The 118,203-nt window shown below is 36.9% G+C and overlaps 3 protein-coding genes and 1 long non-coding RNA gene across 4 annotated transcripts; 1 reads left to right on the top strand and 3 right to left on the bottom strand.

Annotated features, from left to right (window-relative positions):
• The first annotated feature begins 1,731 nt into the window (after positions 1–1,731).
• FAM83A (family with sequence similarity 83 member A) lies at positions 1,732–41,782 on the top strand. Its single transcript, XM_003760365.2, has 5 exons — positions 1,732–2,528; positions 16,193–16,360; positions 18,707–18,831; positions 27,061–34,624; positions 38,778–41,782. Exons 1-4 carry the CDS (start codon positions 2,049–2,051, stop codon positions 27,611–27,613), a joined length of 1,326 nt encoding a protein of 441 aa, XP_003760413.1. The 5' UTR covers positions 1,732–2,048; the 3' UTR covers positions 27,614–34,624; positions 38,778–41,782.
• LOC116420689 lies at positions 16,312–21,487 on the bottom strand. Its single transcript, XR_004231089.1, has 4 exons — positions 20,334–21,487; positions 19,709–19,869; positions 19,033–19,173; positions 16,312–16,397 (listed from the first exon to the last, which is right to left on the bottom strand). It is a non-coding gene; the product is annotated as an uncharacterized LOC116420689 (long non-coding RNA).
• Positions 39,962–73,737, bottom strand: LOC100915396 (uncharacterized protein C8orf76). Its single transcript, XM_003760366.4, has 7 exons — positions 73,649–73,737; positions 58,551–58,867; positions 52,112–52,207; positions 50,742–50,885; positions 46,273–46,727; positions 44,988–45,120; positions 39,962–40,176 (listed from the first exon to the last, which is right to left on the bottom strand). The coding sequence occupies exons 2-7, from the start codon at positions 58,674–58,676 to the stop codon at positions 39,979–39,981; spliced, it is 1,152 nt and encodes a 383-aa protein (XP_003760414.1). The 5' UTR covers positions 58,677–58,867; positions 73,649–73,737; the 3' UTR covers positions 39,962–39,978.
• Positions 72,918–105,477, bottom strand: ZHX1 (zinc fingers and homeoboxes 1). The gene is made up of 2 exons (XM_031947240.1): positions 104,936–105,477; positions 72,918–76,730 (listed from the first exon to the last, which is right to left on the bottom strand). The coding sequence occupies exon 2, from the start codon at positions 76,523–76,525 to the stop codon at positions 73,652–73,654; it is 2,874 nt and encodes a 957-aa protein (XP_031803100.1). The 5' UTR covers positions 76,526–76,730; positions 104,936–105,477; the 3' UTR covers positions 72,918–73,651.
• Between the last annotated feature and the right edge of the window lie 12,726 nt (positions 105,478–118,203).

Here is a 118,203-nt window from a genome sequence, read left to right on the forward strand (position 1 = left end):
AGACTAACCTCAGATACTTAGTAGCTGTGTGACCCTGGACAATTTGCTTCACCCTGTTTGTCTCAGTTTCTTTATCTGTAAAATGGATGGGAGATGGAAATGGCAAACTCCTCCAGTGTCTTTGGTATGAAAACCCCAAATGGCATCACCAAGAGTCAGACATGATTGAAAACAAATGAACAGCAACATATCAGTACCAGTTATGAAGAGGGGATTGGTGGAAGATAAGCCAGTGATTTTCTTTTTTTTATAATAACTTTTTATTGACAGAGCCCATGTCAGGGTAATTTTTTACAACATTATCCCTTGCACTCACTTCTGTTCCGATTTTTCCCCTCCCACCCTCCACCCCCTCCCTGAGATGGCAAGCAGTCCTATACATGTTAAATAGGTTACAGTAGATCTTGGATACAATATATGTGTGCAGAACCGAACAGTTCTCTTGTTGCTCAGGGAGAATTGGATTCAGAAGGCATAAATAACCCGGGAAGAAGAACAAAAATTAAGCCAGTGTTTTTCAGCAAACTAAGCTGGTTGGAGGGAGAAGAGACATAGAGTCAGAGATTTTAGGAGCGTACATTGAGAGCTGGCAGAAACCTTGGGGACCATCTCATTCAATCCCAATATGGAGGGTGGGGATATTTTATTCACCTTTTCCCATCATATGGTCTGGATAAATTAAATTCCTCACACCTGATACTCTGTCTCCCCACTTCTGGGTCTTTACATCAGCTGTCCCCTGCCTGAAATGTTCTTCTTACCACCTCTATCTCATAGAACTCCTCATTTCCTTCAAGATGCAGATCAAATATCCCCATCATCTATAAAAAGCTTTTCCTAATCCCCCCTCCCAAGTGCTAGTGCCCTCCCTCCCTATCTTGTGTCTATCATATTTTATTTACATTTATTCTGTATTGATTTCTTCTGAATTTATTTATGTACAGAGAGTGTCCCCAGAGTATTAGTGCAGTTTAAGTTTAAATAGCTTAAGTTTTAATGGCTTTTGGGACACCCTTTGTGTATACATTCTCTTTCTCCCCTTCCTCCTACCCCTCCAAAAAAAAAGTTCCACAAGAGTGGGGATTGTTTAATTTTTGTCTTCATTTCACTGGCATCTACTCAGTCCCTGGCACATAGTGGTTGCTTAGGGAAGGCTTATCTATTGATTGATTTGTATGCGAGTCTGATTTCCCTTAGTAGAATGTAAGCTTTATGAGGGCAAGGATGAAGCTTACTTATCATTATACCTTCTCCCAGAACTAGAATCAGTGAAGCAAAAAGAGTCTCAAACATTAGCCAGTCTACATCACTCAAATCAGAAAAGAGAGAGTCTTTTGATGTCATTTATAAGAGAGGTGAATCTCATTTATCCAAGTCCACACCTAATAATTTGGCAAAAACAGGATTTGAACTCAGGTCTTCTGGTGTTCTTTCCACTCTAGCGGGATGCCTCCCAGGGCTCTAAACATAATGAGCATTTAATAAATATCTGCTGACTGTCCAATGAATCAAGGCCTTTCTAACTTTTAATCCCTGGGTTTGTAACAAAGGCCTCAGGGGCTCCGGACTCTGAGATTGTCAGACAAATTATGCAATAGAGTTTGAAAGCAGGACTTGCCACAACTTTGGAGGAATGATGAGCAGGAGAGGAAATCATTCCATTACTAACTCTGACAGAGAAATGAAGACAGATTCACCCTTTTGCCCGCTGGGGAGGGTGTATGTTCATTATTTGCAGATAAGGAAATCACTTGGCTCCAGATTTACGAATATCTGGAGCATTGTTTAAAGGCATTGCTAAATTCACTTCCCGGACCTGTGTGAGAAGGTTGTGTGTCAGTGTGCTCACCTCCAAACCCCGAGGAGGCTGTCTGCTTCCAGGGAACACATACATGCTAATTTTCAGCCCCTCCTTTTCTTCTTCCTCTCCTGCCTCCCCATAGGGAGCTCCAGATCTCTCTTTGCATGGGACCGGGTTGGAGAGTTTCAGCCTCCCTTGTCAAACCCTCAGTCTTTTGGGGAAAAGTCTCCTCCTTCAGGTTAGAAAAATGCACAGATCAAGACCTGTGGGCAAGATCAAAAAACGCCTCCAAGAGGTCAAGAATCAATGGAGCCGGCTGCCCAAGGTGGATTTCAGTCACAATGAAAGTGCCAGGTTGGCCCTGGATGCCCTTCTGGATGGTGGCCCGGAGTCCTACCAGAAGGCTTTGAGCAAAGAAGGGGAGGTGGACTTCCTGTCCTCCGTGGAAGCCCAATACATTCAGGAAAATGCCAAGCAGCCCTTCTATGCCAAGGAGCAAGCTGGGGAAGGAGAACTGGGCCTGCAGGTGAATGACTCTGGCTCTCTGCAGTCTGGTACCTATTTCCCCGTGTTGTCTGAGGGCAGTGAGCCAGCCCTGCTGCAGAGCTGGGGCGAGGCTGAGAAGCCGTACCTGAAGGAGAAGTCCAGTGCTACGGTGTACTTCCAGACAGACAAGCACAACAATATCAGGGACCTCATCCGCCGCTGCATCAGCAAGACCAGTCAGGTAGAGGGGGGAGCGCCGGGGCCTCCTTGGCCCAAGGGGCTCAGGCCCTTGTTCTTTCTAGGATATATGTGTGTATGGGTGGGCAAGGACAGGGGTGGAGGTGTGGGGATGTAGTTCACATTCAGCCCTGCTGATCCCTGTAGCCTCTGCCTCTTTCTATCAGCTCAACTGTGGCTTCTCAAGGTAAGCTTTTTTCTTAACCTATAAAGTATGAGCTCCTTGAGGGCAGGATCAGTTTCCTTTTCCTTTTATTTTTATTTTTTTAATTGCCTGGCACATAGTAGGCATTTGTTCAGTTGGTCTTAGTTGATTGATGAGCCTGGGGGACTTCCTTTGTTTAGTGGGAAAGCAGATAGAAGATCACTACAAATATTAACTCAAGTCTGTCAAGCATTTGATGCTCACAAAGTACTTTACCCATGTCATACCATTTGATCCTCATAGCAGCCCTGGGAGGGAGGTTGTGAATGGGGAGCATCCTTGGTTTAGGACTGGAAGGGACCGTGGACGTAATAGAGCCAGAGGGGAGCTAAGAAATGGCTTGCTCACACTTTAGTAAATGACAGAGGCAGAATTCTAACTCAGGAACTCAAAGGCCAAATCCCATGTTCTTTCCATTGTCCATTAGGAAGCCAAGGTCCTCTGATTTACAGGCCATAGGATCTGAAACTGGGGAGAACCTTAGAGATCTTTATTACAAAAACCCTGTTTTACAGATAAGGAAACTGAGTCCCAGAGAAATTAAGGGCATATACCTAAGTAAGTTGTAAAACCCGCACTTAAACCCAGGTCCGCTGATTCTTTTTCAGGACAACACAGGAGAGATACAGATCAGAAAAATTATTATCCTCTTATGTCTTCTCCACCGATTCAGTCTAAAACCTACATTCCCCCAAACTGTTGCTGGGCTTCAGTGAATAGAGAATGGATCTTGGATCCCAGAAGACCTGAGTTCAAGTCTCATTTTTATCACAGATTGGCTGTGTGACTCTGGGCAATTCACTTAAGTTCTCTGAGTCTCAGTTTCCCCATTTGTAAAAAGGGGATAACAATAGCACCTGATTCCCAGCATTGTAGTGAGCATCAAATGAAATAGTATTTGTAAAATTCTTTGCAAACCCTACAATGCTATATAAATGCTAGTCATTATTATTAGATATCCAAAATCAAGCACTTCCTCACTTCCTTTGCCTCAGTTCCCTTCAAAATAGGGATATTAATACTTCACAGGGTCCTTGTGAGGATGAAAAGTGAAGACTGAAAGTGCTTTGTCCATTTTACAGAAATTAGTTATTGCATATATTTACACAATATAAACACACATATGGCATAAATGTATACACACATATAAAAATATATATAGTATAGATATACAGATTCTTTTGAAGAACAATAAGAATAATTGCTCAGATGGTAGAATTTCAGACATCATAACAGACAGTGGGAGAAATCACTTAAGAAAACAGTCATCCTTTCTACTGGGACCAGCTCCTTGCCCAGTGTATCACTACCTCCTATTTGTGGAGGTAGTGATGTCAAAACTGTAAACTTCTTGAGGACAGGGACTGTCTCTTTTTTCATCCCCAGCACCCAGCACTTGACACTTATATAGTAGGTGTTTAATAAAAGTTTATTTATATATATTTATGTTTATATATATTTATTTATATAAATATATATGTATATAAACATTTATTAAGCACCTATTATGTAAGTAAATTATTTTTATTTTTTGCAAGGCAATCAGGATTAAGTGACTTGCCCAAGATCACACAACTAGTGTTTGAGGCTATATTTGAACTCAAGTCCTCCTGAGTCCAGGGCTAGTTCTTATCCACTGTGTCATCCAGTTGCCTCTTAATAAACATTTATTGATTGATTGTTGTCCTTCCATATAAATCTTTACTGAATATGATTCTGGAGAAGGTTTAAAGGATAGTTATTTCACTTTGTGTCCATTCAAGAAATATATATATATATATATATATATATATATATATATATATATATATACTCAAATGATGGTGGCAAGCTTTGCATTCCTTCAAGTGCTACATAAACATCAGATTAGTCTGCTCTTGGAGAAGTCAGCTGAGGGGATCTGTAGGGGAAATGGTAATGGAAGCTGGCTCTCTAGTTTGTCAAGGCTCTACAACTGATCTGTGTTTTATGTCTCCGTGACTGCATTATTCCCTGCTGACAGAAGAGCATAATGAGATAGTGCACTTGGGGGAGTCTGGATGCCCTTGTCAAAAACCTGGCCTAAGGTTTGGGCTCTGGCTCCCTCACTAACTTTCTTATATGACCTTGACCAAAGGTTTTCATCATTTTGGGACTGTTTCCTCATCTGTAAAATGTGGATTAAAAATCATGTGGGTGGGGAAGATGGAGGCTCAGGGTTTTCACAGCCTGGATTTGGAGGCCCAGGGCCCAGCCTTCAATACTGGCTCTGCTAATTAATGATCCCATTTTAAGGCTTGCTGATCATTTTACACGGATGATATAATTTGATCTTCACAACAGCCCTGTCGAGAGTCCAGGGAAGGCCACACTTTCCAATGAGCTTTTCTTGGGTTCTTTCCCCTAAGTCCCCAACCTCCAGCTGCTTCTATTTTCCTCTCTAAGCTTGTTTTCTGTCAATTCTACTTGGCACAAATCTTGTCTGTCCCTATTTACATAAATTTGTCAAGTTCCTTGATGACAGGGATTTTTTTCCTTCTTTCTATCCCTAGCCCTTTTTGTTGTTCAGTCATTCTTAGCCATATCCAACTCTTCATGACCCCATTTGGGGTTTTCTTGGCAAAAATACTGGAGTGATTTGGAACTCATTTTACAGATGAGGAAACTGAGGCAAAAAGAATTAACTGACTTGCCCAGAATCACCTAGCTAGTAAGTTTCTGACACCAGATTTGAACTCATGAAGACGAGTCTTCTTGACTCCAGGTTTAACACTCTATCCACTGTACCTAGCTGCCCTATCCCCAGCTCTTAAGTCTTAATAAATATTTATTAATCCAGTGATAAGGTGCTATTATTATCCTCATGTTGTAGATCAAGAAACTGAAACTCCAAGAAATTAGTTAGCTTGCCTTTACAGGGTGCACAATGCTCTCCCCACTTCAGGTGCAACATTCTATCTACTATACCCCACCTTCTTAAATTGTAGCTTGAGACCCATCTGGGGTCTTGTTACTGAATGTGGGGGTCACGCAATTATGATTTATTATCAGTAAATGTTTGGTTTGTATACCTGTTTTATATACCTATATGTCTCAGGGTCATGTATTAATTTCCAAATGAAAAGGAGTTGGGAGTGGAAAACTTTTAAGAAGATCTAGTCCAGTCTCTTTGCCTGCCTAGGTCTATAGGATGAGAAGATTAGAGTGGATGGACATTGGCTGGCTACTTTGGCAAGTCTCTTTGATATTTCAGCTATGATCTTTAAGGTCCTCCCAAATCTTTGATTTTATGGAACAAGGACAGAAATCTGTGACCTCTTCAGTGTAGGGAACTCCCAAGTTCCCTAAGTGTGGAAACTCCTTCTACCAATGTATTATATTTGCAACTCACAACCTCAGAGAACTGCTTAGGGCATTTGCTGTGTGCCGGGCCCTTTGGGAGGTCTTGGGGATACAAGAAGAGGCAAAATATAGTCCCTGTTTTCACCCACCATCTAACCAACCTGGGGGATGAGATACGTGCAGAAGACACCCAGGATGAATCGGGGATAGTCTCAGAGGGAAGGGACCATATTTTTCCCCTCAGGCAATTGGCATTAAGTGACTTGCTCAGGGTCACACATGCAGGAAGTGTTAAGTATCTGAGGCCAGATAAGGAACTCAGGTTGGGAAGGGACCATTTTAAAGATTTGAACCCCATCTTCCTGATCCTCAGCCTGATTCTTTCCACTCTTCCACAGTTATAATCCTTAAAGGTCTAGAAATATGAGACAGCCTTGGGTTGCCATTGGGCTCCAAGTGTTGTATTGACTAGGGGGGACCCCAAAACTCTCTAAAACTCCCCTAATGACAGTTTCTACTTGAATCTAGCCTCTGTAAAAGACTCCGCCCGCCTGAGGGAAACAGCTTCATTCTGTTTTCCTGAGAGAAGGGCACCACCCCCACTGAATAATACCACTGATTAAGCTTCCCATTGAATTAAAGATCAAACCTAGAGACACTCATTCAATTCTATTCAAATTCCAGCTCATGCTGAAACCAGTTCCCATCAAGAGCAAACCCCAGCTTGTAGCCATGGCTTTTATTATAAAAAGAGCCAATTTTAAACTCAGTCCTTGCAGGGGACCTAACATGCCATGGAACTTCTCTCTCCCTGGCATAGCAGCAACTTCTGCCCGCTGAAATGATATTCTCTTTCAGTGTTACTCTCTATTTTTCACACCTATTTCCCTAACAGGACTTTATACCTCTCTGTGGGGATCTCTCTACTAGAAACTTTACTTCTCTGTCAGACCTTGCCACTAAGGAATTCAGCCTTTCTATTCATGCATAGCAAAGGCTGACTTCCCAATGCCAATAATGAACTTTTTACCAGTCTAGCTTTTTGGGTTTGTAAATTCCTTCACGAAGGATCTCTGCGCCTCCAGAAGGGGGTTCCTACAACTCCCTACCCTGTGCCAAATCCCAAAGGGGATTGAGGGGAGCCAAACCTCTCTATTTGGTTCCCTGAACCCCGGACCTGACATTAACATCATCATTTAACTCCCTGACCACCAGGAACCCTAATCTCATCATTTTGGTTCTCTATCTGGGAACCCCAAAATCTAGACATCATCAGAATCCTGGCATCAACACCAGTCACTCATAAAGCCCTTCAGGTCCTAAATCTGCCCCACCATCCTCCCTCATCCTTCCAGCTAAAGGAAGGATGCACCTGGGGACAGCAGGACCTCTTCCCTACAGCAAGGGCCCTCCTCTGACCCAAAGGCCAGCCAAGATTGCTCCTGTGATTTTGCCCCCGAACTTGCCTCTCGTTGTTTTTCCCCCACATGACCCTTTTCTGTTTTTCAGTCTCCTTAACACAGACCCCCTTCCCCACACCCCATACTCCCACTCCAGCATCTAGTCTGTAACACAGAGACACTAACCGGCCTCCTGGCTATTCCTGGATCTCACCACTCCAGCTGTGAATCCCACCTCCTTATTTCTACGTCTCAGCTGTCCCCTTTCCTTCCAGCCTCAGCTAAAGCACCACCTTCAGCCATCAGCTTTTCCTTTCCGCCTTCCCTTTGAGATCACCCCCAATTCATCCCACAGGGGTCTCATTTCTACAGAGTTGTTTGCGTGCTGTTTTCTCCCTTTGACTGGAAGGCCCTTAACAGCAGGGTCTTTTTGCCTTTCTTTTTATCCCCAGCTCTTAACAGAATGCTTGGCTCATCAGAAAATTAATAATAAATTAATAAACATGAATAAATGCTTGTTGACTTGACAAGAAGAAGGACCTCTGGTGACAGGGAAGGCAGAATCAAAGGGCACAGTCATGGGTGGAAAAATGTCCTGGAAGCAGCCTTCTCTTCTCATAGTCACTGAGCATTGCTGAGCTGGCATTGGGCCCTGTGCCAACTGCTCAAGGCCAGCTCAGCCAGAAGGGTTACAAAATGCTTCAGAGTGAACAAGTGGAATTTTATGAATAATCTGTCAAGCCCCTAGGGAGTTATTGCCTCTTTGCCAGAAAAGCAGGCTCCCCAGTGTGCCCCTGGGGCAAAGTTCTGTAGGGAAATTCCTGGGAAGTAGAAAGAAATTGCTGGCATCTTGAGCCCCCTCCCTGCTCTGAAGTACAGCCCCTTTCTGGCGTCAAGTGATACCAGTTGATTCAAATGTGTTTGTAGGGAACTTATTTTTAGAGCACCCCATTATCGGAGAGAAGCATTTCAACTCTCAACTTTTGGAGGGAGGGGGTATGAGTAATAATGACCCATATTCTACAGATGAGGAAACTGAGACACAAACTATGAAGTGATCCATGGTACTGTCAGCTAAATACAGCATCTAGATTAGACCCTCATTACCAGACTATCAGAAAGTTTCCCTTTGGCCTCTCTGTTTCTCTCCTCTCTAATCTAAGGGGATGCCCTTCATCAGACAACTGGCAGAATTATATTATCAAAGCACAAGCATATGCTTTTGACCATGTTCCTCTCTTGTTTAGGGCTCCCTATTATCTCTAAGCTTAAGGATAAACTCCTTTGAACAATTCTTTTTTTCCTTTTAAAAAAAATTGTATTTATTTTGTTAAGTATTTCCCAGTTATATGTAAATTTTTTTAACATTCATTTTTTAAAAATTTAAGTTCCAAGTTTTCTCCCTCTCTCCAGCCCCCCCCCTTACCATTTCTTGAGAAGACAAGCGATATATTGATTATACATGTGAAATCATACAAAATACATTGCCATATTAGCCATGTTGCAGCTAAGTGATATAGAGCCTGTGTCTGGAGTCAAGAAAATCTGAGTTCAAACCAGCCTAAAGCACTTACTAGTTGTATGAGACTGAGCAAGTGACCTAATCCTGTTTGCCTCACAATTCATTTGAATAATGAATTGGAGAAAGAAATGGCCCATCACTCCAGTCTTTGCCAAGAAAATCCCAATGGCAGTCACTGAGTTGGAAATGACTGTCATCCTTCACAATCTGGCCCCATTCTTATCTTTTGAACGTTTACTTTACAAAAGTCTTGGTGCAGTTTTAAATCTTAATGGGTTTGTTGAGGTCTAGATTTGGGGTACCTAAATGAAATTAGGGTTTAGTTGAGGTCTAGTGGCAGGTTTGGGGTACAGGAAGTCAAGCAAAGCTCCCCTGCAACCCCCTTGGATTCGGAGCAAGGATACAGCGGTAAATGAGGTCTAGTAGTGGCGCAAGTCCCCAATAAAAAGCATTTATTGGCCCGAGAGCTAGATTGATAAAAGAGGTTTATTATTGAGTTTGGCAGTAAGGAGATAGGTGAAGGTAGAGATAAGGAGGGCACTGGACAGAGGGTCCAGTGGACAGAGGGTCCTCACATGGCTAGCATATTTGGAATCTCTGCAAAGAGGGGGGTCCCAGTGTCTCCCTTTTATAATGGGAGATTTAGCTCGAGGGGCTTTTGGGTGTAGCCCCAAAGTTGGCTCAGATCCGGGTGGGGCTGGAACAGGTCGGGATCTTCTATTGGAATTCAAAGGGACCAGGATTTGGGAGTCAAAAGGTAATTACATTAACTAGAGGAGTTTGGGAATCAAAGATAGGAATCTTTCCCACATCATATTAAAGATTTTTAGGACACCCTCTACATTAACTCTCTTTCCCTTGATAGTCAAAATGGCCTTCTTGTGCTTTTTTTACATGTGTGTGCTCTGAGAAATCCTGAGGTTGGACTACCCTCCCACTTCATCTCTTAGAACCCTTAGAATTTCCTCAAAACTGTTCAAGCAACACCTTATTCATGAGGCCTTTCCTGATCCCTATGGCTATTGATGTCTTCCCTCCCCTTTTCCCCCTTCCCCAGTTACAAGTTTTTACCTATTTTATTTCTCACCTTTAAACCTATCGTCCCTCCTTGGAATGTAATCTCCTTGAGACTTTCATTTTTGTCCTTGTGCTCCCAACATTTAGCACAGTAGGTGACACAAAACTGGGTACTAAGTAGTTGCTCGGTTGCAGAATAAGTGGCAATGAATTTTAGTTGAAATCCAGCATCCTTTCCCACTGCCCAGAATGTTCTCAGCTCTCTCTATAAAGGGAGCATTGGACAGGGGTCTCTGAGGAGGGAGTAGCAAGTCAGAAGGTGTGATCTCAGGGAGAACAGCCGCCCATGTCTCTGGAGATAAGCAGCCCGCTCGCTGTGTATGTGTGCTGGATGTGTGTGCATATAGTGTTTCCATTTGTAGCTCTGTGTATGCAAGTTGTACGGGTATCTATTTCATTCCTCTATCACAGAATCCCAGAACCTGAGAGTTGAAAAAATACTTTGTATCATCTAGTCTAACCCACACCCAGAGAGGAAATTCCCTTTCAATACCCCCAACAAGTGGTCCTTGATTCTTTCCTTGAATAGTTCCAATATGGGAGAACACTATCTACCTCCTAAAGCTGCCCATCAGACTTCTGAATAGTGCTGTTGGTTAGGAAGTTTTTTCCCAATATCAGGCCCCAATTTATCTCTTCTCAACTTCCAACACATTACTCTTTTTTCCTCCAGTACCAAACAAAACAAGTCTAGTCCCTTTCCCAAAAAACAATACTGAAAAGACTGGTTTGAATGGCATCAAACATTACTTACCAGGTACTTACCAAATACAGAAACAAAAAAAGGACCCTCAAAGACCTATTTTTAAAAAGTTGAATATTAATATTTTACTTTTTCTCCAGTTACATGTAAAACAAAATTTTTACATTTGTTTTTAAATTTTTGAGTTCCAGATTCTTCTTCCTCTTTCCATTCCCTCCCCCCCCCCAATTGAGAAGGCATATGTGAAGTTATGCAAAACATTTCCATAAAATCTTCTAAAACATAGGTCTCCCTATTCCCCCCCAAAAAAAACCCCCAAAGTTGTTTGTTTTTTTAAGTAAGCTTCAATCTGTATTCAGACACAATTCAGTTCTTTCTCCGAGTACAGAATTTCTACTAAGTTGTCTTGGATCACTGCATTGATGAGAATAGCAAACTCACTCACAGCTGATCGCCCCATAACATTGTCACTGCTTTGTACCCAGTATATTTCACTTATGAGCTCATGAAAAACTTTTCCAGATTTTTCTGAGAGTATCTCTTCTAAAACAATGGTAATTCATCATAATCACATACAACAATCAACTATTCCCCAATTGATGGGCATCCCCTCAATTTTAAATTTTTTTGCTCTAAGAGCTGCTATAATATTTCTGTACATTTAGGTCCTTTTCCTTTTTTTTTTTTTAATCTCTTTTGGGATTCATGTCTAGTAGTGGTATTGTCAAAGGGCTGCATGATTTTATAGCCCTTTGTGCATATTTCTAAATTGCTCTACCAAATGGTTCAATTAGTTCACAATTCCATCAACTATGCTTCATTTTCCCCACATTCCCTCCAACATTTGTCACTGACCTATTCTAAAAGGGGAAAGACAACACAGAAAAGGAAGCTAAAAAGTAGGGGAGGGAGATTGGAGTGGGGGAAGAAAAGGGAAGGGTAGAAGAGGTATGTGTAGTGGTGAGTCCTTCCTCAAAATGGAGGCTCTGGGAATAACTCACCAATGGATGAGGGATGGAGGGAGAAGGTATTTTGAGTCATGTGGTGGTTTCTACATGAATCCTTCGGCCTGGGTCTGTTTCATCTTTCTTTCCATGTTCCTTCGTGTACTAATCCACAGAGATTGTCTTGATATCAGGCTGTACATACCTTACCATTGTAGCCTTGTCTAAATGATTGTTATTTCTCACAAAGTGAGTTCTGCCCTTTGCCCTGACCTGTACATATGGTCTCTCCTGCATTATGTCTCTGCACTTTGATGCTTTTCACTTCTGGCACTGATACCTAGACACACCAGAGTAGCTTCTGTGAAAAACATGCCCCAAAACAAGAGGGAGAAAATTGGAGGATCAGCCAAAGAGAGAAGGGGAGAAGAGAAAGGGAAAGAAGAGAAGGCATGGAGTGGTTCCAAGTGGCATTCGTTAGTGCCTTTTTAGACCTGAACCAATCCGGCCACTTCTGGTCTCTCCAGAAGCAGCCATTAAATCTGTTTCCACCATGTGCCTGAGGAGTCCTCAGGTTTGATGTGTTCCATAATACTGTTTTTGTTTTTGGTCATCTGGCAACAGACTGTCACCCAGCCATCTCCCAGAGCCTTCTTCCGGCAGTTCTAAGCTCTTGTTGCAGAGATTTCAGTAAGAGCTATTAATACCAACAAGGCTTTAAGATTTACAAAGCACTTTTCAAATCTTGATCTCATTTGATTTTCACAGCCCCTCCCATTTTACTGATAAACTGGACTTGTCCAAAGTCACACACAGTGAGTGTCCAGGCTCTGAGCTCCATCCATTACACTATGCTCCCTGATGTTGTATATAAAGGGCATTTTAAAAAAGTTTTACTTCCCTGCTTTACATAGGCTCATCGTGTCTTAAACTAGATGGTTTTTACAAATATTACTCAAAAATGTGAATATTTCTTCCAGTGGTGTCACCTAAAAGTGTTTACTTGGAGATTGTTGCAAGGAGATCTTGGCCACAGCAGCAGACCCAGGGATACTTGCCTGGACATACCCAGGCAGAAAATACCTAGTGGAAGATACATTCAAAATTAAACAAGTTGATGATGTGCTAACCAATGAGTAGAGGAGGAAAAAGTTTTAATTTTCTCCAGAAGTAGGGGACTTGAAATAATGCTGTAATGGACCTGAATCTGAAAAAAAAAATACTTCTTTAAGGTTCACAAAGCTCAGACACATTTATCTACTTTGATCCTCCCCAACCTTATCTGGGAGGGGATAATTTATCTCTTATTTTACAGAAGAAACTGGAGGCAGACCAAGGTTAAGAGAACTATCTAAGGCAGGAGGATTTGAATGCAAATTTGATTGAAACAGCACTCTATCCAGAGCCCTCCTGTGCTGCCTCTGACATGATCTGGGTAACAGCCAATTCACTTTATTTCTCTGAGTTTGTTTCCTTTTCATCAAGAGAAATAAAACATATTCCCTCCCTTCCAAGATTGTTATGAAACAAGCATATAATGGAAAACATGAAGTTCTAGATAGGGAATAGCATTTTTAGATGGCTAGGTGATTAAGTCCTATAGTCACACAGACAAGTTCAAATCCTGGCTCAGACATTAGCTGTATGACCCTGGGTATGATACTTTCTCAGTTTTCTCAACAGTGAAATGGGGAAATCATAGCACCTACTTCCCAGGGTGGTTGTGAGGATCAAAAGAGAAAATATTTATAAAGAGCTTTGCAAACCTTAGAGCTAGCTATATAGATATCCTTATTGTATCCTTTTCCTACATACAATAATCCTATTATACATTTAGGACAAGTATAGCATCCCTTTTTATAGATGGCCAACATCACACAATTTATAGAAGAGTTAAGACCAGTACTCAATTCATTTTAACAAGCATTTATTAAACCCCTACTAAGTGTAAGAGATGATAGGTATACACAAAGATAAAATATGTTCTCAAGGAGTTTTTTGCTTCATCATACCCCCCAACCATAAGGGGAAACACAAAAATGTTAATACAAAATGAATGCAATCAGTCAATCGGATCAATACATATTAAGCACCTACTATGTGCCAGGCACTGCACTAAGAACAGGGGATACAGTCTCTGCCCTTAAGGAGCTCACAATCTAAGGCCCAACTATGGCAGTCTCTGCACTCCCCACCCTAGTTCAACAAACAGTGGCTATGGATTGCCTCTGGGATCAAATACAAAGGTTGTCTGGCATTCAAAGCACTTCATAATCTAGCCTCTTTACACCTTTCTCCCCCCCTTCAGTCTAGTGACCCTGATTGCCTGGCTGTTCCCTGGAACAAGACATCTCTTTTCTGTGTTCCTGGTTGTCCCCCAAGCCTGGAATACTCTCCACCTTCTCTATTGACCTCCCTGGCTTCCTTCAAATTCCAATTAAAATCACACTTTCTACCGAAAGCTTTTCCCAATTCCCCTGAATTCCAGTGCCTTCCCTCTGCTAATTATTGCCTAGATTTCCTGCCCGTAGCTCTCTCTCTCTCCATATATATATATGTACTTGTCTGCATATTGTTTCCTCCATTAGATTGTAAGCTCCTTAAGGGCCGGGAGTGTTTTTTTTTTTTTTTTAATCCCTTGCTTTAGCCTAGCTCCTGTCACTGGAAAGGCTTAAGTGCTTCCTGACTGATGGACTGGTTCTGAAAAGCCACCTCTCCTGTGATATAGGGACGGTGGGTTGTCACAGGAAAACCAGTGCACATAGTCTCAAAGGTTATGGGTTCAAGTTCTGATGCTCATTTATTTGCCCACTGTGTGATCTTAAGCAAATGACTTTGCTTCTCTGGACTTCAGTCTTCTCATCTGTAAAATAGAATAATAACTTCTCTGCCTCCCAGAATTGCATGAGAATCATATGCATTCACAAAGATTTGAATAAATCTTAGTCAACTTTGCAGCACAAATATAAAAACAAGGCAAGGCTATGGTCTAAGTCAGACTCATTCAACCTGGAGGACCAGAGACCATTTGAGATGCCCAAGGCCCTCTTTCCCTCCAGGCCTAGAGTACTGAAGTGACTAGCCTAGTCATCTAGACACTTCTCAGCAGGGCTAAGACCAGACTCCAAAGCTCCTGACTCCCGGGGTTTCTGAGCTCTTTCTTTCACTTAAGGCTCCTGTTTCCAGCTTTGCCTATATAGACCAAGGGAGGAGTTCTGTAGCTTTAGAACTGGAAGGAATGTTCTCTAGTCCAGCCTCTTCATTTTACATATGGGTAAACTGAGGCCCAGAGAGAGTAAGTGACCTCCCGAGAGTCTCACAGCTAGTAGGTATCTGAGGCAGAAGAAAAAAAGCAGGTTCTTTTTTATTCTAGGCCCAATACTAAATCTCCTCTATCACCAAATCTCTCCAAATTTGGGGCATAAATCCCTTAGAAAAGGGAACCCAGGAAGGAAGGACCTAAGTAGTCTCCAATGGGCTTAGGATTCTAAATGTCTAATCATCAAGTCCGGGCCATCTCACTGACCACAAGCCAAAGGCAAAGAGGATTCTTTGGATTCAAGTAACCCCTTTTGTGTTCCCATCTCTCTCTGAGTTAATGGGCCTTGGGGATCAGAGGATATTTTTGCATAGATAAAAACTGATCCTGTATGATTCAAATAGAATATTCTAGGATCAATCTTACACTATTTTGGCTTTTGGCTCCTAAGACATACCATTACCCAACCCTGTGGGGATTATCTTGCTCATTCCCTCTTTTATAGATGAGAAAAAGTGATTGCCAACACTACGGAAAAGCCCCGAAGTACGAAGCCTATGTGCTGGTTAGGAATGTGGGTGTGGGTGGGGAAGAGGGATAGTCAAGGAGTCCCTTCAGCTTTGTAAACCTTTATGTGCACTATAAATGTGAGCCATCATTATGTTATTATTCTTCACCTTAATATCCTTAGTAGATTTATCTAGGAATGCAGAGGAAAATCCCAGTATTCAGGATGGGCCTCATGGCAGGTGATGGTTCCAGGGTCCCGTTTTCTGGGACACTTCATCTCTTTCTCATGATCCTAAGAGGTCCCTAAATTTCTGATTGGCTCAGACACTGTTGATACTATTTCCATTATTCTAAATTGGTCACTGAGCAAATCCCAGCTTGATTTAGAAGATCCTACCATTTTGCCAAGATTAAACTCTTTCTTCTACTATTCTCCTGAAAGCCTTTCCCTTTCCCTTTCCCTTCTTCCTTCCTTCCTTTCCTTCCTTCCCTTCCTTCCTTCCTTCCTTCATTCTCCTCCCTACTGCCTCCCTCCTTGTTGAATTAAATTCAGTTGAATGCTGTTGAGTGGAGGAGACCCTTCTGACTTCACTGCTTTGGGACTCCAGCTAGACTAGGCCTATCTCAGACTCAAGCCTCGCTGAAAGCAGAACCAGCTCAGAAGTATAATAAGGCAAACATTCTACCCTGAGTCCTCTAATGACTAGTCTCATCTCTCCTGGCCCAGGTCCTGGTCATTCTAATGGATGTCTTCACCGATGCGGAGATCTTCTGTGATGTGCTGGAAGCTGCCAACAAGCGGGGTGTGTTTGTCTGTGTGCTCCTTGACCAGTGTGGTATAAATCTCTTCCGGGAGATGTGTGACAAGGCTGAAATTCTGGATAGTCACCTGAAGGTAAGAACATCTCTTGAATCTTCAATCCTTTTGTCATCTGAAAGAGAGGATTCCAGGGTCAAGCAAGAAAGAAAAGGAAAAAAGAAAACAAAGAAAGAAAAGAAAGAAAAAGAAAGAGAGAAAATGAAAAAGCAAGGAAGTAAGAAAACAAGAAAGAGAAAGAAAGAAAGAAAACAAGAAAGGAGAGAAAGAAATTGAGAGAAAAAGAGCAAGAAAAAGAGCGAGAGAAAGAAGAGAAAGAAAAAAGAGAAAGGAAGGGAGGCAAAGAAAAAAGGGAGGGAGGAAGGGAGGAAGGAAGAAAAAGCATATGTAACCAACTATCCATATAGTCCTGCATCAAAAGCTACTGTACCTGAATAAACAGGACTTCTCTCCATTGAAGATTTATTTTTGTAGCCAATATTCAGTAGGGACACCTTCCTACATCTTTTCTTGGGAATTCCAATTTAAATTTGTATTTTTGGTAGAAACAGCCTGATCCGCTGCACATAGTAGGTGCTTAACAAAAGTTTCTTGAATGAATGGCCAAATACCATCAATGAATGTTACAGAAATATTTGTTGAACATTTAAAGGATCCACAAAAAGTGGGTAACTACAGATACACCCCTTTCTACCAAGGAAATGTGCTTGGTGACTTCACAGGCCAAGTGAGTTCTGGTACATTCATTATTATGATATAATGTTCATTCAACAAATCATCCATCCACCCATTCATTCATTCACCAACCATTTATAAAAGTATTACTTTCTACAAGGAATCATGATCTCCATGCTCAACATATCAATAGACCTGGAGCTACTAACCAAAAATTTCTTTTCCCTATACCCCCAAATCTTGGCTCAATACTAGAAAGCACTGAGGGCATTAAAGGAACCATACATTGTTTTGTCTGGAAGAACTTGGACATAAACCGAAGTCTCCTGACTCCTGCAGCAGTGCTCTTCCCATTACATCAATCTTCCTTCATGAATAGGAATCCAATTCTATAAATTTTATAGAAAAATTACAGAAAGGAAAAAAAACACCTACCAGGGGCTTTAGCAATAATTTAGCCCAACTCCCTCACCTTACAAATGAGAAAACTGAGGCCTAAAGCCATAGAAATGCTGCTGGTTAGGGGAATTTCACAGATAATACTAGGAAATAGCAGGTAATTACAGGTGGAAAAGTGATCACCCTTAGGATATGAAGTGGTCTGTGTTTTTTTTTTTTCAAATTTTTTCTGGGGCCCAGCTAAAGAACAGTCCTGTTTGTATTCAGGAAATTCTTCCCCACTACACATGAGCCTGTGTGGTTCATAGATTCAGATCACTAAACCCTTTTCAATGCTAACACTGGTCACAGTAATAATAGGTAAGTATTTCTAAACTCTAAGGTTTGCAAAGTACTTTTTAAATATTCAGTTGATCCTCACAATATCCTTGGGAGATGAGTGCTATTCCCATTGTGCAGAAGTAAAAAAACAAAATAAAAACAGGCACATGGGTTATAAGTGACCTGCCCAAAATAATATATCTAATAAGCTATATCTGAAGAAGTATTTGAATATGCTCTATGCTGATTCCAGGTCTAGCATTCTAGATAGAAGAGTAGATATTGAACCCACCTTCAATTATGTTCTCTCTAATGCCAAGTTTACTCATGTTGGTGCCTTTAAAATTTAGATTTTTATTAAAGTTAGAAGGCATGTTTGAGAACATCTAGTCCAATTGTCCCAGGCACAGAACTTCCAAGGTGGAAGTAGGATCCCCAACAAGCAATCATCCAATCTTTGCTTAAAGATCTCCAAGAATTGTGAACTCACTGTCTTAGAAGGCAGACCTTTTCACCTTTGGATAGCTCTGACATCAAGCTTAAATCTAATTCTACCCATTGCTCCTACTTCTGTCCTCAGGGGTCAACCAGTGCAAATTTAATTCCTTGCCCATATGATAGCTTTTAAATTCTTGAAAATAGTTAAAATGTGCCCCACCCCCCAAGTGTGCTTGTGCTAAATTTAGCTTGAAACTACATCTCCAGACTAAAATATCCCCAATTCCTTCATTCAATTCTTAGCTAGCATGAACCTGAGGCTCTTCCTGGTTGTTCTCTGGACATTTTCCAGATAACTAATGCTCTTTATAAGTGTTCATAGGCAAAGCTGAACATCAAGGGAAACTAAGGCAAGGAAGTGAAAGTATTTGCCCAGACTCAAATAGGTATTAAAAGAGCTCATATTTAGGCCCATCCCTTTTAATTTTATATCTTATCTTCTTCCCACTACATCATTTGGTTACTTTAAGATGAAGATTTCTGTGAGAACTGAGGGATCATTTGATTATATCATGGAATTCCTTCAAACAGAACATTTCAGTCCGGAGTGTGGAAGGAGAAACCTACTGTGCCAAATCTGGTAAGAAGTTCTCAGGCCAAATCCAGGAAAAGTTCATCATCTCTGACTGGAGATACGTCCTCACTGGATCCTACAGGTGAGAGCCATTACCTAGCAGTCCCTTGGGGGGGTGGGGGAGGTTGAGCCCACTATGAGCCCATCCACACACTGAGCTAGAGAGGCAGAAATGAAGGGGAAGAGCACTCCTGGCAAGTGTGGCAAATCATGTACGGGGAGCAGAGGGAGCCTGTCAGACTGGGGCAGGGAATGCCATATGAAATCAATCTGGAAAGCTTACCTGGAGCCAGGCTGGAAAGGACTTTAAATGCTAAACAGAAGAGTTTGTCTTTGATCCTAGACGCAATAGGGAGCCATTTGATCTTCTACAGCAGAGGAAGGTCATGTTCAGATCCATGCTTTAGAAATGTCGGTGTGGCAACTGGATAAAAGCACAATTAGGGGGAATATTGCAATAATCCAGATAAGGGAAGATCAGAGTTGGAAGTAGGGTGTAAGTCCCTTTTATTACTTCCTATCCTGTAGTATTAACTGCCAAAACTGACTTACCCAAAGTGAGATATATATATAGCATTCACTCTCATGGAAATAAAAAAACCCCAACAACCACCATAAGGGCTAGTCCTTGCCCTCAAGGGCAAGTGACCTATGGCACATATAAGACATAGCTAGAGATAAAAATACTACAAAGAAATAAGTAATCAAGTATCAGACTGTAAGATACAAACAATAATTTTAGAAAATAATGGACAATCACTGTGGGTCAAGGACAGACAGGAAAGGAGAAGAATCTTAAAAAGGAAAAGGAACAAGAATCCAACTTTGAGATCTCCAGGTCTGTATCACTTGGATCAGCTAGAGATGTTCCATCCTCCCTCTTAAGCCCTTTTATTTGCCCCACCTGTAAACTACCTGTCAAGATGGGATCACTGATAATTAGATCCTGGGACTGATACCTCAGGGCACTCTTGATAGATGCCAGTGCTCAGTTTCTCCAAGCCGGACTCAGGAAGACGACAACAGTAGCATTAATGACACCTCAAGATGGTAGGAGAAGGGCCTCAAAGACCCTGAGGACATCACAGCTCAGACCAGATAGGCTGCCAAGTCCCTAAATCTGTCAGGAAGATGGAAAGACAACATCACAAGCAGGGCCAGCCTCTACTAGTAGTAGACAAGTCATGACAAAATCAAATGACAATCTTTTTCATACATTTTGCATAGAGAAGAATGGAAATAAGTCACATCCCAGGTTGGAAAAAAAAAACACAAATCCAGTTGGGAGAGTCAGTCAACCAATGTTTCCAGGGTAGTTATATCGGTCTAGGCCTGTGCTTGGTAGGGGATAGAGAAGTTCTGTAATACACAGATCCCACCCTCCCAAGCTATATAATCCACCTGAAGAAATCATTCACAAATGAAACAGATGCAAATGACATGAGAATGTATAAAAGTACTAAACTGGGTGACAGGATCCAACATGGTTTTTTGGGCCATTTTCAAAGATTCTGGAGTAGCTTGCCATTTCCTTCTCCAGCTCATTTTACAAATAAGTAAATTGAGGAAAATAAGGTGAAATACCTTGTTCAGAGGCATACAGCTAATGTCTTGAGGCCAGATTTGAACTCAGAAAGATGAGTCTTCCTAACCACAGATCCAACACACCATCCACTGTACTACCTAACGCCCTATATAATCTTGAGAGGGAATTATTCCCATTTTGTAGATGAGGAATCAGATAGTTTTCCCAGAGTCACACTGCCAAAACTTCTAGTAGGGTCTGGCCAAGCTCAGCCCTTCCTGACTCTAGGTCCAGCTCTAAGTCCAGCTAGCTTTATAAAGTCACCAAGATCTTTCCAAGACCAGACAGGGGTTAAAAAAAAAAACAAAACAGCATCACAGAAAATGTTGAAAGGTGAAGAGAAGACATCAAGAAAAAGACAGGAAGAAAAGTATTGAACAGCCTCTGCTCAGCGACTCTCCCTCCCTTCTCATAGAGACCCTTTTCCAACTGCCATGCCCAGCTCAAACTAACAGTTGGAATTGGAATTTGAAATTCCGTTGGCTGTTGCTAACGGGGCTGGAATTTTCTGGTTTGAAACTGCTACTTGTGAGCCTGGGCCAGAGTCCTTGCTACTCAGTGACCAAAGGGAATCCATTTTGCCATTTCAAGTATTTTGGCTTTATTGAGATCTAGAAGGCATTTTGCAGTGGATTTATTTTTCCTTTATTCTCATCCATCCCTGGTACATTTTTAGGGGAAATGGAATCCACATGTTTCTAATTTATAGGCACTTCACTCATCCCAAGTGCAGTTTGAGAAGTACTCTAACCAAAGGGTCCTCATGTGCCATCCATCTGCCTTTTTAAAATTTTTTACTTTTTACCTTTTCCTACCTTTTCATGTAGTAGAGATCAAGAAACAGTAATTAAACTTTGAATGAAGTATCACCTTAAAAGGTGGGTGCTCCAGATGGAAGCCTGCAAATTGGGAGATATACATTTAACCCAAATTTGATCCAAGCATTTTCTGGGCACATATTTCTAAAGAAGCAAGATTGAAGAAAATGGACCTATTTTGAATTAAGCTTAAAAACAAAAGAAACTTGGGATAAAGAAAATCTTTCTTTCCCTCAGCAGATTCCCTTTCCAAAACCTTATTCTTATACAAATGTTTTCCTCTTGAGACTCCAAGCTTCCCTCTTGGCTGAAAAGGAGAGAGGGAGTCTGGGTCCAGCTGGAAAAATTTGACATTTATTGTGACTCAGGAAAGAAATAAACAACCAAGTGATCTTTCCCTCTCCTCCTCCCTTCCTCAGGAATTCTTACATCCCCAAAACATGACATGGGGATCAAATTTAGAATGCTTTTCCCTTCACTAGACCAAAGTTGCTGAATTCTTTTAAAAATTTTTTTCTTTCCTTGCCCAATATTTCTTAATACCAGAGCTTTTGCCTCAAAGTTAGCAATTAGGCAAATGCTTTCAAGCAACTTTTGCAAGTTCCTGGGACAATCTAAGATCTGTTGCATGAAAGTTGAGGGTGAAGTGATCCTAATGGAAAGAAATATAATTCCCAAACCCAGCCCACCAAGATGGGGCGAGAGGTTTTCCCTGAGGCCTGGGAACACTAAGATTTGGAAATGCACTAATGAACTGATGTGGAGATAAAAGGCTAAATACAAGTTCCCACTATCATCAAGCATAATGAAGGGCAGTGATCCGAGGTGATTTCAGCATGAAGGAGCCAAGCTGAGCCCAGCTGCAACCCCAGTTTCATAGGAATTTATGATTTCCCTCTTCTTTGCCTGTGAGCTCCCTCTCCTCCCCTCCCCTCTTTCCCTCCCACCCAGAGCTGTTTATAAAACACTTAGGCCAAAGATTATTTCATGAAAATTCAAGTTGGGTCCACTCAGGGATTTGTAGGAGTCTGCCAGATCTGCTTCTCACATGGAAGAGTCTTTAAAAGACTTTGCTTTGTGTGGGCTCCACTCAAATGAAAACACATTTTAGGCTGATTTCCGCCCCCTCTCTCACATCCCCGCACGTTAGGGTAACTGACAGGCTCAAGCCCATGGGTGAGTTAGCAGGACATCCCACTCAAGCATGTGAAGACTTCCCCAGGCAGAATGGACAGATGAGAACGATTTATCCCAAAGTTCAGGAAGGCAGTAGAGGGAGGGTATGGAGTACTTAGAGCTCCGCCAGACATCAAAGACGCCAGTGCATCCTGGGCAATCACTACTTATCCCGATTTTTGTATCCCCACTGGACTTCAATGATTCTGGAAGAGACCGAGAGGCTGACCCTGCCTCACTTAAATCCAATTAACTTTCAAATCAAGACATCACCCAGTGATGTCAATGGTCCTCTTCAAAAAATGAAGAGGATAAACAACAACTTGGGCCTGAGATACTTCAGGGAAGCTGAATCTTGATGGACCCTTTTACATAAAACTCGTCAAAATGTTCATTTCCCTCCCTCTGCACAAGGACAATGGGTCAGCCTTTTCCTTTGAGCTCATAAATGACCTTTTAGTTCTAAAGAGAATAATTGTGGAAATTTTTGTCTTTGTTGATTTGCTTTGAAATTCACATTGGAAGATCCTATAGCATCCAGTAGCACTGGAAGAATAAGTTTTCAGCTCATATTTGAAAATGAGAACGTGTTTGATTTAATTAGGCTTCTGATTATTATCAGGGTTATCTTTGTTACAATTAATAATCCATAAGAGCAATAATAACAACTATTTAGAATAAGACAATGAATTTAACTGACATTCTTAGCCACACAACGGCCTACTGGCTTTTCCCATTTAGGGGAACCAGAGTTGTTCCAGTAGCAATATTATTTTAGATTCATAAATCATTTCTGTTTCAAAAGATTGGCTTTCAGGCTGGCCATGGCCAAATAATCCTCACCAATATGAGCTTCCCCTGTCTTTAGCTTTAGGATGATCTTCACAAAGTCTGTTGCACCCTTGAAACATCTAAACAAAATCAGCAATTATTGGAAAGAGTTAGAGTTAGGAAGATCTAAGTTCAACCTCTCTCTGCTTGTTTTCTTATCTATAAAATAGGGATAATAGCATCTACTAATGTGTTGTGAGGATCAAATGAGGTCATATGTGTAAAATTCCTTTAAGTGATCTATAAATACTCCCTCTTATTATTGTTATTTGGCAGATGAAAGTGAATCAGGAAGACCCAAGTTGAAGTACAACCTCAGACAAGTTTCTTCATCTATAAAATGGGGATAACAATAACATCTACCTACCAAGTTTTTTTTGAAGATAAAATATTTGTGAAATCTCTCTCAGAGCTTAAAACACCATAAAAATGCTAACAATCACTATTAGAAAATCCCTAAAATGAAGCACTTACTTAAAATAAAAATTATAGATATGACTAGCAAGTCAAATCAATCCCAATATCTATTCTCTGCTATCCCTTCCCATTCTTTCACCCTACCCCTAAATGTTTAGTTTCTAATTATACCTTACAGATAAGAAGCCATAAAGTTGCCGATCTAAGACTGGATTCCAAGATCTTGGCATGAATGCTTTTTTTTTTTTTAAGTTAGACACAAAGGAATGGAGATGAAGGCATTTTTGTCCAAGGAGGGGTAAAAATACATGGATAGGAGTTTGGAAGTGGGATAAAAGGAACCTGAAATCTTATTTTTATTATTGTGATTAAGGACTCAATAAATTTGTAAAGAATCTAAGAACATAAATAATAGCACAGATGGCTTATTCAGTAGTCTTTCTCTGATAGCAACAGCAAAGGATAATTCCTTTCCAAACCCCAGTGGAGCTAAGATGACTCTTATCCACACACAAGTTTTCTCAAAAGGTTTCAGAGTTAATTTTAATTGAATTATGGAGATGCTATAATGTTCTCTATAGAGTAATGAACTTCTTGTCAAGGACTGTTTCATTTTCCAGCTTTGTATGCCTAGCACTCAGGACAATATCTTGGATATTGTAGATACTGTATGTTAGCTTAAACATCTTCTGGCAAGATACTGTCTAGCCTGTATTGCTTCCTCAATTTTTAAAGAGGGAAAATATTTAGGATGTTTTCTCTTAAAACCTGAAAGCATGGGAAAACCCCCTTTGTTATATCTACATGTATATATGAAAAGATTTGATGAATCAGTCATCAAAGGCATCTGTCTTAACTTGTCATATGGAATAAAGCCATGGAATAATCTAATCTACTCTGCCAGGCTTTAGACACACCTAGTTCAATAATGAAGTGTAGGTCAAGAATTGAATGTTCCAAATAGCTTGAGAAAACTAAATTTAAAATACAGAAAAGAATATTAGAATTCTAGTTTTGCTTTGTTTTTCAAGCTTTCTACCATAAAGACAACCTTCTCATTGCTTTTCATAGATGTAGACCTGAAAGAGACTTTAAAGGTCAGTTACTATAACCTCTTTATTTTTTGGTACATTCTAAATTCAACCCAACAGCAATCAAACTGCGCTGCTTGTCTTGCTCCCCTTCTGAATTTTGTTCTGTGCTTTTCTGGATATCTTTTTTTTTTTTTTCTGGGTATCTTTCTTAAAGTTGTATTCATGCTCTTAATTTCCTTCTAAATGGAGGAGGTGGTACAAAGAACACTCAAATTGAAAACTGTGACAAATATAGCTAAGCAAAACAAATTGACACATTGGCTGTTTCTAAACATATGTCTTAATTCTGCAGCCTGTCACCTTTCTGCCCAAAGCTGGGAACATGCTGTATCACCAGCCTCCTGAAGTCCTATTTGGCCACTGCACTGAGCAGAGCTCTGAAGTCTTTCAGTTTTCCGTTCTGGTTCTGCTCACTCTGCTCTACTCTTGTGCTCATATAAGCCTTTCCAGGTTTCTTCAAAACAATTCCCTCTGTCATTTTTATGGCAGCACTATTTTAATACATTTTAATACCATAATTTGTTTAGCCATCTCGATCTTCTTCACACATAATGAAATTGAGATTCGAATGACTTGTCTGTAGCCAGTAGGGAAGATCATAAGCAGGCATCCATTCTAGGTGCTCTCATTCCAAAGCTGTCAGGAAATAACTAGCCAAGCATCCTCTAGAGCATGTTTTGTGGATTTCTAGGGAGATACTAAATAGGAATAGCTAACATTTATAGAGTGGCTTAAGGTTTGCAAAGCACTTTACATTTTATTTGATGTCTACAGCAGCCCTTATAGGGCTACTTTATAAGTAGGTGGTATTATTACCCTCATTTTATATATGAAGAAACTGAGCCTGAGAGAGGATAAGGGACTTGCCCAGGTTGGCTATAAGATAGAATCTGAACTCAGTTCTTCCTGATTCCAAGCCTAGTGCCTTATTGGCAACATCATCATCATAATAGCTTCAGTCTAGGAATCAGCACTTGCACCAGGAGTCTGCTTCCCTTTTCCCTTGATCTTACCTGACAGAACAAAAGAACAAGTATGACCCAAAACTATGATGTTTTGTAAAAATCTGGCAACAGTGATAATGTAAATTAATTTTTTCTTTGAATTCAATGGTATTTTACTTCTACAATAACATGTAAAGATGGTTTTCAACATAAATGTAAAATTTGGAGTTCCAAATTTTTTGTCTCTCCTTTACCTCCCTTTCCCCTTCCCAAGACAGCAAGCAATCTGAAATAGATTATATATGTACAATTGATAATGTAAATTTAATTCACTTGACCCTTTAAAGGCTCGTATTCATCTCTAAGAGCAAGAAAGCTGGAGGAAAGAAAAGAAGAAAAGGAGGAAGGGAGAAAGAGAGGGAGAGAAGAAGGGAGGGTGGGAGGAATTCCAAGAGGAAAAGGAGGGAGAGGGAGAGAAGGAAGGAGAAAGGGAGGAAGGAAAGAAGCAGGGAAGGAAAAAGGGAGAAGTAAGAGAAAGAAAGGAAGGGGGAAGTAAAGGGAAGGAGGGAAGGAGGAAAAAAAAAGGAAAGAAGGAGGGCGGAGGGAGGGAGAGAGGGAAGGAAGCAGGCACTTTTCTGACCTCTTTAGATTGGACCAAGAGCTCTCAGAAAATAGGAAATCATAAAATATTCTAGAGTAAGGCACTTAGTAACAGCCATAGAAAGCATTTAAATGAGAAGATGTAAACCTGCTCCCTCTATTTAAACTAAGCACAAACAAGCTAATTTCTGATTGAGAGCCTTCCTTTTCTTCCCAACAAGAACAAGAACCTTTCTTCCACGGACATTTTACAACCTCCAGGAAGAATAAATTACTGCATTCTGAACACACTTTTCTTCCCCTCTCCCCCAGCCCTATCCTTTAAGTATTTTTATATCTATTGTCTCATTGGTCACCTGGAGCTTCCCAGATTGGGAGGCGGGAGGTGGAGTGGGGTTAGGGAGTAAGGGGCAGCTATAACTGATAGATTAGAGGGGCAAAAAGGTTAAGTTAAGTCCCTGGCTGGTGACAAGGCTGGGCCTAGAATACCATTTGACCCTTTGCACTCATTAGGTATGGTTAGAATCTTGAGCTGACAAGCAGGAAGCCAGAGAAGACATGGCCAATATGTTTTGGGTTTTTTTCTGATACCATAACTGCTACAGCTGAAACTATTTTCAGAGTCCTCCCTCCAGCCCTTGTGTGCAGTGGGAATACACTGCCAGGAACAGGCGGGGTTCTTCATAGAAGGGGTGATTCCCAGCACCCAAGCCTGACTGCCCCCCTCTGTCACTCCAGGAGCTTAGTTCTAAAACCTAACAGAGTTTTGCCCTGTAAGAGCTGCCTCTCCTTCCCACTCCCACCCCTCTGACTTGCTCTTTTTGGTCTGTCTCTCTCACCTTCTAGTTTCTCGTGGCTCTGTGGCCAAGTCCACCGAAACTTCCTTTCCAAGTTCACAGGCCAGGCCGTGGAGCTGTTTGAGGAGGAGTTCAGACACCTATACTCTTCCTCTAAACCTGTGATGGGCCAGCGATCTCCTGGGCTGGTCAGGCCCCTCCAGCTGAGGGAAGGGTCCAAGGTCCCTCAGGACAGCTTCACTGACAGCAGCTGTCCATCTAGTGACCACACAACCTCTGACCCCTTCAGCAACCCATCTACCAGCAGTAATCCCTACCACCAGTCTCATGCTGTGTCTTCAGGGCCAAGTAGCCCCTCCACTCCAAACCCCCCACTTTCCAGGGTCCATTCCTTCCAGAACGGAAGGAATTACGTCCCCTGGGCACCTCAGCCACCTCAGGTTGGCTACCAGTCAAGGCATTTTGTCACCGACTGCACAGTGGGCCTCTACAGCAATCTCTACAGCAGGCCTGGGAGGCTGCGGCTGGAGGAATTGGCTGTAGGGGCTAGGCTGGTTCCTGGATGGAGGCCCTTTTCCAAGCCTCACTTGGTGTCTGATTAGTTCCTTGAATACCAACCAGGTGGGAACTGAGTCCTCCTGTACTTGGTCCTAGATTCCCAGGCCCTGGGTCCTATCTGAAAGGCTATTGTAGGGCTTGATTATGTCTTCAATGGAGGAATTAACTCAGGAAAAAATTCTTGCAGAGACGAATGACTCTGACAAACTTGCCTCCAAGCTCCTTTTACCCTGGCTTGGCCCCCTGGTCCTCGGCATGGCTTGATAGCTCCAACTTGGATTTACTAATCATATAGCAGGCCTCAATTTGATTCTACAAACATTTATTGAACACTCCCAGAGCTGAACTCCCCTCCAAAATTGCAAAGATAAAAACAGTGAAAACCACTTCAGACCTTCCAGAGCTTGTGTTTCCAGGAGGTTTTGTGTTTGGTGGATGGGAGGTAATATGCCACTTGATGATGGTGGAATTGTTCTCTTATCCCTAGCTGCCCTATCACTGTCCAGTCTGGAGCATTTGGGAAGTAAAATACCCAGACCTGGAAATCCAAAGCATCATGTGAAAATTCTAGGAAGCCTGAAGTGGCCAAAACTACTGCCATCAAGAAACAGGATTCAGGAGTATGAGGCTGGAATAGCCCTGAGAAGGTCACAAGGGAGATAATTTAGGGATCAGAACCCCAAAGTTGTGTCCTTAAGCTGTCTTCTCCTGCAGCTATTGGACAATCTCAGTTATTAACACAGGCAAAGAAGTATGTAGTCTAGACAAAATTTACCTAGAAGTCAGGAAGTGTGTATGTCAGATTTGGGTCAAAAGCTTTGGAGGGATAACTAAGGGTTGGAGGGGTTACTGGGGAGCTGGGGTGTCAGAGGACCCTGGTATGTTTCCATGATTCCTGGTTAGACAATGCTATGAGGAGGACCTGGGGAAAAGGGGAAAATGTCTCTACACATGAACCACTGGGAATACACAAGAATGAGCATCTATCCATATCATATAGCAATGGCTGATGAATTGAACCCATGTGGAAATATCACTTCTGAATGCTCAGGAGCAACTCCTTGGAAATGAATTCTTGCTCACCAACCATGCCCTAAACCCAACCCCTCAACTTTCTCTGCTGTGACCTGTTTCCTCTCAGCCAGCAGCCAACAAAGAGAACCCACCACTAAGCCTGAAAGCACTTGGTGCTGAGGTCCAAGTGCAAAGGCTTGGTGGGTGCCTTTCATTAGAGACACTCTGCCCAGGGGCAGGATTCCCTTGAGTCACAACTTCCTATCAATGTTTATACCTTGTTCCTTCCTCCAATTCAGGGAAGGCTGATGAATACCCTTATTTTTTTGTCTTATACTTTCTAATTGTCTTTTCTAATAGTCATCCAAATGTTTGTTAGATCACTCAAAGACAAATGTTTTTCCTATAAGAGCTATGATATCATTGTAGCTGATGAACAAAGTTGGATATTGGATTAGAAAAAGAGATCTTTTAAAAAAAGATCATTAAAACTGACCTATTAAGCATACTCCTGGATATATATAACCTAAGGTGGTCAAAGACAAGAAAGTAAGTCCTGACATAGCAAAATATTCATAGCAACATTTTTTTTTGGTGATAGCAACAATCCCATGAGCTGGGATAATGATTGTACAAACAGTGGTACTTTAATATAACAGAATATTACCATGCTATAAAAATGGACAAATGTGAATATCTCAAGAGAAACAAGGGACAACTTGTATGAACTGATGCAGAGTAAAGTAAGCAGAGCCAGAAAAAAAATACACATAAATATAATACAAAATGAAAACAATACCAAGACAAACTCAAGATTAAATTGAAATGACTTGAGGTCTTGGAAGTCTAGAGTATATTACCTTTCCCTTCAGAAGTGGTTATTCTGTCAGAACTCCTTAAGAATTTTCCTTCAAAGAGAAGATTCAGTGGTTAGGGGCTGGAGATATAGTAGGAAATTACTGGGGCATAAAACACAAAGTCTCAATATAACTTTTTTTTTTTAAAGGATATTCAATACAATCAATTTTAATGAGTTTAGTTCTTCTCCTTACTGCTTGTCCAGTACTTCCTTTATACCCAAATATCCACTTTATATCCCAATCCTGATCCCAGGCTATTTTTCCCTATGAACAACCTATTACTCATCTGCTATTGACTCAAGTTCCACTTTCAGGAACCCACAAACTGTCTCAATAATATTGAGCCCAGCTTTTGGCAGGGCTGAATTCCTGAGGACAACATAAACCTACCTAATCCCCCAATTCTATGACAGTATTGGACAGTAGAAAGTCCTATTGTTAGTTATCAAGCCTATGCACAAATCCCTTATTCTCATTTTGCTTCTTCAGAGTGGCAGGACTGTCACATATATAGCAGAGATGAGTCACATTACAGAGGCTCTATTTTCCCTGATCTTAGGTACCATTTGACATAGAGAAGCTGTCATTCACTTTCACAGCTTCCTTCTGAAAAACATGTGTCAGAAAAACTGCAAGGAGAAACTGTAAATATTTCAGACATATAAATGTAAACATCTTTACAAACTTTTGTCTTATCTACAAGACATGCTGAGGAAGACTTTTTAATAATGCTTTCTCAGGTGAGAATATGTAATAGAACAATGGTAAACCATGGCCAAACTCCTGAAGAGAAGTAAGGAGAAAATACTCTGTAAGTCCTTTCTTAATTTAGAGAGGAAGGAATTGATGGGAGTTGATCCTAGATCACTGAAATCGTTATCAGAATGAAAAGTTTTGTGACTTTTTCATCAGACTGATCAATGAATCAATGAATTCGTGAGAATGAATTAATGCTCAAAGCATTTAGTCTTTATTATGGATGTTTTAACCCATACTACAGAAAGAAGGTTTGGCTAATGCTGACGACCAGAGGCAGAAACATGGGACAGATGGTATTAGGGAAGGATGTAATCTGGACAGGGTGCTCCATTTTGGAGCCATGACTAATACCCCAAAAGCATGCTAGCAGCTGTACTCTGAAAACCAAGACACAGAAAGAATATCATCAAGGTATTTAGGTTTTCTAGGGAATGGAAAGGTCTCCTTGGGTGTATCTAACTGGTTTTGGTTTTCCATTTCTAATATAACAAGAATGGTGTTGCTACGGACTATCTACTAAGAAACCTAGGATGATTGTTTGCAAAATGGAAGAGAAGATTTCTAAGAAGGGAAGGAAGATTTCCTTAGAAGAGGTAGCATGTCATAAGATAGGCTAGGCCTCAAAACCCAGAGGGGAACCTTGGAAAACTACCTGATTATAGACCAACTGGATGTACATGTCTTCATTGCCACCAGAATGGAATTCAATTTTAAAATTACAATAGAACAGGCCAGAGAGTGAATTGATGCTGAACATGGGTCTCATCATTCAAACACGGACTCTTGGGGTGTGATAGCATGACAGGAGGAATGGGAAAAAAAAATTAAAGAATTAAAATACTCAGCTTCCTGTAGGGAAAAATTCTTTAGCACACTTCTTAACCAGCCTTGTATCTGCTCTATCAGAGATGTGTTCATAAAAGGATCTCTAATTTAGTTTATAATCATACCTTTTTGAGGTTATCCCTCATAGTTGGACCTCATCTTTGCTCAATAATATCCCTCACCATTCCTTTGACCTAAAATAAATTTGCCTCAATGGTTGAAGAGGAACTCTTAGATTGCAGAGCTTTAAAAGCCCTTGTTTCCTTTCATCCTGCTTTGATATTGTAAATCCATGCAATATATATTCATAGTATTCAAAGAATACAGTAGAGAACCCAGGGGTCAACCAGGTTGGGGATTGGGTGGGGAAAGAAAATCCCTGGATCAACATGAAAGCCATTACTACCTGGTGTCTACTGTCTCCCTCCCCAAATCCAAACCAAAAATGGAGACTCAAGCCTCTTAAGAAATTTAACAGATCCCATTCCTTCATAATAAACACGCAAGAACAGAACCAAAGATTCACCTATCTTGTGAGTGGTTTTGCATGAACATTTGGGATTTCCAGATTGAAATCACCTCCTTGGTGAGTAGGGTCTACAATTTTACCCTATAGTTGTGTAGTATGTTGGATCACAACTGAACCAAAAACAGGAATTAACAGGAATTATCTTAGCAATTCTTAAAGAGGGTCAAAGGAAGAGTATGGAATTAAACATAAACTGAGGGACCCATTTCTTGAAAAGTATGCATTTCAAAGCTCTTGGGTCCCTGAGTCTATTTGTCAGGGTCACATAGTGCACATGAAAAATAGCAATTTAAAAATGGAATGATATTCTTTGGAAAGTAGTGGGTTCCCCTTAAAATCTTCAAGCAGAGGCTGGATATTCACTTGTCAAGTATGTTGTAGAAAGGATTCTTTGGAGGCATGGATTGGGCTAGATGGCCTTTGAGGACCCTTCCAACTCTGAAATTCTATGTAAATCAGAAATCGGTATAAGCCAATTTGTGAAATATATTATGTACAAGAATGGAAGAGGAATGTCAGAGTCTCAGTTCAGCCTTCGTAATCTGTGACATGGGTCTGGAAGCCCCATCTTTCCTTCCTGGATTCCAATTGAGCTGCTGTTCATCTGAGTGACATCAGTTAATTGCAAAAAGAGGTCCACTAGTCTGATACTTTGTGAAATTTACTCTGCTTCTGGTATCAATGCCTGTCTCTACATTGAAGTAATTCAGAAGTAAGAAGCTGGCCTTTTGTGAATACTTATAGCACCAAGCCTTGATTCTACCCCATTTTTATTCACATAAGAGAAGGATTGGCTTAAAGAGATACCTGAGGACAAAAACCCAGGGGCAGGAGCAACAAGAAATGACTACAAAGGGAGTAAGCAAAACCTCCAAGTTGGGGAGAGAAAAGGGATATCAGGAAATTCCAAACAGGGTAGCTTGATGATGTAGGCTGTTCGATAACAGCCAATGTCATGTTTATAGGGAGAGGCAACATTTCACTTTAGCAGGTCTGATTGATTTCCCATTTCTGATGTCACAGGCAGAGAGGCAGTAGGTATTGTCAAGGAACACATGCTTCCAGAGTAGAATTTTCTAGGCATAGAAGATTCTAGAAAAGGGCAGAGATATTTCCAGCAATAGGTAGTAGAACGGTGGTGATGGTGCCTACAGCAGAGACAGCTTGCCACAAGGCAGGAGAGACCCCCAAAAAGTTTGGGGTAATTTTACAGGTGCTACCAAACCAGAAGGGTCACAACTTCACACATCGAGGAAACTGCTGGCTTCTGAACAAGTCCTCTGAAAGCCCTACACTTTCTCCAGTATAACTGAAGCACTAGACTAGACATATGTTTTGTATCTCTGCGGAAAAACAGCACATTTCTGATGTCAACTCTTCCAAAATGGGGTCTATAAAACGGAGACTTGATAGATTTTATTCTTGTCATTTTCCTATAAAATGTCAATGTACTTCTTTAAAAGGCTAAGGAGTATAGCATTGTTGAATAGGAAAGGAAACAGAGAAATTAGTTAAGGGTACACCTAACTGGGAGCACAACATGTAGCAATAATTCACAACTTAATCCTTTCCTTTATTCAATCCCTGACTTTCCATAACCAAGAATATATATGGAAAGTGTGGAGAGGGTTCAGGAGGGCTATAGGGAAGAAATGGGAACAGTCGACAGATAGCTGCTAATGATTCTTAGTTATCTGAAAGACATGGAAAAGTGCAGAGGGCAGGTTGGAAGGGTACTGTGATAGCAATATCATTAAATATACTTACAAGGGCACCTGGACCAAACTTAAAATGCCTCTCCCTTCCAGCTCATCTATTTATAGTAGCGGTTGTGAGTACATAAGTACCCAGTAGGCTGTTCTAAAGCAGCTAAAAAGATGACCTACTTTGCTCTGGCCAAACCCCTTCCCCCCACCCCACCCCAAGCTACTGACTTCAATTATGAGCCTTGCACTTTGAGGCTTCCATTGAAAAGGGGACAACTAAAAGAGGGTGGCTGAGGTCTTGAAACCACATCATACAAGACTTAATTTAAAAAATGGTGGATATTTGAGCCAAGACTTAGAGGCTATCCAAGCTTTTCCTTCTGGAATAGACCCAGTTTAATTCTGCTCATTAACAGAACTGTTACCACTTAATAGAAGTGGTACCAGTGGGTAGTTGCTAGGGAGCAAATTTGGGTTAAAAATAAAGAGGTCCCTAACAATTGTGGCTTGTCCAAATATTACTGGGCATCTTAAGGAAGGCAGGAGGAAGACTGGTACGACTAGAGGTCTTCAGGGAGAGGGGCCAGATAATTGTTTATCAGGGATCCTAGAGAAGGTAGTTAAGCTTCAGGTGGCATTGAAGTGGCTCCCTTCTAATATTGAGAGTCTAAAAGGGCTGGGAAATAAAGAACTTATTACTAGGTGGCTGTCCTCCCTCCTCAAAATGCTTCAGGAAGCAATCCTGAGTAAACTGAACAAATATTGCCCAGAGAAAATTTCTGTGGACTGAAACATAACTTGAGACATTCTCTTCCCAGAGCCTCTAGACCAATTGAGAGTGATGAATGGTCCAGCCACAATACCCCTAGCACTGAAAGAGAAAAGGCACATAGAATTATAGATACTAGAAGTCAAAAGGAAATTAGGGAAAGGGATATGCTTTGAAGAAGGTACTCATTAATTCTTGTGCATTAGCCCAAGGCTAAGGAACCACATTAAATGCATGCTTCAGAAAAAGGCATCCTTGTACAGTTGAGCTGTAAACACACTGCCAAGAGGTTCCAAAGTGTTTTCCAATGGATAATGTTGGAGAATTTATTCCCTGGGAAAGGGAGCAAAGGCCATCATCTCAGGAAAGTTTCAGGATGAGAACAGGCAGAAGGAAAAGGGAGATCAACATCAAAGATGTTCCACAAATCACCACCACCTTCCAAGAACTGAGAAGAGTTGTATTAAGTTGAATTTCAATGAGTATCAGCCAACAGCAACATCTCCAAAAGCAACTGATGGTACAATAACTAAGCAACCTGACTCAGAGCAAAACTGTTGAGACTAGGTTTCTGGAAGAAGGGTTGCTTGTTGGTGAGTATTGGTATTTTCTATGGGCTCTCAACAAGAGGACCATAGATTTCTATTAATCTCTAAATTTGTAATTATTTGGAGCTTTATGAACCCAAATACTTGTAAGAGAAGTTAGTAACTCTACTTCAGAGGGTAGCCAAATAGTGAAGTCCCCAGATCATCTACCTAGGGAGCACTGAGAAGAAATCCAAAGTTTATTCAGACCCTTCAGGTTGGGAGGGAATCTGATACATGATTTAGATCTGGTTAGAAGAAAAAAACAGGAACTATATGCCAGAAAAGGTTAATACTATGAAAAAAAGATCCCATAACAATCTTTCCACAGTTTTAATATGGGATACTCCTATATTAGTTTGGAAATCTTACTTTTTGGAAGTCTTTAAAAAGATAACCAATTCTCTTGAGCTTCTAACAGTTTACCACACCCTTCTTAGAAACAGGAGAGGGGCTACATGAGTTAATAATATCCCTTTTGGTCTTATGGTGATTCTCCTCAGAACAGAATTTCCCTGTGTAAAAGTTCAACTCAGTTTTATTCAGGTGCTCTGAAGGAGCCCTGAAAGAAAGTATTGACATATTTAGCCTTAGATGTTCAAATAAGAGTCTGAGCCTATTTCCTTATAAATGATTTCAAGTTACTGGCTGAAGAAATAAGACTGATTTAGCATATTGAGTTCAAAGGCAATATAGATAAAGTTAGTGCACAGCCTGAAATCCTCTACCATCCTCTCAAGCCCACTCAACAGTATATATCATATTCAGCACTATTATCTACAGAAGAGAAAAAAAAATCTGGTTGTTCATAGATAGTAGCATTCCCTTTTCCTCCACAAGACCCAAGCTTATATGTCTTCAATTGGTGATTCTGAAGATTCCATCATTCCTCAGATCATAGGTGGAATCCAAAAGGGAAAGAAGCATCTTGCTCACAGTAGGTGATTTTTTTTTGATTGATTGAAGGGCCAGAAATATGGCTGGATCCTGAAGAAATGGTCCCTGACCACCATAACAAGTTCTGAACTGTTCTAGACTGTTCCAAAGAAGAATGACTGAGAATTAAAGGCAAACAGTTTCTTGAGTCTATTGGCAAGTAAGCCCATCATTATCGAAGTACTCAGGACTATAAATGAGTTGCAAATTCAAGCTCACTTAAGACTGTTCAAGCTCTTACAAGAATGCCTTCAAGTGAATAGGTCTATCTTTTCCCCCCAAACTGCTGTTCTTCCCGTGCCTCAAACTTCATTATCATCCTTGACTCTTACCTGATGCAGCACAAAGATTACTAAATTAAAAAAAAAAAAAACCTAGTTTAAATCTTGGCTTAGCTACTTATTACCTGTGTGACCTCAAGAAAAATCACCTACTACTCTTGGCTGAAGTTTTCTCATTTGAAATATGAGGGAGAAAGTTAGATAAGATGACCTCTCTGTCCCTTCCAACTCTAAATCTACAATCCCATGATCTTTCTTCCCTATCTCGGAATGTCCAATAAATTACCAAGTCACATCAGTTCTAACTCTTCTATCAACTCCCTTCTTGCCATTACTACTGCAATTATCCTAGTGTAACCCTTCTCTTTCATGACACTGTGACACTGTTCTTTCCTAGTTTTCCTCCTTGTAGTGTGACTGTTTCCTATCAATCTCTTATACTGCACCTTCATCTAGGTTATGCCCACAAAGCATGGGGGTCCCCCAATGCTCTGCACCTTTTCTCTTCTCCCTCTATATTATTATTTTCACTTGCCAAGGATTGTCATCTCCCAAGGATATGGTCTCTATGCAGATAATTCTCAGATCTATTTCTCTGGTCCTGACCTTTAGGTCTCAACTCCAGCTGCCCACAGGACATTTCAAGATGGATGTCTCATAGTTATTCTAAGCTCAACATGTCCAAAGCTGAACTCCTTATCTTTCCTCCCAATTTCTTCCAAACTTCCCTAATACTGTTGAAGGCACCACCAATCCTATTCTGCTAGTCATGCAAGGTCCCAAACTAGGGATCATTGTCTTACTTCAATAGTTGACCAGTCCTTAGTCTACCTTGAGAATATCTCCTGTACATGCTATACCACATTGGTACATACTCTCATTATCCTATACCTGGAATTGAGCAACACAACAGGCTGCTAATTAATGTCCCTCTCATCTCTTCCTAAATGATCTAAGGCACAGGTCGTCAGCTCTCTACCCAAGTAATCTCCATGGCTCCCTATTAGCTTGAAGTTCAAACATAAAGTCACCTGTTTTAAGTTCTTCATAAGCTAACCCTTTGCTTACCTTCCCAGTCTTCTTATGCATTATTCCAACAACTCTCAGCTCATTACTCCATCTCCTGACCCTGATTTTCCTGGCTGTCCTCCATGCCTAGTAGGTTTTCCTTCCTAACCTCTGGCTTAAAATCCTACCTTACTCAAGCTTTTCTCATACCTCCTTAATATCAGTGCCTCCCCCCTGAGGTTTTCTCCAATTTATCTTACATATAACAAGACTGTACAGAGCTGTCTCCTCTAGCTGTGAAATCTTTCAGGGGCAAGGGTCTATTTTTGCCTCTCCTTGAATCCCCAACACAGTACAATGACTGACACTTAGATGCTTAATAAATGCTCATTCACTTGATTCTAAACTTTTTGTCTGATTATATAAGTCCAAACTCTTTAGTTGGACATCATTCAAGGCCCTCCATGAGGAAGACTCCATTCACCTTTTTAGTCTTACATTTCTAGTCATCACTCTTTCTAGTCAAACAAAATTACCTGACACTCCCATATTAGTCTGCTTCACATCATTCTCTCAAATGGAATAGCTCCACTCTCAGATTATGGCTGCCAGGTGAAATCCCACTGATATGTCCAAGGTTAAATTTAAATATCACTTTCATTAGGAATTCATCCCTCTATAATTATGGAATAGATGGTTTGAAGGGTAGATTGAGAATATATTTAATGAAGGAAGGTAGTGATAGTCATTAGGTATTAGTATAGGTTCACTATGTATGCTAAATTAAGCTTATATGATTTGTCAGGATTACTATACTGGTATAAAGAAAATATCAGACAATATACCTGCATAGAGTCCAGCAAGATAGATCTGACAATTTCTCATATTATACTGAAAAGATGGAGATTTGACATGAATGATGGTATAGTCAGATGAATTCAGAACACATCCAGAGTTCTGATTAGGGGACTGACAGTTCTGTGGATAGTGGCCTTTACTTTAGCAGTGGGCCTCAAGAGTTGGAGTTCAGTCCGAATCTGTTTATCATTTTTATTAAGTTGAGTGAATCTGAAAGCAGAATTTCTCTGAAGAACTCACAGCCTTGGCAACATCTGGTTGGGAACCCACTTAATTTGTTTCTCTTCCCCCAACATTCAAGCAATCTCTGAGATTTCCTTATCACTTCAAAGGAATGATACTTAAAAATTCAAGTTCTACCAATTTCCCCTAGTCCATATGACATAATTCTTTTTTCATGTGCTTTCTTTTTACATTTTTTCACCTTAAGTAGCAGTACAACATCTACCATTTTCTATTATCTTTCTCCCTGACCTCTGGATGCAGCTATCACAAGGTACATAAGGTCATGTACATTTATTTGGCCAGTTATCCAATGATAATGTCAAGTAGTAGGACGGACAAAAGGATACATATGAAAATCTTGACCCCCCCTTAAGAGTCTACCAGTTATGGATTAAGAAAGTAAAGTGATAACTATTTTTTAGAAATTTCATTATCTGAAGTTTAAAAAAGGCATTGGAATGTGGTTCAGTCTTTCAAATTAGGGGTATGAAAAATATTATTAAAAACAAAATAACATCAAATGTACTTTAGTACATTTAGTACAAATAGAAGTTTCTTGGCCTCAGGCTCCAGATGTTGGGTACAGTTGAGAAAAGGGGTAGAGGATGTAGAGGAAGGGAAGCCTTACTAAATCTGTGGGAGAGCAGGGTGGGCTTTAGTTATATTTCCCCAGAAATTCCCCAGAATTTCCCAGGAATAAAATTTTAGTAGCTGCCTCCTCCAATTCTTTTTCTTTCCCTTCATACTAGCCCTACGTACTCCTCCTCTAGGGACAAATAAGTGATACTAATTCATTCCAAAAAATGACTACTTAACCTTTTTTTTTTAAATTTCATGAACCCTTCTGACAGCCTGATGAAGCCTATGGATATACTCCTTCACAGAAATGTTTCTAAGTGCATAAAATACACAGTTGCAAAAGAAAACAATTACATCAAAACAGTTAAAAGTTCTCATATCACAGAAGTCAGGACCTCCTGCCCTAACAGGTTCAAATCAGCTTTATTTTCAAAACCAACCTTAAGGATAGTCCTACAGGGATTTCAGAAAATCCTCCCTTTGCTCTGCAAATATCGCTTATTAACTAGACTGAAATTTAATAGGACAAATCAATTACTGGAGATGAGGCTTAAAATGTTTACAAAAAAAAAAGAAAAATCCAAAATCTTATTCTTGCTAAGATGTGGTCAGTAAATAAGTATAGATGCTAACTATACCTTCCCTGTTTTCATGGGCAAGAGAGGAATAGGTGCCTGAAGTAGAGCAGAAGTATCCAAAGAAAGAAGGGAAGGATGAAGACAAACTGGGATTTCCCTTAGAACTGCCCTGTTTTATCTTCAACTGCCTAGAAATAGAAGCAATGCAGAAAGGTATTTTGTCTGCTTCTCATGATTTATAAGGCTTTTTTTCTCTAATACAATTCTACCATAAAGAAGTACTCTGGTCTTGTGTGGCTGAAAAGACCATAAAGATGATAATCTCTTCACAAAGGTTTTCAATGTTGTGTTTCAGTTTCTCCCACTCTATGTTTCCTGGTTTGCTGAACTCTAGGATCGTAAGCAAAGAGACCGCCAAACTGCTGGCAAGGGTGCAAGAATAGTTGTGAAAGAGCATGCTATCCAGAGGTCTTTTTTGAATACAGTAATGAAATTAAAGATGGTTCACAAAAACAAGGAGGGACATTTGTGGTAGAAGAAATTAAATAATGTCTTCTCATGAGCCTTCCAGACTCAGGCAGTACTTGTCATGGTCAGTTAAGTCACTGATTCTGAATAACGTGAATTTTTTCAAGGTTTTCAAGAAAGGGCTTAAAATTTGATACTTAATAGGAATAAATACACTGAAAGTTTTAAAACAACAACAAAAAAAGGACATGAAATACAATGGAAATAATCTTGGTCAGTGGGAAGTGGGGATAGCTATTTTACAAAAAAAGATTAAAAAACCAAATTAATTAGCTATGTTTCATTTTGTGCCATGGTTCCAGATGAAGAAAAAAAAAAAGATAATCCAGAACAAGATTTTTTTGGTGTGTTTTGTTTTAATGGGCTGCTAAGGCGAGATGTGTATCTCTGTGTGAAACAGATTTTCAAAAGGACATAAATGGTCTTTGATCTTTCTGAACCATTTGTCTTCAAATTCTTTAGAAGATGCGATTACCAGGGCAGTCAAGGCTTCAGAGCCCACACATTTCACCTCTGCATGAACTTCATCTTTTATTTTTTCTGGAATGAGATCTTCTCTCATAACCTGCAGAAGAAAAAAAAACAAAAAACAAAACAAAACCACACATGCACCCCCATAAAACAGGCAGCAGATAGAGAAGAGAATGTGAACTACTGATTTTAAATACTTCCAAAAGAGAGCAGAAGTGGGAACATTTCCTACCTGGAGAAGAAATGCTCATTCTTGTGTGCTGATAGAAAGGTCCCTTCTTGTTCCCACATTGTTCTTGTTTACATCTCATTCTAACCTCTCCCTCAGAAAATGCCATTAAAATGGACCAGATCAATAAGGGGATTCAGTTTTCCCAGAATAATGGGCTAAACAAACCTTTTTTTTTTTTTTTTTGTATCTAGCCTATTCTACTGGTAGTAACACAACTCAAGGTCCTTCACAACTATTCAAATCACAGGGAAGGCATTGTTGGGAAGAATCTTACTGTCTTTTGGGATTAAAATTTTATTCTAAACATTGTTCTGTTTTGAGGTTAAAACATGCAAGTTCTAGGGAGATAGAAACCCCTCTCTAAGTAACTGCTGAGACCAGTACAAGTGAGAAAGGAGAGGCACAAGGGGATAATGTATATAATTGGGGGGAAAGGGAAACTGAACAACAGCTATGCAGAACATAATGAGGACACTCTACTGCTCCCTACTGGAGAAAAGTAGATTCATGCAAATGCTATTTGGTCTTCAAAACTCTATTTTGGATTTTGGACCATCTTCTCTGTAGGGCCTTTGCCAAGGTAGTTGGTAGGAAAAACAAAAAATAAGCCTTAAAGCAACCACCAAGTCATAACTGTTGACCAATGTATATGATTAAATGTGCTACAATGTACAAAGAAAAATTTTAAATTATTTCATAACCTATGGAATCAACCAAACTAAGCAACAGCAAGTAAAAAAATTACCTTAACATATACAATAAATAGTTGCAAATTGAATGAAAATTCTAAAATAATAGTTGCATAAGCCACTCATTAAGAGAAATTCTTTAAATGGCTTTAAATTGTTATTTAAAGCAAAAGCAAATTGTTTTACTGGGTGTCATCTAGGTTTAGGTAATTTCCCCCTTTCTAAAAAAATTGGGAGATGAAACCCCACTCTCTAAGAGATCTTTAAAGAACTACAACATGGTTTCCTGCCTTCAAGAGGCTTAGAATCTAGTTTAGAAAACATTAAGACTGACCTTGCACCTTCCAGTTCATTCCTTAAACCCATCCCATCCACTGCTACAACCCCAAACATGGGCCAACCTCTACAAATCTCTAAAGATTCTCATGACTTGTTACAGTTCCAACAACTGCACACATCCCAAGCTTTCCCTTCTCTCCTCCTCACCCACTCCCAGGAGACATAAACAGTCTCTGATGACTTAAAGGAAGGAGATTCATATATGGAGCATGTAGCTGGATGTGATGATCCTATCAGCTTTCCTTCTGGCTTCAAGATGTTCTGAATCTACATACATCATACACACATACACACAGTTAGCATATATTAAACACCATAAGTGGTTTGGACAATTAGTGCCAGAGATCACAGAGAGAAAAAAATTATCAGGAAGCTTCATGGAGAATATGGAGGTTGAAATGAATGAACTATGAAGGCTAGGTTGGCTTCAGACAGTAGAGGGGAAGCAGGAAGCCTTACAGTTGAGCACAGGGACTGACATCAGACAAAGATAATAAAGAAGATGGCATAAGGCAAATCTGGGAAACGTGGAGTAGTCTGATTTGGGTAATATGTATGAGGAAAATTACAGGAAATCAGGTAAGAATGGATCTGGTGGGCCTTGAATGCCATGCAAAGACGGTGAAGCTGTTTCTATAGGTGGAGATGCCAATACAAGTTTTTAAGAAGGAAATTATTTTAAAATGATTCATTTGGAAGTTTTCTAAATGGACTAAATCAGAGACTGAATGCAGAGAGATGCATATTATATCAATATGTATAGGATATACACACATATGTGTAAGGGGACATACATATGCAGATATGTGTGTATATGCATAAAACTATATGTATTTAAAATATAGGACATTATAATAATCTAGGTAAGAAATATGAGGATCCAGATTAGGGAAGAACACCCATGGAAATGGGAAAAAAAAGTGCGTGGATGACAGACATTGAAAAGAATTCAAAATAATCCTTCATAAGAAGGAAAGCTTATAATGACTGACTGGACTGAGATGATCAGACAATAAGGAGGAATAATAGAGGACTCTGTAATGCTCAGTTTGGGTGGCAAGAAATACATAACCAACAGAAAGAAAGAAGTCACAAGAAAGATCCAAATTATCTTTCATTCATTTAATACTTATTGATCATCTACTATGTGAAAAGCACTGTCAAGGATACAAAAATGATTTAAGAGTTCATCCTGAGGATATCAGTTTTAAAAAAATCTTACATTTCCAGTGATGGTGAGACATCCAAAAGAGAATGTCCAACAAATATCTGGAGGCAAGAAGACAAAACCAGAGAAGGTTATTTGAAGATGCTAAAACTTGAACTTTCTGAAATAATATGTAAAAGGAACAGAAGGCTGAACTTTGGGAACAGGTATCCTTTGAGACTACATGGAAGGAAGATAAGTTAGGTCTTCTTATTTCCATGATAAAAATGCCAATAATAAAATAAATGTCTGGTACATAGCTCTCTAAAATTTGGAAGATACTCCATATACAATAATTATATGAAGTAAGTAATGCAGTGATTACCCCATTTTGGAGAGGAGTAAACTGGAGTTCCAAGAGATTAAGTGCCCCAAATCACAGAACTAGTTAGAATTTTGAAGGCTGGATTTGAACTGAAGTCAAGCCTAGCACTATATCCCTTATATCACACTGCCTCTATCATTTGTAATCAAGGCTCAACTATCCTTGTTAATGGAAAATCAAATAGAAGGGGGAAAAAAAGCTACTGGAAGGCTATTTTACTCCTTAAAACATTATCTTTGGAGAGATGCAGAATCTTTACTTTAGAAGTGAAAAATCAGAGAAGAGGGAGTCCCAGGAACCCAATTGAAAAATCGATTCTATCAGAACATGTCATACCAAATTACCCTCATTTCCTCTCTCCATAGCATTATGAGATTGATGAGGGAAATGCTGCAGACGATTAACTGGATTCAAGGTCAAGACAAAGTTTCTCAAGGTACCGTTGTATACAGATGAAGAAAGGTGGAAAGGATAATACTGTATATTAAACTGGATATCTTTATGCTGATAATTTTCAAATCAAATTATCTAGCTCTAATCTTCATACTCACATATTCATTTGGACAGATGTGTCCCAGACAATTTGAACTCAACATGTCTAGTATTAAACTCATATTTTCCCCAATCTCTGCTCTCTTCCAAACTTCCCTATTAATGGCATTCTTCCACATTACCTAAGCGTCATCCTCAAATCTTCATTCTCTTCTCACTACCATCATATTCTGTAGTTAGATCTCTTAAGTTTTGTTGTAACATCTTCTGTAAACTCCTTACCTTCTCCTCTGCTACAGACACTACCCTCGTATGTGTCTTCTTCATCTCAGGCCTGGACTGCTTCAAGTTGGGCAAGACGGCTTCAAGATTTCTCTGCTTCAAGTCTCTCCCCATTGTAGTCCATTTTACACTTGGCTGTCAAATTAATCTCCCTAAAGCTCAGGTCTGATCCTGTCATCTCACTGTTTAGGCAGTCCTTTTCACCTCCAGGATTAAACATCAAATCCTTCCTAATCTGACTCCTTACCCGGCTTTCCAGTCTTTCATCCCTGCATCCTTTGTAACTCAGTGACACTGACTGTTCCCCTAAGCAGATACTACCTTGAAATTCCACACATTTTCATCAGCTTTCCTCCATGCCCAAAATCCTCTCCCTCTTTAACTCTCCCATCTTTCATTGGGTGTTTTTTGGTCCCTTTTAAGATCAGTGCCTTCCCCTGTAGATGATTTCCTACTCATCCTGTCTAGATCTTATTTATACACAACAATTTTTAGCACTGTCTCTCCCATTAGTCTGTGAGCCCTTGGTAGGAGGGACTATGCCCCGAACTTAGTACAGTCCCCAGCGCAGAGCAAGCACTTAAAAAATGCTGACTCACTGATTGATCAAAGGAAGATGACTCTTTGGTCTGGAAAAGAGAATACTTAGGAATTGACTAAAGGTTTCTTTCACTTGATCCAGGGGACTTCGTTCTAGGGAGCTAAAACAAGTATACACAGAATTCTTCTTATGTATGGAAATGGGAGGGAGATTCAAGCTCTTGGAAGACAACTTCTTATTCCAGTGCAAGTGAGAAGGGTGGATAACTTGTATCATTAAGAAAAAGAGAAGCTAAGCACTTAGATATGAGGAATGTACTAAAGACTGTCGCTAGAAACTGTTCATGGCAAAGGAGTACTCGACATAACACACTGTTAGAAAGGAAGAGCAGCAGTGTCAGAAGGCAGATTTCCCTTCACTCTAAGGAAGATGTTTCTAACAAGGAGAGCTGTCCAAGAAGGTAACATCTGACTTCTTGAGTACAAAGAGTCAACCCTTACAGCCCTTTGTCCGAGGACAAAGCACAATCCTGAGTGAGAGCAAGGTCAGACCACATGATCTCCAAGGCTCTTCTCAGCAATTTAAGAATCCTCAAAGTGTATTTCAGTCAATGATCTCTGATACTACTTCCCCAGACTTTTTCTGAAGTTTGAATCAGAGCAGTACAAGAAAACAGACAACAGAAGACTCCTCTCTGGAGCTGAAATGATTGTGAGACACTTACAAAGACTGTCCCAAGGAGATAATCTTTCAGAACAGGTTGCTGAGCAACTTCCACCGCATCAGGTGGACACTCACCTCAGAAATCAGTAATAAAGTTTCTTCTTCAAAGTCGAATCCTTTTAGTCTATCTTCAATTTCCTCCTGAGCTTTGAAGTTCTTCTCTAACGCAAAAGATGTTTGCTGAGACTGAGTGAGCTGAAGCAAAAGCCTAAACCATAATGAGCCAACAGGTTATTAGTTATCTAAGTGAAGCTTCACAAAGCACTCATCTATATTCACTTAGGAAGTAATCCTGTTGTTGAATATTACTTAGGAATCATCATGAGGTCAGATAGGTAGGTTAGCTTTGAATGACTTCCTTGTACTGCTTTTTCTCTATTATTTTGCTGGTTGATCTTTTAAACTCACTGCCTCTAAATTGGATAATTATCATTTATCAGTAATACTATTTAAGAGGGCAAACACCTTTAAATTAGCTCACTGATAGTTGAAAATAACATGGATTAATACCTATGAATTTAAGTAGTGTCTTTATTGTCTAATATAGAAAGCAGGATTGGAGAAAATACAACCATGTCATCTAAGAAACTCTGAATGTTTTAGGCTTGGCCCCTATGGAGGTAATGTAGAATTTGCTAAGCAGATATAAATATTCCCCATAAAGTTCCTGAAATTGTGTCTTTTTGTTGTTGTTTTAAATATTTCTGAATTCTTTTAGGCTTTAAAAAAAGTATGTCCTTAGATAATAACATACACTTAATTTGTTTCTTTGCTCATAAATGTGCAAGTATCTAATTTTCTTTTTAATTTTTCTTAATTTTATATGTTTTAAGGAGACTAGAGGATTGAATTTCAATGGGGTGAATCCCCTAACCCCTCTGTAAGATGAGTTAAGAGTGATCTAGACCCATTATTGTGGATACGAATAGAGTTGAGCATTTAATTTTCTTAAGAGTATACACTAAAAAGAATTGCTTCTTCACAAAAACAATATTTCATCTGATTTTTTTCAAAGCCACTCTCAGCTATATAATGGGATAAATATGAAATTCAATTTTCTTTTCCCAATTTTCAGATTTATCTCAGAGCTGTATTTTCTAGGCAGCAGTCTTTCATTCTTATGGATCAAAATAATACTAGTAGTGTGAGCTGTATAATATGAAGGACATTTTATTGTGTCCCCTTTTCTCCCAAAATTATAAACTGAATGTCCTTTTAAAGCTATGTATTAATTAAAGATAAAGCAAAAACCTGAAAATCACCTTGTGCTGATTGACAGGTTACACATTTATAGTGCAGAACAGAAAAGCCCATCTCTAATATTATTATCCTGAATTTTTTCATTTCATCCTTAGCTTACCTGGCTCTGACAAATGAGGCACAAGCCTTCATTTGAGTCCATGCCCATACTGAGGGTACCCAGGACTGACATGCCAGATGGAAAGGTGCCTCAGGCTGCACATCCCTGATAGAGTTTTCACTTGTTCCCAGAGAAAACTCAGAGTCTCCATTCAAGATTTTGAATAAAAATAGAGAAGGATCTTTTTTTGGTGATGGGAAAGGGGTTCTGAATTCTTGGTCACTTGGGGTAAAACTGCTGTCTTTCTGAGATGATGTAAATGAGGCTGAGAGAGTTAGTCCAAAACTCAAGTAAGCCTCTGCAAGCTTGACCCAGTTCCATGGATTAAAATGATGCAAAGAAATTAGTTTTTGTAGGCACAGTATTGTTTCCTCTAGGTTCTTCATATTTGAATAAATAGTGAGCTGGAGGTAGAGTACAGTCGTTAAATGGTCACTGTTACTGGCTCCATTCTCCTGAAAACCAAAAGATTAAAAATATTAAATTGCAGAATAGGCTTGAAATTTAGATAAATTGAGGCAATTTTTTTCATGTGATATCAATCCATTAAAATGAACAATATGTGTCAAACTTTTACATGTTTTAACATTTTTGGAATCTACAAGCTTAGACACATTTATGCTAGTCAACAGAATATTAGCTGCTTCCCAACATGCCCTAATGTCAGGAGAAGCCATGCAATAACCAGCAATGGTAGTAGGAGACATTTAGTGCTAGGATCTGATTACAATTATGGCTTATATTTTCAATTTCTGCTATAATTCTTATTGATCAAAGTCTGATTTCTTGCAGAACTGGTCTAGTTTCAGGCCTTGGGCCACTTTGGTTATTTTGCATGGCTGTATTAAAATACAGCTAATTCCTTGGGAATTTGAGGATATTCTAGTTCAAATTCTATTTGGCTTAATACTTCTTAAGCAGGATAGCCCTGAAGCTCTCTGTGCTTCCCAATGCATGCTAATTGAATCCAAATGCCTTCTTTAGTAACTGTTATTGAGGTCAATTACTCTTGGCCAGAGATAGGGCTGACTAGTCTCCCCCAAAATACAAACTTCTAAGTTAGCTGACAGAATATTTCTAACTTGGAGCCATTATTTTATCCCATAGCAAGTCTCATTTCTAGTTATGGGGAAAAGGGGCTATATATAAAACCCTCTCAGATACAGAAAAAGTATGAACACGTAGATATCTAACTGTAGTTACCTTTACACTGATCTTAGATGTTAGAAATGGAGGTGGTTTTAAAGGTCCCAGCACTAGAAAAGCAAGGCTGTAGTCCAGGAAAACTACGTAAGAAAAAGACTGAAAGGATCTAAATTATATATTTTAAACTAACTATGCCAGAGCATCCCATATTCTGTAATTCAAATTATGTCACCCTCACACACAGTATATGTACAAATAAAGGAAATCACTGTTACCCTAATACCCTGCCACTAATCAAATGAGTCACAACACTATGTCCCCGGAGCTGAGCTCAGTGATATGGATACAAAGAAAGGCAAACATGTGGTTCTTAACCTCAAGGAGCTTGAATTCAGAATGAAAGACAAGACATAAATAATTATGTATATATGAGATACACACAAATTTGACAGAAGATAATCTCAGAAGGCACAAGAGTACAGGGAAAGAGAAAGGGCTCCTGCTAAACTCTGTATTAAAGGATGCCAGGAAATCTATGATTCAGAAGTACTGAGGGAGAGCATTTAAGGGATGGCAGATAGCTAGTACAAAGGCATGGAGGTGGGAGATGAAATGTTGAATGTCAGAAATAGCAAAGAGGTCAGTTTAGACAGTATAGACTGCAGCTTGCAGAGAGGGAAACAAAATTTAAGGACTAGACAGATAGAAAAGGACCAGACTGAATGGTTTTAAATGTCCGAGAAGTTTATTTTGATATGCAGGTAAAAGGGAGATACTGCAGATGACAAGGTCATACCTGCCCTTTAGCAGGTGAGTGGAAGTAGGATTGGAGTGCTGGTGGATCTTGAGGCTACTGCAATAGGAGAGATGAGACGTGATGAAGGCTTCTAAGAGGATGGAGGATGGATGAGTGGAGAAAAGGAGATCTATTAAAAAACTGTTGGGAAGGTAGAAATAACTATTTGACAACCTAAAATGACAATAAGGTAGTGAGCCTAGATGACTGAGGGATAGTGGTGCCTTCAACAGGAAGAGGGATGTAAGGAAAGGGAGAAGGTTTGAGGGAGAAATTAAGTTAACTTTGGATGTATTAGGCCTTCGAGACATCCTATAAAGATCTGGGATTCATTTTATAGCTTTATTAGTTGAACCCATGAGCAATGAGAACAACAGACACAGCATAAGCAAGAAAAGATTAAGGCCCAGGACAGAGCTTGGAGCTATACCCATGGTTAATGAAGAAGCAGCAAATGTCTGATGCTTTCTCTCTTTCAATGCACTTCCATATGCACTATATCATAACCTTTAAATGTGCATAAACTGACTTATTCTGACATGTTTCACATAAATTGCTCTCTGAAAGGTTAAATATCTACTAGAATGATGATGGATACTTAATGGCTCTCTTAGAAATCTTATAAATGACTGGACACATTCTTGGAAAAATATCTCTGTGTGTAATGAAAGTATAATATTCCCTGACAGTAGCTTACTTATCCCATCTCACTAACTGAAAATTTTCGAAAACCACTGGTCTTAAGCTATGAATAAAAACATCTATATGTTGAATAATAGAAACTTAAGTTTATTATAAATTTTATCTAGAAATCAACAATCGGAAGTTTTGGAAAAGGAAAAGAAATAGGAGGTAAGAGTGTCAAAATTTTACAACCTGATGGCCTTTATTAATCCAATCAAGGTACTGAATTGCTCCTATAGAAGGTTAAAAAGACCAAGAATTTAAGGAATGACTTGTAACTGATGCAAAAAAATCATAAAGAGATGAACAAGAAACAGCAAACAGGAAAAGTCAGCATGTGCCAGAGCAGGAAAGAATGCTGGGATAAAAGCAAAAAGAGGAAGTACCAGAAAAGGACATGATTGGGAAAGAGAAGTAAGATTTGAAGAGAAATGGGACAAAAGACAGCCATCTACTGTCCTGTCTTATACTCCTTCCAATCCACCAATTGTCACGTAGCGTAGAGATTGGAGAGAAGTGACCCTCAAGGCTCTGATAATTCTGACATGGGTATCAGATTCTGGGTTGTCTTCTACCTACAGGGTGTCTGCCATCCCATACAGATTAATCTGATACTGGCCTGTAATCCAATGGAAAGAGCCTCAGATTTGGAATTAGAAGACCTCTCTTTGAATTTTCCTCCTAATCTGCAAAATAACAGGTGAGACCAACACTTAGAAACCTTTCCTATTTGAAGATCCTGGCCTGTCCCTTGCTCCTGTTTCCCTTTTCAAATTCCAGGACTGCTACAAGCACTGGTCATGAGCAGTCTAAGCAGGGGGGGGGGGGGGGGGGGGGGGGGGGGCAGGAGGGAACTGAAATGGGCAAGTTTTAAGTGAAGAATAGTAAGGGAAATTTGTTAAGAACCTTGAAGAATGAGGATAAGGACCAAAAGGAAAAGACCAAAGACCAAAATCTGCTTAGCTATGGGCTGATGAAATTTACAGGACCATTATTTAGTGGACAGAGGAGACTAGATTACAACTTAAAAACTAGCCCATAATTAATACAGATTCAAAAGTTCAAGACACAGATGTTTTCCAGGTTTTTGAATTAATTTGATCTAAAGTACTATCAAAATTTCCTCTGCCTCTAGAGGCTAAGGATCTATACACAATAAACAAAACACAAAACCATTACCGGGGAAAGGTTAAAATCTCTTAGTGAAGAAAAAGGATAATTAAATATGCAAGCAAACATCATGCTAACCTCAGACCTGTTAAAGCTGTCTGTCACAACCATGATACCTAGTCCAAAAATTACTGCAGTGTTTTCTTATAAACTGCTGCTGGAGAAAAAAAAGACACCTATAAAATACTAAGTATTTTTCTATCTTTTAAAACTCAATTACTAGACTGTCAATTATGCAGCAAAAGTATTAAATAATTCATAAAATCTTAAAAACAAAACCAAAATTGTATAAATAATAGTAAATTTAACAAACTTTTACTAAATATTAACATTAGATATAAGTTAAGAGTTGCTTTTGTTGTCCCATTCACAATTTTACTTAGCAATATAAGGAAAAGGACTAGTAAACTGGGTTTAGTGGGTGGGTATGTCTCTAACCAGGGAAGTAGCTCTGCAAAGGTAAGGTTTTTTTTTTTTTTTTTCAGAGAAGTGGGGATTTTCAACATTATGCAGAAAAAGTTAAATGGAAATGATTTTTGGGTTCAAACTTCAACAAAGTTCTTCAGTCAAAAGCTCACACATTTCATTAGTAAGAGGCATTTAAAAAAAAAAAAACTCATCAATTCTGGAGAACAGAATTTAGGAAATGAAAATGACCACATAAAATACTCACCAATTTTTCAGCAATTTCCAATGCTTCCATATGCCTTCCCAGGTAAGTTAAACATCGAGCCTGCCCTTCTTGGACATCTCTTCTCATGGCAAAGTTGGTAGGTGACAAGAGTTCAAAGCAACTGGAGTATTCCTGAAGTGCTTTCTATGTAAGTATTTGTTTAAAAACTTTTTTTAAAAAAAGGTAATAGAAAAGAACTTAGAAAAGGTTGATTGGTTTGTATGTTGTTGGGGTTTTTGGCTGGGGTGAGGGTGTAAGAAGCAAAGTAGAAAGGTTCATTTTCATGTGACATTCTTTTTTCCCCCACCCCAATTTGAAAGATACCAGAGTTCAAAGTGTAAAACACACAGGGACTATTTTTCTAATGATTATTGAAGGAGTTGGAAAAAAAAAAAAACTACCCTGTTTTGTACATGGAGAAAAAGTGGTTCCTATATCTTTTGACTGTGCTTTATACTTTTACCCTATATGACATATCCATCTGTGCTGAAGGCACGCTTGCATTTCTTAGTGGGAAAGAAATTATGATTTTCATATTAATTGATATGAATAATGAATATATTAATAATTTATAGATATTTTTCCAAAGTTACCATTTTCCCAGCAGATTCCGACTTGGGAAAGATTCGTAATGCAACTTGAAATGATCAATTCTTGACAACACTCTTATGAGTATGATAAATGAAATGAATCGAAAACTGCAGAACCCATTTTTGTCACAGAACTCAGATCTTGTGCCCCACCAACTAAGACCTCAGGATTTGAAACAATCACTTAAGAACTGTTCCAAAGGCCTCAAGAACAGTCATATTTTCTTGCACTTGTGAGCTTGTCATAGGAAACCACTCAGTTCCTGAAAATGACTGCATTGTAATCCACCACCTTCCTCCTTTCCCATTTATGATTTGTATATAAAATCTCTGCCTCTACAGCATCGGTTAAGGCCTCCTTCCACAGAAAACTTCTGGTTTGCAAACTGTATTCCTTACTCTGAAAGTGATTGATTAAACCACTACTTGATCTCTAAAAACTTGTCTCTTGGCCTGCTTTGTGTGGCACAGTTTAGAAATTGATACAATAAAATTCTGTCAATACGAAATAAAAATGCTGGAGGAGACAGAGTCATGAAACAAGAAGAATCAATTATATATGGAATTGGTGGCAGGAAAACAAGATCAACTAGAAACAGAAAGTATTTCCAGATTCTGAGAACAGACACCAAAAGACAAAAACACTTTAAAAAGGTGAAATTTGCTTCTGCACATCCCAACCAATCTCATACATTTTAAAACATATAAGTCCTGTTACATTTCCTGAAAGTGTTGTTCCCTATAAAGTAATGTGATTTTTACCTGCAAGGATATATATACCTGAAATTCTTGTTGCCGGTATGCCAAGTCTCCTCTAAATTTCTTGATGGTGAGTATTTCAGCTTCATCCTGTCTTTCTGTTTCTTCATAAAACCACTAGAAAACATAAAAATTTCACATTATAGAGTGAAACCATCAATTGTACCAATAACTTATTCTGAAAAACTATTTTTTAGTTTTATAAGATTTACAAGAAAACACTAAAGTAATAACTTTACTACAATGCTTTTATTTGAAGTCAAAGACAAACATACAAATATATCAGTAGCCACTAAGCTAAAGCAACTCAGACCATGCTCACCAAGTATCAAGTCTTTTTAGGCTTATAGCATTTTCAGCAAAGTGCCAATGGCTTTCTAGTGGACAAAAGAGGGAAAGAGCAGGGTATGCAGAGTATTTGAGGGAAGGAGGCAGAAGAAAACAATACAAGAAGGAATTTAATATTTTTTTTATACTGAAATTGAAACTGTCATAGGGAACTTCCACTGAGAAACTTTCTATTAGTGCAGATCAACATTGATACTAAGTCTTTGAGCCCTACTTTAAGCCCCTCTGGAGAGAGAGTGAGAAATCAAGCAGTTTGTCCAACATCATATGTTCCATGTGTGTCAGAGGTGGGACCTGAAACCAGATCCAAGTTGAACTTGAACTCCAAGATTAGCTTTCTATCCACTACAACATGGTTCTCTGATACCAACTAAAAAACAGCTGCCTACAGAGGCTGCAAGGTAGCAATATTGTATACAAAAAACAGCCTGGAGTCAGGGAGATCTGAATTCAAATCCAGTCTCAGACACTTACTAGCTGGGTGAACCTAAGCAAGTCACTTAACCTGTACCTTGAGCCACAGAAGGAGGAAATGAAAAACTGCTTTAGTGTCCTTGCCCAGAAAGTCCAGTGGACACCACGGCCTAAAAAGACTTGGACACAACTGAATGACTAAACAACAGGGGCTTGACACAAAGAAAGAGAAGAATTAGAACAATTTTTATTTCAATCGTTTCTACTGATACAAAATTCACTTAAACCCCAGGTTATTCCCAAAGTCAACCTTGATTCATTTTCACCTCTCCTAGATCCTATAGTTAAGTCTTAGTTCTTTTTTTTAATGCTTCAATTAAATCCATTTGGGACTTTCCCACTCATATGTACAATTTGTTTCGGTGGTGGTTTTGGGGGTTGAGTTTTTGTTTTTTGGTTGTTTACAATAAAGATACAGCTTAGTTAGTTTTTTAGTTGTAGGAAATCAAGTAATTCTGTACATAAGAAAGTTTTAAGCTAACTTTAAAGATTTTTTGTTTTTTATTTTAAGGCTTCTATAAACATATTTTTTTCCTAAATAATTTATCGCATTAAATACAAAATAAGAAAAAAAAAAAACCAGAAAAGGAAAATTAAAAAAACAAAAAACAGAGAACATTGTCATGTGCCCAGCAGAACACTAGAAAGGATTCAAAATATATATATCAAATTTCCATTTCAAGAAAGCATATATAATAACAGAAGAAACTAGATTCATAAATGTCCATCCTTTCTTTGTTTCCTTGTAAGGTTGTTCTTTTGTTCTCCGCTGTGTGATATTTTACTTTATCTCCTTTTCATCCTCCTATCTCCCTGAAGGTTACAGTTAAGCACAGATATATTTATAAATACATAAATACACACACACACATATACATATTCACATCCACCCACATATATATTTATATACACATCAAACACATAGGTACATACTCATTTACTCATATGTAAACATGCATATAAAACAATATAAGTATGGTTGACATAAAATGTAGTTTTCTCTCTTGATTGAATCTTAAGTTTAACTTTGTCTAAGATCGATAATTACTAGCTTTTTTTTCCAATAAATTCTCCTCCTGATCTTTGAAGTAGTGTTTGTGTATATTTCTTACTTCCTAACCCTCCTAACTCTTTAATTCTGCTCCTTAATTTGCCTTGCTATTATTTAACTTCCCCTCACCTATGGATCCTTCCATTGTCTTCTTCCCCAACCTTTTGTTTTCTCCTCCCTTATATCTTTATAGATTTTGGAAGGTGCTATATCCTTCTTAGTATGTATGTAGTATTGCCTACTTAATCCATTTCCCAAAGTGAGTAGATCTTCAGAACTATGGGCCTTCCTCCCCACTCTAATGCCAATGTGTCTATTCTTCCTCTGCACCTCATTTGTATAACATGATTACTATTTTTACCTTTTCCTAGACAGTTTTGTTTTTTAGAGTCATATCATAATCAGCTTTACCCCAATTTTTCTTTTAGGGTACTCAATTACTGATGTCAATCTTAAACATATGGAAGACATTTCCATATAAAAAACAATTTGTCCATGTTAAGTAACTTAAAATTAATCTTTGATATTGACTCATATATTAATTTTTTTATTAAGTTCAGGTTTGAAGTCCTGAAAATCTGCAAGTTCATTGAATGTTCATTTTTTCCCCTTCACTATTATGGATAATTTCGCTGGATATATTTTTAGCCACAGGTCTAGTTCTTTCAATTGCTGGTAGATATGATTTTAGGACCTTTGTTTTTTTCTTGCGATTTCTAGATGCTATACAATTCTAATTATAGCTCTAGCATATTCAAATTATTTTTTTTTTTCATTTCTTGCAAAATTTTCTTTTTGACCTGGGGATTCTGAAATTTAGCAATAATTTAACGTTTCTATATGCTTCCCACAAAGGATCTCTTTGAGGTAGTGATCAGTGGATTTTTTTTTTTTTCTATTTCTACTTTCGCCTCATCTTCTATGACTCCAGGACAATATTCTTGGATCACTTCTTGCATTATTGTGTCAAAGTTCTTTTTTTTTTTTTGGTCACAACTTTCAGATAGTCCAATTATTTATATATTTTCTGTTCTTGATCTTTAATTTTTCGTATGTTTTACATTCTGTTCTATTTTTTCATTCTTTCTATTTTGTTTCATTATTTCTTGGTCTTTTAAAGCTTCACTGGCTTCTCCTAGTCCAATACTAATTTTCAAAGAACTATTTTCTTTTTAAAGACTCTGTAATTCCCTTTCAAATTGGTTAATTTGGTTTTCATAATCTTGTTTTTCTTGGATTGGCTTTATTCATTTATTTTTAGTTTTTCCTCAATCTCTCTCATTTGATTTTTTTTCTTTTTTTCTTGGTGAGACTATTTGGGGTTAAGTGACTTGCCCTAGGTCACAGAGTTACATATCTGAGATAGGATTTTAACTCAGGTCCTTGTGATTCCAGGGCCAGTGCTCTATTCATGTTCCATCTAGCTGTCTCTTTCTTTTGATTTTTAAATTCTCCTTTGAATTCTATAAATTCTCTCTTGTCAGAGAACTATTTCACATTACTCTTTGGGATAGAAAAAACTTTCTACTTCAGTGTTCTCCTTTGAAGACAAATCCTCGTCTTCCCTATTCCCATAGTAAGTTTTTATGGTTGGGTTGTTTCTCCTTTGCTGTTTTTTTTTTTTTTTTGTTTTGTTTTTTTTTTAATGAAAAGTATTTAGGGGAAGGGGACTCTAGTTTCACTTCAGTTCTCCCTGACTTGGAACCCCAAACCAAGACTTCCCTCTCCTGCAAGTGACCAAAACCAACAATGTCCCCATTCCACTGTTTCTGCACTCCTGGTGTACTGGTTTCTTCCTGCCCAGATTCCAGCAGCACTGCTGGGCCTATCGTCCCTAATCAGCAGAGGGAACACGTTCCCTCAGTCTTCCTGGATTCAGACCCAAAGTCCAGAAGATGAAAGTTTCTGTGGTTCCTGATGAGGCTCCAGCCAAATCCAACTTGCCACAGGGGACCCACAGGGGTCCCCACTTGGAGTTTCTACAGAGCTAGTAGGAAGTGTTTGCATTTCATATGGATTTCTTAATCCCTAGTCTTCATCTTTCTTCAGATCATCTTGAATGACCTAGGAGGACCCCTGCATTGCCCCAAGCCTTTTCAGTTTTTCACTATTCTATGTTTGCCCTGAGGTGCAAATTTGTTCTGTTTGGGAGAGGGGGGAATTCTGGAGAGCTTGAAATTTACTTACTTACTTCACCTTCTTTGAAGAATACTTCCAGGAGTTGGTTCTTCTAATTTAACAGGTAAAGGACTATTTATTCCCTAGGTGATTTTCACAGGCAGAAATGTGCAATACTTATTTACTGGAGAATGACTAAAGAAATTATGGTATATGAATGAAATAGAATTCATTCCATTTCATTTAATTCAAGTTATAGATAACAATAAAGGGAATTATTTATATCACATTCATATCATACAATGATGACATTATGAATAAAAACAACTTTGAAAGATTGAAACTCTGATCAAACTACAATTCCAAAGAACTGAAGAAGCCTGCTACCTACCCTCCTGCCAAAGAGGTGACAGACATAAAGTGCATCATGAGACACACATTTTTAGACATGATTAATGTGGGAATTGTGTCTTGCTGGACTTTGCATAAGTTGTGAAGATTTTATTTCTTTTTAATAGTTCAATATTGAAGAGAGAGTAAAAATAAATAAATGCATGTAAAAATTAAATTTAAATTAATTAAAAATTAAAGTTAAATTTTAAAAAATCATCAATAAAAGTAGAAAAATGTAATTACAAATGTAAATTATATATAATAAATATGCTTCCACTTTTCCTACATTGCTCATAAGAAAGGCAAACCTGAACTTTTTTCATCTAGATACTCCACGAATTCTACAGAACAATTCTAAATAACAAATAATCATTTTTAACAAGGGCTTTCTCAGGTTCCAGTAACTTTCACATTCTAATGAAAAAAGAAACGGTGTAGTTTGTCTTAATTTCTTTACAATGTTTGTTTTCCCTCAAATAGTAACTATCCTTAAATATCTAATCTAACTTCTAATTTTAGAAATACAAACTTCCAAAACAAATAGTTGTGAATGAATGAAGAACTCTGATTTCCCTTCCAATGTGAAGTCTACAGAATGGTGAAGACTTGCCTAAATTCTTTTAAGTCATACACAAACATACTGGGAACAAACAAAAACTACCACTAGAGTAGGGGTTGGGGGTAAAGGTGGAAAATACATAGAAAGGACAGTAGTCAATAGAAGGGGATAAAAGGACCTGTAAGATATCTAGAGAACATACATATCTACAATGTGCTTGGCACCATGGAGAGAGAACAGTGGATTTTAAGTTGGAAAATGGGTTGGAATCCTAGTTCTGGGTACCTTGGCAATTTTCTCATCTAGATCAGTGGTTCCCAAGATCCCTTTACATTCTTAAAAACTGAGAACCCCTCCAAAAAGTGTTTATTCACATGGGTTATATCCATCAATATTTATTGTAGTAGAAAATGAAATGTCTTGGTATTATGAAAATAGTTTTGACCTTGAAAAAACCCTAAGCAAGGTCTGAGGAATCTGAGAGTGGGAAGACCACATTTAGAGAATCACTAGTTTTTATGATGCTCTCTGAGATCTCTTCTACCTTTAAATTCAACAACCCTACATCTGCGAGGTAAATTGGGAGTTTTGTTGAGATCATCTTCTTATATCTTATTCCCCTTTTAATTATTTCCCATTTATCCTGTTTGTTTGCTTGCTGTTTCGCCACTAGATCGGGATCCTTAGGTTAGACCCTTCAGGGCGGGGACCATCTTTTGCCTCTTTTTGCATACTTGTTCCGGTATAGAGCGCTGTAGGCACTTGCTAAATGCTTACTGACTCTCTCCCTCGAGGACGCAAGTATTCTAGTAGTCCCAGCTTGCAGCCCAGGTGCATCCCAGACTCTGACTATAATCACTCAGGTACCAGTCTGATTGTACCCGCTCGGCATGTCGGCTCTCTCACATCCTTCCGCTTCTCTCCGGTCCAAGCGTTCTTCACTTCTCACCTGGCTCGCTGCAACAACGCCCCTAGGGGGCCTCTTCACCCTCTCCAGCCCATCCTCCCCCCAGCCACAAAACGGCTATCCGAAACTTGTGTGACCCAACCCCTGCTGCTTCAGGAAGCCTGAGCGGCCCTCGCTGCTCCCACGCCCCGTTTCCGCTCCCCGAGAGCTGAGAAGGGCCTAGTTTTATTTTCTAAGCCGTTCGGAAAGCGGTTCTTGATCAGCCAGGTGACTTTCACGCGATTTCCCATCCAGTCAGACCGTCCCGGTCGCTCTTCTTTACGCGGGGCGTCCCCTCTCCCGCCTCCACGCCTTGGTTACAGGCTGTCTCGCCACACGCCTTCGCTCCCTGCCCACGTAGGAAGCCCTCGCGTCCTCCGCCGGCGTCTTCCGAACAGCTTTAAATCACTCGAGTTTCACAGTGCGCACACATGCGCCGTCTCCGAGACCCCGTCCCCGCGCTCGCCCCGCCCCCCCGCCCGGTACGCCGCCGGCGCTCCCCGAGGACCAGCCGCACAGCCAGGGGATGTCCCGGGAGGAGGCGGAAGCGCGCGGGCGCCGCGTCTCTCACCTGCGGCTCGCAGCGTTTGGCGCAGTAGGCCGGCGGAGGCTCGCGCTCCCGCGACCGCGGCCATTCTTCAAACACCGAGTCCTCGAACTCGGCGCCTAGCACAGGAAAGAAAGAGTGCGACTCCATGGCCGGAGGTCAGGAAAGGGGGGGAGGGGCAAGGGGAAAAAGATGGAAAGAGGGCGGAGTCGAAGAGATACATATGCGCAGAGCCGCTCCGGTGTAGCCCTCGCGCCCGGCTTTCCTCCCAGAAGCCGCCTCCTGGGCATTCTGGGAGTTGTAGTCAAACGAAGGCATGCAGCGCTGTGGTCGTTTTCAGCCTAGAAATTGTACAAAGTAAAGGGCCTTAATTAAATTGATGGTGGCCTTCTGTTTTATGTCATATGTCGGGTTATACATAGAGTTATAATTCAGAGCTGAAAGTGACATTAGAAAGCATCACGTCCAAACCCCATCTTTTTACAACTTTAAACGATTAAACTCCTGAGGTGGATTGACTTTTAGTAACTACAACAACTTCACGCAAAAAGTACAGACACATAGAAAGGAGGGTGGCACAAGGTCAGGAAATTCTACCTCAAACATTGAAGCCTTCGTTATCTTCCATTTCCCTTCCCCTTACTCTCTACTGAATTAAATTCTTTTCAATCTGGCTTCCTATTTGGTGATTCCACCCAAACTTCCCTCTCCAAAGTTACCAGTGAGCTCTAAATTGAGTGACCCCTTCTCAATTCTTATTCCTCTTGACCTTGGTGATCTAATCTACAAGTAATTTTTCTTCAATACCCCCCTAATAAACAGAATTTTTCTTGTATTATGGTCAGTAAAGGATATATTTTAATATTTATGCTTTTCTGCATTTGCAAATTTTTTTTTTTTTTGGTAACATTTCTCTAGCTCTGAAAAGGGATACATTAAAGTTCCCCACTCTTAGTTTTACTTAGTTTCTCAGCCTAACTCATTTAGCTACTTTAGTATTTAGATACTAGGCCATTTAGTTAAGTATTGAAATAAATTAATTTTCTGTGATATCTTTCAGTAAAATGTAGTTTTCCTGTTTGTCTCTTTTAATTGTTAATTTAATTAATTTAAATTAATTTTCTCTTGCCTGCTCAGAGATCATAATTACTACCTTGGTTTTTTGAGTTCAACTGAGGCATAATAGAGTTTGCTCTAACCACTTAAAGCACTACTTTTGAGTGAGTTTTTAATGTTTCAAATGTGTTTCTTGTAAACACAAACATTGTTAGATTCTGCTTTCTAATACATTCTTCTATCCTCTTCTATTTTCTGGATGAGTTTTTCTTTTCTTTTAATTTTTTCTTTTATTTTATTTTAAATAACTTTTTATTGACAGAACCCATGCCAGGATAATTTTTTACAACATTATCCCTTGCATTCACTTCTGTTCCGATTCTTCCCCTCCCCCCTCTACCCCATACCCCAGATGGCAAGCAGTCCTATACATGTTAAATAGGTTACAGTAGATCTTGGATACAATATATGTGTGCAGAACTGAACAGTTCTCTTGTTGCTCAGGGAGAATTGGATTTAGAAGGTATAAATAACCTGGGAAGAACAAAAATGCAAGCAGTTTATATTAATTTCCTAGTGTTTTTTCTTTGGGTGTAGCTGCTTCTGTCCTGGATGAGTTTTTCACACTTACATTGGTAATTATATCATAATCGTCTCTCTCCTGTTCCTTGTTGAGATGAATGTGTTTACGTTTGTGTATTCTACATTCCTTGGACCAGATTGCATTAAAATGAAGTTCAAACCTACTCCCCTGGCTCCTTCATTAATATTTTCTGCTTGCATACTCTAATTATGTGAAATCACAAGTGCCCCTGTTCTATCTTCTTGTTTTAACTCTATTGTATCTTTCCCTGCCCTCTTCCTTTTCCTTATTCTTTTAGGAACAAAACAACAAAATCATCACCAGATCTTCTCTCTTATTTGATTCTTTCCATGCCTCCTGATAACATGAGGGTCCTGTAGGGATACTTGGTATCATTCTTCTCCTCTCAAAAGATAAATGGTTCATCCTTATAAAGTCTTTTCCAATTATTCTCTTGTGTTTACCTTTTTATGTTTTTCTTGATTCCTGTGTCTGTATTTCAGAATTTTTACCCAATTCTGGTCTTATCATGGAGAATTCTTAGAAATCCCTTATTTCATCAGAGATCCATTTCTTCTACATAGAATTACATTCTATGTTGTTAGATGTTATTCTTGGTTGTAGGCCTATAATCTTGTTTTTTAGTTCTTAATCCTTTATAGGTGAAGCTGCTAAATCTTGTGTGCTTCTGTTTCCTTTTTCTTTTTGGTTGCTTGCAATATTTTTTTGTGACACTGGAGATCTGAAAAATATTGTACACCTGGGCATTATCATTTTGTAGTTTCTTTCAAGAGGTATCCAAGAGGTTCCTTTCTATTTCAACTTTTCCCTCTGGTTCTAAGATTTGGGAGTTTTACTTGATATATGATATTCAGGCTTTTGGTTATGGTTTCAGGTACTCCAATGATTCTTAAATAACTAGCAATAGTTATTAACATTTGCAGAAAATTTTACCTATGTTATCTCTTTGGCCCCCATAACAACCTATGAGATAGAATCCTATTTGGGGGTGTGTGAGGCTATAAAGTGACTTTCTCAGGGTCACACAGCTGGTAATTATTAAAAGTAGAATTTGAACTCAGATCTTCTTGACTCCTGGGTAGTGCCAAGTGGTGCAGTAGAAACAGTGCTGGGCATGGAATCTTTGTGAGTTCAAATCCAGTCTCAGACTTTTACTAACTGGGTGACCTTGGACAATTCACTTAATCCAGTTTGCTTTCATTTCGTCATCTGTAAAGTGAGCTGAAGAAGGAACCACTCCAGTATCTTTGCAAAGAAGACCTCAAATGAAGTCACAAAAAATTAGACATAATTGAAATTATTCCACAATTTCCTGACTCCAAATTCTGGCACTGTGCCATCCTTGATTAGGTTTCTAGGTCAGTTGTTTTTGATATGTGATACCTTCCATTTTCTTTTATTTCGAAACAGTCATTGTTTGCATTTGTTTTAATATTTCTTGTTGCTTCACTCTGTCATTAACTTCCTTTTGGATCATTCTGTTTTTAGGGAATCTGTAACTTTGGTAATGTTTTGTACTTCTTGTGCAAGATTACTGTTTTGCCAAGTCTTTCCTCCTTAGCTCTTTGTTTTTCTAATTCTTTTATGTAGTACTGTCATTTTTCTTATATCTTGCTTCATTTCTTCCATGAATTCCAGTTGTTCTTGTGTACAAACCTTTCTTTGAATTTTGCTTCTAGTTATTTGTGAAGTATTCTCCTGGATTTGTATCTTGAGCATCCATGGCTGGCATGATAATAGGGATCTTTTTTTGTTTGTTTATTCATTCCTCCAAACTTTCTTCTCTGATTGGGACATTAAGTTAAGGTCAAACTCTAACAAACTGCTTTGTCCTTTTGTTTTCTGGCCCGCTTTATCTGGTGTCAAGTTGCTGGGGGCAGAGCTACAGAACCCCAAATCTGTTCTGCTCCCAGTATCTGACTCATGAAACCCCCATCCCTCTTGGTTTAGAATGACAAGAGTTATAGCCCTTGTTCTATTCCTGGCTCCAAGATCTCTGAGTTAGAGACTATATCTTTCTTCTCCCAGGGTTAGAGTGTTAATTTTGTAGCCCTGTTATGTTCCAGGGATCTGGCTTTAAGATTCCCCTCCCCGAGTGACATTCCCCTGCCCTGGGTAATTAAGGATTAGATTGAACATTACTTCCACAGCCCAAGTCTTTGTTTGGGGGCTGAGTCCAAGTTCCCAACCCAGGGTTAGTATCACAGTGCTATCTGGAGTAGTGTGTGAGAGCCAGATGGATTGTTAAACTTTCACTGTGAGCATTTACACTTTGGAGATTGGTAAATGTAAAAATGAGGAATTGGTTTATCATTTGGTTAGTTTCTAGGCTTAAGTGATGGAGAAAATGTTAATACAGCAGATTACATTTAAAAGTATGTCGTGTATATGGTTTGCTTTTTTCCTAGAGAACTAGTTAGACATTTACCAGCATACTTACCCCTAGAGACAGCCAAAGAAAATGCTTGGAATCAGAAGATGAAATGTCTTGTTTGAGGAATGGCAAGGAAGTATCACTGAATCACTACTCCACTATGACAGTAATGTTAGAAGACTGAAAAAGTAGGAAGGGAAGTTATGAAGGGCTTTGAAAGCCAACCGGAGGATTTTATATTTGGTACTAGACATGAAAGAGCCGTTGGAGTTTATTGGGTAGGAGAGTGACATGGTCAGACTGGTATTTAGGAAACCTATTTTGGCAGCTAAGTGGAATATGGACTAAAGTGGGAAGAGACCTGTGGAAGGGAAATCAATTAACAGATTAATGCAATAGTCCAGGGGAGCCATCTGTAAGATTCAACAAAGATAAACTTGATTTGGGAATCATCACCAGAGTTGATAATTGAATCTTTGGGAGCAAAGATCATCTAGAGAAATAGTATAGAGAAAAGGGACCAGGAGAGAACACCCAATTCGTGAGACATGACCTGGATGAAAGTCCAGCAGAGGAGATTGAGGGGTGATCATACAGGAGAATCAGGATAGTGTCATTAAAACCTAGAAAGAAGAGGGCATTGAGGAGAAGAGGAGGATCAAGTGTTAAAATTGGGAATGGGAATGATGCTGGAGAAGTTGGGATGAAATAGGATCATCTGTGTAGGTGGAGGTGTTTGCTATGGTAAGGAAAAGGGCCACCTTATTTGAGGCAGGTACATTTAGGTGGGTATAATTACAGAGGACATCTGGGATATGTGGATTTAGGAGGAGAAAAGAAACTCTTGGAAAATGATCTCAATTTTTTCAATGGAATATAAGGCAAGGTCTTCCAACTAAAATGTAGGGTAAGGAGTTTCTGTGAGAGTTTTGAGTAAAAAAAATGAAAAACAGACATTTAGAACATACTTATGGGGAATGGGATATCAAATCAATTAGGAAGGAATAGACTACCTTATTACAGTGCGGGCCCAGTTGAGAGAATATAAATTTGTGGTAATTTTGTGATTTCTTTCCAGTTCCACACAGTAGTACACGAATAGAAGTAGGCTAATGATGGGAATTGGGGGTTAGCAAGGCATGATTGCTCACAGGAAAAAGAAGTATATGATTCAAAAGTAGAGAATAATATGAAGTTGATTAAGTTCAGCAAGAGGTTGAGAAAATGGAGGGGGAGTGAAGATAATGTAGCCAGTGAAGGAATGAGGGCCAGGAAAAGAACTGGAGAGAGGGAATGGAAGTAATGGTGAGCATGAACAGTAAGGTTAGGCATGAGGAAAAATGCAATGATAAAAAATTATGAGATAGGGATATTTTGGAGTTTGTAAACCCGGAAATGGAATTTCAATTCCATGATCATAGCAAAGGTATGGCCAACTCTATAAGCAGCTGAACTAGAGTGGAAAAGTTAAGTCATAGAAATTAAGTTGTGGAACTGGAAAGTTAGGATATTTGAATAAAAAATAAATATGAAGCATTTAAATAAAAAAAAAAAACAGTTCAGCAAGTTAATAAATTCATTTAAAAGGTGGATTGCCTTTAGTGTTTAACACTAATTCTGACTTCTGCAATAAGTGGAGTAGTTATCGTATCTCTTCTTTGGGACTGTCTTAGTCATTAAAATTTCACAGCATTGTTTCTTCTATTGTTCTTTCATGATTGTAGTCATTATATACATTATTTCCCTGGTTATATTGCCTTTTGCATCAGTTCACAATCCCATGCTTATCTATATTCATTATATTCAAAATTTCTTACAATGCAGTAATATTGTTACATTACTGTACTACAACTTTGTTTATTCTCAAACTGGTAAGCATTTTGTTTATTTCTAGCTCTTTACTATTTTGAAAGGTGCTGCAGAGTCTTTTGGTTTACAAATAGCCTCTTTTAATTTAAATTTTCTTTTTTTTTATTAGCAACCTAACATGGAAATGACATTTCCCTACACAAGAAAAAAAAAGCCTGAAACACAGGAGAATTGAATATGAAACTGAATTTAAGTTCAGCTTGATTTTTTTGTATATTTCCAGTTTAACACATTAATTCCAAAATTCCCCTTCTTCATTTTCTTAATTTCTTTTTGCTCTTTTCTGCTTAACTTTTAGTAGTTCATTGATGATCATTCCCTTTTCTTCTTTTATTATTACCATTACTTCCAAATCCTCCTTAATCTCTCCCCAAAAATGTCTTCCTGTATAACAGGTATAATTTCACAAAGCAAGCTTTCACATTGGTCATGTCTGAAAATGTATGTATGCTTCATTCTGCACCGCTACTCCATTACCTTATTTCCAAGAAGTGAAAAACATGTCTTTTGGAATCATGATTGAACACTAAATGAATCAAGAGTTCTGAAGTCTTTCATGATTGCTTTCCTTTACACTGTTGTAATTGTATATTTGTTGTTTTGGTTCTGCTCACATCATTTTGCATCAATTCATACAATCCCTTTCAAATTTCTTTGATCTCATGTTTTTATTCACTTTTATGAGAGAGATTTTTTTATTTATATAATGTGTTTATTTATTCCCCTTTGTTTCTATTTCATGGCTACAAAAGTGCTGTGATAAATATTTTTGTACATTTGTCTTTCCTAAGGATCTCTTTGGAGTGTATGATTAATACAGTAGAGGTATCAGTGGGTCAAAGATATGCACAGTTTGGGGATTTTTAATTTATAACTACAAATTGCTTTCTAACTTCATCAACAGTGTATTAGTACAGAGGTTCCTAAGTGGTATAGTGATATATTCTCCACTTCATAATGCAAGCTTTTTGATATCAAGAAGTTGCTTCATTTTTGTCTTTTTAACAAAGCATCTACGGCTTAGAACTGAATTTAAAGGGAAATCTCTTTTTAAGGAACGTTTACTTTAGAGTAGCACAGTCTTTTCATAGAACAAAAAACTCTGCAACAATTATGGATCCATTTTGAAACTGGATTTTTTGTATATTAGATTACAGTTGGCATAGCTCATCTTTTCTTGATTATAATCATAACTAAAGGTTTTCCAACTTTGTAGGACCTTACAGGCTTTGTTCTGTATTCTTTGGAATAGCTCTTGAGAAATCAGGATCACCTCTAAGTCAATTAATAGATTAACATGTTAATTAATGCTGAGTAAAGTGAGCAGAATCAGACCAACATTGTACACAGTAAACAAGATTATGTGATCAACTATGATAGTTTAGCTCTTCTCAGCAATGCAGTGATCTAAGATGACACCAATAGACATGGTATAGAAAATGCATCTGCATTCAGAGAGAGAATTATGGACACTGAATGTGGAAGCATAATTTTTTCAGATTTTTTGCTGTGTTAGGTCGCTCAGTGGATAGAGCATCAGTCAGAAGGATCTGAGTTCAAATATGGTCTCAAGACACTTAATACTTCCTAGCTGTGTGACCCTGGGCTAGTTTTAACCCCAATTGCCTCAGCAAAAAAAAAAAAAAAAAGCCTAAACCATTCAACACATTTGGGTATAACTCAAAAAAATTTTATGATAGAAGGTCTGAAACAGAATTTACATAATCTTTCCCCTAAAACCTTCCCCTAAACACTGATTTCTCCATGTTTGTTGATGGCACCATCACTCACTTTCAAACACTCACATTTGAAAGTTATTTTTCTTATTGCCACATCTAATTCAATTCAATAATCACTTATTAAGTCATTTGTACAAGGTATTAGGAATTCTAATGTGAAAAAAGTTCCTATTGAATTTCTATTTGCAATTTGAGGAACAACACATCAAGAAGGCCGATACATGCATAAAAAACTTACTATAACATGGAATGATATAAGGGCACAAGAGGGGCCTAGACAAAGCCTTATGAAGAAAAGATACACTTTTAGGTGGTATACATGAAGAAAAAAACTTTTTCTGCTCTCAGGAACAGGGTGCTGGTACTTTGCACATTCTTCAGTGAATCTGAGATCTCAGCAATGTAGATCTTCCTTTCATAACTGAAGATCATAGCCCATCTGTGCTTTCTCATCCTGCAAGACACTTATTCATGTCTTCTTTCAAAAGCAGTTAATAATGGAGGAAAGCAGAGGTGCTCAGAACCAATTTTTTTTTGGTATAAACATGACCTTAACTACTCAAAATGTGAGATTTGTACTCAGTGACCAATGAAAAGACATTCAACTAAAAAAACTGAACCAAATCTCCCATGGATCAATCTAGCATACTTCTCTAGATGTTAACATTTTATTGGAACCAGTGTGCCACCTGGGATGTCCATTTTTTTTCTCTTACTACATCAACATGACTAGCCCACCCCCTTTACTGATCATAAGACTTCCTGGATAATAATTTCTTATGCTTCAGAAAGTTTGTCTCTGATGCCTCATCATGCTAGGAAGGTGACTCTGGGTTCTAAATGATCATGCCAGTGAAAATCAAACTTTGGTAGATTTTATCAGACCAGAAAGACTTTTGAGTATAGTTCCCCAAAAAAGACTGTTTGATTCACAAGAGCCAACAAGTACAGAAGACTCCTGACTCTATCATTACTATTATTATTACTACATATTATTATTATGAATAATAAAACTATGAATAATAAAATAATAAAATGGTTCCTGGCAACTCATGAAAAAAGAGAAACATAAAAAAGCCTCCCCACTTTCTCTATTCCCTTTGGTTCAACTATAATGTCAGTTCTTCAGAAACTATTGTTTGTTACAACCATATGATATTCCAGGAAGAATATTGATGTTTAAAAATATTGTTTATAGGTAAAATGGATTGTCAGGTATGACTTCAATGTATAACTGGTATCATTTCTTCCCTTCTCAATGTGTGGGGGAGGGAGCTGGAAGAAGGGAGATAATTTGGAATTCAACATTTTAAAAAAATGAATGCAAAAATAATTTTAAAAATTTAAATTTAAAAATGTTATTAGATTTTTGGTCCCAGTCAATAATTTAAGATTATCAAAAAAGCTATGCAATTTTTCAAATTAAATCCAGTCTACTTCTTTCCCCATCTTAACTCTGGCTCCAAATCAGAATTTATCTTCAGCACCTAAGTATAGGCACTAATGGACACATACAATGGGCTGCCATCCAAATGAATACCATTATCTAGAAAAAAAAAAAAAGGAGCTATGTGGAGTTTCTTGTATGGATTGCTAAATTTCTCTTTTTTGAGTTATCAGAGATTTTTGTAAGGAAGCTCAAGAGAAGTGATATCAAATTCAAATAGAAATGGGAATCACTAAACTATAAAGTTCCCTGAGGGCCACATTTGACTTAGAAAACCATAAATTAATAATATCCATGTTTTACTATATTTTCATTAATTGTATTTAATATTTCTTAATTACATTTTAATCTAGTTCAGGCTGTACTCAGGAACATTGGAGGCCATATGAGGGCTGTATATTTGATACCTCTGCTCTAGAGTATTGTGGGGCTTGATGAACTCAGCATAGTATACTTTGTGAATAGGAGCATCCAAAAGACCACCATTTGCAAAATATCTACCTCATTCAATGATTCTATACTGGACATCATCCATAAGAACAGTTTCAACAAGAATATGCCTTCCTCCTTTATGCTGTACTTGAAATGCAGAGCCATAGGATTCTTGATCAAAGTTATCTTTATGATTGCATTTATCAAGGAATTTTTATTATCTTAACATATGCAGGATTTATCTTGTTAGAGAATAGGCTTTAAGACTGCATTTTATTTTACTCAGACTTTTTTTTATAATTAACAAATAAACATGGCAGGATCTTTGTATTCTCTGCATCTTTCAATCAGCTAGCTGTATGACTAAAAATGATTTGATGAAAAAATATTGCCCATTTCCTTGTCATATTTTTATCAAGGATTCCTTAACATATGTTTAGACTATTTTTCATAAAGTTATATCTTTATGAGAGTGGTCTTCATGTATATCTTCCCAAATGTCTTTTGTGGCAGTAGTATAACGATACTATCCATTATTTTTTACATTCACTATCTTCTCTTCATTCAAAGATCTTAAAACAAAATTCCCTTCAAGCAGTCATGTAGCCTTTCCTTGAAATGAGGAAGAACTTGCTATCTCTTGAAGCAGACTATTCAATTTCTGATAGTTCTGGTTATTAGGAAGTTTTATTTTCTAACATTCTGCCTAAATCTGCCTCTCTAATGTCTATCCATTGCCTCCCAAAACTGCCTTACTGGAACCAGTACTTTCTTTTTTCAGGCAAAAAAAAGCTCTCCATTAAATTACTTACATAAGCTTTAAAGCTAGTAAGATAGTTCAAATTTTAGGATATTAAGGGAATTTTATTTTGCTTTTAGTTTTTGACTTAAGAAAATGGAAAGAAAATCACTGAAAGAACTAACTTGACTGCTGATTTTTATTATGGATTTAGACACATTTCGGCTAGGTGATTTTTTTTTTTTGCTCTGTCAAAATAATTATTTTTAAAAGCTAGCAAACATCAGAGCAATATCAAATGCTGAGCCTGTAAAGAATATGGGGCTGGAAAAAATAACTAGTAATTATTTACAACTATGTAGAATTAACATTATTGAAATGGAAACACAACAAATATATTCAAAGGCTTAAATTGTACAATACTTGAAACACAACTAATTGCAGCAACTGAAAACATTAAAAAAAAATCTGCTATCAAACAGAACTCAGACTACATTTAGCAAAGGTTAAAAAAGAAGCAATTTAATTATTACAGTTTACAGAGTGCTCTATGAAGTTATTAAAAAGTGAAAAAAAATAGTGCATTAAATTGCTGCAGTCTTTACATCGTAAAAATAAAAGTTAACAGTAGTATGAAAAAAGCCATCCACAAAGCCTGTCTGTAGTGAATAGATCAGCTAAACTGTAGTATTTTGGAAATACTTATAAAGCTGTATTTAAAAAATAAAAAATAACCATTCATAAAAACAAAAGCAGCATGCATATCTAAGATCGTCCATAATTTTCTTGTAGTTAACAAGTTTTTAGGTAAAAATCAAAAACTTAATATTCATCATTCATTAAGTGAAACAAACTAGTCAAGCCCACTAGATCTGGTCACTCTGAAAAGCATTTTAAGAACAAAAAACTAAAGTTTTTTCCATGAAAAAAGATTTTTTTTAAAAAATGGTCCTATATTCACAAACAAAAGAAGTGTCCCCCTAAATAGGAATGAAAAGCACCAGTCTTTACAAATAAGTTAATATGAACTTTTCAGTTTCCTGATATGGCAAAACAGTTGTTAATAATACTACAATAACTAGCAAGCAAAAGCTAGTTTTTAAATGGCTAATGATACTTATTAGTTTAGGAATTTTTTCTACAGCCACTGAAATTGTTATAGAAGGTAGAACCTGACTGGGAGTTCTAGAAAATTCCGAACTGATGCATTATCTGTACATTATTTTACATTAGTGTTAAAAACACTCATTAAACATATTTACTACATAATTCTTTTTCACATTTTTGGTACAAAGTTTATTTCAGAGATTCTCTCTGTAAATTCTTATGCCAGCTTTTCCCCTTATTCAGTACATCATTTTATTCAGGTTAATGAAAAGCAAAATCAGCCTTTTATTAAAGTAGAAACAGAATTATTACAGATATTAATAGTAGCATCCAATGATGTCTTCCACTTGAAAAAGCTAATGACATAGACCTGGTGGCTTAAGGTTCCAAAATGTATAAATATGCTGCATTTTCATTTATGTATAAGTTGTACAAGCACATGCACAACTTTCAACATTAGTGTAGGGCCTGATAAATAAGACACAGAAATATCAGGTTTTTTTTTTTTTTGGTTTTTTTTTTTATCTGTTTCTAAGAACTTTTACTCTGTAAAATGTTTGGTCACTCAAAGCTATAAGCTTAATCACATATCAAAGAACACGGGCAATAAAGCCCATCTTACTAGAACATACAGTATTAAGCGGGACAAAATTATAAGAGGACAAAATCTAGTGGTCACTTAATTACCTCAAAAAAAAAAAAAGCCTAAGAAACAGAATGTTTCCATCCTGTATTAGAATAAAAATGTACTGTATTAAAATCTGAATTTTTACAAGTTGTTTTTTAATCAGTGTTCTATTTACAACGCAGAACTTCCGCCAAATGCAGTAGTTTTAACTTTGGCACAACACTAAGTTCCATTCCTTTCGAGTATTCAATCCTATGTTATGAGAATGTGTATATGTCCAAAAATATTCTCAGTTTCATAAAAGTTTAGGCCCATTCACAGTAAATCAGATATCTTGATTTCAAGAATTGAGTCCCCTTCACCACTGTAGGTAACTATAAAAGAAAAACATGAGACTGAAAAAATTAAGAAAAAATGTTAGTTAGAACCACATCTGAATTTTTCTTAAAGCACTTTAGACATAATTAACTATGGGAAAAGTTAACTAAAAGCGAATATACATCCTTTATTCTTATTATTACTGAAATTACATGCATAGATTACATGTGTAACTGGTATATGCATAAACTATACATAAGCCTTGCATATGATATCTTTTAACTTGTACGAGTAGGGCCTCCAATAATTTATCAAAGATGCTTAATTTTAAAAAGTAGCTCCAATTTACTTACATGCTTTGTGACATATATATATATATATATATATATATATATATAGCTATACACAGACCTATTTCTATAAAAATGTGTATATATAGAAACAGGGGGGCATTGTGGGGTACAGGTTCTAGTATGCTTTTTTATTTGCAAAGCTAACATATGTGTATACAAACACATATATAGGTATATACAAGTGTATTTTATTTTATGCCTCTGGTAAAATTAACTCACATTTTAAATATATTAACAGAGTTGGCTATTTGAAAAAAAGTTGTGGTGGGTCTTTTAAAAATTATAATCTATTTTTTAAATCCAGATTTATCTTAGAAGAAATCTACAAGACACAATATGCATGTACAATATACATGAGTTTTTTTGAAAATTGTAGGATTGTTATGTGAATTTACTAACCAAAATTAGTATAATATTTACTATGCAATATAAATACTGCCCATGCAAACTTGCTAAAATAATATCACACTTTAGAATAGTGCAAAGAATCTCATATTTTTAGTAGATTTCAATGTCCCCAAAAAGGCCATCAAGTTATCTAAGATAAAGAAATCAACATAGCAGCAATTCTGCTGATTTATTTTGGCTGCATACATATTTTGTCTTTTTAAGAAATAATGAGGAAAGAAATCCTGTTAAAACACTTTGTGTACGTGGGTCAAAAAAAGGATTACTTAAATATTTCAGAGACTATAAAAAGGCAGAGGGAACTTTAGGAGTAATCTACCCAAAATTCTTAAGTTATGACTTATAATGGTTATGTTATGCTTTATAATCAGAAATGGAGTTGCAATAAAGTAGTTGCATTTTTAGTTTCATCTGTTTTCATGATCACAAATACATTAAATTTTTAAAACTAGAAAAGGGACCATTCAGTAGATCAAATGCTTGTGAACCTGGGGATAATGTAAAAGGCAAGAGTAAACAAAGAGAAGAAAGTTATAGATTTGGAAGAATGGGTGAGGAAAGAGACAATTGTGTATTTATGTATCATGTGCACAACAGTGAAAAAAAGGATGTTTTCCCTCTCCCATTTTATTTTGAGAACATTACAATATAATCAGACAGTATAATGTTACTTTTTGTAAATGTCCCACCATAATCCTTGATACTGATACCCTAACATATTTTATGACTGATGTATCATTTTTTAAACTGCATTTCTATCTTTGAAATAAATAAAATGTTGCAAACTACTAAGGAAAAGCCCCAGAACTTCTAATAACTTAAAATAACTCTAAGGATGAATATTGACAGTGACAAACAACCTTTAAGAATCAATATTTCTAACCTGAAATTAACTTTAAGACCTAAAACTACAGAAAAGTTACAAACAACTGAATTTTGGACAGAAATTAAAATTTGGGAAAGGGGCCAGACTTGAAAAAATTGAAAGTCTTTCAATCCTGAGTTCCTAATCTAAGCAAAGTTTTCATTTGGGGAGGTAAGATAAAAAAAAAATCATTGGAATCAAAAGGCTGGCACAAGTTTTACCTCTGTAATCTCCCAGGTGGTTCAACATTTGCAAGCCTCAATCTCATCTGTAACGTGGGAATAATATTAAGTCCGTTACCTCTCAGAAGCTTCACAAGAAAAATACTATGAACTGCTACACGTTATATAAATGTGAGCTTTTTTTATGAGATACTTTTAGCCTGGCACTCTGAAGATCCCTTTTAAAGAAGAATTGCAAATGCTTCATCTCCAAGACAAGAACAGCTATTAAAAAAAAAACAAAAAAAAAACTGCCTAATTAAACATGAATTCTGATATGAAATAGAATAGGTTTTTTGGCTTTTAATTGAACAGATGACTACTCTTACTACATGGAGCATTTTAATAAAATCTTAACTAAAGGCTAATAAGTTTAGTGAGGGTAGAAACAACAGAGTTCAATAAGGTTCTGAAATAAGAGAACAAAAATTTTCACCTAGTTTCCTAAAACTGAGCAATCCTCACCCCTGTAGTTATTCTTTCCTTCGGATATACTTTTCCCCTTCTTTTTAGTTTTCATTTTTGAATTCTTTCATTAAATAGGCAAAAAATGAAGCTTTAGTGAAGTGTGGATTCCAAAAAAAAAAAAAACAAAAACCCAAAACAACACATTTTAGTCATTTTTAGTCCCTTTCCCCAAAGGAGTGGGCAAAAATACAATTACATATTAATATTTGGTGGGAAAAGGGATAATTATTTTAAACCTTATATACTGCTGAATGACTCTTGGGACCATTAATTGTGGATGGAATAGAAAATGTTCAATCTTGATATGAAAGTAAACATATTCTTTTTAGTTAATTTGGAAACAAATTATTTTTGGCCATGCTAATAAAATCTGATCCCTTCATTAGATGAAGGAAAAGTCTAGAAGCTATTGCATCTGAAAGTCATTTAAACAACAAGATATCTCCAAATGTATATAGTTAAAAATTTACATATACAGGTATTTAAAAACTTACATTTTAATCATCTGATTTAGAGAGTTTCCGCTTAACATGCCGAGGGGGTTCCCAGGTATCACTATCATCTGTTTCTTCATCATCTTCTTCCTGATCATCTATTATCTCATCATCTTCTTCATTCTCCTCAAACAGCTCTATTCCTAACTCAGATCTCCTTTGTCTTTCTGCAAACCACTCTCTGACCTGCTCATAACCCATGTGTGATTTGGCAACAAGTTCATCAAGGTCTTGCTCATTAAGAAATTTGTGCTTCACATAATAATCCTTAAGTATTGCAGTTCCAGTTTTAAATTTTATGAGTGATGGTCCTCGATCCCAGTTGTTTATCCTTTTGCTTCCTCTAGGCCGCCCACGAGGTCTTCCCCTTCCTCTTCCCTTTGGTCTTCCTCTTCCCCTTCTCCTAAAGGAAGCCTGTCCATTCATACTATTTGAACTGGCACTCTGATAATAATAGTACCATTTTAAATTCCCATTTTTCCAAGCATATCGTGTATCTCCAAACCAACTAACAATATCTGTTCTAGCAAGCCCACTTTCCTCAGCCAGTTTGTCATATTCTTCTGGTGACGGCCACTGTGTTCGAACAAATGCACTTTTAAGTATGTGCAACTGCTCTGGTGATTTTTTACATACTTTGTTTGTGGTGGTCACTGACTTAGGGGCTGCAGATTCATCCTGAGGAGAGGCTTCTTCTCCAGCTTCTTCTTTGGAACTGCCTGCATTGCTTTCCTCTATTTCCGTTTTCTCTTCCTTTGAAACTTTGGATTTTTTTCTCTCTGTAAACCAGGCATCAATTTCTCTTCTGGTAAGTTTGGTTTGTGCTCTTAACCTGTTCAATTCTTCATCAGTAAGTACAGGATTATTGAGGAAACTTGCTTGGAGGACACGCAGCTGCTCAGAAGTTTTCTCTTTAAATTTTTGTGGAGTAAAGTCAGGGTAAGAATTGCCTGACTGTTTAGGCTGTGGAGCAACAACTGTTGGAGATTCTGCAGTCTCATCACTAGAGTCTATAATGATAGGGGTACAAGCTTCACTGTTGAGATGGATACACTGATTACTCTTGGAATTTCTCTGGTTATACCTCGTATCACTAAACCACTTTTTGATCTCACCTTTAGTCAGGCCTGTTATTTTCATAAGCCTGATCACCTCTGAGTCATGAGGAAACTGATTTTTAAGGTAGCTAACCTTTAATTCTGCCAGCTGTTCTTTTGTCTTTTTTGCCCGGATACCAAATGAATCAGGATTCACCAATGCAGTTTCATGCTTGATTAACTGAGTTGTTGGAGTTGGAGCTGGAGCTGGAGCTGGGGCTGGAGCTGGAGCTGGAGCTGGGGCTAAAGCTGAAGCTGAAGCTGAAGCTGGAGCTGAAGCTGAAGCTGGAGCTGGGGCTGAAGCTGGAGCTGGGACTGGGGCTGGGGCTGGGGCTGAGGCTGGAGTTGGGGCTGAAGCTGGGGCTGGGGCTGGAGCTGGAGCTGGAGCTGGAGCTGGAGCTGATGCTGGAGCTGATGCTGGAGTTGGGGCTGGTGCTGGAGTTGCAGCTACTGGCTTTGTTTCTGCACTAGGCTGAGCACTGTGCACCTGACTTTTTTGCATATGAGTTTGATTTGAAACTCCTGCAACTGTCAAAGCTATAGGTGTTGTTACTGGCAATTGGTTAGTACCCGCTACTTGTGTAAGGACCAGACCTGGTTGCCCAACTATTTGGCATGTCTGTAAAATGGAAGGTAAACCATTACTAGCTGCTGAAATATGTGTAGGAATCACTGTTATCGTTTGTGGTACAGTATGTACCGTACCATTGAATTGTTTTCTCCTTGCCTCTTCTACTTCTTCTGGAGTCCAACTAACACCATGTTTAAGGCGTTGTGCTGAAAACCATATCTTGATCTGTTCTTCTGTATATTTTGCTTGAGCAGATAGAACTGTTATTTCAGACATTGTTGGATAAGGAAATTTGTTGTAGGTGTTGAGCAAAAGAGGATTGTTATCCAAAGCAGCATTATAGGTAGGAATGCTATTAAGAGGGATTAAAACTTTAGGAATCAAGTTAGAATTCTGCTGAGCTGATACAGCTGCTGTTATCACCTGTGCTAGCCCAGGTTGAAGAACTGTTGCTGGGGTAACTACTGTGTTTGTGGTATTTGGATGTATACTATTTACAACAGAAGTACTTGTATTAGACTCAGATGCTGATGAAGTTGGATTTTTTACTGCTTCTTCATGACCTGATTTTATTTCATTCTCTTTCTCTTCTGGAATGTCTTCAGAGTTATGGAAAACTGCAATCCGTTTATTCTCTACTTTGTTTTTCATCATTTTCATTATAGGAGTTTTGCTGATAGAAATCCCTGATGAGGAAGTTTCTATAGATTCTATCTGATCTGAATTCTCCTCTTTAACAAAACTACCATCAAAAGTCAGATCATTAATTGTTTGCTCAAAGATTGTCTGATTATTTCGTTTCACCATAGTCAGCTTAAAATTCTCTTCTCCTGGATGATATTTTAAATTATGCTCAGAAAGCGCATCATATCTTTTGGTAAGAAAATTGCATTCAACACAAACATAAGATGAATTTAATACTATATTGGGATGCTCTGAATCTACATGAAAGGTAAACATGTTAAGATCTGGTGTTTGAAAAGTACAATATTTACATTCATAGCCACCTTCAACTTTTTTATTTTGTTGATTGTCAGACTCTGTAAGCTCTTGAACATCTTCATCACTTGAGATACTTTCTGCTGTTGCATTTTCTATTGGTGTAAGTACAGGGGGACCTTCATCCAAGTCTGATATCAATTCTAGGTCTGGATCCTGTTCACTAGCAAGGACCATGCAAGGTGTTGTTGATTTTCTTTTGCTTGCCATTCTGTTTCCGTGGGGAAAATCTCAACTGTGATTAGAAAGCAATGAAGATCAAACTCCTTTAGTTATCTTCATTTGAAGAAAATGGCTTTTGGTTCTGTAAGTCCATCCCATTTGCAACTTTTTCATAGTGCAATTAAGAAAAGAGCTTGTTGTTGGTAGTTGCAAAGCTGAATTGCTGAAACATTTGAAGCAAACATCCAATCACCTATATTAAAGGAAACAAGTTTTACAGTGAATGATTATGTTTTCTTTTAAATGAAGGTACAAAAACACTCTATAGAAATCAACTATAAAACACAGACAACAACCAGAAATTATGAGTAAATGTCATGTTTGTGAAAATTGCATAACACTTTAAGATGTGCAAATATATATATATATGTATAAATATATATTCACAGATACATATATATGAAAATATTCAAATTTGATCCTTTAAGAAAATTAAGAAAAAGTTATTACAAAATTTATACAATATAAAAAATATATATGTATACATATAGTGATTATTTTCTTCAAGAGAGAACTTATTCGCACCCTCATTCAGAGCTCATTTACCAAATTTGTTAGAATTTTGTAAAAATGAGAATAATCTGACTTCCTAATCCAAATAAAAGATTTGGGGAATAGATAGACACATAGACAGCAAAGAAATTATACCTGATTGTGAGAAAAGAAAAAAAAGTTAAGAAAAACAATTAGACATAACTCAGAAAGCAGAATCTAAGATCATTAAACATAGGGACAAACGGCTTCTCCATATCTTAAAAAGCCCAAAAAGTAGAACACAAAGATATTCATAATGACTGTGTTAAAGATTATTAAGAATTTCAACAGTCCCTTTAGCTTTTTAATTAGAAAAGAAATCTTCAGATTATATATTTTTTTTATAAAACAAATGACCATCTGGAACTCAAAATCAAAACCTATTCTTTGTGAGGTGCATGCTGTGTATTGGACAAAAATAATTTCAGTCCCTGTCCTCAAAGAATTTGCATTCTATTGGGAAGCTATTTATATATATGCAAAATAAAGACAAGGTGAATTTTGGGGAATAAGGGGTCTGTCAGCTAGAGAGTATGAGAAGGGAAAGAGTTCCTGTATAAAACTTAAAGCAGAGTGCTGAAGAAAACAAGGATTCTAAGAAATTGAGGTAAGGAGGATAAGCCTGCCTGGTATTCAAAGACAATGCAAAGGTCAGAAACAAGAGATGTTGTGTGTGAAAAACAGTAAGATGGTTGGATAAAAGAAGGGCTAAAAAGTGGAGTGATATAAAATTAATAATGAAAAGGTATTTTGTCATTAGGCTATGAAATTCTCTAATTCACTTTCTGATGTCAATAACATTTAGGATTTCCCTTCCTTTCACTGTCTAATGCTTCCTTGGATCCCTATGGCATCATTCCTACTCCTCCCTACTCATCTCCCGGTTTTCTCTGACAGTATCCCTAGACTGATCCATTTCATCTCCTGCCAAAAGGTTAGGCCCTATTTTTAACCCTAAAGCGATCAGGAGAATATAGTTTGAATTAATCAATCTTATTTTATTAAAACATTCTCTATAGGATCTATGCAAAAAAAGAAGTAGGTGTTATAGCATAAAATTGAAGAGAATTTGAAAGTTGATGAGGGAAATTTTCGGCAGCCGGATTTCAAGAATCTGAAAAAGAAAAGAGGGTAGCTGGGGAGCCAATCCAGGTTGGAGAAGCAATGATAGGTACCAGGTACTAGGTTTTTATTTTTGTCTTTTGAATTTCCTTTCCCCTCTCCTCAGAATCACTATTATATGCCTTCACCTCTAATCCAGGTTAGGAATCTGAAACTAATATTTGGGACCTGATGGAAATCCTGTCTTCCAACAGGTATGGATGGAGAAGTAGGGGACAAAAGAGAAGCCTTTACTCCTTATAGAAATAGGAGATGCTTCTGGAATTCCAAGGTGAAACTCTCAATGAATTTCACTTAAAAAAAAAAAGTCAAGGTGTAAGACTAGGAAGATAAAGCTAATTTAATGAAGGACCTTGAAGATAAAACTTTTTTTTTTTTTAAAGAGTAATTCAGTTTCAATTGATCAATGATGGATAGAAGCAGCTACACCCAAGAAAAAACACTGGGAAATGAATGTAAACTGTATCTTTGTTTTTCTTCCAGGTTATTTTTACCTTTTGAATCCAATTCTTCCTGTGCAACAAGAGAACTGTTTGGTTCTGCACACATATATTGTATCTAGGATATACTGTGACATATTTAGCATGTATAGGACTGCTTGCCATCTGGGGGAGAGGTGGAGGGAAGGAGGGGAAAAATCGGAACAGAAGTGAGTGCAAGGGATAATGTTGTAAAAAATTACCCAGGCATGGGTTCTGTCAATAAAAAGTTATAATTATTAAAAAAAATTAAAAAATAAAAAAAGAGTAATCAAGAGTCAAGGATTTGGGGATTACTAATACAAGAGAATTTAAGTGCTTGAAGATACACAATTCTATTTTTATGGGCCATTTGTTGAATCATAGAAATTGGAAATATTTTCATCAATTAATTTTTACCTATAATGGAATTTGATCTGTAACATACAAGTTATTAAAATAACTCTAAATACAAACATGTGTATGAATTATGGGAGGTATTTTACTAAAAGCTGATGCAATGGGGAGATAATCAGGGAAAATTCTGATCCCCTGAATTCCCCCCCATCCTCAAACAGGTTGATGAAATTATAAGGACATGAAACTTTGTCAAAAGGACTTCCAAAGGAGCTAGAAATGTGCCTTACCCATTTGCTGAGAAATCCAAGTCCCTGACTGGTTCCCCAGTGACTAGGAGACGGCTCTTTTGGTTTAATTGACTAAGGTCCAGGAAGCCATACTCTTGTTGAAGGAACCAGTCTTATGGCCTACAAGAGAGCTGTCTAGCCTTTTTTCCCTCCTTGAATCCCAGAGTACAGCAAGGTGTGAGAGGGAGTTTTCACCTATCCTTTCCTACCCCCTTAGATCTACAGTTCCTGGATGACATTTTTGGTCTGCTTCCTCTTTTGAGCACAGGATAGAAAGACAAGATAGAAAGGTAATATATTTTTCTAATCTCAGGCCTAGAAATCTGAAGGGAAATATAAATTAGAAATTTTATCTACATCATCAATATAATATGGTTGCAGAAGCCACCTCGACTTTGATGATATCCAGTAGATAAGAACACACTATTTCTTGAGACAAATGATTTTATTTTTTTGCCCCCCCCAAAAAAAAAACAATTACAGTTGTCCAGAAGTAGAATTGATTGGATTAGGAATCAGTGGATAACCCATCATTGAAGAGCTTCAGATAAAGGTTGAATGGTAAGTAAAATAAATAAAACCTTCCTTAAAGTGACTGGAATTGAACTCTGATCCTCCTAACTTCAGGGCCAGTGATCTATCCACTGTGCCATTTAGCTGCTCCTCAACTGTAATTATTAGTAAATTTTTCTTTATTTGTGGCCTACCAAATCTGCCTCTCTGCAATTTATATGTACTTCTGCTGACTGGGGACAAAGAAAACAACTCTAATCCCTTCTTCCACATGACAACCTTCTGAGCACTAGAATCATTCCTACCCCCACCCTCTTGTAATATCTGGGGCTAGCTCTCTAGAAGACCTCGGGATCAGGCAAAGTCCTTGGTCTTAGGGTGGAGAAGTGAAGGAGGCAGGAAAGCCACCACTTGGCTGGTCCAAGATGGTGCCTGGAGTCTGGAGTTTGGAGCCTGAAATCTTCTCAGGCTGAGAGTTGCTGCTAAGAGCTATAGCCGAGAGAACCCTCTGTCTCTGGGACTCCCTTAAATACCCCAGTACAACTACATTACCATACCACACTGGGCATGCGCAGCTGTAGAACATCACATCACCATATTACCCTAAGTATACGCCAACTAGATTGACCATATCATTACATTACATCAAGTATGTGCTTAGAGAACCACCATCTCACACTGAGTGGATACTTAACTACAAGCACCCTGCTGTCTTAGATTCAAGTATACCCTTTCAGAGTTCAGGCCCACTACACCCTCTCATTTAAATCTCTTTTCTAAGAGAAGATTTCTTATGAAATCCTCTAGATTTTCACTGACCTTTCTAAAATGTGACATCCAGGCTATCATAAGATCATTGACCTTGAACTGGAGAGTTAAAGAAAGGCTAAAAAAATGTGATATAAAAATAACTATTATTATATAGTACAAAATGAAGAATATGAGAAAATTAAAGAAACATGGGAAGATTTTTATGAACACAATGGCTCCATTATAAAAAAATAGGATCATTAAGAGGAATCCAAATTGAACAACTGAAAAACCAAAGATCTCCCAGAGACCAGATAATAAAATACATCTCCCTTCTTATGGCAGGCAGGTTAATTGGATGTAGGGATAGAAGGGAGACCTACTGGGGCAGAATGTTAGATTATAAATGAGATCATTATACTGTTTTAATTAGCAGTTTTCCTTGTTACAAGGAAGAATTCAAGTGAATAGGACAAAGGAGGATTTTCCCCACAACAACTGTGACACCAACAAATGGCACCAAGAAAACATTTTTTAAAATAAAATAAGAATTCTCAGATCTAGATACAAATATTCTAAATAATGAGCTGACCATGACAGATTAGAGAGTCTGGGACTAGCACCATCAGACTTCTGGATACTATGTTTCTAATTAAATAGCTTAGGATCATGTTAGCCTTTCTGGATGTGCCATCATTGACTCTTAAGACTAAAGTACAAAAGAACCCGTAGATTTTTGCTATATAATCTACTTTATATCAAAGTCGTTCCCAAACTATATTTATGCAGTTGACTCTGAACTCTGAAGTATATAATAGATTCTATTTTACGTGCCAAATGTTAGGAGGGAAATTGACAAATAGAAACAAATCTGAGACATGAAAAGACAGGAAACCATGCTTTTCAATTTATCATCTTTTCCTTTAAACATGTTTTTTTTTCTCAAATTTTCCTACTTCTATTAAAGGCACCATCAATCTTCCAGTCTTTAAGGTTCATAACCATAGCATTATCCTTGACTTCTCACTCTCCTTCACCACAAGCAGTTGCTAAATTTTATCATATCATTTATATCTAACTCTTCTATCTACTCTTATAGCCATCCCTGTTCATATCTTCATGGCCTATTGCCTAGATTGCAACATCTCCTGAAATAGTCTCTCTGCCTCATCTTTCCCCATACCATATTATCTTTCACACAGCTGCCACAATGATTTCCTTAATTGACAATCTGACCATATCCCTTCTATCCTCAATAAAATATAGTAACTCCTTGTTGCCTCTTTAGTTTGTAAAGCCTTTTACAACCTTGCCTCCCTGTCTTGCATTCTGTGATATAGCCAAATTGATCTTCTCAAGGTTTCTCAGACATGATATTCCATCCCTATTCTCTATGCCTTTACATTGCTTATTCTCCCAGGCCTGAAAAGCACTAACTCTTCCACTGTGATTCATAAATTTCCTCTATTCCTTTCAGACAAAACTGTTACCCTACGTATGTTCTTTCTTTATGAGGTCTTCCTTAATCCCTCCAATTTAGGCTAGTGTCCTCTTTTACTACACTGTATTTATTCTCTTCATATTTATTCTTTATATTCTTATATGTAGTGCTTGCTTCCCCTGTAGCATCTAAACTCCTTGAGAGTAGGGACTATTTAATTCTTTTTATTGTATGTACATTATCTATTATAGTGTCTAATATATGGAAGGTACTTAATAAATATTTGCTAATTGACTGATTTAGGGATTGACTGAAGAGCCTGGAAATGTTTATGGTTCAGGCAAACTGGCCTATTTGTGGTTTCTCATACATGACATTCTATTTCCCATCTCCTGTGGCTTTGCACAGGCCCTATTCCTAAAATTCAATTTCCTAACTTCTGCTTCAGAAGCTCTAGTGTCTTTCAAAACGTAGTTCAAATGCCAATTCCTACATGGTACATTCATGATCCTCTTCCAACTATTAATCTTCCCCCCAAAACTATCTTCTATTTATTTGTTTCCCCCAATAAAATGTAAGATCCTCAATAGGGACTGTTTTGAGTTTGGTCTTTGCATCCTTAATAACTGGCACAATATAGGCAATTAATAGACAATAAATAAACCCCTGTTCATTGACTTACTATGAGGGACATAATTATTTTCATTTTTTTAGTGTTTTAAATTTTTTTTTTCATATACTTAAAATGCTGTTAAGTACACAAAATACACAGAGTTGTTCTATTTTGTTTTAGAGATCAGAACAAGGAACTATAGGTAGAAGTTTGAAGAGAAGCATAAGTCTTGTCATCTTCCAATTGGGGTACCTCTTCCCTTTGCAAATTTGCTTCAAAGAACATACAACAATGACCACAAATCAAATCATAATCACAATTCATTAATGAGAGAATCTAGTCTTAGGAATTTGAGCTCTGTAACAGCAATCTCTTTACATAATTTGAATTTGGATTTCCTGTTGACTACTTTTGTTCTATATTTCACAAATTAAAAACCATTCTCCTCAGTAAAAGAAAACAGAAGCAAAGTAGTTTGTCAGTTCTGCTTTTTCTGTCTTTGGCTATTTTGCTATTCACATCAAGAAGATATTCAATTCAATTCAATTCCCTTTCTTGATCATCTTTTCCCTTCGGCTCCAAAGCTTAAAATACTACCATTAAAAATAATTTTAGTATTCTCTACAAGTTTCATATAATTTTCTCCCTTAGGCCTTCCTGAAACTAGTCTTCCAGAGTCTTTTTACAATTTTTGATCCTAATATCTATTCTTGCTTGCTTGTTTCCTAGGAATCCTTTTAAAATGCCCTCTATTCAGCCACATTTATCTCTGAAGACACTTCTACTTCATCAGAATCTTTACATTCTCTTATCTCTCTCTGAGTCAGTTTTCCTTTCAGTCTCAGGTTATGGAGTCATACTTATCCTATCTTTAAACTTTCTTAGGTTCATATTTCCAAAGTCTAAAGGTACACATTAAATTATGCATAGTATTTTCTATCACAAAATTCTAAGACTGAAAAAATCAAGACCTTATTACTTTTTCACCACCCTGATCTTTTAAGGTTACTTCTTTCACCTAAGACAGAAATTGTCACCAAAGCAAGTTGCTCTGCTTATAGCAGAGAGGACAACAGTAGAAATCTGGATGGTTGAAGTCACAATTGTATCCCCCCTTTCAGTCCTGATAGTCTGTGACAAGAACTCATCACTCAAGTCTTCCAACTAGTCTAGAAACCTATGTTCCCACCATGATATCACCATTTTGTCAATCTGAAAACTTTTCTTTGTCATTTTTGCTTGTGTTTATTTCTCATTCACCTATCCTTTCTCTTCAACTTTCATAGAAATGACTTGAATATTCCCACAGTTTAACTATTTAGTCATTTTGATTGTAATTTCAACTAAAGAAATTGTAGTTGCAAACCACTGGAGGGTTTTAATGGGAAGGCAAAAGCAACTTATATGTCAAATATTATGTCTCCAGTATGCCTGCAATATGGGCATTGGCTTAAAATTAGAAGATCGACATTGAAATTCTAATTTTATGCATCCTTTTCAGATTATGATGCAATAAAAATTATGTATAGTAAAGGATCATGGATAAACAGACCAAAAATTAATTGAAAACTAAATAATCTAATCCTAAAAAAAGAATGGGTCAAATAACAAGTCATATAGTAATCAATATTTTCATCCCAAAGAATAACAATAATGAGACAACATACCAAAATTTATGCATCCCAAAACAGTTCTTAAGGGAAATTTTATATCTCTAGCTGCTTACATGAATAAAATACAGAAAAAATGAATCAATAAATTGAATATGCAACTTAAAAAAATTAGAAAAAAGAATAAATCTAAAATCCCCAATTAAATACCAAATTAGAAATTCTAAAAATAAAAGGAAAAATTAATAAAGCTGAAAGTTAAGAAAATTATTGAACTAATAAATAAAACTAAGAGTTGGTTTTATGAAAAAATTAACAAAATAGATAAACATTGATTTGATTGATTTGATTAGAAAACAGAAAGAGAGAAATCAAATTACCAGTATCAAAAATGAAAGGGTGGGGGCATAGCCAAGATGACGCTTCTTTCTGAGCTCTCCTACTACCCTCACATTAATTACAAAATTCAGCCTTTGAAATAGTGCTTGACTGATAGAATCCTCGAATATTGAGAGTGCAGCAAATTACCAGCAGAAGATAATTTTGAAGATTGACAGAAAAGGTCTGTTTTGATTAGGCGCAAGCATGGGAGGAGGCCAGGTACAGGCAGGGAAGAAGAGCACGGAGGTCAGTGCAAGCTGAGCAGGGTGGGGAGGGAGGGTTGTCTCCATGGGGTAAAGAATCTATGGAGAGGACTCTACCACAGTGCTGGCTTCTCTGCCCTGGTGGCAAGCCAGTAGATCAGCAAAGAAGTTATAAAACATCCAACACAAATGCAAAAGGTAAAGAGTGATCCCCAAAGCACAGGAGTCTCATGGGACCTGGTCACACCCACCCAGCACTGGGAGTGACTCAGCCCAATCCCAGTGTAGCGAACTGTCACTTCCTGGTCTGTAGAGGAAGCTTGGAACCTCCTTGCCCTAAAAACAGATACCAACATTTTTTTAAAAAATGAGTTAAAACAAGAGAACTGTATAAATATGTACATATATATTGTATTTTAGATATACTTTAACATGTTTAACATGTATGAAACTGCCTGCCATCTAGGGGAGGAGGTGGAGGGAAGGAAGGGAAAAGTTGGAGCAGAAGGGATTGCAAGGGTCAATGATGAAAAATTACCCATACATATGGTTCTGTCAATAAAAAACTATAATAAAAAAAATGAGTTAAAAGGCAAAATGAGCTCTAATAATAGATAGCTTCTCTAGTGAAAGAGAACATATTTCAAACCCTGAGCAGACTAAAAGCAGATTGTTTCCAGATGAAGCCCCAAAGGGTGATATAATCTAGTCCCCACCGCACAAGGCTCTCCTAGAAGAAATTTAAAAAGATCTTAAAAGAGAGGTAGAAGAAAAATGGGGTAAGGAAAGAGCTTGGAAAAGGCATATAACTCATTAAAAGAAAGATTTGATAAAGTGGAAAAAGAAAACAATTCCCTGAAATGTGAAATGAGAAAGGTAAAGAACTCCCAGGAAAACAGAATTTGTGAACTGGAAAAAGAAAATAACTCCTTAAAATTTTTTTGTGAAAAAAATTCCAAAGAACAAAATAACTAATTTAAAAACTCAATTGGACAAATACAAAAAGAAATAAAAAAGTAAATGAAGAAAATAATTCATTAAAAATCAGAACTGAACAAATGGAAATGAATGACATCAAGAATCAGTCAAACAAAACAAAAAAAAGTGAAAGAAATGTTAAATACCTACTTGGGAAAACAACAGACCTGGAAAATAGATCTAGGAGAGATAATCTAAGGATTATTGTACTCCCTAAAAATCATGGTAAAAAAAAAAGAGTCTAAACACTATTTTTCAGGAAATCATAAAAGAGAACTGCCCAGATGTCATAGAACCAAAAGGTAAAATAGTCATTGAAAGAATTCATTGAACACCTCCTGAAAGAGATCCCAAAATTAAAATTCCAAGGAACATTGTGGCTAAATTTCAGAACTATCAGACCAAGGGAAAAATATCACAAGCAGCCAGAAAAAAACAATTCAAATACCAAGGAGTCACAATAAGGATTATTCAGGATCTAGCAGCTTCTACATAAAGGATGGAAGGGCCTGGAATCTGACTTTCCAAAAGGCAAAGGAATTTGGAATGCAGCCAGGAATAAACTACCTAGCTAAACTGAGCATTTTCTTCCAGGAAAGAATTTGGACATTCAATGAAACAGGTGAATTCCATTTATTCCTGATGAAAAAACCAGAGCTAAACAAAAAAATATGACCTTCAAATACAGGGCCCAAGAGAAGCATAAAAAGGTAAAAAGAACTCTTTAGAACTGTATTTCTGGTATGGGCATATAGAGAGAGTGCATATATAATTTGATTTTATTGTTATAATATAAAAAAAAACACCTAGATGTGGAAAGGATATTGTAGCAGAAAAAAAGCGAAAAAGTGGAGGTAAAAAGAGGGAAATTATATCTCAAAGGAAACCTATTGTATCTGAGGGAAAGAAGGGAGAGGGATGAACATTGTGTGAATCTTATTCTCATCAGATCTGGCTCAGAGAAAAAAATATTAGACATATTTGATTTGATTAGATATATTTGAAACTTCTCTCATCTCATTGAAAAGTGGGAGAGGAAAGGCAAAAAAGGAAGGGGTAGGCTAAATAGAAGGGAATACAGAAATAGTAGGGGAAAGGTGTAATAAGGGGGAGGGCCTCTTAAGGGGAAGGGATTCCAAAGGGGAAGGCTGCTTGAGGCAAGTGGTGCCCTTAAGTTAAATACTGGGGAGGGGGATAAGGAAAGAGAAAAGTATAATCTGAGGATAAGAAGATGGCAGGAAATACAGAATTAGCAGTGTTAATCATACATGTGAATGGGATGAACTCTTCCATAAAGCAGAGGCAGACAGCAGATTGGATTAAAGCAGATAGCAGAATCCTACAATATGTCGTTTATAGGAAACACATTTAAAGCAGAGTGATACATACAGAATAAAAGTAAAAGGCTGGAGCAGAATCCATTATGCTTCAGATGAAATAAAAAAATCAGGGGTAGCCATCCTGATCTCAGATCAAGCAAAAGCAAAAGTTGATCTAATTAAAAGAGATAAGGAAGGAAACTGTATCTTACTAAAGGGTACCACAGATAATGAAGCAATATCAATACTAAACATATGCACCAAATGGTATTCCTAAAGGAGAAGTTAAGAGAGCAGCAAGAAGAAATACACAGCAAAACTATAATAGTGGGAGATGTCAACCTTGCATTCTCAGAATTAGATAAATCAAACCACAAAATAAATAAGAAAGAAGTTAAAGAGGTAAATAGAATACTAGAAAAGTTAGTTTCTCTTTGGAGAAAACTGAATGGATACAGAAAGGAATACACTTTCTTCTCGACAGCTTATGGAACCTATACAAAAACTGACCATGTATTAGGACATAGGCACCTCAAAATCAAATGCAGAAAGGCAGATATAGTAAATTCATTCTTTTCAGATCACAATGCAATAAAAACTACATTCAACAAAAAGCTAGGGGTAAATAAACCAAAAAGTAATTGGAAACTAAATAATCTCATCCTAAAAAATGAAGGGTGAAACAGGAAATCATAGACATAATTAATAATTTCATCCAAGCGAATGACAATAATGAGAGAACATATCAAAATTTGTGGAATGCAGCCAAAGAGGTAATAAGAGGAATTTTTTTATCTCTAGAGGCTTACTTGCATAAAATAGAGAAAAAGCAGATCAATAAAATTGGGCTTGCAACTAAAAAAAAAAAAAAAACTAGAAAAGGAACAAATTAAAAACCCCCAATCAAATACTAAACTTGAAATTCTAAAAATAAAAGGAGAGATTAATAAAATTGAAAGTAAAAAAACTATTGAATTAATAAATAAAACTAAGAGTTGGTTCTATGAAAAAAGTCAACAAAATAGATAAACCTTTGGTAAATTTGATTAGAAAAAGGAAAGAGGAAAATCAAATTGTTGATCTTAAAAATGAAAAGAGAGAACTTTCCACTAATGAAAAGGAAATTAGAGCAATAATTAGGAGTTTCTTTGCCGAACTTTATGCCAATAAACTTGATAACCTAAGTGAGATGGATGAATACCTACAAAAATATAGGATATGCCTAGATTAACAAAGGAGGAAATACATTGCTTAAATAATCCCATTTTAGAAAAAGAAATAGAACAAGCTATTAATTAACTCCTTAAGAAAAAATCCCCAGGACCAGATGGATTTACATGTGAATTCTACCAAATATTTAAAGAACAATTAACCCCAATACTATATAAATTATTTGAAAAAATAGGGAGTGAAGGAGTCCTATCAAATTCCTTTTATGACACAGACATGGTATTGATACCTAAACTAGGTAAGATGCAAACAGAGAAAGAAAATAATAGCTCAACTGCCCTAATGACTATTGATGCAAAAATCTTAAATAAAATATTAGCAAAAGATTACAGAAAAGCATCCCCAGGATAATGCACTATGATCAAGTAAGATTTATACTAGGAATGCAGGGCTGGTTCAATATTAGGAAAACTATTAGCATAATTGACTATAGCAATAACCAAATTAACAAAAATCATATGATCACCTCAATAGATGCAGAAAAAGCATTTGATAAAATCCAACAACCATTCCTATTAAAAACATTAGAAAGTATAGGAATAAATGGATTTTCCTTAAAAGTCAGTAACATCTATTTAAAACCATCAGTAAGCATCATATGTAATGGGGATAAACTGGAACCATTCCCAATAAGATCAGGAGTGAAACAAGATTGCCCACTATCACCATTACTATTCAATATTGTATTAGAAATGCTAGCTTTGGCAATAAGAGATGAATAAGAGATTAAAGGAATTAGAATAGGTAATAAGGAAACCAAATTATCACTCTTTGCAGAAGATGTGATATACTTACAGAACCCCAAAGAACCTACTAAAAAGCTATTAGAAATAATTTTAGCAAAGTTGTAGGATACAAAATAAATCCACAGAAATCATCTGCATTTTTATACATCACTAACAAAATCCAATAGCAAGAGATACAAAGAGAAATTCCATTTAAAGTAACTGCCGATAGTATAAAATATTTGGGAATCTATCTGCCAAGGGAAAGTCAGGAGCTATATAAGCAAAACTACAAAACACTTTCCACACAAAGTCATATCTAACCAACTGGAAAAATATTAAGTGTTCTTGGATAGGTTGAGCAAATATAATAAAGATGACAATACTACCTAATCTATTTATTTAGTGCTATACCAATCAAACTCCCAAGAAACTATCTTACTGACCTGGAAAAAATAACAACACAACTCATCTAGAAGATGAGTCAAGAATTTCAAGGGAAGCAATGAAAAGAAAATCAAATGAAGGTGGCCTATCTGAACCAGATCTAAAACTATATTATATAGCAGTGGTCATCAAAACCATTTGGTACTGGCTAAGAAATAGACTAGTTGATAAGTGGAATATGTTAGGTTCACAGGACAAAATAGTCAATAACTATAGCAATCTAGTATTTGACAAACTCAAAGACCCCAGCTTTTGGGATATGAATTCATTATTTGACAAAAACTGCTGGGAAAATTGGAAACTAGTATGGCAGAAACTAGGCATTGACCCACACTTAACACCATATACCAAGATAAGATCAAAATGGGTTCATGATCTAGATATAAAGAACAAGATTATAAATAAATTAGAAGAACATAGGATAGTTTACCTCTCAGACCTGTGGAAAAGGAAGGAACTTGTGACAAAAGAATTACTAGAGATCACAAAATAGAAAATTTTGATTACATTAAGTAAAAAAGTTTTTGTACAAACAAAACTAATGCAGACTAGATTAGAAGGGAAGCAATAAATTGGAAAAACATTTTTATATTCAAAGGATCTGATATATATTCCAAAATATATAGAGAATTGACTCAAATGTATAAGAAATAAAGCCATTCTCCAGTTGATAAATGATCAGAGGATATGAACAGACAATTTTCAGATGAAGAAATTGAAATTATTTCCAGTCATATGAAGAGGTGCTCCAAATCATTATTGATCAAAAAATGTAAATTAAGACAACTCTGAGATACCACTATACACATGTCAGATTGGCTAAGATGACAGGAAAAGATCATGATGAATGTTGGAGGGGATGTGAGAAAACTGGGACACTGACACATTGTTGGTGGAACTGTGAATGGATCCAAACATTCTAGAGAGCAGTTTGGACCTATGTTAGAATCCTTACAAAGTGTTAACTCATTAGAGTTGATAGAGATAATATTTGATTTAGCATGGTTCAGTATGACTGATCTGATCTTACAAGGAGATGTTATGGGCCAGAACTTGAAACAAGGTACTAAGTGGAATTGAGGAGACAATGTTTAAATCTAATTTAGAATTGATTTAATCCTACAACAAATAATGGTTTCCCAGTGATATAATGATTAGTGTGTACTCGGTGAACAGCATATAAGCAAGAAGCTCTCAGAGCCAGACACAGAGCACTCTGGGAAATACAGAAGCCCACAAGCCCACTCTTGGAGGTGGAGTCAGATTTATTCCAACTTTCACCTTGGTGCTGGCTGGAGACATTTAGAAGAAGTGAAGCTGAAGCTGGCAGAGGCAAAAGATTAGCAGCAAAAGCTCTTAGAATCAAGGAAGGAGAAAATAAACGTTTGGATTTTATCAGCTGGCTGCATTTGAAGTGATTATTGATCTGAACTGAAACTAAGGTTGCTTCCAGAAAACCTCCCCAAGAAACCTGCTCCCAGAGAGAACCATTGTATTTTAAAGAAGAGAACACCACAGAACTATGCTCAAAAAATTATCAAACTGTGCATACCCTTTGATCCAGCAGTGTTAATACTGGGCTTATATCCCAAAGAGATATTAAAGGAGGGAAAGGGACCCACTTGTGCAAAAATGTTTGAGGCAGCCCTTTTCATAGTGGCAAGAAACTGGAAACTGAATGGATGCCCATCAATTGGAGAATGGTTGGGTAAATTGTGGTATAAGAATGTTATGGAATATTATTGTCCTGTAAGAAATGACCAGCAAGATGAATACAGAGAGGCCTGGAGAGACTTACATGAACTAATGCTAAGTGAAATAAACAGAACCAAGAGATCATTATACATGGCAACAAGAAGATTATATGATGATCAACTCTGATGGACATGGTTCTCTTCAACAATGCGATTATTCAAACCAGTTCCAACTGTTCAGTAAAGAAAAGAATCAGCTACATTCAGAGAGAGAACAATAGGAAATGAGTGTGGACCATAACATAGCATTTCCACTCTTTCTGTTATTGTCTTCTTGCATTTCTGTTTTCCTTCTCAGGTTTCTTTCTTTCTTTTTTTCTAGATAAGATTTTTCTTATGCAGCAAGATAACTGTATAAATATGTATACACATATTGGATTTAACATATACTTTAACATATTTAACATGTATTGGACTACCTGCCATCTAGGGGAGAGGGTGGGGGGGAAGGAGGAGAAAAGTTGGAACAGAAGATTTTCCAAGAGTCAATGTTGAAAAATTACCCATGCATATATTTTGTAAATAAAAAGCTATAATAACAATTTTTTTTAAATGAAGAAAAAACCAGACCTTGTCTTTTGTCAGTGACCCAATCCAGGACCTTCCCAGGCTCGCCATTAGGTGGGCTAAGCTTTTTTTAGAGGGGAAAGCAGTTAACCTAATGACCCAAAGTCCTTTCCCTTTCAAGAGGACTCAGCCCTAATTTTGATTAGTTATAAGTCTAGTGCTATGAGTTTAGAGGATTATACTCCTCTAGGGATCTGGGGAAGGGAAAGCCTGTCAGGGAGAGGGAAAAAGTATTGGTTTTTTTTTTTACTGTTCACAAACTTTGGTACAAGTCTGTCTTGTTTCATATTTTTATTTAATTAAATAAAACTTGTATCATTGGTCAAAAAAAAGAAAAGAAAAGAATGAACTTGCCACTAATGAAGAAGAAATGCCTATATATCTGAAAATCTAAGTGAAATGGATGAATATTTGGAAAAATATAGGTTGCCCTGATTAACAGAAGAGGAAATAAAATACCTAAATAGTTCCCTTTTTTAAAAAGTAGCTTTTTATTTTCAAAATATATGCAATGATAGTTTTCAACATTCAGCCTTGCAAAACTTTGTGCTCCAAATTTTTCTCCCTCTCTTTCCCCACACCCTCCTCTAGGCAGCAAGTAATCCAATAAATGTTTAATTTAATGTTTAACATGTGCAGTCCATCTATACATATTTGCACATTTATCATACTGCACCAAAAAACCAGATCAAAAAGGAAAAATGAGAAAGAAAACAAAAAGCAAGCAAACAACAACAACAAAAAGATGAAAATATTATGTTGTGCTCCACATTCAGTCCCCACAGTCCTCTTTCTGGATGCAGATGGCTATAGCCATCATAAGTCTATTGGAATTGGCCTGAATCACCTCATTGTTAAAAAGAGCCATATCCATCAGAGTTGATCATCACATTATTTTGTTGCCATGTACATTGTTTTCTTGGGTCTACTCATTTAGCATCAGTTCATGTGAGTTTCTCCAGACCTTTCTGGAACATCTTGCTGATCATTTCTTATGGAACAATAATATTCCATAGCATTAATATATCATAACTTATTCATCCATTCCTCAACTGATGGGAATTCACACAGTTTCTAGTTCCTTGCCACCACAAAAAGGGCTACTTCAAACATTTTTGCACGTGTGGAGTCCTTTTCCCTTTTTTATGATAATAGTCCCATTTTAGAAGAAGAAATTGAAAAATAGATGAAGTCATCCTACCAAATTCCTTTTATGACACAGATATGATGCTGATACCTAAACTAGGAAGGGCCAACAGAGAAAGAAAATTATAGAATAATTTCCCTAATGAATACTGATGCAAAATCAAATAGAATATTAATGAAGAAATTGCAAGCAACAAATCACTAGCATAACACATTCTGACTAAGTAAGATTTATATCAAGAATGCAGGGCTAGTTCGATATCAGGAAAACTATCAGCATAATTGACTATATCAATAACAAAACTAACAGAAATTGTATGATTATTTCAATGAAGAAAAGCATTTGACAAAATTCAACACCCATTCCTAATAAAAACACTAGAAAACATAGGAATAAATGGAGTTTTCCTTAAAATGATAGGTAGCATCTACCTAAAACCATCAGCAAGCATTATATGTAATGGGAATAAGCTAGAAACATTCCTAATAGGATCAGAGATGACATAAGGTTATCCGTTATTACCAATTACCAATATTACTAAATATTGTTCTAGAAATGTTAGCTTTAGCAATAAGAAGAAAAAGAAATTGAAGGAGAGTAATGAGGAAACAAAGTAATGAGGAAACAAAGCTATCACTCTTTGCAAATGATATGATGGTATGTTTAAAGAAGCTTAGAAAATCAACTAGAAACTACTAGAAACAATTAACAACTTTAGCAAAGTTGCAGGATATAAAATAAACCCATATAAATCATCAGCATTTCTCTATATCACCAATAAAGCCTAGCAGCAAGAAATGGAGAAATCCCATTTAAAATAACTATAGACAATATAAAATATCTGATTACCTGCCAAGACAAAGTCAGGAACTAGTTGAACACAATCACAAACAAATAAAGTTAGATCTAAACAACTGGAAAAATATTAATTGCTCATGATGAGAATTAATGATAAAATGACAATTCTATCTAAATTAATCTACTTATTTAGTGCCATACCAATTAAACTGCCAAAAAATTACTTTATAAAACTAGAAAAAATAATAACAAAATTCATCTGGAAAAACAAAAGGTCAAGAATATCAAGGAAATTAATGGAAAAAATGCAAAGGAAAGTGGCCTAGCCACGTCAGACCTAAAACTATATTATAAAACCATGGTCATCAAAACCATTTGGTATTGGCTAAGAAATAGAGTAATCGTGAAATAGGTTAGGTCCATGAACAAACTAGTCAATGACTACAGCAATCTACTTAGTGTTTGATAAACTTAAAGATTCTAGGTTTTAAAGATTCTAACCATTTGACAGTAATTACTGGGCAAAATGGAAAAGAATATGGAGTATGGCCAATATCTAACACCCTATACCAAGGTAAGGTTGAAATGGGTTCATGATTTAGACATAAAGAGTAATACTATAAGCAAATTAATAGAGCAAGGGATAGTCTACCTATTAGATCTGTGGAGAAGGGAGGAGTTTATGGCCAAAGAAGAATTAGAGAACATTATAAAATGCAAAATACATACTTTTAATTACATTAAATTAAAAAGATTTTGCACAAAGTCAAAGCAGCCAAGATTAGAAAGAAAGCAGAAAGCTGGAAAAAAAATTTTATAACCAGTGTTTTGATATATAGAGAATTAACTCAAATTTATAAGAATATGTCATTTCTTAATTGATAAATGGTCAAAATAATGAAAAATTAAAGCCATCTAAAGTCATATGAAAAAAATGCTCTAAATTGCTATTGATTAGAAAAACGCAAATTAAGACAGATACCACTTCACATCTCTCAGACTGGCTAAAATGACAGGAAAAGATAATGATAATTGAGGGGATGTGGGAAAACTGGTATACTAATATACTGTTGGTGGAATTGTGAAACGATCTAATCAGTCTGGAGAGCAATTTGGAACTATGCCCAAAGGGCTATCAAACTATGCATACCCTTTGATCCAATAGTCTCACTAATAGGTCTGTATCCCAAAGAGATCATTAAAAAAGAGAAAAGGACTTTTATGTGCAAAAATGTTTGTAGTAGCTCTTTTAGTAGTGGCAAAGAACTAGAAAATGAATGGATGCCTATCAGTTGGGGAATGGCTGAATAAGTTATAGTATATGAAGATAGTGGAATACTACTATACTAAAAAAAATTACGAGCCTGATTTCAGAAAGGCCTGGACAGACTTACATGAACCAATGCTGAGTAAAGTGAGAAGAACCAGGAGAACATTGTACACAGTAACTAGATTAGTTATGATCAACTGTGATGGACATGGCTCTTCCCAATAATGTGGTGATTCAAGGCAATTTCAATAGATTTGGGATGAAAAACGCCAATCACCTCCAGAAAGAGAACTATGGGGACTGTGGATAGAAGAATAATATTTTCACCTTTTTTGTTTGTTTGTTTGTTTTCTTTCTTGTGGTATTTCTTCCTTTTGGTTTGATTTTTCTTATACAAAATGACAAACATAGAAATATGTTTAAAAGGACTATACATATTTAGCTGATGTATTGCATGCTATCTTAGGGAGAAGGGAGGTAAGGGAGGGAGGAAGAAAAATTTAGAACACAAAGTTTTACAAAGATGCATATTGAAAACTATCTTTACATGTACTTGGGAAAAAAATTTAAAATTTTAAAAATAATTCTAATTTTAAAGCCTAGTACTGGTATGACCCTAGGGAAATTACATTCCCTCTTCCTAACTAAAATCATCCATCTAATAGTAATAGTTGCATTATTTATACCTCAAAAAGCTGATGAGGAAAGCATTTTATAAATCTCAAACTTTTTGATAAATGTGATGTTATTATTCCTTTGAAAAAAAGGTAAGAGACTTTGTGAAAGTCTGGAATTCTATTGATATACAAATTTGTAGTTGTAATAATATTGCTTCAATTTCTTTCCTTTTTGTGTGTGATAACATTGTAGTAGCACAAAGGGCAGGAAAGCTGCCAAGTAACAGGATTGAAATGTCATATTTGTGGTTTTGCTTTACATTAATAATTTAATAGATTAGCTAAAAACAAGTCTCAAAATCCAATTTGAAGATTTTTGCACTATTCACCCATATATAGAATTAAAAGGTCAATTACATAAAAACATAATTTATTAGCACCACAATTATAAGATATGTAGACCTAGATACACTCGTTGAAGGAAAATGTTTACTTTATTTTTTTTAAATGTTTACTTTAAAATGTATATTTGAATATAGAGAACTGAGTCAAATTTATAAAAACACAAGCTATTTCTGAATTCATAAATGGTCATAGGATATGAACAGGCAGTTTTCAGATGAAGAAATCAAAGCTATCTATAAGTATATGAAGAAGTATTCTAAATTATTTTTAATCTGAGAAAAGCAAATTAAAACAACTCTGAGATACTCCCTTCACACTTATCAGAATGGCCAATATGACAAAAAAGGGAAGTGAGAATGTAGTAAACATTGAGACACTAATACACTATTGGTGGAGAATGTTGGACTCATCTAACCATTCTGAAGAGCAATTTGGAACTATGCCCAAAGAAAAACCAAACTGTACATATCCTCTGATCTAGAAAAAAGTTAGTATATGTACAAAAAGATTTACAGCAGCTCTTTTTGGCTGGCAAAATACTGGAAATTGAAGGAATGCTTATCAACTGGGGAATGGCTGAATAAGCTGTGGTATATAAACATAATGTAGTACAATACTACACACTGCACAATAGTGCAGTAAGAAATGATGATCAACAGACTTTAGAAAAACCTGGAAAAACTTTTGTGAACTGATCCAAAGTGAAATGAGCAGAACCAGAAAAACACTGAACTTCACAGTATCAGCAATATTATATGATTATCAACTTTGTTAAACTTTGCTTTTCTCATCAACACAATGATCCTAGGTAAGTACAAAGGACTTATGAATGCTATCCATAATCAGATTAAAATTGATGGACTCAGAAGGCAAATCAAAGCATTATATTTTTAACTTTCATTATTCCTTCTTGTGTCTTTTTTTCCTCTTTTGATCTGTTTCTTCTTTCACAGCTGTCACTTAAATTGAAATATATTTTACATGTAGTACAAATATAAACTATCAAACTGTCTGCCATCTTAAGAAGAGGGAAGAGGAGGAAATTAGGGAGAGAGAAAAATCTGGGGCTCAAAATCTTGTAGAAAATTAATGCTAAATTGTAGGAACTGTGAAGAGTTCATAAAAAAGGAGAAAGGACCCACACCTACAAAAATGTTTATAGTAGTTCTCTTTGTCGTGGCAAAGAATTGGAAATTAAAGAGATGCCCATCAATTGGGGAATGGCTAAAAGTTGTGGTATATAAATAAAATGGAAGATTAATGTTCCATAAGAAATAATGAGTTGTGTGTATTTCAGAAAAACCTGGAAAGACTGACATGAACTGATGCCAAGTGACATGAGCAGAACCAGATCATTATACACAGTAACAGCAACATTGTATGATAATCAACTTTTGACAGACTTAGCTCTTCTCAGCAATACAAGATCTAAGACAATTCCAAAAGACTCCTGATGAAAAATGCTATCCACATCCAGAGAAAGAACTCTGGATTCTGAATGCAGATCAAAATATACGATTTTCACTTTTTGTGGTTGGTTTTGTTTTTTTTTTCATGGCTTTTCCCTTTTATTCTAGTTTTTTTTTCACAATATGAGTGATGTGGAAATATGTTTTTTAAATATTTTAAAGATTTCATTAAAAAAAAGAATACTAAAAATCTCTCTGATATGTAACTGGGGAAAAATAAAATACTATTAAAAATAAAAAGTATATTTAAAACATTTCCAAAACATATAATGTAATTCTTCACTACATGGAGATGACCTTTGGTATATAAAGGTAATATCACTAGAATACAAGCATTAGCAGTTCCTAACAAACAGGAATTAACTTAAAATACAGGTCTCTCAAAAAACTATATATTTAACTAACTAAGACAGCCTAATTAAGTTTGGAAAGATTAATCATACATTAGAATAGTAGGTGATTGCTAATTTTTTTTTTGGGGGGGGAAGCTGTAGCAACATACAAAAACTCTCTTTCTAAGGTATGAAATGACTGTGATCAACAGCAATGGAACAAGTACTTATGAATGAAATCACAGTATATGTCTCTGAAATAAGTATCGATATAATTATTTTCAAAAACATTTTTTTCAGTTTCTTCCTCAAAATGAAAAATACCATAAACAGACCAGAATATTACAGGCATTTATTTGGTTCATGCCTAGGTGTCACTTTAAAGTATAGGCATTCCCCATTATACATAACATTGCTTCCAAAATAATGTCATTTTTATAAAAACATCATTAATTCATTATAAGCATGCAGTAATATAACAAAGAACAAGATGGCAGTTCCTTCCCACCTATCCCCAAGGATTCCCTCTGACTGGTTGTACATTCAAGTTTAGCCTATCAAAAAACAGTTGCTGAGGCAAAACAAGGTAGAAATAGCAAAACACAGGGATATATACCAGAGAGGTCTTTTTCATATTTTAGTTCCTCCAAGGAATCATTTCTTTTCTATAGTTCCTAGCCTGAAATTTGCTGCTGGTATCTAGAAAGCTAGAGAGAATGAAATTCTTATCTATTCCTAGGGGTCCAATGTAATATCAACAGCATTTGGGAATAGTTTTAAATGTCAGGGATGAAAACTGGGAGCGGTCAAAGGAAAAAGAATGGAATAGACACAAAATTGTGAGGATATGACAAGTTAGGGGGAAATTTTATGAATTAATATAAAGAATGCAGCAGAATCACCAAGAAAACAATATAGGTAAGAAGTGCAAAAATGCATCAAAAAACACCCCACCAAAAAAAATACCAAAACATCAAAACACCAAAAAATCTCATCCCAGCACTAAAAGGCAATTGAACTCAGATAATTGTAATGTTAGTCCAGGAGAACAGGTGTGACACATACTTCTTCTCAATAGAGGGAGGGAAGGCCCCACATATTGCATATGCTATTAGATACAATTGCTTTGATCATTTCTTTTGTATTAACAATCATTGTGAGAAAAGAAAACTTGGGGCAGAATATAATGGAAAACAACCGATATAAAGAGCAAAAGGTAACATAAAACTTTTTAAAATGGCTATAGGAAGATGCCTTCCAATTCTGGATTTATAGACCTGTGAACTAGCACAGTGCAAAACAAACATTTCCTCTACTCTAGACAAGGGCTAAGATCATGTATTCAAGACTATCTTTATCCCATATATCAACTGAAAAAGCCCTGAGTCTCTGGAGTAGGAGAATGGGAAGCAGTTATTACCATAAAAATTATGTAATTTCAGATCTCTGTACATAACAAACTTTTATGATCTGAATTTTGGCTACATAAGTATGTGTCATATTTATAATACTATTTTCGTCAAACTGTACTCTGTCATTTTGCCCTTCGTATTTGCACAGATCTAACTGACATACCATAAGTTATATTATCTTACCTTATATGGCAATATTCAATGTAACATATAAAAGTTGATTTATTTGCACTAAGTGTACACAAAATTGTAGCCAAGCAATGAAGAAGATACTAAGTTGGGACAATCCCTCCCCTCATGAAGTTTACAATCCAAAAAAAGGATAAGGCAGAACCAGAGGGCTCAGTGGATACAGTGTGGGACTTAAAGGAAAAAAAACCTGGTTTCAAATTCTGTGTCAGAATACTATCTGTGTGACTATGTATAAATCAATGAATTTCTCTAAACTTCAATTTCTTTATGTTTTAAAAAAAATGAGGATAACAGCACTACCTTCCCAAGGCTGTTGTGAGAACCAAATGAAACAACAGATGTAAAGTAGTTTGTTTGCAAAACAAGTTTGTTTGCTATCTACTGTTATTAAAACACAAACAGCTATAATATAGTGATATCACTTGCCAATTATCTTTTTAGAAGACTGTTTCTTCACTATAACATAAGGATAATATTTATACTATCTAGTTATTACAGGATTGTTATGAGGACAGCATTTTGCAAACCTTAAGGTACTATATCAACGTGAGTTTTTGTTACTGCTATGTAAAAGGTTAAAGAGAATAGTAATTAACAAAAAGGAGAAAAAATAGAATTTTTAGTTGGGCTTTAGAGTCTAGGCAATAATTCAACAGGCAAAGGAAAAAAAGGAAAATAATCCAGGCAAAGGGAAAAACATGAACAAGGACATGAAGGAGAAAAAGTAAAAAGCATGTTCAGGGCTAAAGAATAGTACAATTTGGCTGGAACATAAAATGCATGAAAATTTAGAAGTAATGTAGTACAGCCTGTGAAGGTCTTGAATGTGAGGCAAAGGAGTCCCAATTTTATTCAGTAACTAATAGAAGACCACCAAAGACTTCTGAGCAGAAGTGATTAAACTTATAGAATGTGCACTCCCTGAGGGCAATGACTATTTTGTTTTTTTCCAAAGAATGGAAACTGAGCGGATGCCCATCAATTGAGGAATTACTGAATAAGTTATGGTATATGAAGGTAATAGAGTATTACTGTTCTATAAGAAACAACAAGCCAGCTGATTTCAGAAAAGCCTGAGAAGACTTACATGAACTGATACTAAGTGAAATGAGAAGAACCAAGAGAACGCTGTACACAGCAGCAAGATTACATGATGATCAATTATGATGGATGTGGCTCGTCTCAACAATGTAGTAATTCAAGGCAATTCCAATAGACTTAGGAAAGAGCTGTCCACATCCAGAGAGAACTATGGAGACTGAATGTGGATCAAAGCATAGTATTTTCACCTTTTTTTTTTTGATGGTGGTTGTTTGTTTGCCTGTTTTTTTTTTCCCCTCTCTTATGGTTTTTTTCCCCCTTTTGATCTGATTTTTCTTCAATATTGTATTCATCTGCAGCATGATGAATACAGAAATGTGTTTAGAAAAATTGCACATGTTTAACCTGTATCAGATTGTTTACTTTCTAGGGAAGGGGAAGAGGGGGAGAGAGGGAGAAAAATTTGGAACACAAGGTTTTGCAAAAGTGAATGTTGAAAACTATCTTTGCATGTATTTGGAAATATAAATACTATCAATTTAATTATTATTATTATTATAGCTTATCAAATTTTTTTTTAAAAAAAGAAAAGAAGCAATTAATTGGGAAAAGTCTTTTTAGATTGTTTCTCTGATAAAGGTCTAATATCTAGGACACTTAAGGAATTGATTCAAATATAAGAACAAGAGGCATTCCTCAATAAATAAAAGGTCAAATGATATATAAAGAGAAAGTTTTCAGAGGAAGAAATTTTAAGCTATCAACAATGATTTGAAAAAAATTTTCCAAATCACTAATAATCTGAGAAAGGAACGTTAGAACTCTAGGTTTTTGTTTCACAATTATCAGATTGGCAAAGATGACAAAATAGAAAATGGTAGTTGTTGGAAGAGCTCCAGGAGGACAAGCACATGATACATCTTTGGTGAAAGGATGAACTGGTCCCACCATCCTAAAAAGCAATTTCAGCATAGGCCTCTAACATCGCTAAACTGTAGATATTCTTTGACCTGGCAATACTATTATTAGATCCATACTTCAAAGAGAATGAAAAGCAAAACAAAACAAAACAAAACCACCAATTATCCATAAGTACAACAATATTTATAGCAACACTTTTTTGTTGTTTCAAAGAACTAGAAACAAGATAAGTGGCCCATGAACAGAGGAATGATTGAAGAAATTATGGTATATAGATGTAACAGAATATTACTGAGGTAAAAGAAATTTTCAAAGGGAAAGATTCAAAGAAATCTGGGATGATTTAAATGCATTGATGTGGAATAAAGTGAGTAAATGCAAAAGAATCATTTATATAATACTATAACATTGTGAAGAAAAACAACTTTGAAAGGTTTAAGAACTCTGACTAATGAGATGACCAGTCATAACTCAAAGGACTGTGAGGAAGCATGGTATCCACCACTTGGCAAAGACATGAGGAATTTAAAGTGCAGATTGACACCTATATTTTTAGAGATGGAAAACAAATGGATGTTTTGCTTAATTATTCTTATTTGTTACAAAGGGATTTTTTTAGTTGGGGATAAAAATTTGGGGATAAAAAATTATACATAATGATGCTGTCCCCAAAAGAAAGAAAAGAATATCCCTAAGCCTGCAAATTCTACTTCATATTTCGTTCTTAGAAAGATTAATCTCTTTATATGTGACTTTAGTTCTTACTTCCTGAAACTTCATTGTCAGAAACTCTTGAACTCAATGTACAGTTTTCTTCCAAATGAATGGATTGTCTCAGTATGGGTTGGCCTTCACTAAACTCTGTCCATAGGAGTCTTCTTGGTAAAGACATTGAGATGGTTTGTCATTTCCTTCTCTAGTTTTATGTGGACAGGGGTTAAGTAACTTGACAAAGTCACACAGCTAGTAAGGGAGATCAAATCTGAACAATGGTCTTTCTGACTTCAGGCGCAGTTCTCTATTCACTGTGCCATCTAGCTACCCCTGAGTTTTACTCCGTATTGAGTCCCTCTTGCTGCCAGCTCCCCACTGCCAACATTCTAATCCTTAGTCCTACACTACTGCAAAAATTTTCATTGGATAGATATGTCAAAGAGATCTCTTAAGAAGCTCAAGAGACATTTCACAGCTGCTCTGCCTTGGTTTGTCTTCATGGTTGATGCAAGGATCTCAAATATGTCTCCTTCAAAGATCATGTTCTCTGATTACACTACAATTTATTAAGCTTACTCCTTTGTGTTCCCATAGCAAGTACAATCTAGCAAAGGAAATTCCTTAGAACCAAAGCTTCCTTTGATACAGATACAATAATATTAAACAATTTCAACATCTAGTGATAGTCACAGAATCTCAAAGCTTGAAAGGGCTTAGAGTTCATATAGTTCAGTCAGTATGTAGGCAGTAATACCCATCCCCAAAAGGAATCCTGTAGTAAGGGAGACCCGTTATTTCTGCTTACTGCTCATTTCATTTCTGGTTAGCTTTAAATGTTAGGCAGTTTCTTCTTTATATCAAACATAATACCTCATTTCTATAATCTCCACCTACTACTCCCAAGGCTTCCCTTTAAGGCCAAGAAGAACATAATTAATCCATTTCTTTCACATGATCTCTGTATGGTCCCTATTTTTATTCCTATCCTTGTTACACTCTTTTGAGTAGGACTTTTAGTTTCTATATGGATTTCTTTCCTGGTATCCTATGATAACCAGAATTGGACAAAATACTTCAAAGTATCTAACCAGCATAGATTAAAAGGGTACTATAATTTTTCTTGTTCTGAAAATTATAACTCTATCAACATGTAACCTGAAATCATTTTAATTTTTTTGGCTGCCATTTCATATAAATAATATATAAAGTAGAGTTTACTAATACACAGATCTTAGAGGTTGCATTCATTATCAACCATCATAAATCCCAAACAAATCCCTGCAAGAAGCCTGGATATTAACCTGAAACCTCTGTGTTTAGTTACTCCTTCCTTAAAACAGATGTTAAATACTCTTGATTCTTCCACATAAAGAAAGTAGTGCATTTGATGGCCTTTTGACTACTGTTTCCTAAAACTGTCTCTCAATCAGTAAACAAATATTTTTTACCTATGTATCAGGAAATGATACAATGAAAGGGAAAAGCACAAACAAAACCTATATACATAGTATATACACTCAAGAAGCATATATTCTGATATTTAATATTTAGCTACATACGGGACCTATACAAAATATATGAAGGTAATCTGAAAAGGGAAAGCATGAGCAGCAAGAAAGTCTAGGAAAGCCCACACTCCTACTCCCCAAAAGGAGGTGTGAATTGACTCACAAAAGAAAGCAATGACACTAAAGAGCTCTTAGTGGGAGGGCAGAACATTTCAGGTATAAAGGATAACCAGTGCAGAAGCAGTATAAAGGACAACCAGTGCAAAGGCAGAGATGTGTATTTACCTAATTTTCTCCCAGGCACTGCTTTGGATCCAAGTCTCTAACAACCCTCTTCCAATATCATGATCTCCTCTCCAGTAACAGCTAACTATTAAGAAAGGACTGGCCTCCCAGCACTGACAGAGCCATCTTTGGTACTATGTACTAGACAAGTATAAGGGGAGCCCACTAAGAACCTTGACAAACCCTGATAAATGTCTTCTACTCTGAGTATTTGCATAAACTGTGATAGCCAGTAGAGACCCATAGGAACTAGACTTCATTGCTAACATGGCTGTGGAATAATGGCATAGGCACAGATGATCAAAGGCTATGCTCGGGCATAAGAAAGCCCTATCCCTTAAGTCCTCAACAACTAAATTTGTTTTCAGCTGTGATAACTCATAATTTCTATCATCTCACCCAGACAATTCTTTGTGGAAAACCAAAGTGGTAGCTGAATTAAAATATTTTGTAAATAAAATGCACGACATTATTTATAATGGTTGACAAACCAATACCTCCTAAAGAAGCCAGCAAATTAACAGATTTAGCCAAATTTTGAAAATAGGTAATGCCAAAAATTTTATTTCAAAACTGATTTTTTTAAAAAATCTTATACAACTTATGAGATATTTTGACTTGGGGAACTATAAGAGAAACAAAACAAGAACAAGCTTTAATTTAATCTCTCACTATCAGGGTATACACACTTTTCTGCGATTTTTCTCTTCAGCTGTTTACTTTAAATATATTCTTAATATGTAAGCACAAGCACAATAAAATTTTATCAAATCAATTTATATTTGCATGAAGTTTGTGCTATTATTTTGAAATCAAGCAATCATTACCTTTATTGCTTTTAAAGTTGCAAAAATAAATTTTAAATGTAGTTTTAATTAGATTCCAACTTTGTGAACTTTGAAAGAATTGATTTACCTGCAGTATTAATGTCCCTAGAATATAAATTGAATATATAAATATCTCCCATTCCCATTCCAAGAACAAGGAACACATACTTGCCATATTTTCTCCAGTACTCTATCCTTCGAAGAAGTAGGGAATGCCTTCCAGTTAGAGGAGTTTAGCTCAAGCCATTACTAACTACAAACGCCAAATTAGCCATGCACCTTTTCCTACAAAGAGAATAAAGACAATTAGGTCCTGATATATTTCAAGCATGCTCTTCATTCATCTAAGATTATGTATAGCAATTAGCAAAACTTTACAGAAAAAGTTCTGGTAGAACAGATCTTTTAAATTTCCTCATAAAAAATGTCAGAAGAATCAACCACAAGGTCAAAACTAACATTAGAATTATGGGTAAATAGTGTTTACAAATGTATTTAAAAGATTACATCAATAAAATTTATATCGATAAACTGATATAAATTCACCAAACTAAATTTCTATTATGATGAATTTTCCATAATGTGAATATTCTTGTAGTAAGCAATCATTTTCAAACTTGTTTGTTACATGTTATTTGTGTGGTATAATTTTGGAAATTAAGACATAAATATTAATTTTTTTAAAATCTGACTAAAATTTAAAATTGAATAAAAACTTTAGTGTAATAGAAAAAAATTGGATTTGTAATTATTGGACCTGGGTTCAAATCCTAATTCTCCTTCTTACCTATTTGGCTTTACCTTCTCTGAGTCTCCTCATAAGTAAAAAACAACAAAAACAACAACAACAACAAACCCAGATTATTTCCAAACTTTCTAAAAGCTGTGATTCTATGAATCTTTGCTAAAACTGAATATAGCATGTTTAAACTATATATTTGGAAGTATGTGTATTTAGACTTAACCACACCAATATTTTTACCCTAACATGCCAATGCCAATGTATATTATTTTAAAGTGAAGTTGTTTTTGTTAGTGCTAAATCACATAAACCAATAGTCCAAGTTAAACAGTAAACCAGTGGTATCTAATGATATCTAGTAGATTGGTAGATGGTGACAGTCTGTTTTAAGGGAACCACCTATTAATTTCTGCTAGAAAATGAGTAGCAAATGGCTTTACAATGATCATATTTTAAAATGTAGCATGCAAACATTTGTTGGATGAGTATTATCAACATTCCATCCAATAAACTGGATTTTTTTCTCAGAAAAGATTTGTTTCCAAAAATATGGTGTATAATCAGAGTAGTTAAGGGGAAGATAATGAATATTTAAAATGGTATTCTCACCTTCACAATATTTTTAAAATCATATTTTTAAGTGTATATAAAATTGAATTTGTTTTTCATATGTAAGTCAGAACTCTAGCATATATAAGATAATTTTCCCAAGAGACATAATTTCTGCTTGTCAGGGAACCTTCTCAGATAGTAAACACGTCTACGTCAAGACTTTTTCAAGTTAAATAATGTCAATTCTATTTATAGTTCTCACTATATAGCTTTCTGAATAGCATTTATCAGTATTAAATATTATTTATTATTATTAAGTAACAAATAATTAAATATTAAATATCAGTATTAAATAAATAATACTGATACTTAAGATATGTTTTACACTCAGGGGAAAACAAACAAGATTTCTTGGTAGGTCCAGTGAATTACATTTCCGACTATGATTGGAATTCTACATATTCCGTTTGGTGCCGTCTTGTTTTTACTATTTAGCCTTCAACAGGATATGAACTAGAGATATTGACAGAAACAGTTGCCAAATTTTAAATGTGTTTCAAAATGAATAATTGATATGTAGAAAATCAGTGGTCTATTAGATTATGTTTTCAAATTGCACAACATTTTCAAAATGCTTCACAAAACAAAAAAAATGACTAAAAAGGGGGGGAGGTCCTGGTATAAATTCATATAGATAAGTTTCCACTGGTTCAAAAGGGAAGTTTTATAGATTATTATTTTTCTAGTAGACAATTTGGATGATAAAAATAATTATACCTACTTGATATTAGATTAATTCCTAAAACTAGCATCAATAATGAATTTTAGAACTTCTAAATTACCAAAGCAAAATTTTCAAAGTTGCTTTAAAAATTGCTCTCTTTTAAATATATTTGAGAAAGTTTAAAAAAATGCCTCAAAAATGAAGATTTTTGATTTCTAACATATGGTTAAGCATAGGAATAAACTGCACCATTCCCACTTACAAGAATACTATTTTAGAACTATAATGGATGTTGGAAATCATGTTATTTAAATTGAAGTTACATTAACTATAGAAGTCTAAGATTTCCAGAGTGTTGCTATGAGTCTAAAAGTTCTTTATATACCACAAAAGATGCTACTTAAATTTGTTGAAAATATGTAACACACATAATAAATCAAGCAAATAATGTTTTCCATTTCATGTTATTGCCATATAAAATAATGTTACACCCAGTCTGCTTTAGCAACTCTCTACCACTTGGATAATTATTTCCTCAGTGAATGAAAGAACAGTTATCCTGTACTTCCTTCTTCTGGCTTTTTCTTGAAATGCACATTTTCTCTACAATTTTTTACGTGTAATCTTACAAAACTAACAAGTAGCTTCATATGAGTATCTTAACAACGAAGAGAATATTTTCTGATTTTTTTTATTCTTTATTATTGTTTTGTTTAGGTCTGGGTCACATTTTCCACAAACTTTTAAGAGGGCTTGTTTGGTTATACAACGAACTTCAAAGGAGTACATCTGGGATGGAACAAAATACACAGAGATGAGGAAAGGAGTTGGAGACTACACAGTACCATCTCACAATCCCTTGTCTTAATAACTAAAAATTGAGGGGGAAACTACAGGAAAAAAAAAAGAGAGAGAGCCAATATGCCGGATTGTAAATGTTCTGATGCCAAACTTTAATAAATATGTTAAAGCATTAATGATTTTCAAGAATACAAGTGAAAATATATTATTAAGTATTAAGAACATACTACAAGTGCAATATTTCCTCCAAATAATATTATTCCTTGATTTTGAAAGGCTTTTTTTGATCATGCCATCCTTTATACGATTTAAAATTAAATATATTCAAAATTATGAACACCACTAAGCCTGTATAAAACAACTTTCAATAATATTTGACTGTTTAGGATAAAATTCAGTGTCAACTGGCTTAAAAAGCTCTTTTCCAAGTCACATTAATCCAGAGGCTCTGAATAACTGAGTAAAATAAAACTGTGTTGTTTTACTTTGTTTTTTTTACAGAGTCTGATTTAGGATTTTGAGTTTTACAAAGCTGATTTTAATTCCCTCAATCACACTGGAAAATAGATAAAATGCTACTACGATTACATTTCCCTAAAAAATGAAAAAGCAATCACATACAAATTAGCACCTAATTATTTTTAATTAGCTGTAAAATATGGAGATCTCCAGGAAAAATTCAATTTCTATCCTATTAAATCAACTGCTTTAGTTATCCAAACCTAAGTATTCATGACTGCATAAATAAATATAACCTAGACCAACAATCACAAGAAAACAGCTAGTTGTAATCTTACAAAAATATCTACTTTTATTTGAAGTCTCCTAGTGTCTTGACAATGAAATGAAATTTATAAAAATTTTGGCATAAAATTGTATACCAACTTGTGATTTTAAAGAAAATCAAAGCTCACCAGTAAATGTAAAGCACTCTTGCTATAAACAGTGCTGAAGAGGTTACTTCCTAATACTTAAATAAAGACTGTGCCAATCATAAAATACCAGCTTTTAAAATAAGACTAATAACATTCAGTCTAAAATTTTCAGAACTTCCCTAATTGAAGTATTTATTCCAAAATCCCAATAAACTTCAAAATATTCATGTGGTTTCAACAATATGTCAAGTGACTAGTTTACTGATAACTAGAGAAAAAGAATAAAGAATGTACCAACATTACTGTTTGAATAAAGCACTTATAACATTTACTTAGGATAATTATTATTCTTGCTTGTTTCTCCCTTTTTACACTAATAAACTACTGTAAAATAATATTATATATTACTTTAGAAGACCTTGCTTTCACAAATTAACATATGTAATAAAAGAGGAAAATACCCAATATAATCCATTACTTATAAACTTGTTAGCAAAACTGAAAATCTCTCTATTTTAAGAGGTTTTTTTGGTATCTTTTAATTTCAATGAAAACATTAGAAATAAAATAATTGTTCCTAACTAATAAATTGGAATGGCCACCAAATCTAATGAAATGATAAAGTTCAGCTTCAACAGGAAAAAGTCTACTAATGAATGTTCCCCATCACAATCACATTTGCATTTTCAGTATTAGCATATTTTCATACCATCTGGCAATGTTGTTACTCTGGATCTGCCCATCTTAATCTGTTAGGAACCGAATGTTAACTAGTTATATGAACCTTTCCAAAACTGAAGAATAGAACAATGTTTTTTCAAAACTGTCATTCCAAATTATTCTATAATAATATGTGAAATTTATAAAGGTACTTTTAATGTAGAGCTTAAAAGCTCTTGTAAATGGAGAACAGCCTAAGAAATCTGCATGAATCACAGCTGGCATGAGCTACATCATCCTTTAGCTTCATTCCCTCCTTGTTTTATTTTGTCTTTTAATTACATTTAAAGCATTTGGTGAGAGACTGCTTACACAGAAGAGAAACTGAATGAAAAAGTATTTTATACTTAAAGGATTCACAAAATTTAATGCTTGTTTTATATACCCATTCATTTAACCCTGAAAAGGCAGGGAGAAAAAGTATAGAACATGGAGTGAAGAAATCAGTTGAATGCCCTTCCTTTTTCATTTCATTAAATCATAATTAACTTTGACAGCATATACACAATTCTCAGTAACATAATTGCTATTTAAGAAATCAAGTGTCTGGATATATTACCACTATTATTCAATATCTGCTCATCCTCACCTCCAGCCAAACATTTTGTGAATAATTCTCTTGGAAAAAAGACATCTCATCCTACTGGAAATAATGTAACACTATCAGTGGATTTGAGCAGGAAGTGAGAAAGAGAGAAAACACACAAACATACCAAACAAAATAGCAAATGGATTATCAACCATTCCTGAGGTTGCCTGCAGGAAGCTTCTTTCTTTCCAAAGAAATAAGCCACCTACTTGTCTCATTCTCTTTCTTGGCCACCAAATGAGACTTTATTCCAGTGAACTTAAAGGTTCCTAATCCCGATCTCTATCAAAACATATGTTAACTTGGTGAATATTGAATTTTATTCTTGCTAAGTAATTCTCCCTTCACAGGAAGTATTTCTGCTTTTCAAGTTGCTTCTTTGTATTTTCCCTATTCTCCATGTTTTTATTCTCAACTCATGAAATTCCTCATTTCAAAAAGCTCCTCACACTGCTCCACAAGACATAAGCTATTCCAATTCTTCCTTCACTGTCACCTACCTCCCCAAGGAGCTTGATTTCTCCTGTATTCTTGAGAAGCCTGTTGTCTCTGTTAGTAATAAAGGGGTAGCTGACGTCCAATTAACACCTACCCTTCTCCCCAGAAATTTTTCCTTTCCTATCAGCTCAATCCTGTCCTATATCCTGGTGACAACTTTTGCACCTTTACCCGATCCTGCCATTCCCTCACTGAACCCATTGCTAAAGAACAAACTGTCTCTCAAGATAGCCCCCTATCCCAGCTAATACCTAATTTAGTGTCCCTAAGACTCCCTTCAAGGAGGGCGGAATTATTTTACCAGTGCCCTTCATTTCCTCTGCCTGAGATTCCCAGTCCCATGTCTAACTAATACAAGTCCTGACCTTCAGAAATCAAGGATTAGTTTTTCACTGATTTTTCTTGCCTTAAAATCTTCAATTTGGGGTCTGCGGAACACCCCCCCCCAAAGGGAGAAGAGAAACATGAATGCCCAAGCACCCCAGGAAATGAAGGAAGCCCTCCCTTTTCCAAGTCTCTTTTCTGTCCCCCCAGGAGGGTGGAGGTGCTGCTTCCCCCTCACCAGGGCAAAGAGTTCTGCCTCCTATCCTTCATTACCTCCCAAAAGGATATGCGCTCTCTTCCCCCTCTCAGAGCCACTTATAAGGGCTGGGAGGAGGTCCCGTCCTTCCCGCACATTCTCCCCAGGACCTGACATCCCCAGAGGGAGGGAAAAAGAAGGCTGTGTACTTTCCTCTCACTCCCCCTCCGCCGGTATCTCAGGGTAAGTAAGGGAGGCTCTGTCTTCGCACCCCACCCCCCCAGCATCCCCGGGGAGGCAAGGAGACTATGCCCTACTCTCTTAATCATCCTCTCAGAGAAGGGGAAAAGGCTCTCTTCTCCTTTCCTCTCCTTCTCCAACCCCCTGCAGAGGACAGGGTTCCCGGTCCTCCCCTCACCCTCTCCTCTATCATCCCCAGGGAGGGCAGGAATCTCACTCCTCCCCTCACCCTCTTTCTATCGCCGCCTAGGAGAAGAGGAGCCGCCGTCCTCCCCTCAGCCTCCTCCTCCTCATCCCCAGGGAGGCAGGAGGCTTTGCCCTCCCGCACCCCGCCCCGGGCTGACGGGCCTCGGGCCTCCTCCCGCAGGCTCTCCTCCAGGAACCCCCCGCTACCCCGCGGGGTGACTAGTAAAAGAATGGCCATTGCCCCGGGGTCCGGTGGGGAGGCGGCCCGCGCCCTCAGTCCGAGCGCCGCTACCTGGAGGGGCCGCCGCCGCCGCCGCCGGCGCCTCGGTGCCGGGGTCCCCCGCCGTAGCCGCCGCCGCCGCCGCGGGCTCGGGCTCTCCTCACCGCCCCGCTGCCGCCGCCATCTTGCATTTCAAACCAGCTGCATTTTTCAGGGAGTCAACTCTGACCTGTGAACTCTAAACCCGGAACCATTCTGCGGGTCAGAACTGGACCTCACATACTCCCGGGGCCCCGCTAGCCCCGGTACCCCCGCGGCCTCCGAGGAGAGGGGGCACGGGGAGGGAATGGGGCACTGAGTTGTTGGTCCTGGGGCTCACGACGAGGCGCTCAAGCGCGCGCAGAAAGGCCGGCTGGCTGCCCGAGGGAGACCCCGCGTGTCGCGCGCACCCCCCGCACCGCACTGCACCCCCTGCCCGGTCCGGGGCTTAGCTGGGGGAGCGCAGCGCCCGACTGTTTGACACACCGCAGGAGGGTGCAGGAGGAGGAGCAAGCTCCGCCCCACTGTCAATAGAAGTCCCGCCTCCTTCGCGTCACTGCGTCACTGAGCCCATCGGCCACGCCCACATCCCCACGTGTTCCATTCAATTTTCCCCCTCTTTCACGCACCTCCGGATCCCGTCCTAGATCTCCCCTTCCACGCAAGTAGTGCGGAGACTCAGCGCTCTTCCCGGCTCTTGTAAACTATCGCCTTCCATTCCAGAAACAAACAGACAACAAATCAATTACATCCTTCAACTGCTTCTTCAAAGGAGAGTCTGGAAATAAAAGTTGCAATAGTTAAAAACCCTCTCTCTGCTCAGAAGTGTAGGAAACTATATACCTATTGTGTGTCTCATTTATACTTTAATATATTTAACATCTGCTGGTCATCCTGCCATGAGGGGGAGGAGGGGAAAAATTGGAACAAGAGGTTTGGCAATTGTCAATGCTGTAAAGTTACCCATGCATATATCCTGTAAATAAAAGGCTATTAAATTAAAAATAAAAAAAAGAAATGTATGAAACACGGGGTGAACTTCCCCGATACAACCCGTTACACACACATACACACACAGGAAACGAGTCGAAAACGAGATGGTAGCAGTTTCTTTCATTTGGTTTAAAGATACGCATTCATAATGACCACAATTTCTCTTCTGTTGTTTTTTTGTTTTGTTTTGTTTTGTTTTCTCTAGGCTGCTAAACCTCTCATCACCTCTGGTTAATTTCATTCTCCCCGAGCCCTCAAAAACTTGCTAAAAAGCAGACTTTTATGAGAAATTCTCTATGAGCCTTTACTTGTTCCTCACCCTTCAAAGGATAGCAGGACTATAGTATAGTTGTTTACATTTGTTTTCCAAATTACTTGATGATTTCCATTCCAGCAGGGTTTTTAACGATCTTTTTTTTTGACTCTCCAATCAGAAACACAAGTTACATCTGCTCACAGGTCATCTGTCTTCCTAAATTTTTGCCTTTATAACTTTGGAGGAGTCACTTTATTTCTGATTCTTTATTTCCAATATCTGTAAAATTAGGTTGATAGTAGGAGTGGTAAAGTGATAAAATCACGAAGCTCCAGGATTGAAAGGGATTTCAAAAGTCATCTATTTCAGTCCTTTCCCTTTACAGATAAAAATACTAATATTAAGTTTTCCTTTACAATTAATTACCTCTAAAGGCATATTTGAACAAAAGTCCTCTGAAAGCAGAGCCTGTGGTCATTCCACTTCTCCAAGTTGACTGTTTCAATAGCAGGGTTCCTTTCCTTATTTGTAAACTGAAGTTGCGTACTTTACAGATATAAGCTAGTTCTATTCTGGTTCCAGACCAAATCATACACTTTACATATTTATCCAGGTATTTTCTTCAGTATTTGTTTGTTTTTTCCTCCCGTGCCACTTATCTTTTCTGATTCCCCCACCAGGAGTTAGGTGGGGGATTTTAAAATTTCATCTTTATTTATTTCATATATGTTTTGCACTTACTTGACTGTGTGAGTGTTGCTAGTCTGGAAAAAATAGATGACAGTCACAAAGCCTGTATCATTAGGAAAATTCCTCAGTCTATGTGATCATACATTGTGTTGTATTGCAGCATAAGAGAGTATACAGTATTTCCATTAGCATTGCTCTTGGTCCATAATTAAACAAATGCTTATTGATTTGACTTTCCTCCAATAGATTGTAAACTCCACAAAGGCAGGGACAGTTTCATTTATTTTTTATCTCTAGTGCCTAGTACAGTACCTGGCACATAGTAAACACTTAAATGCTTGTTGAATGGATGGAGAGGGGCAGCTTTTAAGAGATAAAGAAAAATAACAAAGAAGCAACTTAGGTAGAAGAAAGAGAAGCAAATTTCCCCCAGTAACAATAATATACTTAGAATGATGGGATGACTAAGCCTCAGGAAAAAAAAGCCTTTTCTTTGATTTTTTTTTAGCATCAGGCAGTAATCTATCTCCTTCTGCAGACCAGTAGCAGCCTTCACACATCTAGTGCCAAACCACAGGGACTGGAGTTTTCACTCTGGTTCTTCTTTCCTAGGGACTGTCCATGAAAGTCACATTAAGTCTAGCATCTTAAATCAGTTGCCAATTTTTTGGTATGTTGGCATGAATTAAGACTGCCATAATCACTACTCAGAAAAACTGGCTGTTACAGACCCAAGCAATATGAATATATGTTTGGCATAGCAGATTGTGCCAGCCCACATAAATCTGGTTTCAGATCATGCTTCAGAGTAACTTGTTTTTATTAAAATCAACTCATTTGTAAAAATTGTAAATATGTCTGAATTCAACAGCTGCGTGGCTGCAAAAGTAAGGAATTTTAATCAGTAGATCTGCACATTGGAAGAGTCTAGAAATTTTTACATATAACTACTAGTTAAATCATACCCCCTCCTTGGTTGGTTATTGTCCTTCATGTTCAAAAAAGATCAACATGACATCACTATGTCCAGGTTAAGATAGGGTATGTCCAATTGTGGCTAATCAGACCTATAAATTTATAAGATTCTACCACAAGTCAGACACAAATAGTTTATATTTAAATAGACTAACAACATTTTACAAATATAAGAAACTGAGGCAAAGAGATAAAAATTATATCCCCAAGGTCATAGAGACACATTATAGAAAGGATGTCAGACCAGATGATTTTAGTAAACTAATGTTTTCTATATTAGTTTTCAGAATACAAAGCCAGGACTAAATACTGTGCTTTATGCTAATTAGTAATGAGGTCCAAAAATAGGTTTTTGACAGCAATATCTTTGCCATTCATAGCCTCTTCCTCTTCTTTAATAATAAAGATGATTAGAAGGAAAGAGATTTGCTTTAGTGTGACTAGAACTTGTCTGACATCTTTATGAATTGAAGGGCAATAGTATATATATGTGTTCCTTGCTGATATAGACACCCCAAGTAACAAATTTCAAGTAATTAATTCTTTTTTTGAGAGCTTGATAATTCTACAGGACTTTTCAGAAGAGAAGGAAAGGGAAGGGAAGGAAAGGGAAAGGGGAGAGGAAAGGAGAAAATAAGGGAAAAGAAGAGAAAGGAAAGGAAAGCGAAAGCAAAGGAGAAAGGAGAAGGGAAGAGAATTTATATAATGATTACTATACACTAGGCAGGGTGCTAAGCATTTTTTACAAATGTTATCTTATTTGATCCTTTTAGGAGGTGAAAAGGTATTATTATTATCTACTTATGAAGTAGATAGGTAGTATTATTATCTACTTGTGAGGTAGGTATTATCCCCATTTTACAGTTGAGGAAACTGGGACAAATAGAGGTAAAGTTATTTGCCCAGAGTCACATAAATAGTAAGGTCAGATTTGAACTCAAGTCTTCCTGAGTCTAGAACCAGAACTCTATCCATCATGTCACTAGCTACTGCTGAAAAGACAGCAAAAATAATTTTGTTCCATGATTTTTTTTTTTTTTATCACTAAGGCATTAAGCAATAAGACTTGCTTCTCAAAAACATTTACTACTGTCATAGAAGATAGCCACTGCAGAGTCAGATCACAGAGGGACTCTCTACAGATAATGAAGTTCTCCAGATGATTTGTAGATGATATCCTGATTGTGTTAGGTCCCAGAGCATTGCAGCAGCCCCTTAATATGATTGACAAACTTTCCAAAGAGTTTGGCCTAACTATCCGTATTGGAAAAACCAAGAGTATATAGAATGTCAATTTTCTATACTATGAAAAGCAGTTGTATGGATAATCCATATAGTTCATTAAACAATATATACATTTTGGATAGATACTGAAAATAAACAGTGAACTGGGTCTAGAAGGAGGAACAAAAGATTAATTAACTTTGAGAAATCAGTTCTTTAAATGTCTCTAAGTGTCTTTCTGAATTAAAGTCTCCTCTTTCTAATTTCAGCATCCTTCTATTTGTGTTATTGCATGGTCATAAATACAATAACTTCCATAAGGAAGAAGTTGAGGATTATCCAGATAGGAAAGAAAAATATATTAGGAGAATGAGAAGACTACAATATATTACTAATGAGGAATTAGTTACATAGGATAAGTAATATAATGAATGTCATCACTATATGATCAGAAAGATGGTCCATTCTCATGACAAAACAAAGAAATCATCAGTAGTCAGCCTTTCTGCTCCAGATCAAAAGAATATATACAATGTTCTTAGCATAGTAGGCAGATTCCAAGGATGATTTTATAGGAAGACATAGGTAATAGTTATACCTGGAAAGCAGACATGGTTGGGTTATGATATGTATTATTGGTGGGGATATTCACATCAATATGATCACAGATCCATTGGCTCATTAGTGATCATAGGATCATATTATTAAATAGATCTAAAGCTGGAAGGGATCATTTAGTCCAACCCTTTCATGCTGCAAATGAGTTAAATGACTTAACTAAAATCACACAGGAAAAAAGTGGCAGATCTGAGAGTTGAATTAAGGTCCCCAAACTCTTATACTACATATTCTCTTTCCATTGCACCCCATTTCTTCTCAAGGTGTTTAACAATTAATAGCCTATATAATTAAATAGTGGGCCAATTTTGTAGAGGTATATATAGATATATGTATGTATCACTATTCATCCATGAATTGTTAATTCTTTTCCAAATCTGGCTTAACTATCTGAAAAATATCAGGACAATATTATTGATGACTACTCTATTCATGATACTTTGCTGTCCAATGATGCTTGGAATTCCCCACAATTCTTAATTCAAGTTCATAAATAGAGACTCCACTCTTTGTGCTCTGTTTTAGTCAATCTCAATGCTTCTAGCCGTACTTATGGTAGTAATTATTCTCTAGCAGTATATTCAACAAATTTCAATAAATATATGCTGAATGTCTACTATGTGTAAGGCCTTGAATTAATTTCTGAAGGCAAAGATGCATAAGATATGATCCCTGTCTAATATTCCAATATTCTAATGGGGAAAATATTTGTATGTATGCAATAAGTATACTGCTAATATTGCTAAAACTGGGACACTGCTGAAAAACAGTACATTCAAATTCCACCATCTTTTTAAAACCAGCTATGGTACCCATAATTAGATGTGGCTTCTACAATTAACCCACACAAGAGAACTGAAAAGAAATATGGAGATTCAGAAGAACTCAATAAATCACTAAGTATTTATTAAGAACATATTATGTCCTAGATATTGTGCTGGGAATACAAATATAAGCAGAAAGAAAGTGAATCCTTACCCTCAAGGAGATGACATTCTCATTGGGGGAAGATAAAATATAAAACATAAAGGAAAACTGAAAAATGGTATAGGTGGAGACTTGTGGTTCATCCCACTTTAGGAGGATTAGGAAGGCTTCATGAAGTAGATACCATTTCAAATGGGCCTTAAAGAACAGGTACAATTTTGATAGATTCAACTTAAGAAGTACAGCAACAGTCCCTGTGCTAGGTGCTGAGCACGCAAAGACAAAATCAAAACGGTTCCTAAGCACAAGAAGCTTGCATTTTATTGTTGGTAGAAGAGGAAAAAGCATTTTTTATTAAAGATAGACATGAAATAAACAATGGAAGGAAAGAGAGAACATTTGAAGGAGCTTAGGAAACAAGAAGTAGTGGGAGACAAGAGTTATAACTAGGGTTGTAGGACCAGAGCTTTGTCCTCAGGGGGAAAATATTAAGATTTTACATGAAGTATCTGAAGGAGTAGATACTGAAATTTAGAAGAAAAAAAACTTAACATTTACCCTTTATTAGAAGCATCAGAACAACTATAGTAACTATTTTACCTTTCCACTCAACTAAATTTATCTTAATTACTCATATTATTTTCACATCACAAATTACAAATTTGATCTGTGCTGCTTGTCCAAGACGAATTTTTTGTTGCTTGCTTCATACATATTTCTTTGTTATTTGTTTTAGATGTATTTCTTGCTATTTATTCCCAGGTGCCAAAATTCCTAGTTACAGCCAAGGCAAGAGAGAGAACTTAAAGATAGAATGAAGTAGTATTAGAATCTTTGAACATTTGGCTAAGTAACTTTTAATTTAATTTGTTTATAGATGCCTGTAGAAACACTCTCTGGATTAATCACAGCCTATCTGACTATAAACAAGTTTCTTTACTCATCCTAAAAGGAGGGAACAAATTGGACTTAGGTTCATAACAGCACTAAAACTAAGGCTCCGATTATTCTCCCTAAGGTTTTATTCTAATGTTTCACCAAGATTTA

The sequence above is a fragment of the Sarcophilus harrisii genome, chromosome 1 (assembly GCF_902635505.1).
Source record: "Sarcophilus harrisii chromosome 1, mSarHar1.11, whole genome shotgun sequence".
In the NCBI taxonomy this organism is placed as follows: domain Eukaryota; kingdom Metazoa; phylum Chordata; class Mammalia; order Dasyuromorphia; family Dasyuridae; genus Sarcophilus; species Sarcophilus harrisii.

Excerpts from the sequence above, each read along its gene's own strand:
- FAM83A (XM_003760365.2), top strand. The coding sequence starts at position 2,049 with ATGCACAGATCAAGACCTGTGGGCAAGATCAAAAAACGCCTCCAAGAG. Across the intron at positions 2,529-16,192 it reads GCATCAGCAAGACCAGTCAG|GTCCTGGTCATTCTAATGGA; the intron begins GTAGAGGGGGGA and ends CTCCTGGCCCAG. Across the intron at positions 16,361-18,706 it reads TTCTGGATAGTCACCTGAAG|AACATTTCAGTCCGGAGTGT; the intron begins GTAAGAACATCT and ends TCCTTCAAACAG.
- LOC100915396 (XM_003760366.4), bottom strand. The coding sequence starts at position 58,676 with ATGGAGTCGCACTCTTTCTTTCCTGTGCTAGGCGCCGAGTTCGAGGAC. Across the intron at positions 50,886-52,111 it reads ACCGGCAACAAGAATTTCAG|AAAGCACTTCAGGAATACTC; the intron begins GTATATATATCC and ends ATACTTACATAG. Across the intron at positions 40,177-44,987 it reads CTTTATTACTGATTTCTGAG|GTTATGAGAGAAGATCTCAT; the intron begins GTGAGTGTCCAC and ends TTTCTTCTGCAG.
- ZHX1 (XM_031947240.1), bottom strand. The coding sequence starts at position 76,525 with ATGGCAAGCAAAAGAAAATCAACAACACCTTGCATGGTCCTTGCTAGT.